Source organism: Macaca thibetana, chromosome 18 (assembly GCF_024542745.1).
Source record: "Macaca thibetana thibetana isolate TM-01 chromosome 18, ASM2454274v1, whole genome shotgun sequence".
NCBI lineage: Eukaryota > Metazoa > Chordata > Mammalia > Primates > Cercopithecidae > Macaca > Macaca thibetana.
Genome location: NC_065595.1, coordinates 60,760,014 through 60,904,192, shown reverse-complemented (window position 1 = coordinate 60,904,192; position 144,179 = coordinate 60,760,014). Strand labels below are relative to the sequence as shown.

Below are 144,179 nucleotides of genomic sequence, written 5' to 3'. Positions count from 1 at the left end.
TAGGACTGTGAGAAGTAAATGTCTGGGTTTTTCAATAAATTATCCAGTGCCAAGTATTCTATTACAGTAGCACAAACATACTAAGACTGGGGGGTTCCATAATGTTGAAAGTGAATGTTGGCTTGTGTGAATGCTATGTTCTCATCCTCCTATTACAAAAAGAATAAAAGGCCAGGCGCAGTGGCTCACGCCTGTAATCCCAGCACTTTGGGAAGCCGAGGTGGGCATATCACGAGGTCAGGAGATTGAGACCATCCTAGCTAACACAGTGAAACCCCATCTCTACTAAAAATACAAAAAATTAGCTGGGCATGGTAGCATGCACTCAGGGGACTGAGGCAGGAGAATCACTTGAACCCAGGATGCGGAGGTTGCAGTGATCTGAGATCGTGCCACTGCACTCCAGCCTGGGCAACAGAGCAAGACTCCATCTCAAAAAAAATAATAAATAAAAACCCTGCTAAAATGAGTATTTCCTACTTTGACCAAATCACCTTACCACTTAAAACAATTAAAAATATCATCAAACAACATTATTTTCACTTCTAAATTATGTATATTACAGAATTAAAAGAGCTTTCTTTTTTTAAAGATTTTAAACTGTGCCTTCCTTTCAATCCAGACACACACACAAACACACACAGAATGAACGATGGCTAACATTCCAAAAGGTTGAAATTTTTGCATCAAAGTAAATTCAATGGTCGACTTAGAAAGTCCATCATTCTAAATTAGACCACTTAATTATACTCATTTTCTATTTTGAAACAGGGCAGTTCAAAAGAGCAATGAAGGGAATGGTGTTGATGCTTTCCGAGTTTCATTCCCAACTCTGCATCAAATGCATGCAAATAAATGCATCTGTCTGAAACCGTCATACTACCCTGTTCTTTCTCAAGCACTCACCTTGTAGTGAATGAGGCTCTGCAGACAAGAATTATGTGACAGCATGACCTTTATGAAACAGCAGATGCACCGTTATGTTATCAATTGGCAAATCCTAAAACAGCAGCAAACATGTTGATTAGATGTCTGTCATTTCCAAATGCTCCATTTGACAGTCTCCTGGAGTTCAGAGACAAATAATAAGGCATACACCACAATTTTACATTAGAGATTTTACTGCAGCCACCTAGAGGAAGCAATTTACCTAAGGTAGCAAGTTTTGTCTCTTCTCTTGGACTGCCACACAGATGAAATTATTAATAAACAAACAGATTTTGAAGAGGACACATGGGAGTAGATAGACACTTCCCAGTAGGAAGTAGGTAGCAACCTCTACCTACTGCAACCCAGGATTACTTCTGATTGAGGAGACAATGCTTCAGATCCTCAATAGGGAGACACTCCTTTCTGTCTTTTGGGCATATGGCTGGGTTGGTCCCTGAATTGATCTCCTTGCCAAGATGAGGAACAACATCCTCAACTATCAAAACAACTATCTGTCATCTGAAAACCCTTCCAGGCAAATATATATATATATTTGAAGTGTAGTCTCACTCTGTCACCCAGGCTGGAGTGCAGTGGGAGATCTTGGCCCACTGCAGCCTCTGCCTCCCGGGTTCAAGTGATTCTCCTGTCTCAGCCTCCCAAGTAGCTCACCACTATGCCCGGATAATTTTTGTATTTTTAGTAGAGATGGGATTTCACCACATTTACCAGGCTGGTCTCAAAATCCTGACCTTAAGTGATCCACCTGCCTCGGCCTCCTGAAGTGCTGGGATTACAGGCATGAGCCATCGTGCCTGGCCAGCCAAACATATTGAGTGTAAGATAAGAATCTGTCCACAAAGGACCCTCTGCATTTGGCAGTCCTTGGAGCTAAGCACACTGATACGCAGGTTTTCACCTTACTTTAACTCTACTAGTCCACATAGAAGATTTTAAAACACTGATAGATGTTTTTAAGGCTTTTAAAGCACCTCCACTCAGAGACCACTGCAAAAGGCATGTGTGGTGGTGTTGGCAGTGGTCTTGAAGACCTCACAGAAAGGTGGGCCTTGGGATTGTGGGCAACTCAGGCTGACCGCAAACACAGACTTTCTCTTTTGCCACTTTTGCCCTGATGTCGAAATGTTTGAGAACTGCAGAGTTCTGTTAACAAGGGAGAAGCTGAGTTTCTATTCAAGTTTCCCTCTGTTTTAATAAGGTAACTCTAGAGTGACTCGTAACGGCAGAGACCACAGTGGCATCAGGATTTCAGAAGCATCACTATAAACACCAGTAGATGAGAAGAACAAGCTGGAATTAATATGGCAAAAATATTCCATTACCGTTGCACCTAGAGCCATAGAGCTGACACTACAATCTTTTTTAAAAAATTGCCATTCGCCAGGGAACCTTCAGACAAAGAATATATTACTGCTTCCCATGACTGCTCCAGATACTCATATCTATATAAAACAGGAGCATTTATTTCACACTAGTTGTTCACTCGATCATTATCATCAGTAACATACATTTGTAATCAGGTATAGATATAAGTGATAAGGAAAGGTAAGTGATGGACTGTGTTAATAAAAATACTTGACTACTACTCAACTAACAGCTGAATTCTAGCTATTTCTTGAAATTTCTTTGTTCCTATGAAATATGTAATTCCTCATTGTATTAGTCTGTTTTTCACACTGCTGATTAAAGACATACCTGAGAGTGGGCAATTTACAAAAGAAAGAGGTTTATTGGACTAAGAGTTCCACATTGCTGGGGAGGTCTCATGATCATGGTGGAAGGTGAAAGGCACGTCTCACATGGTGGCAGACGAGGAGAGAGCTTGTGTGGGGAAACTCCCATTTTTATATAACCATTGGATCTCCTGAGACTTATTCACTATCATGAGAACAGCATGGGAACGACCTGCTCCAATGATTAAGTCACCTCCCATCAGGTTCCTCCCACGACATGTGAGAATTGTGGGGATTAAAATTCAAGATGAGATTTGGGTGGGGATGCACCTAAACCATATCAGTCATATTTTTAAAATATCAGAAGAGTTTTCATTAAGCACAAGTAAACCTCTCTTGGCCCTCACATTCCACACCAGCTCCCTTCTCATTTCTCTGTTTACCTTTACAAAAAAAAAAAAAAAAAATGAAAGAATATTTTATACACTCTGCTTCCTCTCCATTTTGCATTCACATTTCTTGCATTCAATCCATGCTTACCTGGGTTGCATCTCCCCATCTCCACTGAAATGATTCTTGTCTAGATAATCAATAGCTCCAGGTTGCTAAATCAGGGACACATTTGTCAACATACTGTTCAGCTATTTAGCAGCATTTGAAACAAACGGTATTGGTTTCTTGAAACATTCTCTACCCTAAGATTCAGTGTCACTGCACTCCTTGGCTTTCCTCTACCCTCTGGCCTCTCCTTCTCAGTTTTCTTTGTTGTCTTCTCCTCCTTTACCAAAATTCCACAGAGAGTGATGTCTCAGGACTCATTCCTGAGACTGCTCACTTTTCCCTAATTCAGGTTGTTTCCAGCACCATCTGTACACTGCCTTTCAGACTTATACCTTCAATCTAGATTGTCTGAGTCCCAGACTTGTACATAAATAGGCAGGTAGATAGATAGAGAATTATAATAGATAGATAAATAGCCTCACACTTCCACTTAGTTGTCTAGTAGGCATCTCAAATATAATAAGTCCAAAGTAGAAGTTTAAAACGAAACTTGCCCATACCATCCAAACCTCCAGATCTGTTTCTCCCTCAGTAAAGAGCCCTGTCAATAAAATTCAACCCAGAAAAACCTTCATTTGTACTTCCTTCCTTCCCTTTACTCCCTATATTGCACAAACAATGAATCCTACCATGTCATCTCCAAAAATATTTCTCCATTTTATGTAGTTCTCTCTTTTCCCATTACTACCACCCTAACCAAGCCATCAGCATTTCTGATCTGAACTTTAAAAAAAAAAGAAAAAGAAAAGAAGATGAAAAAGCTAAAGACTTATCTCTGCTTCTACTTTTTACCTCCATGGATTCATTTTTTCTAACCCGAAATATGAAACCCTAAAATCACAAATCTAGTCAGGCCCTTCCTTTGTTTGAAAACTCTGTGTTGCTCTCCATTGCACCTAGAATAAAATCCCAACTCCTCACGATGGATCAAGATGCTGCCTGGTTGAACCTCTGACTCAGGTGTTGTCACTCTCTTACTTGCTACCTGCTAGCCATATTGGCCTCCTCCTGTGCTTTCTATAATATGGTCTCAAGACTTTTTCTAAATACTATGCACCCGATATAATCTGTGCCTGGAATGTTGTATCCACCACCATTTTATAAGAAGTATGACAGGGCATAGTAATTTTACCATGTATCTGCTTATGCATTGCAAATAGACAGTAAGTCCCATAAAGGAAGTAATAATGTCTATCTTGTTCTCACAGTATGGTCATCACCTATATAGTAGGTACTAGTGTCTGGCACAGCACAGTCATTCAATAAATATTCACTTAATTCTTTAAGAATTTAATTCAGATAGCATAATCATTAAAGTATTGAAATTCTATACTAAGCTGAATGCACTTCTCCCATTATTCTTTTTCCCTCTCATATTATAGAACTGAAGTTATTTAATGTATGTATTTAATGAAGTAGTGAATGAATAGACTACGAGGGGAAGTGTTCATTCTCCTCTAATTATGTTTTTAAGCAAGGTATAGAATTCCAGATGCTGGATAACTAATGACAGAGAAAAGTCGTACTGAAAAGAATAAAACATTGTGGGAATAAAATGCAATCATCCAGAAGGCTTGAGAAGAGGAATGAATAGATGCTGCAGTTAAATAACTACCGCAAGAAAAATAACAAGGAGGGAAATACTGAGGAGCAAATAATTCAGGGCGAACAAAGAAAGACATGGACTCAGAGGGTCAAAATTTTTCTCTGACCTATGTGGCACGATAATCTATTATACAGTTAATAGTTTGAAAGATGTTTCCATCAGCCTGGGGCTTTCTCTCTGGTATCAAGACACAGTGATATTTTCTATGTCAAGACCGTAGCTCCAGTCCACCAGATTAATGCCAGAAATATGTATACGCAGGGCCTACAAATCTAATGAGCATGTTGGCAGACCATAACTCTACCCAGCTTCAATATCACTGTCCTACCTTAATATCACTCTCCATAATTCTACAGAGCTTCAATATCACTGTCCTACCTTAATATCACTGTCCACAATTCTACCCAGCTTCAATATCACTAGCCTACTCAGAGCCCCTCTCCACGCTTGTTGTGATCTGATTTTATTCCCCCAAAGTTTAAACAAATAACAAAATAAGCAAAAGCCTTAAGGTATCAAAAGGAAAATAGAGAGAGAATTGGGATAATTAGTCATGTATTACTATCAACATTAAATTATTATTAACCCCAAATTACCACTACATTGACTGTTGTCACTTCATGTTCCTGTTTTGCCAGTCTATATACGCAATACTATGACATAATTCCATGGTTTTTCCAATAGTTTCAAAACCAAAAAAAATAAAAATAAAACAACAACTCTAAAAATGCTACCAAAAAAATGTTTGTTATTCCAGTGGAATATACCAGTGGTATACTTTCCTGTGGTATTTATAAATTATATATAATTTTCCAGTGGAAAATTTAAGTAAATTTATAACTTGCATTGAAAGTATCAGAAAAAAAAGATACGGGCTTAATTAATATTTTTTCCTATCTCTTAGAAAACAGTCATTTAAAAAAGAAAACGAAAAAACTTGTAAGTCCCTTATGGGATAGCTATAATAGCTACTCTACAGTTCTGCATTGTTTTTCTTTTTACTTAGAAAAATATAAATAGAATGTATTCATTCTCAATGAGACTCTGCTAGTGACTAAAGTTATTTCATGAAAGAAAATGCGAACCATTTAAGTAAAATACACTATTTTGCATGGACCAGAACAGATTTTAATTTTCTTTATAACATTTGAGTGAGCATTCTTGTGCACAGGGTAGTCTAAAATCCTCAGGTATCTTTTCCTTTACTGTTATTAACCCAACAAACATTGAGCTTTGACTCTGGCATTGAGCTGGGTGATAAGAACACAAAAATAAATATTCAGTTGCTACCTTAAGAATCCCACAGTTCAGTTTCTTTCGTTATTTTCAAAGGCAGCAATTACTTATTTAAGTAAATAATCTCGTAACATAAAAATATAATTTGTTTCACAAAAATCTGCATACTTTACGTTTTAGTAGTGATTTTTAGAAATAATTCTATATTATCTACTAGAAGAACATTTTAGCTCAGAAATTCCTAATAAATGTTTTATAAAGCACTAACTCTTTAGCATGTCAATCTTCATGGCAAATGGGGAAAATGATGTATTTAACAAAGTTAAACATGGTCAAAAGAGTTTCTTGATTTTATAAGATCCCAGAGGTTCTACCATGTAAACATGCATTATAAATTTCTTAGCCAGGCACGATGGCTCATGCCTGTTATCCCAGCACTTTGGGAGGCCGAGGCGGGTGGATCACCTGAGGTCGGGAGTTCAAGACCAGCCTGACCAACATGGAGAAATCCTGTCTCTACTAATAATACAAAATTAGCTGGGCATTGTGGCGCATGCCTGTAATCCCAGCTACTTGGGAAGCTGAGGCAGGAGAATTGCTTGAACCCGGGAGGCAGAGGTTGCCGTGAGCCGAGATCACGCCATTACACTCCACCTGGGCAACAAAAGCAAAACTCTGTATCAAAAAATAAAATAAAATACAATAAAAATAAAATAAAATAAATTTCTTAACAGGAAAATATATTATCTGGCATTCACTGAGCTTATTTTACAGGAAAACCTCATTTCATGGGGAAAACACAAAGAAATCAAGTCCCATAGAACATATTTATGAAACTCCAGATAAGGTACAATTTAATTGGGTCAGAGATGGGTCAACATGTAATCATATCTAATTTACCCTATTGACCAATCTACATTTATTAAAGTAACTTAGAATTTTCCCGAAAAACTCTTAACTTATGTAAAAAGTGACTCTTTACATATACTTTGAGTCTGCAAGAGAAGGAATATCAACTTAAATAGATGCCTTCCAGCTCTCTTTTTCCTTTCAGAATCCATGTGCCAGACTCCCACTACTGAAGATAAAAATGAGCTATGCAGAGAAAGATCAGTGAACAGGGAAAGAGGAATGTTTTGAAAACTGTAAGCTCTTATGCAGAGATAATTTCAATTTTTCAAGAGGATAATGCAAAACCCATTAAGAAAGAACCAGAATATTTTTCTCAATGGAATAACCATTTCATAATAATAAATATCATATAAATATCACATGTGAGAATAAAATTATGTGCAGAATTCATTGCTTGTTAGAATATCAGGAAAAGGTCCTGAGGCCCAGGTACCACAGTGTCAGGTTTTTTCCTTGTAATCTTAGGTAGGTCACTTCATTTCCCTGTGTCTAGACCTTTGCATTCACATAGAAGTCAGATGAATGAAAAAAAGGAAAAGCACTTGAATATCTAGGTTTTCTCTTATAATTTCTGAAGAAAAATTTACTTAAACCAATGGGAAAAATGAAAACTGCTCTTGATAAATGGAAAATGTCAATAGATATAAACCAAATGTATTTCTCTAAAACGTCAACTTTTATCACTAAACACTCATCACAATCAGTTTGGGATTTTAGCATGAACTTAGAAATAGTTCACCTACACATATTCTGGAAAGACAATCCAAATGCACTTTATTCATGACTAATATGATAAATGCTCAGCATGTCTCACTGGGGAAAGTATCACAGTGACATCATACAAGTACATTCTGTTTTTATTCAAACGATTGGCAATACCCCCATCACATCGAGTTTTAAAACTAAGTCAAGGAGGGAAAGATGGCTGCAGCACAAACATAACCAGACAGAAACCAGATGGAAAAGGGACGTAATGCAGAGCATGACAGCACGTTCTTTCTAGCAGCACAATTACAAAGGCATCTGTTCTGAAAGTACAGGTTTCCACTGCATTTTTGTTTTACCTGATGGATGAAAGAACAGAAGCATCTTAAATCATATGAATGACAAAGCTATATATAACACGTTACTTATATGCAGGAGCTGTTAGTTTCATGATGTCATGGACAGGGTTGATTAACAGCATTCTGTCCCAAAGGGTATAACTATAGCCATAAAAGTCATCTTGCAACTAGGTGACTAACTGCCCCAGCTACAAGGCAGAAGGGCAAATCTTCACAGCATCATGATATCCCAGGCTTTGCTGGGAGCTGGGGTTGCATAGAGCACAATTTTTCTTAGGTTCTGGCATATTTCTGCCAGTGGCAGAGCGATTTTACTGGCATGAATCAGAAAGCATGTGAGTCATCTGTATAATAAATGAGACAACTTTATTTCATTCAGCTTCTGCTCACTTCATTATAGCAACAAAAAGTAAGGAAAATTTCTGTTTTCTGTCAGGTTTTCCCAAAATGATCAGTCACTGATGGCTCACATGTCCCCACCAGAACTGTATGAGACTATGAAGCCACAGCTTGTATTGCCAGCAACCCAGGCAGGAATGTGGTTGCCAAGCACACTGGCTCCTGCAATGATTTACCACTTCCAAATGTTACATTTGACAACAGATCTAAGAAGTGCAGCTTTCTCAGCTAGGAGCTTCCTGAGTTAGATCTTCAGTCACTGCTGCTTGGCTTTGGTGTCTCCATGAAGGACCAGTTAGTTTTATGCATCTCTGCTTGCCAAAGCTCAGTCCCATGACTTAGACTCTGCACTTCAGGTTGCCTTCATCTTTCGTGTTCCACTAACAGACCCAGTCAAACCAAAGGTCTGATTGAATTAACTGGTTGAGTTAACTGGCAGCCCAGTTCAAGCAGGAGGGGAAGGGGAGAGCAAACTAAAAAAAAAAAAAAAAAAAGGCATTTTTTGAATACAAATGGGACTAAATGAAAACCACTTCTCTGAGTATATGGAACGCTACACAAACAGGATATCTGAAAATTAGTATCTGCTATATGCAAGGAGAATGACTATCACATATGCCCAGTTGAAACCAAATCATAACTTTTAAATTGAGAGGTAAGATAAAAATGTATATTTGTGAATTATAAAAGATATTAGAAATTTTCTACTCCCCTCATCTACATAATGCAGAAATGGCCTACAGGATAGCTTCAGAGCACTCATGCAGCCTTTGAATCGTTTAAATCGCTGGGAACTCACTTGCTCACAGGGCAGCCCATTTCTTTGCTGACCAATTCTGCTGACTAAAAGAGATTCTAACAGTGCCCAGAAATATGCCTCTCAGAAGTTCCCATACACTAATTCTCATTCTGGCCACTTCACAGAGCTGGGTGAGAGCTTATCTAAGAAATTTACTTCATACTTTATACTCCAATCCACTCCGATTCTTGCACTTTGAATCATTCAGATTTGTTAGTAATTCTGGTCAGTATCCATCTGGTCCTAATATTCCTGATCTTGACTATACTCTTAATTCCGCTTGGCTCAATTACATGTTTAGTTGACTGGATCATCGCCTTTGTTCAGAGAATAAGCAGAGAATCACCAGTTGGCTCTACTGCCCGTTTCTTTTTCCTAGGCAGTGTTCTGCCATGTCAGCCCTCCAGAGTATCCTTTGCTGGCACAGAGGGGCTCCCAGCCCTTAGTCTTCTCTCCAGAATATTCCAACCCACACTGTTGATTGCGTGTTCCAACTTGGTTTTTTCTACCTGCTCAGCCTTGAAAACTCTCTCCCACTTCCCTCTGATTCTCATTGCAGAAATAAGCTGAAGTAAGACTCTACTCAGATCTGGGAGAGTAATGAGTAAGCAAAGATTTAAAATGCAGGCAAAAAAAAACAAAACAAAACAAAACCTGGTAACAGCCTGAACTCAAGCAAGGAAGATAGATGATGGATACAAGCAATATTAAAAGCTAGCAATTGTAGAATGCAATAACTGAATTTATGATATGCATTGAGGAATGTGTATGTGAGAAGAAGATTACAAGGCCAAGAGTGGTACCATTCACCAAGATAGATGATACAGAATGAGTCTGATGAAATGTAATGATTAAGTTTTCAATGTGATTGATTTGAAGTGCCTTTGGGCCTTCCAAATTGAAACATTTATTAGGTCATAGGAAATATACGTCCAGAAATCAGAAGAGTTCTTGATTAGATTTGAGAATCATCAAAATGTAAAGGAACTGTTAGGCAAAGGTTTTCTTTAAGGTATTTTAGATATTATATTTAACACAAAAAGCTCAGAGAGATGAAAATGGATCACTTTGGAATTATGACTTTGACTCTTAAAAATTGAGCAGATAGATAAAGAACAGTTCTTGAAAGAAATCTAGAATGAATGTCTAATGATAGTAAAAGAGGAGAAAAATTAAAAATTAGATAATGAAAATCAAAGGAGGTAGTTTTAAGAAGAAAATTGTTAACACTAACAAATGCTCATCAGAGCGTTCAATGCTTCTGCCAAATCACTTTAAAATCTGCCCCACTCAAATTCAAGTAGCCCTTTAATTTTATTGACAAATGCACGAGACAAATAAAACAATACTTTCTTTTTGTTTGATTCAACTAACTGGCCTTCAAATTAGAGAGTCACAGTTTTACCCGAGAATACATGAAAAATAAAGCCGTCACTTCTGTGGATTCCATCTCAGTCCCTATAAATGTGTTGCTTGCTTGGTGAGCTGGGAAAGATTGTCTCCTTGGGCTGAGTGCTGAAAGGTTTCTTATTTTAAGGACTTATGCCTTTGTAATTCAGCACAAGAATGATTCTTGACATAAATCCATCTAGTTTCCTAGGAAAAAAATTTGAAACTTTCCCATTAAATTGTGAAATGAATTAATAAAAAATGCACTTTCTAGTATTGGGAATGGTGGCTTAATGTTGTCTAATGAGGTTGATTTTAAAATAATTCTACAGGCTGGGCGCAGTGGCTCACGCCTGTAATCCCAGCACTTTGGGAGGCCGAGACGGGAGGATCACGAGGTCAGGGGATCGAGACCATCCTGGCTAACACGGTGAAACCCCGTCTCTACTAAAAAATACAAAAAACTAGCCGGGCGAGGTGGCGGGCGCCTATAGTCCCAGCTACTCGGGAGGCTGAGGCAGGAGAATGGCGTGAACCCGGGAGGCGGAGCTTGCAGTGAGCCGAGATCCGGCCACTGCACTCCAGCCTGGGTGACAGAGCGAGACTCCGTCTCAAAAAAAAAAAAAAAAAAAAAAAAAAAAAAAAAAAAAATTCTACAAAGTGGTGATCTCAAATCCAGCAGAGATACAGTTTGGATGTTAAACTCAGATTAAAGATCAGACAAGTATATGGTATTATTGAATGACTGGTGAATGCAACAAAAGCTAAGATTAGCAGATAACATAAGGCATGCAATTATAAAATCAAATTTTATCAGTTATTAAAGCCATATCTGAGAAAGAAACTGTCAGATATATTTTAAAATTCTATAACCTATTGTAAAACAGCCTATGTATTATTATAATTTTTGGCTTCTATTTTCTGCTTTTTTCCCCAGAACTCTAGCACAGGTCAGTAAATAGACCATTATCCACACAGAAGGTCCTCTTAGGCCGCAGCCCTCCCAAAGATAACAACTTTCTACCTGTTAATATTCTAATTTAATTTTCCCTTTCATTAAACTGTAGTAAATGGAATCACAAAGTATGTACCTTTCTGCGCCTGGCATCTTTCACTCAGCATTGAGTTTGTGAGTTTTATTCATGATGTTGAATATAAGTTGTCCTTTCTTATATCTGCAAAGTACTTCATTATGTGAATATCCCAATTACTATATATCCATTTTGTTATTTTTGGACACATATTGTTGTCAATTTGGGATTGTTATGAATAAAGCTGTTATAAGCATTGCTATACCTGTGTTTTGGTGATTATATGTAGATATTTCTGCTAGGAGTGGAGTTTTTTAGTATGTGTCAACAAATGATTGATCGTATATATCAACAGTGACTGATTCTAAATGATTATACAATGTATGCTACCATTTAGTATTATAAAAGAGTTTTGGATGCTCCTTGTCTTCTTTAACACTTGTTACTCTCTTTCTCGTCTTAGTCATTCTGGTGTTTATATAACTTGTTGTGGTTTTAGTTTACATTTCCCTTTTATCTAATAATGTTTTGTGCACCGTTTATATGCATATCAATCATTTGGAAATCTACTTTCTGTAAAGTCCCTTTTCAAGTCTTTTGTATATTCTTCTTTGGTAGTTTGCTACTATTGAGTGGCAGCAGTTTTGTGTGTGTGTGTTTTGTGTCCTATTTCTGGCTTACATTTTCACATTCTTAATGGTGTCATTTGCTGAACAAAAATTTTTAATCTTAACCTAGTCAAAATTCTCATTTTTCAATTATGGTTAGCGCATTTAACGTCCTGTTAGATAATTGTCTACTCCTAAAACATTAAAGATGTTTTCCAGTGTATTCTCCAAAGGGCTGTATTGTCTGCTTTTTCCACCTAAATCTGAAGTCTCTTGTTTGGTTGTATGTGTGTGTGTGTCTCTGTGTGTGTGTGTGTCTCTGTGTGTGTGTATGGTGTAAGAAAATCTCAATGTTCATTTTTTTAACATCAATATTCAATTGACTCAATACAACGTATTGAAAAGACTATTGTTTCCATATTTCCTTGCACAAAATGACTTTGTAAGAAATAAGATAATGCGTATCTTTGTACCAATAACATACTACCTTAATAACCACAACTTTTGAATAGGTCTTTTTATTTGTTAGTGTAGGCCTTCAGTTTGACTCCTCTTCTGAAAATCACCTTGGCTATTTTTGGTCTTTTGTATTTCAAAACAAGTCTTAGAATTAGCTTGTCATGGTCAACACAGAAAAAAGTGGGGTATTTATTGGTACTCATTGAAATGATAAACAAAATTGGAGAGAACTAACATCTTTTATAGAAAAGAAAAAAGGTCCACAAATTCCGCCCTTTCTTGTAATCATGCCTTTGCAATGAAATTTTACAAGGTTAGGCTTCAAGGAACATTGTGTTTGCTTTCTCTGTTTTGGAACTCTGCCAAGACACCATATGAACAAGCTTGGGATAGCCTGTTGATTATGGGAAACAAATGCTCCTATATTACTATCATCTGTTGCCCAAATTAAAGCCAGACATCTGCCCAATATGTAAGTGAAGTAATTCTCCAATCAGATCAGTTGATCTACCAGATGACCATAGACGCATGTTAGTCAACACTTGTTACTCTCTTTTTCATCTTAGTCATTTTGGCAAGTAAAAATAAGCTGAGCATGACCTAGATCAGCAGAACTTCCCACATGACCAGACTCAGGATCAATGATAAATGGTTGTTATTTTGTCTCTAAATGTGGAGGCGGTTTGCCATACAGCAATTTCTAACTGACACAACGTATTCACAATATAGTGTCTTTCAATCCATGAACATGGTATGTCACTTAATTTATTTTGTCTTTTTAATTGTTGTCAATTTTGTATTATTCAGTGTAGAGATCATTTTCATTTCTATTGCTTGGTAATTTTTAATACAACTGAAAATTACATGATTTTTAAAATTTATTTTTCTAGTTATTTGCCTGGTTTAAATTATAAAATTGATTTTTACATATTGAATGTGTATCCTATTTCTGTGCTAAAACTATTTTATTAATTTTAATAATTTGCCTATAGAGTCTTTAAAATTTTTTATTTCACAATTCTATTTTCTGAGAATAATGACAGCTTAGATCCTTTATTTCTAATCCTTATTCCTTTGTCCTCTTTTATTTGCCATTTTGCACTGTGCTGAATACCCAGCACAACTCAGCACAAAATCTCAACGTTTTACTATAAAATATGATGCCTCTGATAATTCTTTGTTATATCAAGAAACTTTTCTTCCATATGTACTTTGCCAAGAGTTGTGGTTTTTACCATGAATGCTTTCTGAATTTATCAAGTGCTGTTACTAAATTTATCAATATAATCATTCAGTTTTTCTTCCTTTTTGTGTTAATGTGATGAATTAGATTTTCTGTTTTGCAAATCATAAACCACTCTGGCATGCTTGAAATGTATTCCACTTTTATGTGATGTATTTACCCTTTTAATATTGTTGAATTCTCTTTGCTAATATTGTATTTACAGTTTTTGTATCTTTGTTCAGGAAGGAGACTAATCTGCAAGTTAGTTCCTGTCCTTGTCAGGTCTTAATGTCAAAGTTACACTGGTCTCACCCTTTCCATTCTCTGCAAGAGTTTATATAATATTGGTGTGTTTTGGATTTTTTTTTAAACATTTAGCTAAATTTACTGTTGAAGTCAATGAGATTTATGTTTTCTTCAAAATATACATAAATAAAAGACAATTTTTAATAGCCACTGGACTATTTAAATGATCTATTCTTCTGTCAGTTTCTGTAAGTTGTATTTATTAATGTCTATTTCATTTAAATTTCTAACATTGGCTAATACTTGTTTAGAATATCTTCGTGTTTTGTAATTTCTGTAGAGCATTTAGTGATGTCCACTTTTTAACTCTTGATATTAACTTGTTAACTTGTATTTTTTCTTTTTTCTTAACAAAGTTATTCTGAGTTTATAAATTTTGTTACTCATTTTACAGTGCTGTTTTGATTGTAAATTTACTGTTAGAACTTTTTTCTATCTTATTAATTTCTACTTTTGTTTTTGTTATTTTTCTTTATATTGTTTTGCTTTCCTTTTTCTATATTCTTTAGGTTGAATATAAAACCATTGATTTTTCATCTTTTTTCTTTTCTAGTAGTACATGGAAGCATAACTACTTATAAATTTTTCACTTATCTTTTTTATTACTGATATCCAACTAAATTTCTCTGTGGTAGTATAATATACTATATCAAACTATTAAATATTTGTGAAGACTTTCTATCCCAGTACACAGTTGGTTTTGGTCACTGTTTCATGCACACTATACTTGTTAATTAGGTCAGTTTTGTTGACTTTGTTTTACAGATTTCTTCTGTCAAAGAATTTTTGTCTACATTTTCTATTGGCTATTAACAGAACAATGTTAAAGCTTTCTACTATGATTTTATAATTATTTATTTATTTTTTTAGTTTGGTCAGTGTATGCATTATATATTTTGAAGTTATAATACTGAATGCATAAAAACTTAGAATTCTAGTGTCTTCTTAGCAAATGTGCCCCTTTATAATTTTTAAATTCCTTCTTTATCTCTAGTTACCTGTCTTGATTTAAATTATACTTATTCTGGTATTAGTATGGGCTTAGCAGAGGTGCTTTTTTCTTTTTTACTAGTATTTGCGTGTCATTTTTTTTCTTTTTTTTCTTTTTTTTTACTCTCAGTCTTTCTGTTAAAGGCAGTTTTTTGTATGTAGTATGGCAAACATAACCTTTTGTTTAAAGTCCTTAGTAAATCGACTGTTATGTTTTGTTGCTTAATTTCCATTGCCTTCAAAGCCAATGTTTTTTATATTTTGTTCATCTATTGGTTGTTTCAGATAGAATAATAAATCTTGCTCCTCCATCTTGGTTAAAAGTGCACATATGTCAATTATCTCTTAGAGAGATTTGTAATAAAAACAAAAAGCATCTTTAAATGTACTCAGGTAACAACTTCTGTACTCTTCATTCCTTTGTATTGATCTACAGTTCCATCTGGTATCATCTTCCTTTTGTTGGAAGGATTGACTTTACCATTTCTTTTATTCAGGTCTACTGGCAATTAATACTTATAGCTTTTGTATATTTTAAATTGGCTTTATTTTGCCTTCTTTTTTTGAGAGACTTTCCCTGGATATATAATTCAAAGTTGATTTTTTTCTTTCAGTATCTTAAATATATTGTTTCACTGTGTTTTGACTTGTACTGCTTACATTTTTTTTCAACAGGAACTCTTCTTTCATACTTATCTTTTTCCTTTATATATACTATGTCTTTTTTTCCCCCTCTAACTGTGTTTAACATTTTTCCCTCATCTCTAGTTGTGTTTTTACATGCCTTGGAATAGTTTTATTTATGTTTTCTTGTGATGGGGTTTGATAAGCTTCTGGAATCTTTGTGTGTTTAAAATGTTTCTCAGATTTGAACAATTTCAGCTATTCTTTTTACAGATTTTTTTTGCCTCACCCCTCCATGTCCTCTGTGTCTTCATGTTCACCTGTCTTTTCTTCTTCATTATCTAATCTGCTGATAATCATATGCAGTGCATTTTCTCATCTTAGAAATTGTAACTTACATATGTAGATGTTCATTTTGGGTCTGCTTTTTATTTTATATGTCTCTACGTAACATATATTCTTTCCTCTAGCTTCTTGAGCATATGAAACAAAATTATAATAATTTTTGTAATTTGCTTGTCTACTAATTCTATCATCCATGTAATTGCTACATCAGTTTCAAGTGAATTATTTTTCTTCTAATCATGGATTATATTTTCTCACTTCTTTGCATGGCTAGTAACTTTTAAATGAATGCTAAACTTTATGAATGCTACCTTATTAGTCGCTATATATTCTTATATGCATATAAATATTATTGAACTTTGTTCTGGGATGCAAAAAAGTTATTTGAAAATGGATTGACGCCTTGGGGTCTTGCTTATAAGCCTTGTTAGGTGGAGCATAGCAGCATTTAGTCAAGAGTTAGTTTTTCCCACTATTAAAGCAAGACACTTTATACTCTACTTAGTGCTCAGTAAATTCTGAAGTTTTCTCCTCTAGCTATTTGAAACAAGTACTACTCCCGGCGTTATGTGAGCTTTGGACACTGTTTCCTTTATATTAAGTATCACCTAACTTTTTTGCTGGATGTTCAATGTCATGAGAGCCATTGTTCCATATTTTGGTTTCTTTTTCAGTTGATTCAAGTAAAGCTAGTCCCTGTTACTTCATCTTTGCTGTAAGCAGAACTATATAATCTGGTCTTTAGATTATAACATTTAGTCACAAGTAAGACTGTGACTAAAAAGGTGAGGACTTGACAAAAGTCACATAGTAACAAGGTGATGGGTGGACCTTTGTGGCCACCTCACTTTGTGGCCATTGTGACTGTTCTTTTTTATAAAAAGGATGGTGACAATGAACATACAAAGGTTAAGAACAACCGACATGCAAAGAAGAGCATGCACAGATGCTAAACATATACAACCAGGGGTGAATTTTGCCAGACATTGCCTGTTAGTACTTAGCACTACTCCCTCCCTTCTAAGCTTTTCCCCTTTTTCACATGCTAGAAGACTAAAGGCTCTCTTGTCAGCAAAGTCCCAATGTAAGTTCTGACAATTAGGTATTTGCATAAATTCAGAAGAGAAAAAGAAACTATAATTCAATATTTGTCTTCAAATTCCAGCAGTAACCTAGTGTGCACTCTTATTGAAAAAATGGCATTGAAGGAAAAGAGAATTATGATCTGAATATAGCCAGAAAACAACATGTGCTTCTTCACAGCTGAGTGGCAACAAGAGGCATATTAAAACAGGCTCCTGTGGACACAAAAGTAGCCTCATTTCAGTTCCTAATCTTTCAGTAATACCATCTTCCTCCCATTTGTTCCTCTAGTAATTACAAATGTCCACCCTCATAATTTATATTAAATATGTCTTGTATGAAAAGATCTACAATGCTATCTTTTACTGACTTGATTCTGTTATGGTATTCCACTAATGTATGAAGAATCACTAAATGAATAAGTTAATGATAAATAAAATAAGGAGAAAGAAGAGGTTGAAAGGAGAGAAAGCATTACAAAAAAAGTTGAAAAAAGAAGGAGATGAAGGAATTTGTCTTATACTGTTGATTTTCAGCATATTTTGCAAAAACCTTTTCTGATAATACCCATTTTCGTACTGGATAGCACACTAAGGTATTGACAATTCTATAAAGGTTTAAGTTTCTCTTTTTTACCTTAAGCATATTTGGTTTTTAAGAATATCTCTTTTATGATTTTGTCACTCTCTATTGCTCCACAATCGAATTAATCATGAAAAATTATAATTTTGCAACTGAAAACAATAATACTGTATTATCTTATTCATGTCATTCATACGGTTTAGAACCTGCATGATGACAGTATACATTCTGGTTTGCATCCCTCAATTATTCTACTGCTTTTAAAGTTATCTACAGTAACTAGCACACATGAGTATCCCATGTATCAAAAAACAACATCAGAAACATTTCTATTTACCATTTCAATGTGTGGTTTCTTCATGAAGAGGCAAAGTATCTTGTGACAATTATCAATATTAAATGTAACCAGTTCTAGTTCTACATTCTTTCCTGCTGGCTTACGTTTGATGTCCTATGTTCATTCCATTGGCTTTTACAAAACACAGGTTTTTATGTATTGTCAAAGGGTTTTGATTTTTGCAGTGTTTTCTTCATTAGGAAATGAGCTAAGAATAAAACATGCAGATATATAAATATAATTAAATGTAAGGCTTCAGCAGTACCTGCTGCCACTTCATTTAGCATGGTCAGGCCTCTTTGCCAAGGACACATTTAGTTTATACTTGAGATTATCATTTAAGATAAATTAAGACTATCTCCCTCTCCTCCTTCTTGACCTCTCCTCTTCTTCTCCTTGCTTGACCTCTCCTCATCCTTTCTTTCCTTCATTTTGCAAAATAATTTTCAAAATAAATGAAAATACGCACATTGCAAAAAATTTAAATCTTGTCTTTACCATCTAGATACATGACAGAGAGAAGAGAGAATTAAAACTCTACTCATCTTTGCTTCTCTACTTCTAGTGAAGACTGTGGTGTGTGTCAATCAAACCTTTTTTCAGGACTGAGGCGCTCATTCCCTATGTTGCTGATAGTGTTGAGTGCTGAGGACTCACAACCTAGGCCCTCCCCAAGAACTGCCCTTGGACAAAGAGAACTGCCAAATGTTAACCCCTTCCAAAGGGCAGTCCGCATGCAATGATTGCTCAGGGTGATGGGAGAGTATGAAGTCCCAGACTTTTTGCTTCATTTCAATATTTCTGAATGATCATCTCAATTACAGAGATTTCCAGAAGGTTGACTGAAGTCTCTTTTGTAGCTGCATCACAGCTCAACTCTGCCCTTTGCCTTTGCCTACTTCACTCACTCCTTTATCAGTGTTGATTCTGAGGGTACACCCCAACAAATCGCTGGCATGGAAATTTCCATTTTATAATCTGTTATCTAGGGAAACAAAGCTATGAAGGTTAATACCAGAAGTGGTACACAGAAACAGACTCTGAAATGGAATTTTGAAACTGGATCATGCATTGGCTGGTAATGAGGACACTGTCATTGGTGAACGGTGAAGTCCTGATAGCGCCTGGCTTCCTGTAGTAGATCACTAAACTGAGATGACTGCTATTAGGTCCTCTAAACCAATGGTAAACTGAGTGAGTTTCTGGTCAAAAAAAATATATCTCGGGAACATTCAAGGTACTGGACGGGGAAGGGAGTAGTAATTATAAGATCTATGAAATACTGCTGGCAGGTATTGACACATTGAATTAATCACAAATTTAGGCAAAATGTGGAAGCTAGAGGACCTCCTAGGCAGCATCTGAAGGCTCTCGTATCGTGTGGTCAAAGGGCAGAAAAAGGTGAAATGCTTAATTACGAGGGTGAAAGAGAAGATTGAATTCTCAACCCCTACAAGTCTGCTACTCCAAGGCAATAGGCCTGATGGGGACCTGAGTGGTCTGGACATTCTGCAGAACATCTCATTGATTCGCTCTATCAATGACATCATGTTAATGAGATGAGCTGAATAAAAGGAGGCAAGTAAGTTAAACAGTGATGTTCTTAGTCATCTAGTAGCCTCAAACATGCTGGGACTTCCCCTCTAACATAAGGACAAATTGTTGAGTCTCGCTTATCACTAAAATGGGAGCATATGACCAGTAGGGACACATTCTACACTTGGGAGTGCTCTTCTGACCCATTCAAGAGTGTCAAGGAAGCCTGCTAGGTCTGAGTGGAACTTAAAGGAGAAAAGGATCTCTACACAGGTCCCAGACGTGCTATAGGCCACTTGCTGCTTAGGCCATGTAATCCTACAGACCCAGTGGATCAGAGGTAAATGTGATAGGAAAGGATGACATGGGAAGATGATGGTAAGTCCCAGTAGGTACATCAAAACACATAATTTAAAATATATTATCAGAAGGTCTGCAGTAGAGATTCATATCAATGAAATTGTTAGAGCAGCTTATATGTGCTTTACCACTTTTATATCAACTATGAAATATTTATTAATATAAAAGGATACAAACTATAACAAAATGAAACCCTACACCTATTCCTACTTCAAAAGCTCCTTGAGTACCTCTTTCTGAATGTATCCCCTCTCTACCCGAGACAGAAAGTCAGTTTTTTAAATAACATTTGCCATTTCAATGGACTTCTTTATACTTTCACTAAATATCCCTAAAAATAAACAGTATTTTTAATATCTTTATATTTTATACAAATGGTATAATGGCATTTGTTCATCATCAACTTCTATTTTTGTAGAAAATTATGTTTGTGATATTCAATTATGTTAACCCTATAGCTCCAGTTTCTTTTTTAAAATTTTTTATTTTTAACACCTTGTAATATTCCATTGTGTTAAAATGCCACGATTGATTTAACTCTCCTACTGATGGAAATATCAGAGGTTTCATTTTTTTTCCCTGTAGCACTAAACCCTTTTATGAATACTCTTAATGTACATATATGTTAATCTTTTATAAGCAGTGTCACATTGTTCTCCAAAGTCAGACAAATTTGAAAAGCATAGCATCTTTTTGCTAATTTATTTTTAATTTTTAATGATATGTAATAGTTTTACATATTGACAGGGTAGATGTGATATTTTGATACAAGCATACAATGTGTCATGAATAAAGAGGTGATGGGTATCCCAATCACCCAGATTGATCATCACCTTTAAAATTTTAACATGCATAGTTTACTTTGCAAAGTATCTAACTTCTGTCTGAACTATAACTTAGTTGGGTATATAATTCTAAGTTAATGGTGATTTTCTCTCAAGACTTTGAAGAGATTCAGCGCTTCAGATTCTTCCATTTATTGTTTAGAAGTCTGTGTTCTTTCTAGTTGTCTCAGTTCTGTGGCACATTTTAAAAAGAGAATTCTTCTGCTTTGATGTTTCAGAGTTTTGCTAACAGTATATTTAAAGGCAAATTTGTTTTTGTTTTTCTGCTTGGGTTTTACTGAATTTACTGAACGTGAAGATTTGCATCTGTTGTTGGTACTAGAACATTCTCTGTTATTGCTTCTTCAAATATTCCTTCTCCCTTATTCTTTCAATTATCTTCCTCTGAAACACGAAAAGAATGTTACATCTTCTCATCCTAACCTCCACTTTGCCTAACCTCTTATCTTTTCTTTTGTCTCTGTTTCATATTTTGTGTAATTGTTCTTAAATCTGTGCTTCGGTTTACAAATCTATTTTTTTCAAACCTGCTGCTTAACATTCTTGAGCACTTTTGGCAGTGTTTATTTTTTTTACCTAGAAACTGTATTTAGTTCTTTATCAAGCATATCTATTAAATACAACAATATGTTTTGTGTTCATGTTTTTTAATTATTATTTTTTCCTCCTTTAAACTTACTAAACAAATTTATTTTGTCTTTATTTGTAATTTTTATATCCGGTGCCCTTCAGGGTCTAATTCTGCCCTTTTTTCTTTCTCCTTACCCTATGGTAGTTTGTATCTTGGTCATTTTAGATTATAAACCCAAGCTCAAGTGGGCTTTACATGTGGGAGGTTTTTTTGTGGCCCTATTTCAGAGAGATTTTTCTTTGCTAAAGTCATGCACCCAAAAGTATTACCAACTAAAGCTACTTTAAGGTCAGTTCTCAGGTTGGGATTTTCTAGATTACCCAAGTAGTACAAATTTGTATCCCAAACCTATGTGATGGCAGGCTTGTCAATACAAATTCTTAAAAGAAACTTTTTGTCAATGGTGTTATTGTTTTGTTGTTGTTGTTTTGTTTGCATTGAGAGCACAGGACAAGACTGTCAAGTTCCCTTGTCTTCTTCATTTTTCTTTTTTTGCTAATTTGTGGAAGTTTTCTAGTCCATCCTTTCCCCAACATTGAAGGGTCCCAGTTTATGCAGAAATCTTAAGCGCCGTTCCCCTCATATATTGACACAAAGCCCTAGCCACAGTCCCTCGCATAGCAATAGAACCTAAAACTCTAGGGTATTGAGATTTGCAGACTCCTTCAGGACAGCCTTCGGAACTCACCACATTAGCTTTCTGCTCTTTGTATCTGATTACTGAACATTTCCATCTCATTTTTCTTATTCCAACTGTTCATTTTAAAGGACTTTATAGTTCATTTGGCATTTATAGATGATTTGTGGTGGGACAACTTTCAGCATATCTAATACACCATATTGATAGATGTATCATGTGGATTTTAAATTTGAGGGGGTGATAATAATTTGTTTTCCAAGCGGTTGTACCTAATTAATGATCTTCCAGTAGAATATGTCCGCTTTAGTCAGCATCAAGCTTATAGTCTTAATCTGATAGGGAAAAATGTACCTGGAGTACATTTAGCATTTCTTTAATTATAAGAAAGTTGACCACCTTTTCATAGGTTTATGAGAAACTTTTCTTTTACTGTAAATTACCTATTCAAATCTTTGCCCACTTACTGGGGCGACTTTTTCTATGGTTTCATATAAGAAGAAATTAGGTTTTGACTGTTCTATGTTGTTTAACTTTTTATTGATTTAGAAATGGCATATGATCTATGTCCCATATTTATAGTATACAATTTAATACATTCTTACATATGTATATACCCCTGAAATCATTACCACGTTCAAGACAATGAGCATTCCATCGCCCCCATAAACTTGACTTATTGCAAATATTTTGTCTATTTTTATCATGTGGGTTTCTTTTTAAATTTAGATTTAAGGGTGTTTTACTAAATTTCTCTGCAGCAAATTTGTCAATCATTTACTCTAGGCCTTCTTTTTTTTGTTGTTGTTGTTATTTTTAATGCCCTGCTCAGAAATCCTATTCCAGGATTATTTATAAACTCACCCACATTTTCTTCCTCTATTTTCTTATGATTTCATTTTTATACTTTTAAATTTTTGAGACTGTTTCTTTCTTGGGTAGCAGCCAAAAATATTTTATATAATGGCAATTTAGATTTGTAAGTCAGTCAGATATCGGAATGAGCAGTTTCATTTGATTCAAATTACTGAATTTCAAATCAAATGAATTGCCTCTATTGTGGTATTGGCTCTCATACCATATAAGAAGTTACAGAGGGTCCTATTCCTCCTAGCAACTCTGTGAGGAACATATTATTTTAGGTCTAATTTGAGATCCATGTTGGAAAGCCTTCTTTTTTAACATGCCCATTCATAAAACTTGATGTAGTATCTTATTTTATTAATCATCTAATTAATTGCTATTTTGTTTCTTAAGTGACAGCTAAGTTCAATCAAGACCACAGAAAAATCCAGGCAAAAATACTAAAGGGGAACAAAATAATAAATTAAAAACTCATCACTTTTTAAAGTGCAGTAGGCCCTTCCTATCTGTGGGTTTCACATCAGTGAATTGAACCAACAGGAACAGAAAATATTTAGGGAAAAAACCACACCAAAATAATGCAATTTTTTAAAATACAGCATAAAAACTATTTGCACAGCCTTTACATTGTATTAGGTATTATAAGTTATTTAAAGGATATGAGAGGATTTGTATGAGTTGTATGCAAATATTACACAAATTATATCACAGACTTAAGCATCTTCAATTTTGGTATCCTTGAGAGACCCTAGAGTTGATCTCCCACAGATACCAAAGAACAGCTGTGTATCAACTAAGCAGTGATATATGAGAAAACGTGCCTCTTGGTTTCTAGCTTTCGATTAGAAGGTGGTATTTCCAAAATGATTTGTTTTAGCATTTCCTTTAAATTTCTTTTAAACCCTGAGTGTTACTTGCTCTGGCATGGGCAGCGACTTTGTCATGTCATGTTTCATTTTGACAGAAGTAGTGATTTTAAATAGGTAGTAGGTCTGACCAGTTAAATGTTCTCATCTTTAGTTTAATGAGTCTATGAGTACATTCAAACTGATTAATACACTCAGACATATTTGTGGGTTTTTGTTTCTCTTTTCTTTTGGCTGGGAGTTGGGGGACAGTCATCGGGTATCAGTCAACTTATGTGCAGCTAGTGAAAAGTTATTGTTTAGGAGAAAATATGTTGACAGTTGTAAAATTCAATTACACCCGAGCAGCAAAGGGTTCTAAACAATTAACGTGTGCAAGGAAAAGTGTTTCCTCCTTCTAGTGAGACCAGAGGTGAGAGAGAGAGGCAGCGGAGGAAATGGAAAGGGGAAAAAGTAAATTGAGGAAGAAATGATTAGACTAAACAGGTAATGAAATAAAATATAAAACACACATGAAAGGGCATCTTCTGAAACAAGAAAAAATAAAAACAGAAGATATGTGGGAAGTAAGAAAAGAGAAGTTAATGGGAGAGCTGAGAAGTATAAAGATCAAAGAGAAAAGATAGAAAACGACAAAAGGAATCAGAGAAAAAGAAAAAAGAATTGGAAGAGATATAAATATCAAAGACAAATTAAATGTGTGTAAGAGGAACAGAAAACTGAAAAAAGGAAAAGAGAGGATGTGTAGTAAATAGTGTTGCAAATATTGACACAGATTGATAACTCATCTGTATAATTCTCCCTAGCCCATGGATTTTACCTTCGCTCACAGATAAATGCAAACACAGAAGTGGTTAATAGAGCCCTCATAGGCAGTGTCTTTGAAGAAGAAATGTTACAAGACAGTACTCATAAAGTAATTTTTTTAATTACAGAAAATAATTACTAATTGCTGTTGTGTTTACTTGACCTTAAAATCTATTTTTTCATTTGGGAGACTTTAAATTTTCAATAGTACCTGAGTTTTGTTTAGCCTCACCACTGCACTCATGCAAACGAAATGGAAATTTTTTTTCCTGTGAATTGCCTATTCAAATCTTTTGCATGTTTTACCTAGTGATAGAAGAGAAGATTGTGTGTTTCTAACATAAGAGAGAAGATATTAAAGTAACTCATAAGAAAATGAACAATTTTGTTCTGTTAGATTTATGGTAAAAGACTATTTTTTGCCCCAGCAAATATATTTTATGGTGAACAGCTATGAAGAAAGGTACAGCCCTGTAGCCTCTGTATGATCTAGGTGTGCTTGCTTTACAAAAGAGGTATATGTGAGCAAAATAGGCTGTAAATAAAAATCATGAAAAATAAGCCCCATTTCTTCATAAATTTCATAACAAACATCAGAAATATGTTCTCTTCAGGGAGGGATAGGAATCTAACTTCTAATTTTGGATAGTACATAGATACAGGGATATTTTGCCTCATTGCCTGTGTTACTGAGTTTTAAGCCATATGTTCCTGGCTTTCATTCACAATATTTACACCACTGGTGAGATGATCAAATTTGAGCACAGTGAGTCCTATTCAGACTTCATTTAATATCTCATCTTTATCTTAGAATATACTCATCAAACTAAATCATATGATTCAAGGAAACTTTTCTTAAATCAGGCAGAAAGACCATTCTGAGCTAACGTTACAGAAACCAAGTTTCCTCTTCTATTTGTGTAAAGAGGAATCGAAATGATAGTATCAAGAATAGAAGTAACATTTATGTATTAATATATTTTTGTCTTTCCTAAAGTGTAGGATTTGAATCTATTTCCTATTCTAGGTGCTGGCATCTGAATTATTTCCTCTCTAACGCGTTTCCATATCCCACACACATCCTCTACCCCTCTAGTTCCACTTGATTGAAAGGGAGATCACATGAAAACCAAATGACGTCCTTACATCAGTATGCTCCTCTACTACCAGCTCCAGAAAGAGACGCAGATGCCCTGACAGCCGTCTGGCCCAGTCCTCTTCATTCATTCACTGCAATATGGTAGATGAGCAATTGCTCTGTTTCTGATCCCAGAAACTGAATTATCTTTGGAATTAACGATCAGCATTGCTTCCCCACTACTAATTTTTCCTCCATTACCTAACTTGAAAACTTCTAAACATGTAAGCCTCTAGATGACGTTAGTCAGTAACAACAAGAAATCTTACAATTTCAATCAATCCCCTGCAGTCTGCCTTTTAAAAACCTAAACAAACGCCGTACATGGTAACAAAGATTCTTTGCTTGTCCAAACTTTAGTCAGGCTCCTGAACCTTCTGCTAGTCCTATCCGTGCTCTTCTTGTAAAATCCAGTTTTATAAAGAATCTTGCTAAATCAATTTAGCAAGAACCCCTCCACCCTCAATATATGATCAACTTCCTCATCCTCCAACATCCCCCATGTGATGTCTGGTCATCCTGGCCTGTCTTCAGCAAGAATCTTGTTAGGTCAGTTTAGCCTGAATCCCTCCTATTCCTAATGTTATCTCTGAGTAACTTTCCATGCACTGACCCCCACCCTGCTTTTGGCTATAAATTCCCACTTGCCCATGCTGTATTCAGAGTTGAGCCCAATCTCTCTCCTTCATTTCAAAAATCCCATTGTGATGGTCCTGAATAATGTCTTCCTGACCGTGTTTTAACACGTATCATTGAAGAACATTTTTTCTAACAATAATTTAATCTGATTTTTTAATATTATCAGAGGCTGTATATGAAATCACACTGGCTTCTATGAGAAGCACTAACTAAACTAATAGTGTTCACAAGCCAGATAAGTTGGAGATGAAAATGACCTCACAAGTTTTGAAAATCGGGTTTCAAAAGAAAACTTACTTGTCAGGCTCTTTGGTAATTGAAATGGATTCAAATCCAAGACTTCGGATTCTTATTCCAGTATTCTTTCCACTGTGCCACATGGCCTTTTTAAGACCATATGGAAGACAAACCATTTAGAATATGAATCATTAATGACTGTTGATTTTATTTGACTCAGTGTTAGTAAGTTTTAACAAATTATTGTAATTCTTGTTAGCTAGTAGCTTAAAATAATCTTCTGGGTCATTTTTAGAGCTGACACTTAAATCAGGCCTCTGACCAAGCAGTTCTCATCTTAATTCAAGTATTTGCAAGTTAATGACCTCAATAAAGAAAACAGGGAGAATAAGGAGAGGTAAGAAGCTAAGAACGATTGGGAAGAACATATAATAGAGTTATTCTTCAAAGTCACAAAGTCTGTAGACTAATCAGATTTGTGTTCTAGTCCTGGTTCTTCTACTTACCAATTGCACCAGATTAGCCAAATTACTTAAGATCTCTGAACCTCAGCTCCCTCCTCTCTGACTGGGGGCAATAATGTATCCACCTCATAGAATTTTTGTAGATTCTAAATGTGAAAAAGTACCTATTCTGTAGCATATTTATACCATAGTACCTGACACTTAACGCCCAAGAAAAGCTGGCCAAATCCCAATACCTCTACGGATAATTTTTTAAATGGTGACATCTGGAAACTATTATGCAATCCTCTCATCCAGGTGTATTCCAAAATCAAGGCTTTTGTAGAATAGCCATAAGGAGCTTTATAGGGAGTGTGCATCATTTACCCATTCCAGAGGTCATCAGTTTCTAGTGAGTGAATCACTTATCTGCTAGGTTCAATGGAGAGAATGTCGGGAAAAGCATTTTCTTTGCCACTGCAAGGCTGAAAGCAGATTGTGATGTATCCCACTGCTCAAGAGAGAAGCCAAGATGGGAAAGTGCTCAATTTGGTTAAGCTTATTTACTGACTCATCCCAGAACAGTTGTGCTTATATTAAAATTTTATATATGAAATGTACATAAAAACGCACACAGATGGGATGAGCATATGCAGGCGTGCGTACACACACGTGCGCATACAGAGTCAACCTTTTTTAATGATAATGAAGAAAATCTAGATAAGCCTAGAAAAAAACAAAAGTGCCCTTTACTCTTTGGAATTCACTTTCAGATTTGGAAAGAAAGATTTACTTTCCAAATTATGTTTTGCTTTGGCAAATATTAGCTTTCCCCAGGCACACAATGATTAACAACACAGTAAATCATGCTGGATAGCAAGAAGAAGACAATTTGAATTAAATATTTAGGACTGGCTCTAAGCTCTCAATGGCAGGGACAACATACTGTCACGTTGCATCTATACCTAGCATAATGACAAGCACATAGTATGTCATGATTAAACACTTGTTTTGTAAGTGAATAAAAATTAGTTCTCATGTGAAACTCAATATATATTAATCTTGAGACAGGAAAGGCATTATCACCTCAATGCCCTAAGTCAATATTAAAAAATTCTTTTTTCTTAAAACTAATAATTATATTCATAACTGAAATAACTTTGATTTTTAGGTTTTTATGAGCTTTGAAAAAGTGGTACATTCCACATTTATTGAGTTCTTACTAAATGTCAGCACTGCTCTGGGCACTAGATATACAAAAATGAAGAAGACGTTATCTTTCCTTATCATCTTTTCTTTTTTCTCACAGCCTATTATGAGAGTAAAATCCCTAGAGATGTAAGTAAAACACAGTGTGAATGTAATGTTCTAAAAAAGTGGGCATGGGAGTCAGTCTGGCTCCAAGAAGCTGTCATGGAGAATCTTTGCTCCTCCAGAACCTTTCTCTTCACTTTTCCACCCTGTTCTGTGCTCCACCAGCTGGAGGGACTACATCACAGTCTTCCTTTATCCCTGATTTCAGTTTCATTTGGCCAATGGGAGGCCCTGGCAGGAGATCAAAGGGTAGGAGGACCGTCAGGCTGGGGTATTTTTAGCACAGCTCCTTCCCTTTGGAGGTTGTACAGGTTGGCTGCATGCCTCTACTGAAGGCTACTCTTCTTATCAAGTGCTGTCTTCTCCATGCTCCTGACTGACCCTTGCCCCTTCAGACCCATGGATGGTAATAACCTGCCTACACCTATGTAAGTATTATCATTGTAACTCAACTCAAATTATCCAATTTGAGTGCGCCATCTGTTTCTTCTCAGGAACCTGGGTAGTAGATTGTTTTTGGTGTTTTTACTGTAAAATTAAGGAGCATTAGATGATCTCTGAGGTCTGTTTCAACTTTAAAATTTCACACACCTAAAATTCTACTCAAATTTAAAATATTTTGAAACTACTGAAACATTTTTCAGTTATAATTTTGTTCAGGAAGACAGAAACCATTCTAGATATTTTGAACAGAAAAGGATTTAATATTGGAGATTAGAACATTAAAAAACATTGGAGGGGCTAAGGGAATGAAGGTAAGGAAAAGTTGCCTCTAGAATTCAGGAAATTAGGAAGTGCAGAAATTGCAGACAAGCACTATTGATGATCTCAACTGCCTGCAGCACAGAAATAAATGATTTGCAATGGCTGCCCTGAAGCTGCTGGCAAAACCTCATACTTGCTACATTCTCTCTCATTTTCAAATTCTTGCATGAATTCCTCTCTTGATCAAATCTAATATCCAACTCTGTGGCAATAATTCTTGGAAATATTACATCCCAGGCAGTTGTCTCTGCATGCATGCAAAAAAAAATAATGTTTAACAGAGAGAAAATAATGCTTAGCTCCTTCTAATCTGGCATAACACATTAAATTATATTTGTAATAAAGTTTGATTGCATTATTTTATTATAAAAGTAATACATGAGCATTATCTTTAAAATTAAACAATTAAAAGGGGTATGAGTTGATAAGCAAAAGTTGTTCATGTATCTATAGATGTGGTTGTGAGAAGTAATCCTCTTTATTGTTTCATTTTTTAGTGCTTCTGATAGTCTCTTTCATACCTCCGAATACTATGCTTACATCTCTATTTGTTCTTCTGTCAATCCCGAGAAGTATCTACTGCCTCCCTTAATAAAAGTTTAGGAAATTAGCTCCCTTATGTTATTGCTCTAACACTCCTCTCCCTAAATTTGTCATATATTTTTTGTTTATTGATTACAATTATTCATTTATATGGTAAAACTCAAGCTTTATTTCTTGGTCCTTTTACCTGGGCAATACCTCTTCATTTGACATTGTTTAAAATTGTCAGATAACTATAATAATGCTCTTCATGGATTCTCTCAGTATTTATGTGAAAAAAAATATATATAAAATACAATATTATGATTGTGTAATAACATTTATTGAGGAAAAAAGTAGCGTGAATGGATCCACAAAAAAGGAAACTAAATCCAAATTCAGCAAATTTGTTTTGTTACAGAGAGTATGTACAAAGAAAATTAGCAAATGGATTATTATTATTTTTACTTTTATTTATTTATTTATTTATTTATTTAGAGACGTCTCACTTTGATGCCCAGGCTGGAGTGCAGTGGCGCGATCTCGGCTTACTGTAAGCTCTGCCTCCAGGGTTCACGTCATTCTCCTGCTTCAGCCTCCCAAGTAGCTGGGACTACAGGCACCCACCACCATGCCCAGCTAATTTTTGTATTTTTAGTAGAGATGGGGTTTCACCGTGTTAGCCAGGATGTTCTCGATCTCCTGACCTTGTGATCCCCTGCCTCAGCCTCCCAAAGTGCTGGGATTACAGGCATGAGCCACCGCACCTGGCCAGAATTTTCTAAAAATCACATGAATAAGTAAGTTCATTTCAAATAGTGATAATACTATGAAGAAAATAAAACAATACAAAGAGAGAGAAACTGATTAGTGTGAAGAGATCAATGAAGACTTTGTCTCTGGGAACTGATATTTCACCAAAGGGCCAATTGCTGAGGTAAAGATATGGGAATGTAGTTATAAAAAAAAGGTAGATATGCCTAGAGCATTGTGAATAAGGGGAGAGTGATATCACAGTTATGGACCATGGTATGTAATTTGGGTTTTATTTTAGGTATGTGAATAAATCATTGAAGGATTTTGAAAGGAAGTTGAATGATCAGAATTATGCTTTAAAAATATCTCTCTTTGTACTCTTAAAACTCAACAGAGCTAGGGAAAAACACAAAGCCATACTAGAGTTTCCATTTTTTTTTTTTTTTTTTTTTTTTTTTTTTCTTTTTTTATGGCTAAGTGGGATTTATTCTCACTTAGTATATAAATACAAAGATGATTTAATTTAATACACAGAAATCCATAGATGTGATGCCCCACATTGACAGAATGAAGAACAAAAATTACATAATCATCTCAATTGATTCCGAAAGAGCATTTGACAAAATTCTTAAAGCCAGTGTCCACAAGGGTATTTTTGTCAGTTTTCTTCTGGGATTCTTATAGTTTGAAGTATTACATTTAAATATTTAATCCATCTTGATTTAATTTTTTTTAATTTAAAAATTCAATTTGACATGTTTATTCATTTGCATTTTTTTATTTTTATTTTTTATTATTATTATACTTTAAGTTCTAGGGTACATGTGCATAACGTGCAGGTTTGTTACATATGTATACTTGTGCCATGTTGCTGTGCTGCACCCATCAACTCGTCAGCACCCATCAACTCGTCATTTACATCAGGTATAACTCCCAATGCAATCCCTCCCCCCCTCCCCCCTCCCCCCTCCCCCCTCCCCATGATAGGCCCCAGTGTGTGATGTTCCCCTTCCCGAGTCCAAGTGATCTCATTGTTCAGTTCCCACCTATGAGTGAGAACATGCGGTGTTTGGTTTTCTCTTCTTGTGATAGTTTGCTAAGAATGATGGTTTCCAGCTGCATCCATGTCCCTACAAAGGACACAAACTCATCCTTTTTTATGGCTGCATAGTATTCCATGGTGTATATGTGCCACATTTTCTTAATCCAGTCTGTCACTGATGGACATTTGGGTTGATTCCAAGTCTTTGCTATTGTGAATAGTGCCGCAATAAACATGCGTGTGCATGTGTCTTTATAGCAGCATGATTTATAATCCTTTGGGTATATACCCAGTAATGGGATGGCTGGGTCATATGGTACATCTAGTTCTAGATCCTTGAGGAATCGCCATACTGTTTTCCATAATGGTTGAACTAGTTTACAATCCCACCAACAGTGTAAAAGTGTTCCTATTTCTCCACATCCTCTCCAGCACCTGTTGTGACCATAAGCCCCAAATTCAAGTGGGCCTCGTGCTGCTACCCAATTACGTATTTCCCTGATCCATTCTCTCTCTCTGTTTTTTACATAACTTTCTCCTCTGTTCTCAAATCTCCACTACTCTTGCCTCATTCCCACTCTGTTGATGACCTTTCTATTTTACCAAGGAAATTGAAGCCATCAGAAGAGAATTTCCACAGATTTTCCTTCAGTCTACCCATGTACTAGCATCTGTACTCTGTCCACTATTTTTTTTCCTGCTCATATACCTTCCTAAAACTAATTATTCATTTGGATGCAAGATTTCATTTCCTCTCATCTGTTCATGGACATCACTTAAGCAATTCTACTTCCCTTGTATCCTCATTTTTTACACTCTCTGCTAGAACATTTTCATCAGCATATACACATGCTGTTAACTCTCCCATCTTTGTTTGTATAAATTTAGGGGATACAAATGCAATTTTGTTACATGGCTACATGGTATAGAGGTGAAGTCTGGGGTTTAGTGTATCCATCACCCAAGTAATGTACATTTACCTATTAAGTAATTTCTCATCTCTCATCTCCTTCCCATTCTCTCCTATAAATACTAGAAGAAAACCTAGGGAAAACTCTTCTGGACATTGGCCTAGGCAGCACATTCATGACTAAGACCTGAAAAGCATAAGCAACAAAAACTAATATAGACAAATGAGATTTAATTAAATTTAAAAGCTTCTGCATTGCAAAAGAAATAACAGTGAACAAACAACCTGCAGAATGGGAGAAAACATTTTCTTTATTATTATTATTATTATTATTATTATTATTATTATACTTTATGTTCTAGGGTACATGTGCACAATGTGCCGGTTTGTTACATATGTATACATGTGCCAGGTTGGTGTGCTGCACCCATTAACTCGTCATTTACATTAGGTATATCTCCTAATGCTATCCCTCCCCCCTCCCCCATCCCCACAATAGGTTCCATATGAACTTTAAAGCAGTTTTTTTTCCAATTCTGTGAAAAAAGTCATTGGTAGCTTAATGGAGATGGCATTGAATCCATAAATTACCTTGGGCAGTATGGCCATTTTCACAATATTGATTCTTTCTATCCATGAGCATGGTATGTTCTTCCATTTGTTTGTGGCCTCTTTTATTTCACTGAGCAGTGGTTTATTGTTCTTGAAGAGGTCCTTTATAAACCTTGTAAGTTGGATTCCTAGGTATTTTATTCTCTTTGAAGCTATTGTGAATGGGAGTTCATTTATGATTTGGCTCTCTGTTTGTCTGTTACTGGTGTATAGGAATGCTTGTGATTTTTGCACATTGATTTTGTATCCGGAGACTTTGCTGAAGTTACTTATCAGCCTAAGGAGATTTGGGGCTGAGACGATGGTGTTTTGTAAATATACAATCATGTCATCTGCAAACAGGGACAATTTGACTTCTTCTTTTCCTAACTGAATACGCTGCATTTCTTTCTCTTGCCTGAGTGGCCTAGCCAGAACTTCCAACACTGTGTTGAATAGGAGTGGTGAGAAAGGGCATCCCTGCCTTGTGCCAGTTTTCAAAGGGAATGCTTCCAGTTTTTGCCCATTCAGTATGATATTGGCTGTGGGTTTGTCATAAATAGCTCTTATGATTTTGAGATACGTTCCATCAATACTGAATTTATTGAGAGTTTTTAGCATGAAGGGCTGTTGAATTTTGTCAAAGGCCTTTTCTGCTTCTATTAAGATAATCATGGGGTTTTTGTCTTTGGTTCTGTTTATATGCTGGATTACGTTTATTGATTTGCGTATGTTGAACCAGCCTTGCATCCCAGGGATGAAGCCCACTTGATCATGGTGGATAAGCTTTTTGATGTGCTGCTGGATTCGGTTTGCCAGTATTTTGTTGAGGATTTTTGCATCAATGTTCATCAGGGATATTGGTCTAAAATTATCTTCTTTTGTTGTGTCTCTGCCAGGCTTTGGTATCAGGATGATGTTAGCCTCATAAAATGAGTTAGGGAGGATTCCCTCTTTTTCTAATGATTGGAATCGTTTCAGAAGCAATGGTACCAGCTCCTGCTTGTACCTCTGGTAGAATTCGGCTGTAAATCCGTCTGGTCCTGGACATTTTTTGGTTAGTAGGCTATTAATTATTGCCTCAATTTCAGAGCCTGCTATTGGTCTATTCAGGGATTCAACTTCTTCCTGGTTTAGTCTTGGGAGAGTGTAGGTGTCCAGGAAATTATCCATTTCTTCTAGGTTTTCTAGTTTATTTGCATAGAGGTGTTTATAGTATTCTCTGATGGTAGTTTGTATTTCTGTGGTGTTGGTGGTGATATCTCCTTTATCCTTTTTTACTGCGTCTATTTGATTCTTCTCTCTTTTCTTCTTTATTAGTCTTGCTAACGGTCTATCATTTTGTTGATCTTTTCAAAAAACCAGCTCCTGGATTCATTGATTTATTTAATGGTTTTTATGTCTCTATCTCCTTCAGTTCTGCTCTGATCTTAGTTATTTCTTGCCTTCTGCTAGCTTTTGAATGTGTTTGCTCTTGCTTCTCTAGTTCTTTTAATTGTGATGTTTTTAGATCTTTCCTGCTTTCTCTTGTGGGCATTTAGTGCTATAAATTTCCCTCTACACACTGCTTTAAATGTGTCCCAGAGATTCTGGTATGTTGTATCTTTGTTCTCTTTGGTTTCAAAGAAAATCTTTATTTCTGCCTTCATTTTGTTATGTACCCAGTAGTCATTCAGGAGCAGGTTGTTCAGTTTCCATGTAGTTGAGCGGTTTTGATTGAGTTTCATAGTCCTGAGTTCTAGTTTGATGGCACTGTGGTCTGAGAGACAGTTTGTTATAATTTCTGTTCTTGTACATTTGCTGAAGAGTGCTTTACTTCCAACTATGTGATCAATTTTGGAATAAGTGCGATGTGGTGCTGAGAAGAATGTATATTCTGTTGATTTGGGGTGGAGAGTTCTGCAGATGTCTATTAGGTCCACTTGGTGCAGAGTTGAGTTCAATTCCTGGATATCCTTGTTAACTTTCTGTCTCGTTGATCTGTCTAATGTTGACAGTGGGATGTTAAAGTCTCCCATTATTATTGTATGGGAGTCTAAGTCTCTTTATAAGTCTCTAAGGACTTGCTTTATGAATCTAGGTGCTCCTGTATTGGGTGCATATATATTTAGGATAGTTAGCTTTCCCTGATAAATTGATCCCTTTACCATTATGGAATGGCCTTCTTTGTCTCTTTCGATCTTTGATGGTTTAAAGTCTGTTTTATCAGAGACTAGGATTGCAACCCCTGCTATTTTTTTTCCATTTGCTTGGCAGATCATCCTCCATCCCTTTATATTGAACCTATGTGTGTCTCTGCATGTTAGATGGGTCTTCTGAATACAGCAGACTGATGTATTTACCCAATTTCCAGTCTGTGTCTTCTAATTGGACCCTTTTGTCCATTTACATTGAAGGTTAATATTGTTATGTATGAACTTGTTGCTGTCATATGATATTAGCTGGTTATTTTGCTTGTTAGTTGATGCAGTTTCTTCCTAGCATCGATGATCTTTACATTTTGGCATGTTTTTGGAATGACTGGTACCGGTTGTTCCTTTCCATGTTTAGTGCTTCCTTCAGGATCTCTTGTAGGGTAGGCCTGGCGGTGACAAAATCTTTAAGCATTTGCTTGTCTGTAAAGGATTTTATTTCTCCTTCATTTATGAAACTTGTTTGGTCAGATATGAAATTCTGGGTTAAAATTCTTTTCTTTAAGAATGTTGAATATTGGCCCCCACTCTCTTCTGGCTTGGAGAGTTTCTGCCAAGAGATCTGCTATTAGTCTGATGGGCTTCCCTTTGTGGGTCACCCAACCTTTCTCTCTGGCTGCCCTTCACATTTTTTCCTTCATTTCAACTTTGGTGAATCTGACAATTAGGTGTCTTGGAGTTGCTCTTCTCGAGGAGTATCTTTGTGGCATTCTCTGTATTTCCTGAATTTGAATGTTGGCCTGCCTTACTAGGTTGGGGAAGTTCTCCTGGATGATATCCTGCAGAGTGTTTTACAACTTGGTTCCGTTTTCCCCCTCACTTTCAGGCACCCCAATCAGACGTAGATTTGGTCTTTTCACATAATCCCATATTTCTTGGAGGCTTTGTTCATTTCTTTTTTACTCTTTTTTCTCTACACTGCTCTTCTCCCTTCATGTCATTCATTTGATCTTCAATCACTGATACTCTTTCTTCTAGTTGATCAAGTCAGTTACTGAAGCTTGTGCATTTGTCACGTAGTTCTTGTGTCATGGTTTTCATCTCTATCAGTTCTTTTATGGTCTCTGCATTTATTATTCTAGTTATCCATTCATACATTCTTTTTTCAAGGTTTTTGCTTTCTTTGCACTGGGTACATAGTTCCTCCTTTAGCTCTGAGAAGTTTGATCGACTGAAGTCTTCTTCTCTCATCTCATCAAAGTCATTCTCCATCCAGCTTTGTTCCGTTGCTGGCGATGGGCTGTGTTCCTTTGGAGGGGGAGATGCACTCTGATTTTTTGAATTTCCAGCTTTTCTGCACTGCTTTTTCCCCATCTTTGTGGTTTTATCTGCCTTTGGTCTTTGATGATGGTGACGTACCGATGGGGTTTTGGTGTGTGTGTCCTTTCTGTTTGTTAGTTTTCCTTCTAACAGTCAGGACCCTCAGCTGCAGGTCTTTTGGAGTTTGCTTGAGGTCCACTCCAGACCCTGTTTGTCTGGGTATCAGCAGCGGAGGCTGCAGAAGATAGAATATTGCTGAAGAGCGAGTGTTGTCTGATTCTTGCTCTGGAAGCTTCATCTCAGAGGTGTACCCAGCCGTGTGTGAGGTGTCGGTCTGCACCTCAGTTGAAAATGCAGAAATCACCTGTCTCCTGTGTTGCTCACACTGGGAGCTGGAGGCTGGAGCTGTTCCTATTCGGCCATTTCGGGCGCCCCCTCACCGAGAAAACATTTTCAAACTATGCATCCAACAAGTGACTAATATCCAGAAACTACAAAGAGCTCCAACAACTTGACAACAACAACAACAAACCCTCATCCCTTCAAAGTTCTCTCTTGATTCTAATTCCTCCATCATCTACCATTCTGTTTCTCAACTTCCTTTTGTCTCAAAGTCTCCCAGAGGATTTCCTCTACTGGCTTCCTCTAAAACTTTTCATTTCTGTTTTTATCTTACTGGACCAATCAGCTGCATCTGACACAGTTGACATTTTCTCTCACTTGCTACTCTTTCTTTGGCCTCAAAGACACCACTCTTGGTTCGTTTGTTTGTTTTTTCTACCTCATTGGTTTGTCCTGAGGTTCATTTGTAGCTTCTCTTCTTCCTTCTGAACTCTTAATGCTGATATTCCAGAGCTCACTATTGCTCACTATTTGTCTATTATTTCTTCTCTTCATTAGTAATGTCACCCAGTCTCATAAGTTTAAACGCCATTGACCTATTCTAACATATCTTTGGCTAAGACCTCTTCCTAAACTCCAGACTCTTATATAACTCCCAACTTCTTATTTGATATTTCCACTCAGGTATCTAAGAGACATATTAAATTTAAATCTCCAAAATTGAATTTCTGATCATCTACAAAACTCTATATCTTTCTCAGTCTTTCCCAGCTCGGCTGACAACTTCATCCTCCCAGGTTGTTCAGGCCAAATCATTGAATTCATCTTTGACTTTTCTTCTCTCTCATCCAATATTCAATCTGTCATTAAAATATATACACACATCTATTCCTTCTCAAAATCTCCACCCTAGATTGACAACCACTATTTTGAGGAAATTTTACTGCAATACTTTACACAGTAGGTTTGGGGGTTGTTTGGAGGTTTTTTGTTTGTTTGTTTTCTTCTACATTTGTCTTTCTGTGGCACCACAGCTGCAAAATTTATTTTTAAATATTGAGTCAAATTACTCATTGTGCAACACCCTAGAGTGGCTCTCCATTGCCCTTCGAAAATAAAAGCCACAACCTTACAATTATCTATAAAATTTACATATCTGGCCCCATTACCTCTCTGACTTCATGTTCTACCATCCTTACCCTTCACTCATTTCTCTTTCATTACACTGGCCTCCTTGATGTTCCTCAAATACACCATTCTTGAGAGAACCTTGGGATTTTTGCATTAGCTCTTTCTTTCCCAAGTGTTCTCCCCCAAGTCACCACATGACTAAATCCTCCAACTTATTGATTCTTTGCTTACAAGGCTCTGTAATGGTTAATTTTCTGTGTCAATTTCGCTGGGCCATGATGCCCATATATATGATCAAATATTAGTCTGGATGTTTCTCAGAAGGTATTTTTGGATAAGACTTAAAAAAAATTTAAGTTGGTGGACTTTGAGTAAAGCAGATTGTATTCCTTAATCTGAGTGTGCCTCATTCAATCAGTTGAAGGCCTGAACAGAATAAAAGACTGACTTCTCCCTAGTAGTAAGAGGGAATTCTGAGGCATCAACTCTTCCTGGGTCTCCAGCCCATTGGCCTAGCCTGCAGATAAAAGACTTGCCAGCCTTTGTAATCTCAAGTCAATTCCTTAAAGTACATCCTTCTCTTTCATATATATATATATATATGTGTGTATATATATATACACACACACACGAGACATACACACACACGCATATACTCATACATATATATACACACACAGAAACATACATATGTACATATATACATCCCATTTTTTTCCGTTTCTATGAAGAACTCTGAGCATAAGCTCCTTCCCATAGTTTCCTACTCTGACAACTCTGTTTAAAATTACAGCACTCTCCTCTAATTTCATTGTCCCCTATCCTGCTATATATGTACCATTTCAACTCTTGTTTTGCTGAATTACCTATCTCTCTCTCTATCAATCATCTATCATATATTATGTTTATTTACTATATACCCCCTCCCACCAGAATATAAATTGGAGAGCAGGTATTTGTGTCTGTTTCATTCACTGTAGATCTGCACCATCTACAAATAGGCTTGGCATGTAAGAAACTTAATAAATATTTTTGACTGATTGAAAATAAAAATATACATGAATTTTGGAAATTTGATATTGCACTCAAAAAACAAGTCAAAAGAATATTTACAACATGATTTAATTTATATGAAGTGTAGAAACATTAAAATACAAAACATTTATAGAAACATTTGCAATAAAATGTTTTTAGAAGAAATGCTTTTCATCTTGAAGTGAACAAGGAGAACCCAATTGGAGACCTCAAGTTACTACTTCTTAAGCCTGGTTGTGAGGACATAGGTGGTAATTTTTTTATTATTCTTTAAACTGCACATAAACATAATATATAACTTTTGGCATATATAAGATCTATCCTAATAAAAATAAAGAACAAACAAAACAAATTATATTTCTTGTACACTTAAGTTTCTGAGGTGAATTTACACCCATGCAGTGCTTTTTGATATAAACAAGTGCTGCTTTTGTAATTTCATTTGCTCCTTAAAATCTCCTGTCTCCACTCTATAGATGTGGAAGCTGGACTCAGAAGTGAAATGACTTACTCAAGTCATAAGGCTAATCACTAAGAGAGCCAGGAAAGCTAAGAGGCTCTCCTGATTTCAGAGATTTGGACTACAAAATACAGTGATATTTTATACCCCTGTGTAAATACACTGGGTTCACAAAGGGTGTAAAAGGTATTTAGTAACTTTCAGAATGTTCAAAGCAACTTGACATTAATTTATGTCATTAATTAATCACGTTGATTCTTATTTTCCTGCATAAAATACTGGCCATCACATGATGTTGACCTGAAATTTAAATCCAAGCTTCTACCTAGGTATTTAAAACCCCATGATATGACTACAACCTTCATCATCTCATCTTCTACATTCTACTACAGTTATGCAGGAGTATTTTGAGAGCATAAGAAGTCCTTTTTTATTGTTTCCCTTGTCGTGATTATACTTTTATCCTACGACAACATCCTACTTTCTTCTTGCTTATTAGACAATTGACTCTCCCCCAAAGACAGCTTAAACATCTCCTACCTCCACATAAGCCATCTCCAAAATCCCAATTTGGAATTAATTGCTACCTTTTTGCTGCAACCATTATGGGGTGTTAAGATTTTTATTAGAACAGCATTTTTATTCTGTCTTGTACTATATTTTATGCTCTGTACTAAATTATAAGTTACTTAAGAAAATAGAGTCTGTCTGGCCAGGCACATTGGCTCATGCCTATAAACCCAGCACTTTGGAGGCCAAGGTGGGAAGACCACTTGATGTCAGGAGTTTGAGACCAGCCTGGCCAACATGGTGAAACCCCGTCTCTACTAAAAGTACAAAAATTAGCTAGTCATGGTGGCGGGTGCCTATAGTCCCAGCCACTCAGGAGGCTGAGGCAGCAGAATCTCTTGAACCCAGGAGGTGGAGGTGGCAGTGAGCCAAGATTCCGCCACTGCACTCCAGCCTGAGCGACAGACTGAGACTCTATCTCAGGAAAAAAAAGAGAGAGGGTTCTAAGTGCATTTTTATTATTCACCATCAAATAACACATAATGGTATAGTATGTTACTTCAATAACTCTTTAAACAAATTTAGTAATGTACGCATAAATAAAAAAATAAATCTTCAATGAGTTTCATCTACATGAAATCTTAATCAGTTTTTCTTAAGTTCTGCAAGCTAAATTTAAAAGATAATTTACTGATATGTTTTTCCTTATTTGAAAATACAATCGTGTAAATAACATGGCATTCAATCCTATCATGATCATTATTATTACTGTTATTGATCATAATAGTGGTTAAGGGTTTATTTTTGAGTCTACAAAATCCAAGCAAGAGTGTTTGCTCATGGAGGGAGAAATCAACATCTTATCTCACTGCTGCTATGGATTAGGCACAGACAAGAGTGTCAGGTGTGACCAGTCGTACTACTAATTTAGTTCTTCATTAGTTATACAGTATTCCAGGGGTACTGAGACAGCCAAGAGGTTGTGAATCAAATCTGGTAATCTCCTTCTTTGCATGTACAGGCACGTTTTCAGCAGCAGGGCAAGAGTCCACATAAATGAATCTATTGATCCTTTTCAAAATTCGACTACAAACCAATTTAGAATCAGATTTATTAGATGTCAAGTGCAGCAGTTGTAGCAAGATCAGTGACATAATTAAGGGCACTGTTGAGTATTAGGAAGAAAATGAGAGGGTATTTTTTTTCCTGTTAAAGAGTAAAAAATGCTAGTTGAATACCAATAAGTTGGTTGCTCATGAAAGTACAAGTCACATTAATATTTAAGTCTTTTAATGGTCTCTAAATTCTGCCCATTTGGCACTGAGACCATCTGACAGGTTATATAATAAACCACTCCCAAGGAAGCCTTCCTTAGAAACTTTTCATTTAGACATGGCACTCATACTATCTTCCATAATGTATCATACTGATTTTTCACTACTTGTCTAAATAAAATCTCAGGTTAAACATTTCCTCTGGGAGAATATTCAAGCAAGAAGAAAACAAAATCCAACTAAATTGATATTTATGAAACTGTGTCATTAGAAAAAATAAGTAGGTGTTTATATGGTCAAATTAAAGACAAATGCACATAGGCTAAATTTGCCTTCCATTTCTGCATACACCAACCCTGCAGTCAGCTTCTCGCACGGAAAGAAATGTGAGTCGTCAATCACTTTCATCTTAACCATTTTCAGAATGAGGACTTAGTGATTCGTTCACTTTTTTAACTTGTTCTAGTGCCCTACAAGTTACTATATATTTCAAAAGACCTCAATAAGAACCGCATTCAACAATTATTTCAATATTTCTGCTTTAATTTATTAGCCAGTCTCTATTTTTTCTAAATATTTTACCCTTTGTGGATATATTACATTAAAGATTGTGAATCTAATATCTACAATAAAAATCTTTTAATTCTATGTGACCTCTAATTTCCTACTTTTCCTCAGCAGCCAAGCCTCAGCAAAGAGCAGTTCATCCTTGCTACCTTGTCTATTTCCTCACTTCTCTTTTATTTCTTCTTTACTTCTCCCTTAAATTTGCTGTAACAGTAGTGACTCTTCATTTGAACTATCCCGAAGGACACTCGGCAGTTCTGATCTGCTGCTTCTCTTGGCCACATTATAATTTTGATCCCTCCCTCCTTTCCTAAAGCCTCCATTCCCTTGGCTTTCGCAGCGTGCTCTGGTGCACCCACTTATTCCAGACCAGTCCCTCTTGCTTTCTTTCACAAACTCTTCCTCAGATGTCTGCCAACGGGATATAAGGAAACTGGTTTATGATACTGCCAGGGATATCCTTGGAGGAAGGGGACATCATGTTTGTCCTCATCTCTTCCCACTAGATAGGATATAGATGTGATATCTGAAGGTTGAGGAGCCATCTTGGCTCCTGAGGTTGATCCATGTGTTGAGAATGGAGAATTAACAAGATGGAAAGCATCATTGATAATAAATGTAGCTGCTCTACCAGCCTTGAATTGATTATGTTTTTTGGTTATGTTTTGCCATCTTGGGGGCCTTGCTGGCCCGGGAAAGACTGCTTCTCTCAGGTCTAACAAATTCCTAGAAATACTAAACAATTCACCTGCTAGCACACCTTTCACATGCAAACCAACTAATCCTGAGTTTATATCTCCAACCACTTCCTTTATCTAATTCACACAGCAAGCCAATATTCCCCCTGTAGTAAATCAACCCAGGGTCAGGTTCCAGACACATAGGGACAGACCCGACGCCTGAAGACCCACTGGAATTATTCAAACTCACCAACCCTAAACTGTTTACCCTCAACTTCCCACAGAAACCCCTCTAAAGGCTGTGGACTATGCCTTCCCCTCAGTCCTGCTTTGGCCTCTCTCCTGACCAATTCTGGTGCTTCCTATGTAGTCTTGCATGGCTGCGTCTCTCATTTCTAGAGGAAATGTAGCACTTTCCTGTCAGGAAAGCACTTTCCTTTCAATGTTACTTTCACTGACATTGACTTCTCCATGTAGTCACCCAGTCACTTTTATGAACTAAGACCTGGGCACAAATCTTGTACCCTTTTCTCTGAACCTTATTGATATGAGAAAGACATAAATGTTCATCTTATTGAAATTACTGTTACTTTTGGCCAGGCATGAGGCCTTATGCCTGTAATCCCAGCAGTCTGGGAGCCAAGGTAGGAGGATCACGTCAGTCTAGGAGTTCGAGGCTACAGTGAGCCATGATCATGCCACTGCACTTCAGCCTGTGAGAACATGACTCAAAAAAAAAAGACTGTTATTTTCAGTTTTCTATCATATATAATCAAATGTTGTAATATAGACATACATCACTAGTATATTCCACAAACCCCTCAGATACTGTATATTCAAATAGTGCCCAATATTCCATCCCCTCAAATGCCCCCTTACTCTTATTCTTTCTTTTTCAAATAATGTTACCATGATCTACCCATAGGAAGCCAGATCACAAACTTGAGAATCATCCTAGAATCCTTCTCTACCTTCATGTTCCACATTCAACAAATACCTAGGGCTTTTTCATTTTACCCCATTCTCTAGATATTTCTTAAGTATATCCTCCTCTTCATATGTGAACTATCTTTGCATTGCACTTCTTTCCTGTACTAATAAATAACACTTACAATAATATGCAAATGTTCTATTATGGCCTAATATCCCCCTGCATGACCTTACTCTTCTACTTTAACAACCATACCTTTCTCTGCTATCTTCTACCCTCCTTACCCTCTAAGGAGGGTATCTTGGAGATATTGATCTTATTTCTGAGCCTTTACACCAGCTGTTCACTCTGCCTGGAGAACTAATCCTTTCCCCAGGTTTCTCACGTGGCTGGTTTCTCCCTCTTCAAATGTGAGTAAATGTCAGCTCCTCAAGAGGCCTTCCCCGAGCACCCTATATAAATCCCCCTCTAGCACACACAGATACACAGCTATTCTCTCTCACACTATTCTACTTATTTTCTTTATCACATTTGTCATATCTGGAATGATCTTGTTTGCATGTTGTTTGTTTGTTTGTTGTTTATCTCCCTCATGAGATAGCAAGCAGATTAAGATAGATTTCATCTGTTCCTTCATTCCTACATGCTTTTAGCAAGCATATAGGAAGTGTTTAAAGTATACGTTGAACAAATGAATGAAAGGTCTCTCTGTTTCTAATCTGGGTCTCCCTTTTTGGACCTGTCCTTCTCACTGATGCCAGAATGGTCTAGACAGAATCTAACTGTGCAACAGTACTAACAAAAACTTTTCAAGGCACTACCAGGTGTTCCCAAACATTAGTGTGCTAAGAAACATCTTGAGGTATTCAAAACATAGATTCCCAGGCCCTCTCTTAAGAGATTGTGATTTAGTACATCTGGCTTAGTGTCCGAGAAAGTGCATTAAATGTATTTTTAACAAGTATTCTAGGTGATTCTGAGGCAGGTGGTTCATGAAACATGCCGAATAAAATTCATATTCCTTACACTGGCCTTGTGGACTTCTATCACCAGGCATTTACCTGGCCCTGGGTTCATTTCCTGCCATGTCCCACCTGAACTTTTTGTTCAAGTTATGCTGAGATGTAGATGTTCTTCCAACACACTCAATTATTTCTTGTACCTGAGCTTTTACTTCTGTTGTTCCTAGTCCTATTTCACCGAGCTGCCTCTACCATTCCACAAGATTCATCCTTTCTGGAAATATTTCCTAAAATCCTAAAAAAGACTCAGTACAGCTAGAGAGACAAGAGGCTCTTGTTTGCTTGCTTTTATTTTTTCTTTTGAGATGGAGTCTTGCTGCATTGCCCCAGCTGGAGTGCAATGAGATCTCGGCTCAATGAAACCTCCCCCTCCCAGGTTCAAGCAATCCTCCTGCCTCAGCCTCCCAAGTATCTGGGATAGCTGGGATTACAGGCATCTGCCTCTACTCCCAGCTAATTTTTGTATTTTTAGTAGAGACAGGGTTTCGACATGTTGTCCAGGCTGGTCTTGAATTCCTGATCTCAGGTGATCCGCCCGCCTCAGCCTCCCAAAGTGCTGGCATTACAGGCGTGAGATACCAGGTCCGGCCTGCTTTTCTATAGCAATGGAGGAAAAGATTTGAACATCTAGTGCTTATAGTTCCATTTCTAACTATGATAATCTCCCTTTGGTTCAGAAATGGGATGGAAATAGTCTATTTGTAAAATGTTATGAAAACATATTGACTGTGGAGGGCTCGGGATTGTTTAATAAAGTCAAACCAACAAACAAACAGCATCAGAAGTTGGATCCTTTCTATCTTTTCTCTGGTCCCATTGAAAACAGAGCCTAAGAGGAAAGCTTCTGTGCTGATATTTTCTTGGGGGGTGTGCAGTCTCAGATAAGCAGAAGTGAGATAGGGCAGTGAGCTAGAGAAGAATGAGACAAGACTCAACATGGTGTTTTACAAAGCTGACCACAGCCTCATAATAAATGCAGTCAATTGCTCAGTCTCATGAGGCCTCTGCAATAGGCTGTTTGAATGACTCCATCTTGGAATAGACCACCATGAGGAAGAAAGAAGGAGTATTTTTCTGCCAGCACTCTCCTCATCCACTTCCCATGCCCCACAAGGAGTTAACTCCTCCAGACTTACAGGTTGTGTTTATTGGTGTCTCAAGACAGCTGTTGTCATAGGCAGACACAACTGGGCTTTCTCGTTAGGCAGTGTTTCAAGCATGGTGAATGGAGTGAGGCTTTGATGGGAACCACCAGTTCTGCATCCTGCAGGTCTTTCGTGTTAGTGCTGGTCTCTACAGCCCTTCCCAGTATTGCTTCCGGTTAACCATCTTGGCCAGGATGTGGGAGGACATTTTCAAGAACTTCAACTAATTCCTTCTATTGTAATAGCTGTTACTCCATAGACAGACATACACAAGTCAGAAATTCTGCCAGCTGCTAGTTTTATCTGTCCCAATTACACATGCAGAAACTCCAGAAATAACCACAAAATGGGCCTTGTGACTGAATGGGTATGGCATGAAATAAACTTGAGTCAAGGGCTCAGTCTTAGGGAGACCATGATAATGTTTTGGGTTCCCTAGTATTCATGTTAATTCAGACCTCACAACTAACAATTCTGATTCCTCTCTGCAAAGTTATCCTGGAAAATGGCATCAGGTCTGTTTAAGGAAGGATCAGTGGAGTAGTCATCTCCGATACTTCTAATGGCATCACAGGATCCTTCTTCAAAAAGAAGAATACCAGGCTCACCTCCAATCACAGGGCTCTGGATTTGTTAACTAATTTGGATTTGAAAACTGAATTAAAGACCATGATTTTTCACTGCAAGAACAGACACTAAACTTCTACTTGCCAACTGTGTTTTTTTTTAAATAATAAAATAGAGTGACCTCCTAGTTGAGCTTCTCATCTATCTCACTGGTCAGAGTCCCATGATCCATTAGCGATCATCATAGCTCTCTGTGATTCCAGGCACCGTTTTCATCATTCCAGTCTTGCTGCCTACTATGGTTGTTATGTTCACCTTCCCTCTGACAGTTCAGTGCCTCTGCCTGGCTTCTGCAAGTTTATAAGCTAGGGGATTGAATGATGAGTTATTGTTTAATGGGTACAGCGTTTCAGCTTGGGATGATGAAAAGACTTCTGGAGATGAGTACTGGTGGTGGTTGCACAACAGTGTGAATGCCACAGAACTTACACTTTAAAAAAGTGAAAATGATAAATTTTACATGTGTACTTACCGCAATAAAAAAGAAGCAATCCAGTCCAAATTATTATCCTTATAAGTATCATTAAAAGCACAACAGCTATAATACCAAGTGTGATTTCCTGTAGTTATAACAGCCGCTTTAAAATCATTATCTGATAGTTGACACATTGGGTCATTTCATGGTTGGAGTATGTGTGTATGTGTGTATGTGTGTGTGTTGTCTTGCTTTCCCTTGGGAATTGGTCACATTTTTCTGATTCTTTGAATTTTGAGTAATTTTGAGTTGTTTTTTAAAACAATGTGAGCATTATACTGCACAGACTGAGTCCTGTTGTAAACTTCTAGAGAATGCTGAAGTTTGTATTTTTTGTTTGTTTTTTTGGAAATGGAGTCTCATTCTGTCACCCAGGCTGGAGTACAGCGGTGCAATCTCAGTTCACTGCAACCTCCACCTCCCAGGTTCAAGCGATTCTCCTGTCTCAGCCTCCCAAGTAGCTGGGATTACAGGTGCCCACAACTACACTCGGCTAATTTTTGTATTTTTAGTAGAGCCGGGGTTTCACCATGTTGGCCAGGTTGGTCTCGAACTCCTGACCTCAGGTGATCCACTCCCCTCAGCCCCCCAAAGTGCTGGGATTACAGGCGTGAGCCACTGTTCCCAGCCTGTATTTTAGAAGGCATTCAACCTGTTTAGGTTTATACATTATAGTCTGTTTCCTTCTGTAAGGGTAGTTTTAATTTCCATTGACTTCCTTAAGTCTCTACAACATTGGTTGGGCTCTGTTCCATCCATATGCTATTCAGGAGACTTGTGCTGGTGGTTCAAATTTCATTTAAGTTCCCCAAGCCTTGGCTATACATCTTTGATTGTGCCTCATGCGTACATATCTCAGGGTTTAATCTAAAATTAGTTCAGGTTAATACACAGAATTAGGAGAACCCTTTCCTGTCTTTCTTCACTGTAGAATTTCTCCCCAAATTCTCTGACCCACTGAAGCTCCCTTCTCTGGTTTCTCTGGCCAAAAATTTTTAAAAAGTTAAATTTATATCAGTTTCAGCTGCATGTGCCGATGTGCAACTCCATGGCTGAGGCCTGCCCTCAGGGTAAGACTGTGAGAGGAAAAAAATAAATAGTAAACCCCACTTCCAAGCATTTGACTTCTCCAAGTTGTGATTCACCTCCAAAATCCTGTGCTTTCATTTAGTTCTTGGAGTCCTCATGTTGCTGTTTATTCTGTTTTGAGTTTCTAGTTGTCAATGGCAGGTGAGACAGCTGGAGTGGGCTTACACCACCATAACAGAATCAGGATGCTCCTCCCTCTTTTCTATTGGTTTGTTTGTTTGCTAAGATATCAGGAAGGCTCAGCTGGGAAATAAAAGAACCACTTCAGGTTTTTCAAACACAAGGATATAATTAAAAGCAAATTGGTTTTTCAGGTGATCAGAGGTCTAAGAGGTTAAAAAGAGACAGCAAATCAACACAGAGATCGACAACAGTTGGAAGCTACCACCAACCCTCATGTTAGAGGGACAATGGAAGATTTTGTTATTAGAGGTCAGATGTCAGGCTCTCTGGCAGGAGCCAGAACACTGGAATATGCACTGGTGGGACCAAGGTGGGATAGGAACTCAGTTAGGCTTGGAGCTACCGGGAAGACAATTCACAACCAGAGATGCTACAAGAGGCATCTGATTAGGGGTAGAATATCCTGGCTTCTCCCATCATTCTTGTCTTCCAGTCTACCACCGGTAACTCCCATTAAGCAAACCTGTCTGGAAGCTAGAGTGCAAGACAGCCAGAGAAATGAGGTTCCCTAATTTAGAGAGCAAAGCAGGAAAAGGTAGGTGCTATGGTTTCCATGTGTCCCATCTAAAATTCAGGTGTTGCCAATATGATAGTATTAAGAGGCGAGGCCTTTAAGAAGTGATTGGGCCATGAAGGTTCCTGCATTATAAATGGGATTAAGTCTCTTACAAAAGAGGCCTCAGACACTCTTCAGTCCGTTTGACTTTCTGCCCCACAGTTTACCATCAGAGGACACAGCAACAGGTGCCATCCTAGAAGCAGAGAGCAGACGCTTACCAGACAACCAACCAGTTGGTGCCGAAATCTTGGACTTCTCAGCCTCCAGAACTGTGAGAAATAAATTTCTGTATTCTCTAAATTACCCATTCTGTAGTATTTTGTAGTAGTAGCACAAATAGACTAAGACTGTAGGAAAATGGACTTGGGTCAAACAAGCATTTGACTGGCACAGTAGAGAATTCTCAAACCCCAGATATTTCTTGCCCATAAATAGTACTATTTTACCTTTTTAAGGTGCATTTAAAAAATCAAAATCTAGATAAAACAACAAATAGCATTAATTTTCTAGATGGTTAATATCTGGTAGAAATCTAGGAATGGCTAACACTTGAAGTGATTATTTCTCAAGATGCAATCTGTGTTCTCTAACTCCAATTCTTGGTATGAGAGAGAGAAGAGCCATTCATTGTTCTTTCCACATTTTGATTTCCAGTTGAGATCAAAACACATTGATCAGAGCCTGGAACCAAGAGCCAAAGGTGAAGGAATCCATAAACTCAGATACGTGAGGACATCCTGAGTAAGATGGAGAAAATGGGTTCCTCTTCCTAACTGAAAAGCCAGAAACCCCCTGACAGTCTAAGAGATGCAGTTTACAGGGAAATGAGCTCATACTTCAACATTATAACACCTGACAGAGTGTTGCTTTATTTTAACCCATAGAGATTTAATAGGAAAATAGTTTAGGACAGCTGTCAATACATACCCTCTAGCATGCCTCAGATCATTTTCTCTAAAGGAAAATACATCTTGGGTTCTTAGAAGAAAATATCTTGGGTTCTTAGGAGAAAATTCAAAATAAGTTTGTCAATAAAAAAAATTTTTTTTTTTTTTTTATTAAGTGTGAATTGTTCTATGATTCCAGTGCCTAGACTTGAACTTCTTAGAGATTAAACCATTCTTGGTACTGGTTGGCTAACTTATATGAGAAAATGTGACTTTTGATTATCTTAATTATTGCCTTTCAGTGTATGGTAAACTGTTTTTGTAACCAAGCTGATGAATTTTCTCTATTACTTATATAAATGTAAATACAGCCCCCAATAACAACCTTAAGAACTTTAGTGATTGAGTACTGATGGTGATAAATACTGTTTTTATGTCTTTGCCTTTTAAAAAAAAATCTTCTAAACACTTCCTTTAGTTATACTCAACCTAAAATATTTTGTAGTTCTATTTTCACAAGATAATTGAAATTCAAATTTTTCTTATTATTTATTATACAATCATTTGCATGTAAGCAACATCCAAAACAATTTTTTAAAATCAGGTTGTATACAGTTTATTTCAAAAAGAGCTCAATTTTTTCTTGATAAAAAAGTGAAAATTGAAAATGCCACAGAAGTTTCTGTGTTTTCATTATATCCTTTCCATATCCTCCAATGTAAATGTTATAAATCAGCCTATAAGTGGAGGACTATTCTGAAGCTAACATCTCATTTTTTTTAGCTAAAAGGCAAATACTTTAACTTGTTTACCCTTGAAAATTTTTGTTTTGCATATAAAGTGAAACAAACATGGGACAAACCTCTATAACATTTATTATAGAGGAGAAAGAGAGTAGGATAGTTAAGAATATATTTCTCTTGAGATAGATTTCATCTGTGTAATTTTTAGACCGGTTAATTGCTGCATAAAGTTTCCAAATACGCCAGTGGTTCTCAAAGCCCCCAATCTCAGTGAAGGCAACATAGGTTCACACATGGGGCAGTCCCATGGTCAGGCCGTGATTTGGCCAGGAAGTGGTATAATGGAAGCTAGTTCTCCATTTGCTAATTCTAACTTCACCTTTTATCACAACTGAGCCCTCATGACCTAAAGAATAGCCTGGATGAGAAGTATCTGATAGTTTCTTCTTAAAGAATATATTTCCCCTTAGCAAAAAAAAAAGTTATAATTTTCAAACCGAAAACAATGCATGTATCCCTTTTCAGCTGTGTGTAGTATACATACACCTGGGTAAGCATAAATAGTTTAGAAAGCACTCCTAGCTGACATTTTAACATTCCCAGGAAAGTACGTGAACTTGCTTCTGTGCCTTCTCGGAAATAGGATGGCCAATATAGTGCTTTGTACAGGGTCATTTTTCAGTTTTATCACACATAGGAAATGGCCTTACCACTGAAAAATACTCTTTGGATGTAGAACTATCAAAAAAATAATTCATGCTATTCACAAATGAGAAAAGTGAGGAGGTCAATAAGTAAACTGCAATTGCTCCATTAAAGTTTCCTCAACCACACACGGACAAGGGTGGAGGGAGAGAAGGAGGAAGAGGGATGGAGGGAAAGGGAAAAAAAGGAGAAAGAGCTACAGGAGAGATAGAGGAAGGGACAGGATTTGAACCATGTATTCCTTTGTCCTTGCAATCTTAGTTCTATTTTATGTTGATATTTCCTCCAGTTAATTATGTTGCTTCTGGTTCACATGATCTCATATAGAAAATGCACAAGAGTTTAAGAACAGAATATAATGATGAAGGAATATCAACAAGTATATTTTTTGCACTGGTCATATTAGTCAAACATAGCATTACAAAAGGAGCGTCTAATCTTCCCCAGATACCATTATAATGTAAAGTTCTTACATATTATTAGCGTCAGTAAAATTTGATAAATTTCTACTTGACTGACAGAAATACAGATTTATCTTGGTTCCATGCCACTCCTGATAGAAATTTACCTCCACCTTGGAAGAATACAAAGGACTCCACTTAAAAGGCAAATCAAGCCAAACCTTATAAAGACAAACCACAGACTCAGGGTTACATGGTTTGAGTTCTGCACAAAATATTTGAATGGCTGCTTCATAAAAGACGATATATGAGGACTTGGGGCAGAACAAGATGGCGGAATAGAAGGCTCCACCAATTGTCCCTGCTTCAAGGACACCAATTTAACAACTAACTATACAAAATAGCACCTTTATAAGAACCAAAAATCAGGTGAGTACCTGGTTTTAACTTCATATTACTAAAAGACGCATTGAAGAGGTAGGAAAAACCACCTTGAATTGCTGACATCACACCTCCTCCCTCCCCCAGCGGCAGTGGCATGGTGCAGAGAACATTTTTGTGTTCTGTGGAGAAGGAGATCACAGCATTTGTGAGGCACTGAACTCAGTGCTGCCTTATTATAACAGAAAACAAAATTGGACCAATCTATGTTCATGAATTGGAAAATCAAGATTACTAAAATGTCCATACTACTCAAAGCAATCTACAGATTTAATGCAATCCCTATCAAAATACCAATGACATTATTCACAGAAATAGAAAAACAATCTAAAATCAAAACACCCAGAATAGCCAAAGCTATACTAAGCCAAAAAACAAACAAAAAAAAAAACTGTAGGAATCACTTACTTACCTGACTTTAAATTACACTACACAGCTAAAGTAACCAAAAAGGCATGGTACTGGCATAAAACATACACATAGATCAATGAACCTGAAGAGAGAATCCAAAGATAAATCCATACATCTACAGTGAACTCATTTCTGACAAAGTAGCCATGAACATACATTGTAGAAAGGACAATCTCTCCAATAAATGATGCTGGGCAAACTGGACATCTATATGCAAAAGAACAAAACTAGACTCCTGTCTCCAAACAGATACAAAAATCAAATCAAAATGGATTAAAGACTGAAATCTAAGATCTCAAATGATGTAAATACTACATGAAAACATTAGGGAATCTCCCCAGAACATTGAACTGGGAAAGATTTCTTAATTAATAAACACTTCACAAGCACAGGCAACCCAAAACAAAAATTGACAAATGGGATCATACCAAGTTCCAAAGCTTCTGCACAGCAAAAAAAATAATTAACAAAGATAAAAGCCACAGAACAGGAAAAAATATTTGCAAACTATCCATCTGACAAGAGATTAATCACCAGAATATATGAGGAGCTCAAACAACTCTGTAGGAAAACAAAAACAAAAACTAATAATCCCTTTTTAAAAAAATAGGCAAAAAATCTGAATAGACATTTCTCAAAAGAAGACATATGAATGGCCAACAGGTATATGAAAAGGTGCTCGACGTCATTGCTCATCAGAGAAATGCAAATCAAAACTGCAATGAGATTTAATCTCACCTCAGGTAGAATGACTTATCTAATGTCTGGCAATAACAAATGCTGACAAGGATGGAGAGAAAAGGAAAGCTTCGTATATTGTTAGCGGGAATATAAATTAGTACAACTACTCTGGAGAACAGTGTGAAGGTTCCTCAAAAAACTAAAAGTAGAGCTACCGTACTATCCAGCAATCCCACTGCGGGGTATACACCCACAATAAAAGAAATCGACGTATCGAAGAATACCTGCACTCTCATGTTTGTTGTAGCACTGGTCACAATAGCCAAAATTTGGAAGCAGTGGAAGTGTTCATCAACAGATGAATGAATAAAGAAAACGTGGTTCATATACACAATGGAGTACTAATCAGCCATAAAGAAGAATGAGATTCTGTTTTTGCAACAAAATGGATGGAACTGGAGGTCATTATGTTAAGTGAACTAAGCTAGACAAAGGACAAACTTTACACATCCTCACTGACTTGTGGGAGGTAAAAATGAAAATAGTTGAACTCATGGAGATAAGAGTAAAAGGATGGTTAACAGAGACTGGGAAGGGTAGTAAGGGAATGTGGGGGAAATAACGATGGTTAATGGGCACAAAAACATTGTTAGAATGAATAGGATCTGGTATTTGCTAGCACAGCTGTGTGACTATAGTCAAAAATAATTTGATTGTACATTTTAAAATAACTAAAATAGTACAGCTGGATCATCTGTAACACAAAAGATCAATACCTGAGGTGATGGATATTTACCCCGATGTGATTATTATGCATTGCATGCCTGTTTTGAAACATCTCCTGTATTTATCTCCTGCACGAGGCCAACTGAGGGCACTTGCTCCTCTTGTTTCTGCTCCTGGGTTAACAATCAAGATGGTACATGCTGATGCCTTTTCTCGTCCTTTGAGTCGGAATGCAGTTGTTGGTTTAATTTTCTGTTTGACAATATTTGGTTCAGTAACATACTTTAGTATCAAATGGATGGTAGATGCAGTTGATCCAATCAGAAAGCAAAAACCAGAAGCTCAGAAACAGGCAGAAAAACTAATGAAGCTAATTGGTGTGAAAAATGTGAAGCTCTCAGAATATGAAATGAGTGTTGCTGCTTATCTAATAGACCTTTTTTTTTTTTTTTTTTTTTTTTGAGATGGAGTCTTACTCTGTCACCAGTGCAATGTCTGGAGTGCAATGGCACCATCTCGGCTCACTGCAACCTCCGCCTCCTGAGTTCAAGCAATTCTCCTGCCTCAGCCTCCTGAGTAGCTGGGATTACAGATGTGCGCCACCACACCCAGCTAATTTTTGTTAATTTTAGTAGAGATGGAGTTTCACCATGTTGGCCAGGATGGTCTTGATCTCTTTACCTCATGATCTGCCTGCCTCAGCCTCCCAAAGTGCTGGGATTACAGGCGTGAGCCACCGAGCCCAGCCTAGTAGACCCTCTTAATATGCATGTTACTTGGAAGTGATATAGCAGGTTTAGATGATGTCATTACGGATCTGAAAGACACAGTCATCTTACCTATCAAAAAGAAACATTTGTTTGATAATTCCAGGCTTCTGCAGCCTCCAGAAGGTGTTATTCTCTATGGGCCTCCCTAGGCTGTGGTAAAACGTTGATTGCCAAGGCCACAGCCAAGAAGCAGGCTGTCGATTTATTAACCTTGAGCCTTCGACACTGACCAGTAAGTGATATGGATAATCTCAAAAATTGACTGCTGCTGTTTTCTCTCCTGCCATAAAGCTACAACTGTCCATCATCACTATAGATGAAATAGACTCCTTTCTACGAAACTGTTCAAGTTCTGACCATGAAGCTACAGCTTTGATGAAAGTTCAGTTTATGAATCTCTGGGATGGATTGGATACTGATCACAGCTGCCAGGTCAAAGTAATGGGAGCTACCATTCATCCTCAGGACCTTGTCTCAGCTATAATAAGAAGAATCCCTACAAGATTTCATATCAACCAGCCTGCTTTAAAACAGAGAGAAGCAATCCTGAAACTCATCTTGAAAACTGAAAATGTGGGTAGGCATGTAGACCTGCTAGAAGTTTCCCCGGAAACTGATGGGTTTTCAGGAAGGGACCTAAACGTGATGCATTGAGATGCTGCCCTCCTCTGCGTCAGAGAATGTTAATCCTATATCAGAAGAAAGATGAAGATGAAACTCAGCCTGTTCAACAGAGAACCTGTATCGGGCAATTGAAAAGATAAAGAAATCAAAGCATGCAGGATTTCAGAATGTTTTAACACACATTTGTTTAGATTAAGAGCAAAGATCATTTGTACAGTTCAGTGATCTAGTGTTTTGTGTCCTCTTATCAGTTAGTGGAAGCAGAATGGAAAGAGTGCTCTCCAAACAATGAGGGAGCTCAGTGTTTATGGTTTTATACTCTGAATTCTAAGTTGTTGAGATGCAGTTGTTATATAAGTGGCATTACTGTTTGTCAGAAATCATGAGGAGGAACAATTAAATCCAGTCTGAACGTGGGTGCTTGTGTTTGAGCTCTTTAGCCGTATGTCATACAGCCTTATAGAATCTAAGCTGGTCTTAAAGTCATAAATGATTCATTGGGTCATTAGTGAGAAATGGGGATGTGGTTAGGCACTGTTTCCTAGACTTGTGAGTATGTGTTTGTGTGTGTGCACATATGTGTGTGTGTATTAGATGTATGTATCCACACATTTTATACTGACATTCTGTAGATATGTTTGAATATAAAAATTTTTTTTTACCCAACTACTAAATCCAGAAGTACCAAATAATACATAGTAAAACTAAGATTTAAGGTTGTGTCGAAAAGGTACAGTGATTCAGCCATTTCCATTTGTGATTTGTTTCAACCTTTTTTAAGTTGAGTGTTTTTCTTTCTGCAGTTGATTAATTGAATCCTCCACCTTGCATATATACATCTTGCATATATACATGGGCTCAATTATTAGGTTTGTCAGGATAATCAAATAAAAATACTAGGTCAGTGATCAGTATTGAATGGTTGTTAGACGGTCATGTGCTCAACACTGATTTCACCTCTTTCTGTAAGTATACTGAGTAAAAACTTTATTTTTTTTTTGTTTAAATTGATTTACATGAAAGTGGATTAAAAGGTCTTTCAAAAGAATGGATTTATGTTCTCAGTAATCCACAGCAAGGCAACAGGGCATAAAAATGTCATAGAGCAAACTACTTCCAGTTGTATTGTTTTAACAAAATTCTGGCTGATTATCAGTTGTGCAGGTTTGTCTATTTTAGCAAAGTTATGTTTATTGACTTTTCATCAAATATTTTAAAATGCTACATCATGTTCCTTTGCCCATATACCTTGGAGACCTCCTTTCTTAGCCTGCCTATTAATGACAATTTTCTTTTTAAAATCAGTTTTACTAAATGTAGTGACACTCAATAAATGCACCCATTTAAAGTATTCAGTTTGAACCACTTTGACAGACCCCCCCCCACACCAGTGCAACCACTACCAATTCAAGATTGGTTATCTATCTTCATGCTACTCCCATGTTTTCTTGATTATTACATAGGTGTTTTATTAAACTTTGAATTCTAATAAGATAAAAATGCAATTTTATTCTTACGTTTCAAAATTGTTTTGGCTATGCAGGGGCCTTCAAATTTATATATTAATTTTAGAATCATCTTGTCTGCCAAGTTTATCAATAAAGACTGCTGGCAATTTTATTGCATTAAATTTGTAGCTCCCTTGGGAGAATTGACATGAAAATATTGATTCTTCTAGTCTTTAAATTGTTATATCTTTCCATTTATTTACCTGTTCTTGAATTTTCTCAGCAATGTTATAAAACTTCAAGATACGAGTCTCATACATATGTTAAATTCATTCCTAGTTAGTTTATGTTTTGATGATATTGTAAATAAAATTTTTTTAAATTACCTTTTTCTATTATTTATTGCTACTAAACAAAAATACAATTGGTATTTAAATACTGATCCTGAATCTTGTGACTTTTATAATTTAATTTATCAGTTCTAATACAGTTTTGGTAGATTATTTAGGATTTTCTACATACACAATCATGTTTCCTGTGAATAATACAATTTTATTTCTTTTCTAATTTATATGTCTTTTGTTTTAAAATTTTTTATTCTCTTTTTTTTTCCTCCCTTATTGAACACACTAAAATCTCCCATACTGAAAGGAAATGGTGAGAGTGGACATCCTTGCTTTGTTTTGATCTTTGGAAGAAAGCATTCAGTCCTTCACCGTTAAGCATGACCTTACCTAAAACTTTTTGTAGTTGCCCTTTACGAGGCCAAGAAAGATTTACTGGGTTTCTAATTTGTTTAATTTTAAAAAATCTAATAAATGAGTGTTGGATTTAGTTAAATGCCTTTTATGCTATATTAAAAGAATTATGATTATTTTTATACTTTATAAATGTGATGTCACATTACTTGATTTTTCAAACATTAGATTAACCTTTTATTACTCACAGGATGTCAGAGGCTTTCAAGAGTATACTTACAATTCTTGCTTTCAATCTTTGTTATTGTCATTATATGTTTTACTTACACATATATCACAAACCTGTAAAACATTTTTATGTTTTTAAAGGAAATTTAAAGTCTTTTATATATACTCATTTATTATCTGTTATTTTTGGCATTCTTTTCTTTGTGTAGATCTGAGTTTTCATCTGGTATCATTTCCTTTCCATCTGAAGAACTTGCTTTCCTTGGTAATTAAAGTCTGCTAGTGATTAATTTTTTAAAATTTGTTCTATAAAAATGTGTTTATTTTACCTTCATTTTTTACAATTTTTCATTGTGGGGAAATACACATAACAGAATATTTACCACCTTAACTGTTTTTAAGTAAATCATTCAGTGGTACTAAGTACATTCATATTATTGTGCAACCATCACTACCCATCCATCTCCAGAACTCTTTTCATCTTGCAAACGTGAAACTTCATACCCATTAAACAAGTCCTTCTCATTCCCTTCTACCCCCAACCTTTGGCAATAACCGTCTACTTTCTGCCTCTGTCATTTTGACTACTCTGAGTAGCTTATATAAATGTAATCCTACAGTATTTGCCTTTTTGTGGCTGGCTTATTTCACTTAGCATAGTGTCTTCTAGGATCATGTATGTTTTAGCATATGTCAGAATTTCCTTTCTTTTTTAAGGCTGATGGGTAAGGAAGGACTTACTTCTGTCATTTTGCTATTTGTTTTCTATATGTCTTATAGCATTTTTGTCTAACATTACTTTCTTCTGTGGGGACCTGAAGGACTCCCTTTAGCACGTTTAGAAACTGATCCTTTTCATTGGGAGAATACTTTAGTGGGTATAGAATTCTCAGTTGATAAACCCACTCTCCACCCTAGTACTGTAAACATGTTTCCATCCTTTTATGATTTGCATTGTTTCTGATGAAAGTCAGTAATAATTCCTATATTTGTACTCTGGGTGTGTAGCATAAATATTTTTTTGGCTGGCTTTAAGATTATTCTTCTTTATTACTAGTTTTACACAATTTGCTTATGATGTGATTTGGGTGTTTTTCTTTGTGTTTATCTTGCTTGAGGTTCATTGAGGTTCCTGAATCTATACGTTAATATTTTCCATCCTGTCTGGAAAAATCTTATCAATTATTTATTCAAATTTTTTTCTGCCCAATTCCTCTCTTCCCGGGACTCTTTTCGTACTTATAAAAAATTTCTCATTTTCATCCAAGAGATTATTGTGACTGTTCTTTTTTTTTCCAGCCCTTTTCCTTCCTGTGCTTCAATTTGGAAACTTTCATTTGGCTTTTCTTCAAGGTTATTGATCTTTTACTCTGTAATCCTTTCATAATAATTTAATTATCTCAGTCATTTGGAGTCTGTTTCTGTTGAAAAAACTCTTTTTCCATTTGTTTATTTTGGGCTACAGTCTAGGTAGTGCCCCCAGACAGTAAACTGCAGTGATTGTGTTGCTTACCTGATTTTTCCCCTACTCTTATGAATTATAGTTCCTATTTCTCAATGCTGAAAAAAATGTTTCATTCATTTTGCCCACTTTTCTATTTATTCAAGATGGAGTGATTAGTCTAGTTTATCATAACTTATACTGAAATTCCTGACAGTTATCTTTTAATTTTGATGTCTTGGAATGTTTGTTTCTTTTTTATGTCATGTGGAAAAGTAATGGAAGTAAAGCCCAAAGTCTGGTTGAGCTGCAGTTAAGCACTGATTTATCATGGGTAGCCAGTTACATATGATGCTCTAAAGATAGCTCCCATCATTTGCTTCCTAGGTTTGAATTTTGCTAGAGTCTCCATCATTCCCCTTAACATTTCTTTTAGAGAATCAGATCATCATACCTATTTTCCATTTATCAAAAGCCTCACTTGTCCTTCTTTAGACTGCTTTTGTCTACTCATTTGAAGATTTCATTTTCACTGCCAAAATTATCTGGGGTTGTCTGTAATTATCTCATCTCTTGATGATCTCTTCTCCTCATCCCCATTGTTGCTTCAATAGATACCTAAGAATACTGGACTTTGATTCATAACATTGAAATGTGCATCACAGCGTAACCAAATCTCTACGACTGCTTGGGAAACTCATAACTTCTCTGAACGTATTGACATGTGGAATCAGCATGAGAATATAACCTCTTCTTGTCTCATAGATTTGACAAAGGCAAAGCACAAATGCAAAGTTCAGAGCATGTTATCTTTGTACTAACTCGTGTAATAGGCTCCCAAATAAATTTTTTTGCCATCTGCACTTTTTCATTAGAAAATTATTTTGCGATGTGTCATACATAACCTAAGCATTGTTTCTTACCCCGTAAAATTGATTTAAAAATTGGCTAGATGACACTGAGCAGAATGTCAACCCTCTGTGACTCATTTGGAACTCAATGCACATTTCACATTCTTTACAGAAGATTCTGCACATGGCCTAGGTTTGTTCAGTGGGTGGGCTTTCAGGAGCATGCAAGTTTTTAAATTCAGGACCTCTGAACTGTGGTGGGTCTTTATTCCAAAGGCTTTCTTTAAATTTAGTTTCAGGCTTTCTTTAAATTTAGTTTTTTAAGAACTGAGGGATTGAGAACCTGTTTTTCAAAGGATGTGTTCATTTAAATTGCAGGTAGATCAGCCCACAAGGCTCTTCTCATACATAATGTAGCTGTACTGTATGGATTAACTGATACAAATAAACTAGAATTTGTGTCAGAGTTATTTAAGCTGTGAAGGTGAATTATAGTTTTAGCTTAAATACATAAACCAGGGGTATCTCTGATAGAAGTAATTCTCTAGGTCTGATTCACAAGTAAGTACTTTATTTTCAGCAGCATGTATTCGTTGAAATTTTTCAGATTTTTAGTTCTTGAACTCAGAACAAGGAAATTGCTTGTTTCATTCTGTATATATGCTGAGATCTAAGGATATTTTATTGGATATTCAATGAGGCCAGAGGCTTTCTACTGATGGCATTTTATGTTTCATTCCTTAAATTTTCTAATCTGTACAATTATATATGTGTGTGTATTTCTTATATGTGCCCTATTGCTCATAACATGCAGTATAAATATGTCATATATTAAGTGTAAGTTGAATAATTAAGTGAACTTGTGTAAAATACCAGCTCATCTCTATCACACATATTATTTCTTTCTGTAGCTTCATTTGTTCCCTCCTCATTCACTTCTGTCAGCCTAAATCTTGAAAAGTGACGCAAGGCTTATTTTGCTCTGCCTGTTCTTTTTGGTCTGTTCTTTAGAACAGGACACTTGCTTTTGAAAACTGACACTTCAGACCATTGCAGTTTATTCTTCATAGCCATACTTTTGAATAGGAAAAAATATGCTTTCCTTGGCATGCTACGTATTTGTGAAGTGGAGAAGACTAGCATGGAGTGAGTCTGTTTTGGTGACTATGGGGAGTTGGTTGGAGAGAAAACTGAAACACTTACTAAACCTAAGGTGCCACTCCAAGGGGACGAATACTGATGTAGATTACTGCCAACCGTTTTAGTGTCATCAGATAGGATTTTCCTCGTGATTCTAGGAATTGCACTCTGATGAAGGAAATACAGAGAATAGTAAAAACAACTTAAAACCAGAGTTCGCTAACCCACATAAACCGTATATTTTTGTTTCTTCCATCAAACCCAAGAGTCCTAACCTATTTATGTTTTTGTTTTCTGACTGCAGTTTCAAGGTAATTGATGCCTACAAAAAAGTGGATCCACTAATTGTGTTTTTACTGATAAGAGTTTTCTTTTCTACTTCAGTCTTCCTTTGCACCTAACCAACTATTTAATTCCATGCCTCCCATCTTCTGTATCCTAGGTCAGTTGTGCTAACTTGATCTTTGAAAATAGGCTGTGGATGGTCCTTGCCCTTCTGGACTAGCTTGTGCTGGCATGTTGTTTATAGTCATTAGAAATAGTGTGAAAACATGCACTGGTATTCTAAATTCTATCTTCTAGCATTTGAGAACTTTTGTCCAAGAAAATATCCTGATAAAAACCTCAACAACAGACCAAGAGAAGGGGAATGGAATCCTGGAATCAGTAAGGGTTTCTCCTGGGTTACAGCATCTGTACATAGTTCAATATTAAAATGTGCAATACTGTGACTTACCAAGTTAATTAGATAAAAAGAGAAAATGCATATAATTATCTCTTTATAGCTAAAAGAAATTTGATGAAATTCATTCTCTATTCTTGTTAAGAATTCTTAACACACTGCAATGTATTTACATAAAATATCCTGAAAATAATAAAAATATTATTTCATATTTTAAAAAGAACAGCATCTAGAACATCTAAAACTATTCCTTTTCATTTTGGAGCAAGAGAAATATGTTCATTATGACATTGTTTTTTAATGAAGTCAAAGTAATAAATTAGAGAAGGAAATAAAGGGTATAAAGTTACGAAAGAGAAGGGAAAATAAATATTTGCAGTTTAATATAGTTATATGAATTACAAACTTAAGTGGATGATCTGAAACTCTCATAGAATAATAAGACAATTCCATGAGGCAGCAGAGTACATTAAGAAAAAAAGTAATGGCTTTCTCATATACAAAATAAAACAAGATAGAAAAATATAATTAAAGGGAAGCACTTACTGACCATAGCCATGAAAAGGTGAAATACACAGAAATAAACTTAATAAGAAATGTAAAACACATAAATAAATTAAAATTGAGAATACTACCAAGGTACTCAAGAAAGCTTAAATTGAAATGCATTCCCCCTTTTTGGACATGAAAACTTAATATCATTTTAATGTTTATTCTCTCCCAATAAATCTATGTTTAATCTGCTCCTCTATAATTATAGTAAGATGACTTTTAAATGAACTACACTGATGCTGATTTTCATATGTTAAGCATGTATTAACCATTACAAAAGTTCTGAAAAACAGTGAAAAGTTATTGCTTTCCGAATGTACCCTCCAAAGGGATGAGTATTTAGTCCTACAAGATATTGAACATATTGTTATAATACAGTAATTTCAAAGTTGATACCAGCACTTACATAAGTAACATATGATTTAATAAAACAGGGTAAAATATCCAGAAAATAGCTCAGTAAGTTTGTGAATTTAGTATGTGTTAAAGGTGACATTGAAAAATGAGTGAAAAAACATGAATTATTCAATAAATGATGCTAGAAAAACTGCATAGCCATCTGGAAAAAAAATAATATTGGTTCCTACCATAATTTCATATGAAGCAAAGAATTTAGTGTACAAATATTATCCATAAAAGTATGAAAATAAAACATAGCAAAAATTTAAACAATAATTTTGGAATAAAACATTTCTAAATGTCACACAAAGGCCAGAAGCCATGCAAAAAATGATTCATAAACTTGACTAAAAATAGAACATTTGCATGGCAGAAATAACCATAAATAAAATACAAGAAATTTAGAAAGTCATTTATAATACATATCATAGGCAAAAGGCTAATTTCTTTAATAAATAAAGACTTTCTATTCATCAATGAGAAAATAATAAATGATCCAATAGAAATAAGAGCAAAAGTCATAAATAGTTTAGAGAAAGAAATTACAAGTGACTTTCTTATAATTTCTACCTCTAATGACCCCAGGCATGATGGGAATGTGTTGTATCTGCAAATGGTGTTGAGGCAGATCCAGGGTGGACATCATTGAGCTGGATTTCTTTCTGCTCACAGAGACACTTTCCACATTCTTAGAAAGGATATTTAAGTGCTGATCAGGATTGCCTTCCCTCTTCTCATCTGTCTCCACTGCTCATGTGAACACCACAGCTTGAACCATCTATTAGTCTAAACTGTTATGCCTGGGTCTCCTGGACACACATTCTCCAAACACCATTCTTAGGCTCCATTCTGCACTTTGTCATTCGCTGGTGTTGTTTTAATAGCCCAGAATCTTTGTTATCTCTTTCCTCAAAACTATAGTCCCCAGGCATAGAACATCAGAATGTTTAGAGATTACCTAAATCAAACCATTTATTCTAAAGGGAAAGACATTAAGGCCCAGAGCTGGGAAGGGACTTACCTTCTCAAACCTTCTTTGTTGCCCAGTGCTTGTGGCGTCTTGTCTGTCTACCCAGCTACACTGCAGACACTTCTGTTCTAGCTCTTTTCTAGATGACTTTGCTCTGCTAGATGGAACATAGAGGAGCTCCCAATCATTCCATATGGAACTTTTAAAAGTATTTTATGACCTAGAGACGTGATGAACTGAATAAGAAATTAAAATATAGCCAATGATGCAAATAAAGTTTATTTGCTTATTCAGTCTAATTTCAGTTGTTAGGGATTTTTTGATTCATGTTCGTATCTGTTACCTTTGAGCAATAAAGAGCAGCAGAGGTGTTCTGGAGAAATAGTTTTCCTCTGTTTTCCATTGTAGTTCTTTTAGTATTTGTAATGAAGTGGAAGCTGTGTTTTTGAGAAAAAGATGACAAGATTTTGGCCTATACAAACATGAGATTTGACATTGGCACTGGTATATAATTTGTGCAGATATAACATGTTTTCACATAAACTAGGACACATTCCAAGTAGCATACTATGTTCCAAGTAGCATGTGTCTTAGTCCGTTTTCTGTTGCTAGAGTGGAATACTCAGAGACTGGCTTGTTTATTTTTAAAAAGAAGTTGATTTTGGCTCATGGTTCTGGAGACTGAGAAGTTCAAGATCGGTGGCTGCATCTTCATAATGTAATATGTATAATGTATAATGTTCATAATGATGGATGAACCATCATAACCTGGTGGAGAAGTGGACTGGGAAGTCTATATGTGCAAAAGGGGCAAAATGCAAGGGGTGGTCTTGCTTTCTAACAATTCCCTCTCCTGGTAACTAATCCAGTCTGGAGAGAACTAAAACTCACTGACTTCCACAAGAATTAAACAAGTTCTATGAGAGCAGCATTAATCCATTTGAATGACTTAATCACTTCTTATATGCCCCACCTCACAACATTACCCCATCAGGAACCAAATTTTCAACATGTAAATTCTAGGGGACACAGTAAAAACCACAGCAGCCTGCTTCTTCTCTGCAACAAATCCCACTCATTGCATTTAAAAATTCCCTGATGACTTATGGATCAATTAAAATTTTTAAATGCTCAACTCCTTTTTAGCTTAAGTTTAGCAGGTTGATCATGATTCACAGATAAGTAAATTTTTTTAAATTAATGAAAAAATGACTGCATCTTGTTATTGCCACACTGTGTTATGAATACACTAGTGTGATTAATGAAGCAAGCGATGCTTATAACATTGAGGTACATGGGCAAATGGTATTATCTTTGGTCCCGGCAATCACGTACTTATTCCACAAATCATCATTAAGGCCTCTTATGTGCAAGGTGCTGTAGAAGCTGCTAAATGCTTCTTTGCTACTCTACTATAATCATTTTATAGCATATGTTTTCTTTCATTGGCTAAAACTTACTTCGGATGAATTAAAGGGTAAAATTTTTTAAAGTTAATGAAGAAGAAAATATTGCTGGAAATACCTCCAAATAGGAAGCACATTCAGTCATGAAAATGAATACTCAGTAGTTAACCAAACTAAATTACTATACTTGAAAATAATTACCTTGAGCCAAACTAAAAGACAATGAATAAAAGAGGGGGAAAAGTAAAAACAAATGACTAGGAAAGACTTCATCAGAAGCTTATATTTAATAACAATTCTACTGCTATTATCCAGAATGCTATAATATATGTCATTTCTAAATCAAGAGTAGTAAAAATGACCATTCCTAATAGTGATTACACTTTTAGAATCTATGCAAGAAAAATAATCCGAGTAATTATTTGAAAATAAAACTATTTTTATGCAGTCCTCTGCATGAAACTCTTAAATGGATTCAGGATAAAGACTAAACTGCTTATTTTGGTTTATGAGGCCCTAAACATTACCTCTGTTAAAAAACAAAAAATCCTATTAAATCTAATTTGTAGTCACTGTTTCCTAGCACCTTTCCTCCTACAGCATGTAGAAAGCCAAGCGTCTGTGTTCTCTCTTGCCTCTGCCTTTGTTTCTGTGTCCAGAAAACCCCGATCCTTCTTGCCCTGTCCAGTCCAGGGCTAGGAAGAGCATCCTGTTGTTGCAAGTACCCCAATGCCTGAAAACACTGTTGGTTTTCTTAATTCTGTCCATACCTCTTCAATAGTTTCTTCACTAGTTTTTTCAAGTTCCAGGTGAGGTTTCCATACATTTCTTGCTAGGATTCTAAATGATACAACACTCAAAATTCAAAATTAAGAAGTGTTAATATTTTGTGTAATGTTCTTATTCAAAAATTTTTTTAATCAGCTTTATCAGATATGATTTATATACAATCAGATGCACCCATTTTGATCATATAATTTGATGAATTTTGGCAAATGTCTATGCCTGTCTAACCACCACTACAATTAAGAAAAAAACACATGTCCGTTAACCCCCAAAAAGTTTCCTGTGTCCTTTCTCTGTCAAGTTCCCATCCCTATCGCCAGGTAAAATCTAATCTGCTTTCTGTAACTGCAGGTTAGATTTGTGTTCTAGAGTTTTATCTCAATGGAATCATATAATAGGTACTCAAATTTGTGTTTACTTGTTTTGCTCAGCATAATATTTTAGAGTTTTATCCATATTGTAGCATTAATCAGTAAATCATTTTTATTGCCAAGTAGTGTTCAGTTGTATAGATAAATTACAATTTGTTTACTCATTTTCCTGCTGATGTGCATTTTGGTTGTTTTAAGGCTTGGACTATTATAAATAAGCTACCATAAACCTTCATTACAAGTCTTTGTGTGGATATATATTTTTTATTTTGTGGGACAAACACCTAGGAGAAAAATTAATGTGTTGTATGTCCTCTTTACAAGGGAATGTCATATTTCTCTTCAAAGGAAAGTACCGTTTTATATTCGCACCAGCAATATATCAGATTTCTAGCTCCTTCATGTTCTCACCTACATTTATTTTCATTTTTAAAAATTTAGCAATTTTAATCGGTTGGTGGTATTTCATTGTGGTTTAATATGCACTTCCCTGATTACTAATAATGTTGAGCATTTTATCATGTGTTTGGTTGCCCTTTTGCCCATTTTTTTAAATTGGCTTTTTTTATTATTCAAGGCATATATTCTGTATTCAGGTTCTCTGTCAGATGTAAGCATTGCAAATATTTTCTCTCTGTCCCTGCTTTTTTATTTTCTTAGTAATGTTTACAAAGAGTAGATACTTTAAATTTCAGTGACATCCAACTCAATAATATTTTTTTCTTATGGTTTGTGATTTTTGTGTCCTAAGAAATGTTTACTTTACCTATATTTTCTTCTGGAAAGTGATTTTACCTTTGAAGCAACAGAAATGTTTACTTCACCTATATTTTCTTCTGGAAAGTGATTTTACCTTTGAAGCAACAAACCCTGTGTTGAATGCTCCCAACACAAAGAGATGGTGAATGTTTGAAGTGATGGATATGCTAATACCCTGATTTAATCATTACAAATTGTATGTATATATCAAAATATCCTGCTGAATCACACTATGCCACATAAATATGTACAATTATTATGTGTCAATCAAGAATGACAGTAAAAGCAAAAAACTTACTCCATTTAATAGAAGAGGATGGCAGTAGAGTCCAGGAACAAAGATGATAAAGACACAGAAGTGCTCTAAAGAGGGAAAATAAGGAAGGAAGAAGGGCTGCCTGAGACCAGCTTTTCTACATAAGCTTTGTCTACATGGAGAAATAATATGAAATCAACTGACTATTGCCGGTATGGTTGATATTCAACTGTTTCTCATCCCTATGAAACTTGATCGTGATGAGATTTTTTGTATTACTTCCCAGTTGCAGCACATCAGAGACTCTAAAAATGACCAACTATAGATGGACTTGGAATTACGGATGATTTACTTTGAGTTAGAAATAAATGAGAAGTACAGTACCATGTGTCAAGAAAGGAGGGGGAAATCATAAATCAAAAGTTACACACCATTAAATTAACTTTTGGATTTGAACCATTTGTTAACCACGAGTTTCAGGAGAGAAGGAAGTGGAGAAGCACGGATGAAGCACAAGTGCACAGAAATTAATTTACTGGGGAATGTGAGACTAAAATCTGTCTTTGTATGTCAGTGTGACACCAACATGAGAAGTTGAGGAAACTTTTCGAGACTTTCTTTTGGAGCAGGAACATCTTGTTCTAAACAGGCTTTGCAGTTCTGACTCTGAAAGTTGATGTTAGATTTTAATAGCTTATGTCTCCTGATTTTATTTCCCGTTGTGTCCACTTCCTTCCGCAGGGCTCCCTGACAGGTGTCTAGCTTGTTCACTGAAGATTCCCACTGCCTTTTGACAACATTCTTAGAGTTGAATTATTTTGCCATTTCACTCTTTAAACATAGAATGGATAGTGTTCACATGCCAGTAATCCTCTAAAATCTTGCATTCCCCTAATATTCCCCCCAGTAAAACTTATTTTAGGTAAAGAAATATAGCTTTTCTGTTATTAAAAACTTAAGAATAATTCTATTTTCTGCATGATGCTCTTACGTTATGGGATATTTATTAGCCAGGCTCTCTGTACAGGATATTTTTATATTCCAAAGTAGAATAAATTATCTATTCAGTATTTTTAAAATTAAGAATTTGTGATTATTTGGAAGGGGCTAACATTTGTTTTGAAGGCAGGGATTTGTCTGTTTTATTCATTGCAAAATGAATATCTGAATATAAACATATGATTTTTTGGAGGCTTAGCATTCATTATATACAACAAAATTCTTCAATCTGCATGTCATTGAAAAGTCAAATATGAAGTATTTGTGTTGCTTTTCACCCCATGAATTAAGTAGGTAATATATCTTTCTGAAAATAATATATCCCCCAAAACCACAGTACAATTGAAAAGAAACCAAAAAAAAGATGTTTATATTAGTTTCGCTTTTCTTCTTTGTATTTTTTCATGTTCTAAATTTTCTGCAATGAAAATGTGTTATTTTATCTTTTTTTAATTATTCTTTAAGTTCTAGGGTACATGTGCACAACGTGCAGGTTTCTTACATATGTATACATGTGCCATGTTGGTGTGCTGCACCCATTAACTCGTCATTAACATGAGCTATTTCTCCTAGTGCTATCCTTCCCCATTTCCCCCCATCCTACACCAGGCCCTGGTATGTGATGTTCCCCACCCTGTGTCCAAATGTTCTCATTGTTCAATTCCCACCTATGAGTGAGAACATGTGGTGTTTGGTTTTCTGTCCTTGGAATGATGGTTTCCAGCTTCATCCATGTCCCTACAAAGGACACTAACTCCTCCTTTTTCATGGCTGCATAGTATTCCATGGTGTATATGTGCCACATTTTCTTAACCCAGTATATCATTGATGGATATTTGGGTTGCTTCCAAGTCTTTGCTATTGTGAATAGTGCTGCAATAAACATACGTGTGCATGTGTCTTTATAGCAGCATGATTTATAATCCTTTGGGTATATACCCAGTAATGAGATGGCTAGGTCAAATGGTATTTCTAGTTCTAGATCCTTGAAGAATTGCCACACTGTCTTCCGCAATGGTTGAACTAGTTTACAGTCCCACCAACAGTGTAAAAGTGTTTCTATTTCTCCACATCCTCTCCAGCACCTGTTGTTTCCTGACTTTTTAATGATTACCATTCTAACTGGTGTGAGATGGTATCTCATTGTGATTTTGATTTGCATTTCTCTGATGGCCAGTGATGATGAGCATTTTTTCATGTGTCTGTTGGCTGTGTAAATGTCTTCTTTTGAGAAGTGTCTGTTCATATGCTTCACCCACTTTTTGATGGGGTTGTTTTATTTCTTCTTGTAAATTTGTTTAAGTTTTTTGTATATTCTGGATATTAGCCCTTTTTTAGATGAGTAGATTGCAAAAATTTTCTCCCATTCTGTAGGTTGCCTATTCACTCTAATGGTAGTTTCTTTTGCTGTGCAGAAGCTCTTTAGTTTAATTAGATCTCATTTGTCTATTTTGGCCTTTGTTGCCATTGCTTTTGGTGTTTTTGTCAGGTTTGTCAAAGATCAGATGGTTGTAGATGTGTGATATTATTTCTGAGGACTCTGTTCTGTTCCATTGGTCTATATCTCTGTTTTGGTACCAGTACCATGCTGTTTTTTTTACTGTAGCCTTGTAGTATAGTTTGAAGTCAGGTAGTGTGATGCCTCCAGCTTTGTTCTTTTGACTTAGGATTGTCTTGGAGATGCGGGCTCTTTTTTGGTTCCATAGGAACTTTAAAGCAGTTTTTTCCAATTCAGTGAAGAAACTCATTGGTAGCTTGATGGGGATGGCATTGAATCTATAAATTACCTTGGGCAGTATGGCCATTTTCACGATATTGATTCTTCCTATCCATGAGCATGGAATGTACTTCCATTTGTTTGTGTCCTCTTTTATTTCATTGAGCAGTGGTTTGGAGTTCTCCTTGAAGAGGTCCTTCACATCCCTTGTAAGTTGGATTCCTAGGTATTCTATGCTCTTTGAAGCAATTATGAATGGGAGTTCACTCATGATTTGGCTCTCTGTTTGTCTACTATTGGTGTATAGGAATGCTTGTGATTTTTGCACATTGATTTTGTATCCTGAGACTTTGCTGAAGTTGCTTATCAGCTTAAGGAGATTTTGGGCTGAGACAATAGGGTTTTCTAAATATACAGTCACGTCATCTGCAAATGGGGACAATTTTATTTCCTCTTTTCCTAATTGAATATCCTTTTTTTCTTTCTCCTGCCTGATTGCCCTGGGCAGAACTTCCAACAGTGTGTTGATTAGGAGTGGTGAGAGAGGACATCCCTGTCTTGTGCCAGTTTTCAAAGGGAATGCTTCCAGTTTTTGCCCATTCAGTATGATATTGGCTGTGGGTTTGTCATAAACAGCTCTTATTATTTTGAGATACATCCCAACAATACCTAGTTTATTGAGAGTTTTTAGCATGAAGGGCTGTTGAATTTTGTCAAAGGCTTTTTCTACATCTATTGAGATAATCATGTCGTTTTTCTCTTTGGTTCTGTTTATATGATGGATTACGTTTATTGATTTGCATATGTTGAACCAGGCTTGCATCCCAGGGATGAAGCCCACTTGATCATGGTGGATAAGCTTTTTGATGTGCTGCTGGATTTGGTTTGCCAGTATTTTATTGAGGATTTTTGCATCGATGTTCATCAGGGATATCAGTCTAAAATTCTCTTTTTCTGTTGTGTCTCTGCCAGGCTTTGGTATCAGGATGATGTTGGCCTCATAAAAATGAGTTAGGGAGAATTTCCTCATTTTCTATTTATTGGAATAGTTTCAGAAGGAATGGTACCAGTTCCTCTTTGTACCTCTGGTAGAATTCGGCTGTGAATCCATCTGGTCCTGGACAATTTTGGTTAGTAGGCTATTAATTATTGCCTCAATTTCAGAGCCTGTTATTGGTCTATTCAGAGATTCAACTTCTTCCTGGTTTAGTCTTAGGAGGGTGTAGGTGTCCAGGAATTTATCCATTTCTTCTAGATTTTCTAGTTTATTTGCAGAGAGATGTTTATAGAATTCTCTGATGGTAGTTTGTATTTCTGTGGGATTGGTGATGATGTCCCCTTTATCCTTTTTTTCTTGCGTCTTTTTGATTCTTCTCTCTTTTCTTCTTTATTAGCCTTGCTAGCAGTCTATCAATTTTGATGATCTTTTCAAAAAACCAGCTCCTGGATTCATTGTTTTTTTGGAGGGTTTTTTGTGTCTCTATCTCCTTCAGTTCTGCTCTGATCTTAGTTATTTCTTGCCTTCTGCTAGCTTTTGAAAGTGTTTGCTCTTGCTTCTCTAGTTCTTTTAATTGTGATGTTAGGATGTCAATTTTAGATCTTTCCTGCTTTCTCTTGTGGGCATTTAGTGCTATAAATTTCCCTCTACACACTGCTCTAAATGTGTCCCAGAGATTCTGGTATGTTGTATCTTTGTTCTCATTGGTTTCAAAGAACATCTTTATTTCTGCCTTCATTTCGTTATTTACCCAATAGTCATTCAGGAGCGAGTTGCTCAGTTTTCATGTACTTGTGCGGTTTTGAGTGAGTTTCTTAATCCTGAGTTCTAATTAGATTGCGCTGTGGTTTGAGAGATAGTTTGTTATAATTTCCATTCTTTTACATTTGCTGAGAAGTGCTTTACTTCCAATTATGTGGTCATTTTTGGAGTAAGTGCAATGTGGTGCTGAGAAGAATGTATATTCTGTTGATTTGGGGTGGAGAGTTGTGTAGAAGTGTATTAGGTCCACTTGGTGCAGAGTTGAGTTCAATTCCTGGATATCCTTGTTAACTTTCTGTCTCGTTGATCTGTCTAATATTGACAGTGGGGTGTTAAAGTCTCCCATTATTATTGTATGGGAGTCTAAGTCTCTTTGTAAGTCTCTAAGGACTTGCTTTATGAATCTGGGTGCTCCTGTATTGGGTGCATGTATATTTAGGAGAGTTAGCTCTTCTTGTTGAATTGATCCCTTTACCATTATGTAATGGCCTTCTTTGTCTCTTTTGATCTTTGTTGGTTTAAAGTCTGTTTTATCAGAGACTAGGATTGCAACCCCTGCTTTTTTTTTTTTCTTTTTCATTTCGTTGGTAGATCTTCCTCCATCCCTTTATTTTTAACGTATGTGTGTCTCTGCATGTGAGATGGGTTTCCTGAATACAGCACATTGATGGCTCTCGACTCTTTATCCAATTTGCCAGTCTGTGTTTTTTAATTGGGTCATTTAGCTCATGTACATTTAAGGTTAATATTGTTATGTGTGAATTTGATCCTGTCATTATGATGTTAGCTGGTTATTTTGCTCGCTAGTTGATGCAGTTTCTTCCTAGCATCGATGGTCTTTACAATTTGGCATGTTTTTGCAGTGGCTGGTACTGGGTGTTCCTTTTCATGTTTAGTGCTTCCTTCAGGAGCTCTTGTAAGGCAGACCTGATGGTGACAAAATACCTCAGCATTTGCTTGTCTGTAAAGGATTTTATTTCTCCTTTACTTATGAAGCTTAGTTTGGCTGGATATGAAATTCTGGGTTGAAAATTATTTTCTTTAAGAATGTTGAATATTGGCCCCCACTCTCTTCTGGCTTTTAGAGTTTCTGCTAAGAGATCTGCTGTTAGTCTGATGGGCTTCCCTTTGTGGGTAATGCAACCTTTCTCTCTAGCTGCCCTTAACATTTTTTCTATCATTTCAACCTTGGTGAATCTGACAGTTATGTGTCTTGTTGTTGTTCTTCTCGAGGAGTGTCTTTGTGGTGTTCTCCTGAATTTGAATGTTGGCCTGCCTGCTAGGTTAGGGAAGTTCTCCTGGATAATATCCTGAGGAGTGTTTTCCAACTTGGTTCCATTCTCCCAGCCACTTTCAGGTACACCCATGAGATGTAGATTTGGTCTTTTCACATAGTCCCATATTTCTTGGAGGCTTTGTTCATTTCTTTTAATTCTTTTTTCCCTAAACTTCTCTTCTCACTTCATTTCATTCATTTGATCTTCAATCACTGATACCCTATCTTCCACTTGATCGAATTGGCTGCTGAAGTTTGTGCATGCCTCACGTAGTTCTCGTGCCATGGTTTTCAGTTCCATCAGGTCAATTAAGGTCTTCTCTATGCTGTTTATTCTAGTTAGCCATTCATCTAATCTTTTTTCAAGGTTTTTAGCTTCTTTGTGATGGGTTCGAACATCCTCTTTTAGCTCAGAGAAGTTTGTTATTACTGATCCTATGAAACCTATTTCTGTCAACTCGTCAAAGTCATTCTCCATCCAGCCTTGTTCTGTGCTGGTGCGGAGCTGTGTTCCTTTGGAGGAGAAGAGGTGCTCTGAGTTTTAGAATTTTCAGCTTTTCTGCTCTGGTTTCTCCCCATCTTTGTGGTTTTATCTACATTTTGCCTTTGATGGTGACCTACAGATGGGGTTTTGGTGTGGATGTTCTTTTTGTTGATGTTGATCCTATTCCTTTTGGTTTTTTAGTTTTCCTTCTAGCAGTCAGTCAGGACCCTCAGTTGCAGGTCTGTTGGAGTTTGCAGGAGGTCCACTCCAGACCCTGTTTGCCTGGGTATCACCAACGTAGGCTGCAGAACAGCAAATATTGCTGCCTGATCCTTCCCCTGGAAGCTACGTCTCAGACGGGCACCTGGCTGTATGAGGTGTCTGTCGGCTGGGAGGTGTCTCCCAGTTAGGCTACTCGGGGGTCAGGGACTCACTTGAGCAGGCAGTCTGTCCGTTCTCAGATCTCAAACTCCATGCTGTGAGAACAACTACTCTCTTCAAAGTTGTCAGATTGGGACGTTTAAGTCTGCAGAAGTTTTTGCTGCCTTTTGTTCAGCTATGCCCTGCCCCCAGAGGTGAAGTCTACAGAAGCAGGCAGGCCTCCTTGAGCTGTGGTGGACTCCACCCAGTTCCAGCTTCCCAGCTGCCTTGTTTACCTAGTCAAGCTTCAGCAATGGCAGACGCCTCTCCCCCAGCCTCACTGCCACCTTGCAGTTTGATCTCAGACTGCTGTGCTAGCAGTGAGCAAGGCTCTATGGGCATGGAACCCTCCAAGCCAGGCACAGGATATAATCTCCTGTTGTGCCATTTGCTAAGACTGTTGGAATAGCACAGTATTAGGGTGAGAGTGTCCCGATTTTCCCTGTATCATGTGTCACCGATTCCCTTGGCTAGGAAAGGGAATTCCCCAACCCCTTGCTTCCCCAGGTGAGGCGATGCCCCGCCCTGCTTCGGCTCACACTCCATGGGCTGCACCCACTGTCCAACAAGTCCCAGTGAGATGAACCCGGTACCTCAGTTGGGAATGCAGAAATCACCCATCTTCTGCATCGCTCATGCTGGGAGCTGTAGACTGGAGCTCTTCCTATTCAGCCATTTTCAAAAATGTATTAGTTTATAATCAGAAAAAATAATCAATACTATTTTTAAAGAATGTAGTGGATGAGATCATTTGCAAATATATACCTGAGGAAATTTTGAGGATATCAAGGTCAGTCAAGGTGATTGGGAATTAATACCAGAGAGAAAAATGCTGTCCTTGGAAATATGACACTTCTGTCAGTGACTGAATTATGTCCTTCCCCTCAAATTCCTATATTGAAGCCCTAACCTCCAATGTGATATATTTGGATATGGGGATTTGGCAAGGCAATTAGATTTGGATGAGGTCATGAGGGTAGGGCCCTCAGGATGTGATTAGAGTGCCCTTATGAGAAGAGCACCGGAGAGCTTGCTTGCTCTCTCTCAGTGTCATGTGATGACATAGTGAGAAGTTGACCATTGGCAAGCCAGGAAGAGAGACTTCAGCAGAGCCCAACAATGCTGGCATCCTGATCTTGAACTTCCAGCCTTTAATAGAAAAAAGTTGCTGTTGTGTAAGCCGCCCAGTGTATGGTATTTTGTTATAGCAGCCCAAGCTAACTGAGATGGACTAAGCGGACTGAGATCTGAACTACTGTGTGGCAAGTAGTTTTCTGAAAACCTTCATATTTTGAAAAAAAGAATATGGAATCAATATTGTTGAGATATGTTTAACCTTGATAAAGAAACTAAACTTTTCAGTCATATTCAAAGCGCTTAGTGGTGAAGAATAAATTAGTACTATCTATTAAGTGTGCCTAGTGGGAATTCAAGCATTTTTCCAATATAGTCAGCCCCAAGATAGTGTTGGTGCTTATTGCTGTTGTATCAGGGAGGAAGCTATTTTAGGGAACACTTTTTTTGAGAAGTCTGAGTTTTAAGTGCTTCTATATGTTGCAATAGGAATAAAAGGATAACTGGTGATGTTCATCTAGAATATCTCCCAAGCTTTATTGAAGCCATGTGTATGTCTAATGAACATAGTATACTAAAATACCTGAGGAAGACTGGTCATCTTTAGAAACAAGAGTAGGATGGCATGCTGAGATAACAAAGTAGTAGCTTGCTTTCTTAGGTACCATGGGAGAGTGTTAAGTCACTATCTCGTTGCCAAACTTATAAAGGACCAGTAATTTCCTTATCACTAGATGTTCAATGGGTGAGAAGTAGTTTTCCTTCAAGATGGATAATTTAATAAACCATAGTGAGTAAAATTATACCTGCCAATTGTCTGGCATTTATGTTTAGCTATTACTCTACATTTCCACAGGTAAATGTGGCATAAGACTCAAAATTAATATTTTGTGCTGCCTTGACCGCTGATGAAATTGGGAGAGCCCCAGATTGCCTAACCACAAGTTTCCCCCCACCACTGTGATCCTGTGCATAAGGTCTTCTAACCAAACAACTCACCATATCAAAAAGACCAAATGCAGTTCCTGCTTATGCTTGAGTAGTGGGCTTCGTTTGCCTGACAGCCCACAGTATTCAAACAAGCCAATCGCATTCTTCTTTGGGAACCAGGGTGCCCTCACCTTCTTGATGCTCCAAAACCTGCCTCCCACAGCCCCTGATTGTTCACTCTGTCCCTGAGTGCAACTGGAGATACAGAGATACAGATATAGATATAAATAGATATAGACTATTCATTCTTAGGAAAGTAATAAGCAGCATGTGTTTTAAAGGAACATTTTTGGTGAAACCAATTTCCTTAGATGTATAACTAGTAAATCCAAGGTATTTAAGGAGTAATTATGGATTTAGAGGTGGAAAATTTTTCAAAGTAATAAGAATCTGGCATCAGAAAGTTCTGCATCCACTTAGAATATGTTGATGGACATGCAGAAAAGGAATAGGACAAAGTAGACAGTGAACAAAAAGAAAAAATTCAGAGACCTAGTATGTTAGTCAGGGTTCTTTTAGAGGGACAGAACTAATAGGATAGATGATAGGTAGGTAGGTAGCTAGATAGACAGACAGGCAGACTGATTGATAGATACATACATACATACATACATACATACATACATACGTACATGGGAGTTTATTAAATATTAACTTACACGATCACAAGGCCCCACAACAGGCTGTCTGCAAGCTGAGGAGCAAGGAGAGCCAGTCCAAGTCCCAAAACTGAAGAATGTGGAGTCTGATGTTCAAAGGCAGGAAGCATCCAGCACAGAAGAAAGATGTAGGCAGGGAGGCTAGGCCCATCTCTCTTTTTCACATTTTTTTCTGCCTGCTTTATATTCGCTGGAAGTTGATTAGATTGTGCCCACCAGATTAAGGGTGGATCTGCCTTCTCCAGCCCACTGACTCAAATGTTAACCTCTTTTGGCAACACCCTCACAGACACACCCAGGATCAATGCTTTGCATCCTTTAATCCAGTCAAGTTGACCCTCAGTATTTACCATCACAAGTCCACCCCTTGTCAACTTGAACCCATACACGTCTCCTGAGATTATACATAATCTTCAAATAACGATAATAATGAGGTCATAATTAGGCCAGACGCAGTGGTTCATGCCTGTAATCCCAGCACTTTGGGGGGCTGAGGCGGGCGAATCATGAGGTCAAGAGTTCAAGACCATACTGACCAACATGGTGAAACCCCGTCTCTACTAAAAATACAAAAAAATTAGCCGGGCCTGGTGGTGCACACCTGTTGTCCCAGCTACTCGGGAGGCTGAGGTAGGAGAATTGTTTGAACTTGGGAGGCAGAGGTTGCAGTGAGTCAAGATCGCGCCACTGCACTCCAGCCTGGGTGACAGAGTGAGACTCTGTCTCAAGAAAAAAAAAAAGAGGTCATAATTATGTCTAACATAAAACAGCTATCCTTTGTAGAACCAGAAACGCACCAATCCCCAACCCAAATACTATTACATAAAGTTAACAATATTTAAATGCCAGTATGAAGTCAATAAATTTCATGTCACATGACAGAGGAAAAGGAAATAAAATGAAGGTATTTTCTTTTTTTTTTTTTTTTTGAGACAGAGTCTCGCTCTGTTGCCCAGGCTGGAGTGCAGTGGTGCAATCTCAGCTCACTGCAAGCTCTGCCTCCCGGGTTCACACCATTCTCCTGCCTCAGCCTCCTGAAGGTATTTTCTTAGTACAAGTGTGTACATGCATGAACATGTTTTTTAAAAAAGGAGGAGGAAATACTCATGGCAGTTATAGTCGTTGTTTCTGTAGCTGGTCACATGATCGTAGCTGGTATTGATGATTACCTTCTTCTACTACCCATTCTGTATTCCCTTTGCCTTCAGCAAGCACCTCATCAGGTCGTGGATTTTTCCTGGTGATGTGAAAATCCTCCATTCCTGAAGGGTCCCGGTCATTTGTAGTGCTGCTTGGACTGGGCTGTTGTAGTTTCCCATTGACCTTAATCACAGGGCATGGTAATACTAAGTGACACCCTAATGGATCTCGTATATTTCATGAGCATTCTTCCTTACCTCTGTTGTGGAGTAGTAGACAGATTTCATCTTGATAGTCCGGGTCAATCACCCCAGACAACACTGCAACTCCCTTCTTAGCCTGTTGACTTAAAAGTAGGAGGAGCCCAAAGTGTCCAGGTGGCAATCTTAACTTCCAGTTTAATGGAATCGTTGTGTCTCCTGGTGGCAACATTCCTTTCTCTGGAACTAAGACCTCTAGGCCAGCAGAACGTAAGGTTGCAAAAACAGGAAGCAAAAATTTTGCTAGTGGATCCCTAGGGGTGATGATGAGTGATGCCACTTCCTTGATTCCAGAACCCATGAATCCTTGCTGAAAAGTTGATAGAATAGATGTGAACATATTCTCTAACTGACAGAAGGGACATTTTAATTAGAGTCCAAATTTAATCTACTAACCTAAATTTACCAGAGACCAATTTCAACTATGTGTTTTGATTATTGTATTTAAGCATGTAGAGACATTGTGTTGGCATTGCAGTTACTATGGTGTGGTTACTAGGGTAGTGAGATTTGAGAAGTGCAGCCCTCTGAAGCTGAGTAATTGAAAAGGACTTCCATACAGATATGCCTGCCTGAAAGTATCTGGGACTTTATGCTCCTATATCTTACAATAGTTGGCGTTTTGTTCTAGGAAATTCTACTGTACATACAGGCTAAACTTCAGTTGCAATAAAGAATTATGTAGAAAAGTTTCTAAAACCCATTTTGCCAAATTAGAATATCTATTATTGGTGATAGAATCTGGTGTGATAGAGGATAGCTTATATTAGGAAGTCTGAGTTCAACTTTTGTCTCTGCCACTAATTAGCTTGGGCCCTTGGAGGCAATTTTAGTTCTTTTGACTCACAGTTTCCTTATTTTATAAAATGAGGGTGTTAAATGTGGTTAACTCTGATAGGATAGATAATATCCTATCATTCTGTACACGAGTTTGAAAAAAATCAAAAACAGTCATTTTCTCAAAAGTTGCCTCCAGTGCTTTCTCTTTGATTTAAAGAAGGGCAGTTCACAAGATCTAAGCAGGTTTTTGAAATGAGAAGATTAAATAGGTCGTGGTAATAACGATATATGCACATATTTATGCATGCATATATGTGTGTTACAAGGAAAGGAAAAAATCTGTTTGCAAGGATATTTATCAGATAGGACTCAGTCAGGTATTTACTACTCCATACTGAGCAGAGTTGCTATAGAAATGTATATATCTTGGGAATAACTATTAGTTGCAAGTCAGACAGTTACAAAAAACTTTATAAAAGAGTTCTACAGCATGGCTCTAATAACAGTCTTCCCCAGACTCTTTTAAGTAGTATTTCAGAAATATTCAATTCAGAATTAAGAAATATTAAGTATTTCTGTGGTTTTTCTTTTATGTCTACCTGTTAAAACTCACACCAGAATGGCATTTGACAATATAAAATTGTAATTAGAATGCCTCTTTGACAATGATGGGATAAAGTCAACATTTCCCTGTACCCTTGAGGAAAATATGTGAAAGTCACAAGGAGATAAGACAAGAAACAAACCTACCTCCCACAAAACTAGGAGTCAGCTAAAACTTTGAACTACAAAATAGGTGAAATTCCAAAATCAATGAAAAAAAAGCAGACTTGCAGTAGAAATTGGTAAAAGTACACACATGGCCCCAGATCTAAAAAAGGGCCTGCGAAGTATATTTCTCCAAGATGATGTGGTTACCCTAAGTTGCATAACAAAATCCTGTGTTCACAGCATCGGGTAGTGGGTTCACAAGTTAGAGGTGGTAGCTTCCTGTGACTTATGTCGGTTCTGGGGAGCAGCAAAGGAGGGGCTAATGAGGATTCACAGAGATAAGTCCTATGTATAGGAGATAAAGGCCAAAATAGCACCCATAGTCCTGGCCCTTTCCCCACTAAGAACCTCATTGCAGTAATAGGTTGGGTAAAAATACACCTCATTAAACAAATGGAAGATCAAAAAATAAACAAAGCAAGGATATAACCAAAAAAAGGAGAAAATTATCAGAAAAGTAGAGAACCCAACTGAAAAAATGCTGCTAAATGTTCTCAAATGAATTTTTGGGGTGGGGGGAGTATCAATCATCTCAGGCATTTCTCCTTTGTGTTACAAACAATCCAGTTATATTCTTTTAGTTATGTTTAAATGTACAATAAATTATTGTAGACTATAGTTACCCTGTGATACTATCAAATACTAGGTCTTATTTATTCTAACTAACTGTATTTCTGTACCCACTAACCATATCCACTCCTCCTTCCCCTCACTACGCTTTCCAGCCTCTGATAACCATCTTTATACTCTCCAGCTCCATGAGTTTAATTGTTTTAACTTTTACCTCCCACAAATCAGTGAGAAACTGTGATACTTGTCTTTCTGTGCCTGGCTTATTTCACTTAACATAACGTTCTCCAGTTCCATCCATGTTGTTGCAAATGACAGGATCTCATTCTTTCTTATGGCTGAATAGTGCTCCATTTGTGTGTATGTACCACATTTTCTTTATCCATTGGTCTGTTGATGGGCATTTAGGTTGCTTCCAAATCTTGGCTGTTGTGAATAGTGCTGCAAACATGGGAGTGCAGATGCCACTTCGATATACTGATTTCCTTTCTTTGGGTGTGTATTCAGCAGTGAGCTTGCTGGATCATATGGTAGCTCTATTTTCAGTTTTTTGAGGAACCTCCAAACCGTTCTCCAGAGCTCTTTAGCATGCATTAGAAGGGCTTGCTGGAAATCGGATTCTGACCACTGGGATAGATGATTTGCCTCTGTCTAGGACTGGTCTAAATACTCTCTTTATGGGTGCCTGCTGAATTCTGTCCTGTGTTGTTTTCCACTGTGGCAACATTGAATCAATCAGGCAGCATTGAATTCCAATGCTAAGTCCCATGATCACTTCACTCTTCCTTACCCTATCTCACAGATTTTCTCTCCACACCACACAGCTGCTGCTGGAGGATTGGGAAGGGTGGGATAGGCAGCTCAAGACTGCCTTTCCTACCCTCTTTAGTGCCTCTTTCCTTAACTTGTTGTTAAAAGGAGATACTGTGATCACTCGCTTGATTTTTGGTTCTTATGAAGGTGCTCTTTTGTGTGGATAGAGTTTGATTTGGTGTTCCTGTAGGGAGACGATCACTGGAGGCTTGTATTTGGACATCTTGCTCCACCTCTGAGACACACAAAAGAAATTTAATAAAATTTCTTAATAATAAACTAGAGCACAAAGTAGAGAGAACAAGAGGAAATGAAATGTGAGTGGACAGATCTTAGTAAAAAAGTAAAAAAAAAATAATCAAACCTCCATTAGACAAATAAATTAGAAAACTACAATAAGGAACATAGAAGATATTGATGCAAAAATAGGGTTGAATGTTAGTGTAGATATGGAACATACTCAAAGTAAATGAAATATAAGTGTAAATGGAGTTCCTAAAGAAGGAAGCTGAAGTGTTGGAACAGAACACACATTAAGAATTTCTGAAAACACTTTATAAACAAAAACATTCAATCTACAGACTAAAAGGGCACACCAAATTTCAAAGAAAGTTGATACAGAATGACCATGGCAGGGACTGCTGGCTGTATTCCAAAATCTATTCTACCTACTCCTGAGCATGGAACCAGGTGACATGCCCCTGCTTACTTAGAGAGTGGCTATGTGATGGTTCTCTCCAATGGAATTAAGCATACTTAATGATTTGCCATAGCATGATTTAAGTCTCCAGCTTCCTCCCTAGTAATGTCTATTTCCTTATCATCCAATATCAAATCATGAAAACAATGCTACATATTTTAAGTCAGAGTTATAGCATCATTCTGTTTTTGTTGCTTATTTCCATAATAATTAGTGAAGGCTAGATTAGTATAATAAATACACTCAAATAGTGCAAAACACAAAAGAGTTTATTTATGACTACATAATAATCAAGATTGAATGTTCCAGGTTGGTGAAGGAGTACCTCTCTTCCCCATAGCCATTCAGGAACCCAGGCTTGTTTTTCCTTCAAAGCCTACTGACCTAAATGCTCAATCAATGCTATCATTAACCCTTTCCTCTGGTCCTAGCTTGTGGAAAGGGGATGAGGAACATGGAGGAGTATATCAAGAAGGCATTATTGCCGGGCCTGGAAGTAACGCAAAGGTGTTCACCACTGTACAGCTTCCAAGGAGGTCATATTTCCCAATGCTCCCTTCAGATATGGCCATGGAAATTGGGCAAGCAAGAATTTTCCAAGGGTGAAATGTGAGTCTACTGAAAACAGTAAATTCCTCATAGAGAACACTTCTGAGGTATAACTGAGAAACTGTCACCTTTGTTCAGACTTCACACTGTTTGTCCCACTGGGTAAGCTGTGACTTCTGTGTATTTCTCATTCCTTTCCCTTTCTGAATGGGGATTTTCGCCGTGGCTAGCTTCTCTATACTCCACTGACATTATTGGATATTTGTGTATATGTGTGTTTGGGGAGGGCAGATGTTGGATTGTATTTTTAATCTATAGATTGTCAATCCTCCAGGAACCAGAACTGGGCCTGATAGCAAGGATAGAAATCACATGGAAATCCTGAACTTTGAGTTGGTTGTAATAACAGAATAATACTGGGTTTTCTCCCTTGGGGAGAGGTGACTGTTTTTCACATGTGGTCAGTGGAATCCGCATTGTTGCCAGAGGAGCAGGTTGTGGCTGAAATGTCTCATGTTCATCAAAAGATTTTCTTCTTCAACCCTTAAGCACATTTTCCAGCCTCCATTGTGTCATGTGACTGCATTCTAGTCAATATTATGTGAGCAGAAGTGATGTGTCCAGTTTTAGACATGGCCCATTAAAATATCCGTGGGAACTCCTCCATGCTCATTCCCTCTTATTCTGACCACAATGATCGAAGAAGGCAGAGCTAAATGACTATGTGGGTTAGAAGTCCCCCAGTGCCTAACCTGGAATATATATCCTATGAGAAATAAATCAATTTCTATTATTTTTGAGCCATTACATATTGAGTCTACCTTGTAGTAGTTTCGCCCATGCCAACTAATAACAGAGGCCATGCTGAGACATCTTACTAATGCTATAAGACATCAAACACAAAGAAAAAATTATTTGAAAAGTCAGACAATAAAATCAAGTAACTTAAAGACAGAAAAAATGAGGCTATCCTCAGATTGATGCATAGCAACATGTGACATAATGGAACAATTCTTACTAATCCTCAGGGAATGAACTGTGACCAAAGAATTTTAAATTTAGACAAACTATCGTTCAAGTATAAAGACAACAGATAAATATATTTTAGGGAATATATTATATATCTTAAAGTACGTTGTTTTTATGAATCTTTCTGGAAGACATGAGGAGATGAACTTTAGTTTTCCAAATAATGACTGGAAAATTACGGCAAAAGACTGACAATGGGAATTGGGTTTATTTAAATATAAATTATGGCAAAAGATAAACCCACCTAAAGAAAGGTACCAATAATACTAATATGTACAACTTCCAATAAATATACAATAGTTATAAATAATAGGTACTAAATGATATAGAATCAACATTTATACAGAAAATGCTAGAGATATATGATGCCAGAGAAATAGACATATTATGCTATATAATGCTAGAGAAATAGAAAAATGTTAGTTATAACAGATGAATACCTTTTTTGGTTTGTAACAAATCAAGGGGACAAAAAAAAAGAGCAGACAATAAGACAATAATAACTAAGCATTGAAAAATATAAGTACAAGTACAAGGTAGATTTATAAGGTAGATTTAATTGATACATACTGAACTTTGTATCTTAAGAATAAAGAATATGCCTACTTTTTAACTATCAGTAGGACAGTAAAAGGAATGACTATATCATATGCCACAAAGAAAACACAAATAACTATCATAAAATAATAAAGACAAAATTGTGTGATATAAATGCAATAAACTCAAATTTAATAAAAATCGGATAGTCAAAAAGCCCCACTACTAGATATTTAGAAACTTTTTCTTAAACAACTTATAAACATGAAATAACAGAACATATACATAAGGAAAATACTACATAGCAGCACATAAGATTTACAGTCAGAGGATAAATCATAGCCTATAAACTTATATTAATGAATAAGAAAGCATGACTGTAAATGAATTGAACATATAACTAAAGGAGATAGAAAAAGACCAAAAGGAAAACAGAAATAAGGAATTAGTAAAGGTAAAACTAGAAGTTAATGAATTAGAAAACTGAAAAATGGTAACACTATATGTGTATCCAAGAGACAAAATAAATATTACAGAAGATAATTGCCAGCTAACTATGCAAGAAAAGGGGAGAAGACACAAATATATAAATTAAAAACAAGAAAGAAAACAACCACAGTGGCAGATGAAATTAAATGAATCATAGGAGCCTGGTTTCCAAAACCCTATGCAAATATATCAGAAATATTTAAAAGCAGATTGTTTTCTAGGAGAATAAAATGTATTAAAACAGATTCCAGAAAGGGGAGAAAAATATGAAAGGCTAATTAACATAGAAGAAATAAAGTTGTCAAAGATCTAGTTTTCTAAAAACGACTCTGTCCAGGCAATTTCATATGGGATAAATTCAATGCCATTTAAATTGCTCCAGAGGCTAAGTGAAGAAAGACAGCTTGTAAATTTATTCTATGAAGTAGTACACAAAAAGCACAGAAGAAAATCTGCAGCATAATATTGGTGTAAAAATCTGAAATAAATTATTAGCAAAGACAACTTAGTAGTCAATTAAAAGAAGTCATTTCAAGAACGTGAGGGTGGTTCTATATTAGAAAATATATTGACATACTTCATCTTTGTTATAGATCTAAGGTGAATCGCATAAGCATCTCCAAAAGTTCCAGAAAAGCATGAAAAAGTTAAAGGTAAGCCAGTTGCCATAGACCACATATTGTCTGATTCTATCCATATGAAATATCCAGAACAGGTAGCTCTAGTGAAACAAAAGCAGATTAATGGTTGCCTAGGGTAGGAGGGTAGGATGAGGAGTGAGGAAAGTAATGGGTATAGAGTTTCTTTTTGGGGTGATAAAAACATTCTGAATTTAGATTGTGGTGATGGTTGCATGACTCTGGATATTCTAAAATTGTATACTTTAAATGGGTTGATTGCATGGTACATGAATTATAATCTCAATAAAGCTGTTAAAAAAAAGTCAGTGTACACTCTGGATTAAAATATTATTTACGCCGGGCGCGGTGGCTCACGCCTGTAATCCCAGCACTTTGGGAGGCCGAGGCGAGCAGATCACGAGGTCAGGAGACAGAGACCATCCTGGCTAACATGGTGAAACCCCATCTCTATTAAAAATACAAAAAATCAGCCGGGCGAGGTGGCGGCGCCTGTAGTCCCAGCTACTCGGGAGGCTGAGGCAGGAGAATGGCGTGAACCCGGGAGGCGGAGCTTGCAGTGAGCTGAGATCGCGCCACTGCACTCCAGCCTGGGCGACAGAGCGAGACTCCGTCTCAAAAAAAAAAAAAGAAAAAGAAAAAAAATATATATATATATTATTTACTTTAAATTAAATATTCTTAAATTGATTTTTAAAATCTCTCTCAACCTCCAAGCCAACATCAACTTTGATGAGGGAAGCAACAATGTTTCTTCATAACCACTTGGGACAAAGCAGGGATATGTACTCTCAGTGCTGTTACTTAAGGCTGTTCAGAGAAACAAGCCAATGCAATTAGACAAAAGACAGAAATTAGAGACATCAAATTTGGAAAGAGCAAGACAAAATTATCATTATGTGAACTGCTATTATTGTAGACATAGAAAACATAAAAGTAATCAAGAAAAAATATAAAATTGTAATAAAATCCAGTAAGATGGATGAGTATAAAATTAATATACATACATCAATAGCTTTTATATTTGCAGATTACAATGACATACCATTTAGTTGAGGAAAAATCACTGTATATATTCATACTAGTCACCAGCTCTGTGACCTAAGAGAAGCTACTTAAAATTTTGGCACCTCATTTTCCTCACATCTGAAATACGGAAAAGAAATCTCTGGCTCCAAGAGTTTCTCTAATGACTAAAGGTAATAATTATTCAATAAATGCTGGTGCTCTTCTCTAGCCCTTCCTCTAAGAATAGGATACAATGTCTCTCTGAATTGGTTCCCATTACTGTTGGTGGAGGCAGTGCAGACTGATAACCTGAATTACGTCCGGATGTCCATTTCTTCCCTATGGCAAATGACAACCTTGTGCCATGTCTTGGGATAGAAAGTGAGCTTCTTCTTTAGCACCAACTTTAATCTATTAACAGTGCAAGCTAGGGGTGCCATGTTGAGAATAATTGTGAGGTTACCTGTGGACTAGGTGAGAAAAAAAATCTATAATTCATTATGACTGACTTTCTTAGGGAATCAGAAGAGGGTGTGTATTTATGGGAGCAAATTCTGCACCAGAATATGCATCTCAGTTTTCTCCTTTTCTCCATTTTCCTTACAACAATTTTAGCTAAAATTCTTTTATGATTAGGATCAAAAATTACAAATATGGCATAAATGCATACTTAGTTATTATTTATGGTCTCCTGGTAGCAGATACTTGCTTTTCATTAAATGATAGACAAGATTTATTAGTCATAGAAGCAAATATTTCAAAGGCAAAACACAGAATAATGCTCGTTATAGTAAAAAACCTCTCTCGTCACCTTTACAATTATACTATTATTTTATCAGACTTTAGAGATAGTATTCTTTGCATTTGAATTTAAATTTTATTAAAGTCATGAAATCAATAGAACAGTATTATTAAACATAATATATTTTCAAAAACCTCCAATACACTAGAACTTCTGTTTTTTAAAAAGTATCATTCTTCAAATTAGTCATACTAGAATGCTAATTACTTATTCAACTGATATTGTTATTGTTTGAATTATTTTCTGAGTTTCTTCTTGCAATTATCATCATAGCCTGTGGTACTTTCTTTTGAATATGTGGAAATAGTTAGAAATAATTTACAGACAACTTCTAGGGAAGAAAATATATGTTCCAGTTGAATTGTCTTGTTTGGCACTAAAACAAGGAAAAAGTTTAAGTTTTGACTGTAAAGTAGTAAGATTGGCTTTTCAGTTTGTGGCTTATTCATTGCCTCTAAAAGCACTTGTATACACACATACATACACACACACACACACACACACCACACACACATCCAAAATGTTTTGAGTGATTGCATCATTGTTACAGTAGATTCCCCTTGCATCATTGCCAGAGTAGATTCATAACAAGTCATTTTGGTCCCTTATCTTGTGTTTCTACTACCTAAATCAGCTTCAGACCAGCAGAAATAGACGTACCCAAGTTTCTCATGCAATGAGTTTCCCAATAAACTGAATGCATGGTGGGATAATGGATTGCATTCCGATAGCTGTGAGGTTCAATACTGGCATTGCTGCTGTGTAATTTTCAAGGTAATCTCAGGCAGCCTTGATGTTATTGTTATTACATGACATAACAGGTTGTTAGGATAAGTGAGATAAGATGCAAGGTACCAAGACCCAGTGCAAGCACTCACCGTCTGTGCCTGGTTATTTTCAATCAGGTTTGGAATAAACTGGGGATATAATGAAATACTAAGAATAATGATATCTTCTCGTTATTTTTATTCTACCACAGAATTGTGCAATTTCTCCATACACTAATCTTTTATAAATAGACCACCACTGGTTTCTGAATATTTTCTATGCCATAGGCAATTTTCTTTCTGGACATCTTTGTTATATTCAGCCTAAGACATGATTTAATCTGTGATCCTGGAACAGTATGCCTGAAAGGGGAATCATTGAGGGTTACTCACACCTAAAGTTAAACTCAGGGAAGAAGTCATCTTCTGAGATTCCAGGGACAGAGAGCTCCAGGGGTCTGAATTAGAACTTGTACTCTCTGTCTTATAATTAAATTTGTAACAATTACTGCTGACCAGAGACTTCAACATTGAGTACTAGTGATCTAATTAAGGCCAATTATTCTCAGAACAATTCCTACAGTGCTTTAAGACAAGTAGTAGAGGCAGAATTATAGAAGTGGTAATGTGACACGGCTCTCACAGGGATAGCAGGGACTTCATTTTTGATTTGGGTTTTGATCTGTTCTAGATGTGATATTGTGACTAGGAAGGAATTGATGCCTTTCTTGGGGGCTTTATTTTTCTAATTTTCCTCTGAACCAGTAAATATATTAAGTTTGATAATTGTGAAGCATCAATGTCATCTACTAGGTATATGTTTCAGAAACGATAGTTTAAAATCTTGATTTTTCCCCTTAAAATGAAAGGTATATTATTTTTACAAATTTCATAATGATTATTTGTTGATAAACCCATTGCAATGTACTTTTGTTTTTGTTTTTGTTTTTGTTTTTGTTTTTTTGAGACAGAGTCTCGCCCTGTCACCCAGGCTGGAGTGCAGTGTCGCGATCTCGGCTCACTGCAAGCTCCTCCTCCCAGATTCACACCATTCTCCTTCCTCTGCCTCCCAAGTAGCTGGGACTACAGGTGCCAGCCACATGCTCAACTAATTTTCTTTTGTATTTTTAGTAAAGACAGGGTTTCACCGTGTTAGCCAGATGGTCTCCATCTCCTGACCTCATGATCTGCCCGCCTCAGCCTCCCAAAGTACCTTTTTTGCTTTATTCAGTACAATTTACAAATGAAAATAGTACATATTTATGGACTATAAAGTGATGTTTTGATACGTATACATTGTGAAATGGTTAAGTCAAGCTAATTAACATATTTATCATCTCACATACCTATCATTTTTTTGTAGTGAAAACCTGTAAGGTTCAGCAAGTTTCAAGTATACAATGTATTGTTATTAACTATAGTTACCATGTGTAAAATAGATTATTATTCTTTCACTGAATTGGTCCTTTAGTTAGATCTAGATAGAAAGACACGAACTCCCTTTGGAAGGTCCTGGTTTCTGTTGGTGAATCTGTTAGCAGTTCAAAGAAGTTGAGCTGTTCACCGGGCATGAAGGTTTAAGACCACGGTTCCCACTGATGGAATCAAGTTTCTTTCTAGAAGTTGCTGTATTGAGTTGGCTGTAATGCATATCAGCAAACTATGGTAGGAAGAAATAATGTTGCATTATCATGAGGAGCAAATAGCTGGATGAAAACTCCTTTGTAGGGACTCTAACTAAAAACTACATAAAACCTTGGGCCCATTTGGAGCACACATAGCTTACGAGGTCTTTGAATCAAACATAATATATAATTGGGGGGTGCCCAAGATGGCCAAATAGGAACAGCTCCGGCCTCCAGCTCCCAGCGTGAGTGACACAGAAGATGAGTGATTTCTGCATTTTCAACTGAGGTACCGGGTTCATCTCACTGGCACATGTTGGACTGTTGGTGCTCGTCAGCAGGTGCAGCCCGACCAGCAAGAGCTGAAGCAGGGCGAGGCATCACCTCACCTGGGAAGCGCAAAGGGAAAGGGAATTCCTTTTCCTAGCCAAGGGAAACTGAGACACACAACACCTGGAAAATTGGGTAACTCCCACCCTAGTACTGTGCTTTACCAAGGGTCTTAGCAAACAGCACACCAGGAGATTATATCCCACACCTGACCTGGAGGGTCCCACCACGTGGAGCCTCCCTCATTGCTAGCACAGCAGTCTGAGATCTAACTGCAAGGCGGCAGCGAGGCTGGGGGAGGGGTGCCCGCCATTGCTGAGGCTTAAGTAGGTAAACAAAGCCACCAGAAAGCTCGAATTCGATGGAGCCCACCACAGCTCAAGGAGACCTCCCTGCCTCTGTAGATTCCACCTCTGGGGACAGAGCATAGCTAAACAAAAAGCAGCAGAAACCTCTACACATGTAAATGTCCCTGTCTGACAGCTTTGAAGAGAGCAGCGGTTCTCCCAGCACGGAGGTTGAGATCTGAGAACGGACAGACTGCCTGCTTAAGTGGGTTCCTGACCCCTGAGTAGCCTAACTGGGAGACATCCCCCACTAGGTACAGACCAACACCTCACATCTCACACGGCTGGGTACACCTCTGAGATGAAGCTTCCAGAGCAAGAATCAGACAGCAACACTTGCTGTTCAGCAATATTCTATCTTGTGCAGCCTCCGCTGCTGATACCCAGGCAAAAAGGGTCTGGAGTGGACCTCAAGCAAACTCCAACAGACCTACAGCTGAGGGTCCTGACTGTTAGAAGGAAAACTAACAAACAGAAAGGACACCCACACCAAGACCCTATCAGTACATCACCATCATCAAAGACCCAAGGCAGATAAACCACAAAGATGCGGAAAAAGCAGTGCAGAAAAGCTGGAAATTCAAAAAATCAGAGCACATCTCCCCCTCCAAAGGAAGGTAGCTCATCACCAGCATTGAAACAAAGCTTGATGGAGAATGACTTTGACGAGTTGAGAGAAGAAGGCTTCAGTCGATCAAATTTCTCAGAGCTAAAGGAGGAACTACGTACCCAGCGCAGTGAAATGAAAAACCTTGAAAAAAGAATGGATGAATGGATAACTAGAATAATCAATGCAGAGAAAACCATAAAAGAACTGATAGAGATGAAAACCATAACACGAGAACTATGTGACAAATGCACAAGCTTCAGTAACCGACTCGATCAACTGAAAGAGAGTATCAGTGATTGAAAATCAAATGAATGAGGTGAAGCAAGAAGAGAAGTATAGAGAAAAAAGAGTAAAAAGAAATAAACAAAGCCTCCAAGAAATATGGGATTATGTGAAAAGACCAAATCTACGTCTGATTGGTGTGCCTGAAAGTGACGGGGAAAACGGAACCAAGTTGGAAAACACCCTGCAGGATTTCATCCAGGAGAACTTCCCCAACCTAGTAAGGCAGGCCCACATTCAAATTCAGGAAATACAGAGAACGCCACAAAGATACTCCTCGAGAAGAACAACTCCAAGACACCTAATTGTCAGATTCACCAAAGTTGAAATGAAGGAAAAAATGTGAAGAGCAGCCAGAGAGAAAGGTCGGGTTACACACAAAGGGAAGCCCATCAGACTAACAGCAGATTTATCAGCAGAGACTACAAGCCAGAAGAGAGTGGGAGCCAGTATTCAACATTCTTAAAGAAAAGAATTTTCAACCCAGAATTTTATATTCAGCCAAATTAAGTTTCATAAGTGAAGGAGAAATAAAATCCTTTACAGACAAGCAAATGCTTAGAGATTTTGACACCAACAGGCCTGCCCTACAAGAGCTCCTGATGGAAGCACTAAACATGGAAAGGAACAACCGGTACCAGCCATCGCAAAAACATGCCAAAATGTTAAGTCCATCGATGCTAGGAAGAAACTACACCAACTAATGAGCAAAATAACCAGCTAATATCATAATGACAGGATCAAGTTCACCCATAACAATATTAATTTTAAAGGTAAATGGACTAAAGGGTCCAATTAAAAGGCACAGACTGGCAAATTGGATAAAGAGTCAAGACCCATCAGTTTGCTGTATTCAGGAGACCCATCTCACATGCAGAGACACACATAGGTTCAAAATAAAGGGATGGAGGAAGATCTACCAAGCAAATGGGAAAAAAAACAAAAAACAGGAGTTGCAATCCTAGGCTCTGATAAAACAGACTTTAAACCATCAAAGATCAAAAGACAAAAAGAAGGCCATTACATAATGGTAAAGGGATCAATTCATCAGGAAGAGCTAACTATCCTAAATATATATGCACCCAATACAGGAGCACCTAGATTCATAAAGCAAGTCCTTAGAGACTCACAAAGAGACTTAGACTCCCATACAATAATAATGGGAGACTTTAACACCCCACTGTCAACATTAGACAGATCAACAAGACAGAAAATTAACAAGGATATCCAGGAATTGAACTCAACTCTGCACCAAGTGGACCTAATAGACATCTATGGAACTCTCCACCCCAAATCAACAGAATATACTTTCTTCTCAGCACCACATCGCACTTATTCAAAAATTGACCACATAGTTGGAAGTAAAGCACTCCTCAGCAAATGTACAAGTACAGAAATTATAACAAACTGTCTCTCAGACCACAGTGCCATCAAACTAGAACTCAGGACTAAGAAACTCAATCAAAACCACTCAACTACATGGAAACTGAACAACCTGCTCCTGAATGACTACTGGGTACATAACGAAATGAAGGCAGAAATAAAGATGTTCTTTGAAACCAATGAGAACAAAGATACAACAACCAGAATCTCTGGGACACATTTAAAGCAGTGTGTAGAGGGAAATTTATAGCACTAAATGCTCACAAGAGAAAGCAGGAAAGATCTAAAATCGACACCTTAACATCACAATTTAAATAACTAGAAAAGCAAGAGCAAATACATTCAAAAGCTAGCAGAAGGCAAGAAATAACTAAGATCAGAGCAGAACTGAAGGAGATAGAGACACAAAAAGCCTTCCAAAAAATCAATGATTCGAGGAGCTGGTTTTTTGAAAAGATCAACAAAATTGATAGACCACTAGCAAGGCTAATAAAGAAGAAAAGAGAGAAGAATCAAATAGACGCAATAAAAGATGATAAAGGGGATATCACCACCAACACCACAGAAATACAAACTACCATCAGAGAATACTATAAACACCTCTATGCAAATAAATTAGAAAACCTAGAAGAAATGGATAACTCTCCCAAGACTAAACCAGGAAGAAGTTGAATCCCTGAGTAGATCAATAGCAGACTCTGAAATTGAGGCAATAGTTAATAGCCTACCATCCAAAAAAGGCCAGGACCAGACAGATTCACAGCCGAATTCTACCAGAGGTACAAGGAGGAGCTGGTACCATTCCTTCTGAAACTATTCCAATCATTAGAAAAAGAGGGAATCCTCCCTAACTCCTTTTATGAGGCCAACATCATCCTGATACCAAAGCCTGGCACAGACACAACTAAAAAAGAGAATTTTAGACCAATATCCCTGATGAACATCAATAAAAAAATCCTCAATAAAATACTGGCAAACCAAATCCAGCAGCACATCAAAAAGCTTATCCACCATGATCAAGTGGGCTTCATCCTTGGGATGTAAGACTGGTTCAACATACACAAATCAATAAATGTAATTCATCATATAAACAAAACCAAAGACAAAAACCACATAATTATCTCAATAGATGCAGAAAAGGCCTTTGACAAAACTCAACAGCCCTTCATGCTAAACACTCTCAATAAATTCGGTATTGATGGAACGTATCTCAAAACAATAAGAGCTATTTATGACAAACCCACAGCCAATATCATACTGAATGGGCAAAAACTGGAAGCATTCCCTTTGAAAACTGGCACAAGACAGGGATGCCCTCTCTCACCACCCCTATTCAACATAGTGTTGGAAGTTCTGGCTAGGGCAATCAGGCAAGAGAAAGAAATCAAGGGTATTCAGTTAGGAAAAGAAGACGTCAAATTGTCCCTGTTTGCAGATGACATGATTGTATATTTAGAAAACTCCATTGTCTCAGCCCAAAATCTCCTTAAGCTGATAAGCAACTTCAGCAAAGTCTCTGGATACAAAATCAATGTGCAAAAATCACAAGCATTCTCATACACCAGTAACAGACAAACAGAGAGCCAAATCATTAATGAACTCCCATTCACAATAGCTTCAAAGAGAACAAAATAGCTAGGAATCCAACTTACAAGGGATGTAAAGGACATCTTCAAGGAGAACTACAAACCACTGCTCGGTGAAATAAAAGAGGACACAAACAAATGGAAGAACATACCATGCTCATGAATAGAAAGAATCAATATTGTGAAAATGGCCATACTGCCCAAGGTAATTTATGGATTCGATGCCATCCCCATTAAGCTACCAATGACTTTCTTCACAGAATTGGCAAAAACTGCTTTAAAGTTCATATGGAACCAAAAAAGAGCCCACATTGCCAAGACAATCCTAAGTCAAAAGAACAAAGCTGGAGGCATCACGCTACCTGACTTCAAACTATACTACAAGGCTACAGTAACCAAAACAGCATGGTACTGGTACCAAAACAGAGATATAGACCAATGGAACAGAACAGAGTCCTCAGAAATAATACCACACATCTACAGCTATCTGATCTTTGACAAACCTGACAAAAACAAGAAATGGGAAAAGGATACCTTATTTAATAAATGGTGCTGGGAAAATTGGCTAGCCATAAGTAGAAAGCTGAAACTGGATCTCTTCCTTACTCCTTATACGAAAATTAATTCAAGATGGATTAGAGACTTAAATGTTAGACCTAATACCATAAAAACCCTAGAAGAAAACCTAGGGAATACCATTCAGGACATAGGCATGGGCAAGGACTTCATGTCTAAAACACCAAAAGCAACGGCAACAAAAGCCAAAATTGACAAATGGGATCTAATTAAACTAAAGAGCTTCTGCACAGCAAAAGAAACTACCATCAGAGTGAACAGGCAACCTACAGAATGGGAGAAAATTTTTGCAATCTACTCATCTGACAAAAGGTTAATATCCAGGACCTACAAAGAACTCAAACAAATTTACAAGAGAAAAACAAACAACACTATCAAAAAGTAGGCAAAGGATATGAACAGACACTTCTCAAAAGAAGACATTCATACAGCCAACAGACACATGAAAAAATGCTCATCATCACTGGCCATCAGAGAAATGCAAATCAAAACCACAATGAGATACCATCTCACACCAGTTAGAATGCCAATCATTAAAAAATCAGGAAACAACAAGTGCTGGAGAGGATGCGGAGAAATGGGAACAGTTTTACGCTGTTGGTGGGAGTGTAAACTATTTCAACCATTGTGGAAAACGGTGTGGCGATTCCTCAAGGATCTAGAACTAGAAATACCATTTGACCCAGCCATCCCAATACTGGGTATATACACAAAGGATTATAAATCATGCTGCTATAAAGACACATGCACATGTATGTTTATTGCAGCACTACTCACAATAGCAAAGACTTGGAATCAACCCAAATGTCCATCAGTGACAGACTGGATTAAGAAAATGTGGCACATATATACACCATGAAATACTATGCAGCCATAAAAAAGGATGAGTTAATGTCCTTTGTAGGGACATGGATGCAGCTGGAAACCATCATTCTCAGCAAACTATCACAAGAACAGAAAACCAAACATCGCATGTTCTCACTTATAGATGGGAATTGAACAATGAGATCACTTGGACACAGGAAGGGGAACATCACACACCGGGGCCTATTGTGGTGAGGGGAGAGAGGGGAGGGATAGCATTAGGAGATATACCTGATATAAATGATGAGTTAATGGGTGCAGCACACCAATATGGCACATGTATACATATGCAACAAACCTACACATTGTGTGCATGTACCCTAGAACTTAAAGTATAATAATAATAATTATTATAATAATAAAAGAAAATGTAATCAAAAGTGTTTCCTAAAAAATCAGAGTCAACCCATTAGAATTAGTCAAATATCATCCATTGAGATACTGCATTTCTTCAAATATTGCCCTCTTCTATTTCTCATTTGCTATGTATTATTTTACAGAATGTACCTCAACCAATATGATTTCAGTAATAATAAAAGACAGCTCAGTAGTAAAATCAAAGTCAAAATTTTTGTCATTTCATATACTCATGCCTGAAGTTAACATATTTAAGGGTCCACATGCTTCCAACTCTGTAACGATGTACTCAAGTTCTAGGCTTATTGTGTGGCAATACCAAGTGCTTTAGTAAAGGGTTTCTCAGACAGTTGTCTGTGGACCACCAGCCACAAAATCTCAAGGATGCTAATGAAAAGGATGGATTCTTGGCCCTGTCTTCAGAACTATTGAGTTAGAATATCTAGAGGGTATGTCTAATGAAGTTTAATTCTGGAAATAGCACTCATTGGATTAGAAGAAGCAGTTCGTATCTTCAAGGTAGTGAAATTAAACACAAATAACTTGGCACAACTGAAGTTTTATTTGTAATCACACCACTCAAGAACTAACAGTTGATTTGGGGACAGACAGATGAATAAGCATGTAATTATAATACAGTGTGATAATTCTGAACCAGGAAGTATTACTTACATTATGCAGGATAAAAGAGGAAGTGACTTATTGCTTGCAGGGAGGGTTGGAAATGCTTCACTACTGGAAGATCAAGGAAGGAGTTGCTCATTAGAGACAGTGGAAGTCTCACGGAGCAGAGTAGCATAGCAATTTAGCTGTGCTGGGTGAATTTTGCTTCATTGAGATAGTACAAAGCCAGATCCAGCGTAAAGGGTAAAGAATCAATAAGAAATGGTTACCTTCTTGGGACGATTTCCAAGCTACCCTTAAATTTTTAAGCAAAGTTGTATTATGATGAAAATATTAGTCAAAGATTGTTCTAGGGATGTTATAGTTTAGATATCTATCATCTCTAAATCTCATATTGAAATGTAATCCCTAATTGTATTAGTCTGTTTTCATGCTGCTAAAAGGACATACCTGAGAGCTGGTAATTTATTTAAAAAAAAAAAAAAAAAGGTTTAATGGACTCACATTTCCATATGGCTAGGGAAGACTCATAATCATGGTAGAAGGTGAAGGAGAAGCAAAGGCATGTCTTACATGGCGGCAGGCAAGGAGAAGTGCTGAGCAAAAGGAGAAAAGCCCCTTATAAAACCATCAGATGTCATGAAAACTCACTCACTTTCCCAAGATCAGCGCAGGGAAGAAATCTGACCCATGATTCAATTACCCTCCACTGGGTCCCTCTTATGAACGTGGGGATTGTGGGAACTACAATTCAAGATGAGATTTGGTTGGCGACACAGCCAAATCATATCATCAATGTTGGAGGTAGGGCCTAGTGGGAGGTGACTGGATCATGGGAGTGAGCAGATTTCTCATGAATGGTTTAGCACCATCCTTTGGTGCTGTCCTCATGACAGAGAGTGAGTTCTCATGAGAGAGATCTGGTTGTTTAAAGTGAGTGGCACTTCCACTCACTCTCTATCTTGCTCCTGCTCTTGCCATGTACTGCCTGCTCCTTCTTCACCTTCTGCCATGACTAAATGCTACTGGAGGCCTCTCTAGAAGCTGAGCCGATGCCAGCCCCAAGCTTGTACAGCCTGCAGAACCATATGCCAATTAAACCTCTTTTTAAATCATTTACCCAGTCTTGGGTATTCCTTTATAGCAATGCAAGAACAGTTTAACACAGGGGATTATGGGTTACATGGGCTAAATTAAAAATAAGAGACCCAGAGATAAACCAAGAGGCATTTGTAGACCAGGCATACAGAGATGAGGACCTGATCTAAGTTAGGGGCTGTGTAAATTAGAACAAGAGGGTAAATAGAAATGGCATTTTGGAGCCAGAAACATCAGCACTTGGTAAATGTATTCTGACCTAACACTTGTACATGGAGTGATTCACTTTTCTATATTCATAGCTTAAGACTCAATCATTATTTTCTAAAATGAGATTTCATCCCTTTTTGTGTATTTTGACTGTGGCAAATATAAAATCCTTCCCTGATGTGATGAATTATTTTAACATTATAACTTTATTAATACCTCCCCAACATGTAGCTCATATGGAAATATCCTTCCATTAAATTTTTGATAATGCCATAATAGACTAAGGAAAAATATATTCTACTGGTAATTATTTTGTGTCCTGAAGCTTCATTAAGCTCCTTCTCTAGGCTTCAGGAAGATGTATGTGCTGTATTAATGGTCTATCGCCTAGTAACATGATTTTTAAAATGAAGGGTAAAATTACCAAGGCGCAATCAGTATGAATGATGGAGAAAGTGAGATAATGAAAACATAGTGTGGGACCCTCCTTGACACAATGTATCAGCTGAGAATGTACAAATTAATTTAGGCATTAAATGCTTGGAACTCAAATCTTTCAAAGAGATTTTTTTTTCTTTTGCAGTTAGCATAGCACTTAGGTAGGACAAGGATAACCTAGTCAAGTATTCTTAAAGAGACACTACGTTAGAATTATACTATTTTTGATATAGAGGAAAACTACACAGATACATAATTCTTTAGAGACTCAAGAGTAGGAAGTCAGCAAACTGTGGCCAGGAGGGAAAATCCAGCCTGCTGCCTGTTTTTCCTAAGTAAAGTTTTATTGGAACACAATCACCCTCATTCATTCATGTATCATCACTGGCTGCCTTTGTGTTAAAACAGCAGGGTTAAATAGTTGCAACAGAGACTTTATGGTCTGCAAAGCCTGAAATATTTTTTGCTTGGGCTTTTATTGCCACCTGCTTTAAAAATAAAAGTTTGTTGACCCTGCTCTAGAAAGAAAAATAATATTAGAGCAGCACAAGAAGGTGGTCTATTCTAGTGCCTTTGAAGCTCCATTTTTGCTCTTTCCTATTTCTAGATAGGGAGTCAGAAATTACATCATTCACTAGTGTCCTTCTTTCTTGTAAACATTAGGACTCGGTCATTCAAAGTCATTGAAATTGCTCCCTAACCTCAACCTTTCCCTACCCTTCTTACCTGGTACTCTGAGCTCCAGCCACACTAGCCTTCTCGCTGTTTCTGAAAAACGCCATGTCGTCTTCATTTCAGGACTTTTCAGCAATCTGGAGTTCTCTTGCCCCGTATTTTCTCATGGATGGTTCCTTCAGTTCTCAGCTTCAATGCCCTATGCTCAGGGAGGGCTTTCCTGCTCACCAGATTCATAGCATTGTCCTCCTACTCCATCACTTGTTAACTCACTTCTCTCTTATATTGTTCCACTGCATGAATCACTCTCTGAAATGGTTTAGTCTACTTTTTATTTAGTTACTGTCTGTTTTCTTCATTAGACTGTCAACTCCAACACCTCGAGCACTGTCTGGCACATAAGAGGTCTCCATATTTGTGATGGTGGCTGTTGAAATGCTCTGCTGTAAGGCAAAGAAGGCAATATAATCCAGAGGGCAACAGAGCCTGATTTAGATTCGGAAATATATTTATCCTCATGTAAATTAATGTGTGGAAAAGTTCATAATTTCACAGACACTTAAGGTCTAATTTTACTTTCACAATATTCCAGGGAACCTCAACAAACTCCTGATTGAAAAATGTCTGTCTTTGTATGATTTTTAGAACATCTCAATATTCTGTTTTAAAAGTAAATATACCCTCTTCAGCTCCAAATTCTTGCCTAATGCTTGGGTTATTTTAGTAGCCATTTTTAGTCATTCCAGTTTTCAGCTATAACATTAACTTGAGAATGAAAGCAGAGTTACATAACAAGTGAACAGCCTCCTCAGTTATGACTAACTTTATGTATTGGTCTCACTATTTGTATATGCAAGAATATATATGCTGAAAATCCTACTGAAACCTAAATGACCTCATTTTTAATCACTGAACTTCAATCCTTCTGGGCTTTCAAAGTAACCCTTTCTAGGAAAGAAGGCTCAGTTATATTTGCTGCTTTAATTTTCAGATAAAGTCCATCTACTGTGACATACTGTTCTCATTAGCTAAGCAAATGAGGTGACAGAATCTAGGTGGGCAATTCTTAGTGTGAAAGAAACAGCCATTTGACTCCAATTAAAGAGATATGGCTTGGTAAATCTCTAGCGCTTTCACGAATTCAGTGACACTGTTTCAGATATTGTCAAGTAAACTTGATAGTAGAGAATTAAAGAAAAAATGTTACTCCAGCTAGCTTCCCTCGCTCAAGATACTTGGAATGGAGTGCGGGTTACACAGCTTGTATTCTAGAGGGTTTGAACTTTTTCAATGTTAAACATTCCCAATTCAGCACAAAGAAGTGTTGTTTATGTAGTATTGTTGACTTATGAGACATTTTGGGCTCTGTGCACTTAAATACATCACCAGAGTTACTCTTTAATTAGTAAGATGCTGGAGTACTATTTAGTAAATTACTCCTGCAGTGAATTAAATGACCTCCTTTTCTTTGGGAAAATAAAACCAAAACTTTGTCTTCTTGTGAACTTAATTTATACCTAATTTATGATCAGAGTTGATTTTGGTTTTAAAAACATATACTTTTATTTAAAGCTCACTTGTGACTTTTGTTCTGACTGGCATTAACTAGATTTACAAAACTGCTCGGTTTTCATACCCACTAGTATCAATTGGTAACACCATTGTTAGTCCTAGCTCAACTGTATTGGATTATTTGGTGTTAACTGGACATTTCTGTCAGGACACTTTTCTTGATATTGCAAAATCTCTGAGTTATGGACAAAATTGTGTCTGCCAAAATCATATGTTGGAACTCTAACCCCCTATGGGGTGACTATATTTGGAGACAGGGCCTCTGAGGAGGTCACTAATGTTAAGTGAAGTCGTTAGTGTCCTTATAAGAGGAAGAAATGCCAGGGAGCTCTCTCTCTCTCTCTCTCTCTCTCTCTCTCTGTGTGTGTGTGTGTGTGTGTGTGTGTGTGTGTGTGTACATAGAGAAGAGGCCATGTAATAACACAGTGATAAGGCAGTCGTCTGCACATCAGGAAGCGAGACCTCACTGGAAATCAACCCTACTGGCGTGATCTTGGACTTCTAGTCTCCATGACTGTGACGGGTAAATTTCTGCTATTTAAGTCCCCCGTCTGTGGTATTTTTGTTACGGCAGTCTTCAAGACAAATACATTCTTTATTTTAAGAAAGATGTTTGATATTTTTTATGCTTTTGAGAATGACGATCAGTGATGCTGCAGAGGACTATATAGGAAAAATCATAGAGGAGTCCCTGAGAAGTTAAAACTATCATTGGAACATCTGAGAAGCCACACACCAACAACTAGGAATAAATGCACACTGAAGGCACATCAAAAAGCTTTCCACAAGCGGTCTGGGTTTGATAGAAATGTATTTGTTTTAAATCATATTCAGAATGGTTCAGGTAATCAATTATCTGAAGAATTTTATTAAGAGCTATAGGATTTACAGCTAATATTAGCAAGAGCTCCCAAGGTACTGCTATAGTGAACTTTCAGTGTAATACACATTGATTCATAAAGGTAAGGGTGACCCTGCCGAGAAATGAAATACTGAGTCAGGTTATTTTCACACGGTCCCTGCCTGAGGTGAGTTTTAGTGTGGAATGGTCACCGGTTGGGTATAACAATCTGGGATGAAGGAGTGATGGGTGCATCCCACAGTGTCCCAAGATGGTTGCTTAGTTCCAGGATAGTTTCTCTCCTGGTCCTAAGCTCTCTGCTAGAGAAGAATTGTAATTTGGGCTGCTTGGCTTTTTTCATTCATACCCTCTTAGAATTATTTTTCTTTCAAAGTTGTGTTGTAGGTGAAAATGGCTGAGTCCTAGAAATATAGCTGAGAATGAGTAAGGAGAGAGAGTTGCTCCCCCTAAGCACATTCTCCCCCACTGAAGGCCTTTTGAAGTGACCTCAGGAAGATCACAGAATAGAAGTTCCCCCCAGCTTCACCCCCACTACAGAAATACAACCAGAAACTATTCAAAGACAAAAATACCATCCTGAATCCACCAGAACCTGGAGAAGAAGTGGAGACACCCACTGGGCACACAATTGAGAGGAGTTGCCAGCAGTAAGAGAAGCCGCCATTTTAGACTGCACCGCACCTCCCTCAAGCCATCAGAACTTCACTCCCAGAGAATCTCCACACGCAGGATTTCTGAGGTGGAAGGAGGGAATATGGAGGTAGACATTTGATCTCTCCACTAGTCAGGGAATCTTCCTGGGAAGCCCACTCTGGTCATATCCCATGGGAATCACCGGAAGTGCCAGTAGTGCTGAAGCACCTGAGGTAAACTGGGGGATGAAAAGCAGGGGTGCTGATTGCAGTAACTGGCATGGATACCTTGGCAGCTGCTATGCAGTCTGATCAGCAGAGATACCATGCTGAGGAGATTGGCTGGTGCCACAGGGCTGCAGAGGGTACAATAAATCCCTGGCTGGATATCCCACAAAACCCAGCTGCTTGAGTGCAGCCTTCCCCTGACTGGGAAACAATTGAAAGGTCAGTAATTAAGCTCCAGGTTTGTTTAAATCTTCCCCAGACAGGGCAATTAGTTCCTGTGCAGTGTTTTAGTTCTGGTGCTCACTAGAAGTCCTCCCCAGAATAGGAAGCCACAGCAGACCAATAATTAAGTTCTGATTTTAAGTAGTAAATGTCTAAAACCACCAAAGAACACCTGCAAAAGCTGGAAGGCGTGGCTGTCTCCTCCAATGCACAGGTATCAATGTAAAGACACAAGAATTATGAAAACTCAGGGAAATATGACACTCCCTAAAGAAACCAACAAAGCTCCAGTAATGGACCCAGAATTAAAGATCTGTGATATGTCCAACAAAGAATTCAGAATAATCCTTTTAAATGACTTTCAACTATTTTTAAAAACTGTTTTTAAAAACCAGCCTGTCTTGCAAGCCTGCCTCTGTGGTCTGACTTGCTGATGTTAGGCCCTGCAGAGTTGGTCAAGGTTAGATTATGTGGGGGTTTGTAGATGACAGCAATGAGTTTGGATTTTCTTTCCTCTGTGCCATCAAAAAGAAGCACAATGACATTGTTTGGTTTACATTTTAAGTAAATGTTTAGAATAGATCGTAGCAGGTTAAGAATGAAATTAGGGAGACCAGTTATGCTGCTTCAGTAGAAGAGGCAAAAAACCATGGTATCTGGATAAAGGTGGCAGTGGTGAACACGGAAAACAGTGGATGGATGCGGGTAATAATTTGGAGACAGAGCCAACAGAAGTTGCTGCTGAACTGAATGAGAGGGTGGTGATACAAGAGAAAAGGCAGAATTGAGGATGACATCTGCATCCGGGGCTTCAGTAATTGGATAGTGGTTCCATGCACAGAAATGAAAAGTGTTGTGTGAAGCAGGTTTTCAGAGGAAAATTAAGAATTCCCTTTTGGACTTGTTAGTTTTCAGATTCCTGTTAAATATCCAAATGTCAGACAGTTAGATTCACTAGCATGGAGTTCAATGAAGTGAGTTCCTTGAGATATAAATTTGGAAGTTACACTTTTAAATGCTCAACTGGCATTTAAAGTCATGGGTATGGATGAAATCACCTGGGGGTGAGGAATTAGGTAAGGTGAAAAATAAACAGATTAATCCACCATCCTTGTTCTCAAATAATGTAGGTGAGAAAATATACATCTATATATCTATATGTATACCTATATATGATTATATAAGTAGTAGAACTCCAAAATCACTCACTGCCTCCAAGCTCCATTTTTGTTCTTCCAACTGCAGATAATTTACTCCCTGATAAGGTAGTTGAATCTACAGCCAAACTTTGGCCTCTTTCCTGCTTTCCTTGTTTGAATCAGCTTGACCTTGAATTGGCAGGAATGATTGAATCTTCCATTATTTTAGTAAAAACAAAAACAAAAACAAAACAAAACAATCACCATTACCCCACAAAGCTTTTCTTTTCTGCACAGCTGAAACATCTGAATATGGTGCTCCAGAATCCTCTTGTAATTCAGCAGATTTGGTGACATCAAAAATATTTTATACTTGAGAATACTGGTTTCTCTAGAACAAATAAAGAATTCTTGATTCAGTGTGATACACTGGTACTCTCCTCCCACCCCGCATGGACGTTTGCAGGCATCTGCCCAAATAATGGGCATCCTCATCCTGCCTGATTCATTAAGGAAAAACAAGTTCACCTGACAATGTAAATAAAGATGGGAGAAGGAGAAATGGCAAGGCCAAAGGAGCATTTTATAATTCTCAAGAAGTGAGAAATAGCATTTCATTTTAAAAAAGAAAAGTGTGCTCTTCAAAAAATAATTTTCAATTTCACCTTTAAGATCTGCTATAAAAGAATCTTCCCTCACCTTTGCTTTTGTTAAGTTCCATAATCTCACTATTTAATGTTTTAGAATCTGGGCTACATAAAAGTTGCATTTTTGAGAAACTTGAACAAGGGCAAGGATTTTTCTTTTCTTTTTTTTTTTTTAAACAGTGATAACAGTAGCAAATATAACTGCAGAGATTGCTTTTACTTTTAAAAAATTTTTAATTTTAAGTTATGGGATACATGTGCAGGACATGCAGGTTTGTTACATAGGTAAACGTGTGCCACGGTGGTTTGCCATACCTATCAACCCGTCACCTAGGTATTAAGCCCCGCATGCTTTAGCTATTTATCCTGATGCTCTCCCTCTCCTCCGTGCTCCCTCAGCAGGCCCCAGTGTGTGTTGTTCTCCTTCCTGTGTCCATGTGTTCTCATTGGTCAGCTCCCACTTATAAGTGAGAACATGTAGTATTTCGTTCTCTGTTCCTGTGTTAGTTTGCTGAGAATAATGGTTTTCAGCTACATCCATGTCCCTGCAAAGGACATTATCTCATTCCTTTTTATGGCTGCATAGTATTCTATGGTGTATATGTACCACATTTTCTTTATCTAGTCTATCATTGATGGGCATTTGTGTTGATTCCATGTCTTTGCTATTGTGAATAGTGCTGCAAATGAACATATGTGAACATGTATCTATATAATAGGATGATTTATATTATTTTGGGTATGCACTCAGTAATGAGATTGCTGGGTCAAATGATATTTCTGGTTCTAGGTCTTTGAGGAATCACCACACTGTCTTCCACAATGGTTGAACTAATTTACATTTCCACCAACAATGTAAAAACATTCCTATTTCTCCATAGCTTTGCCAGCATCTGTTCTTTCTTGACTTTTTAATAATCGCCATTCTGACTGGCATGAGACGATATATCTCATTGTGGTTTTGATTTTCGTTTCTCTAATGAACAATGATGTTGAGCTTTTTTTCATATATTTGTTGGCCACATAAATGTCTTCTTTTGAGAAGTGCCTGTTCATGTCCTTTGCCCACTTTTTAATGGGATTGTTTGGTTTTTTTCTTGTAAATTTGTTTAAGTTCTTTGTAGATTCTGGATATTAGACCTTTGTCAGCTGGAGAAACTGCAAAAATTTTCTCCCATTCTGAAGGTTGTCTGTTCACTCTGGTGATAGTTTCTTTTGCTGTGAAGAAGTTCTTTAGCTTCATTAAATCCCATGTGTCAATTTTTGCTTTTCTTGAAATTGCTTTTGATGATTTCATCATTAAATCTTTGCCTGTGCCTATGTCTTGAATGGTATTGCCTAAATTTTCTTCTAGGGCTCTTACAGTTTTGGGTTTTACATTTAAGTCTTCAATTCATCTTGAGTTAATTTATATATAAGGTGTAAGGAAGGGGTCCAGTTTTAATTTTCTGCATATGGCTAGCCAGTTCCTCCAGCATTATTTATTAAATATGAAATCCTTTCCCCATTGTTTGTTTTTGTCAGGTTTGTTGAAGATCAAATGGTTATAGATGTGTGGTCTTATTTCTGAGATCTCTACTCTGTTCCATTGGTCTATGTGACTATTTTTATATCAGTACCATGATGTTTTGGTTACTGTAGCCTTGTAGTATAGTTTGAAGTTGGGTAATGTGATGCCTTCACTTTGTTCTTTTTGCTTAGGATTGTCTTGGCTATGTGGGCTCTTATTTTGTTTCATATGAACTTTAAAGTAGTTTTTTCTAATTCTGTGAAGAATGTCAATGGTAGTTTAATGGGAATAGCCTTGGTTCTATAAATTACTTTGAGCAAAAGCTGGAAGCATTCCCCTTGGAAACAGGCACAAGGCAAGGATGCCCTCTCTCACCACTCCTATTCAACATAATATTGGAAGTTCTGGCCAGGACAATCAGGCAAGAGAAAGAAATAAAGCGTGTATTCAAATAGGAAGAGAGGAAGTCAAACCATCTCTGTTTGCAGATGACATGATCCTATATCTAGAGATAGTTTCTTAAGATGATAAGCAACTTCAGCAAAGTGTCAGGATACAAAAGCCATGTGCAAAAATCACAAGCATTCCATACAGCTACAACAGACAAGCAGAGAGCCAAATCACAAATGAACTCCCATTCACAATTGCCACAAAGAGAGTAAAATACCTAAGGATACAGCAAACAAGGGAAGTGAAGAAACTCTTTTAGGAGAACTACAAAACACTGCTCAAGGAAATCAGAGAGGACACAAACAAATGGAAAAGCATTCCATGATCATGGATAGGAAGAATCAATATCGCGAAAATGACCATACTTTTGCTTTTATTCCTCCTCACCACACTCTCCACACACCAAAGCATGAAGGAGGGAAATGTTGTATCCAAGTGAAGCCGAAAGGGATATGTCAGGCTACAATCCATCCATAGGAGGTAGATCCATGGGAGGTAGACAAGAAGCTTAGGATCAGCAGTGCCAAAGGGAGCTATCTTTATTTCCAACCACCCTCTCTCTTATTCCATGAGAATAACTGGTGGATAAGAGAGAAAAATACATAATTTGAGTAATGGAAAAAAAGCTTTATATTTGATATTGCTTTTTTGTCACAGAAAAGCAAGCTGGTTCTAGTTAACATCTTCCTCCTAACAACTCACCTCTAACATCTGAAAAACGGTACAAATATCATTGGTAAAATATGCTTTCCTAATAGGAAAACATCCTGTTCCTGAAATTAAGGATGGCCATAGAACTACATTCATTCATCTATTCTCTTCTCATTTTGTTTATCTTCTCATTAAATTTACCTAGCACTTTCCTGACAAAAATGCACTTAACTTCTTCTCTAGGCCTTCAGCTCTGCTACTGGGGCCTCTTTGAGAAGTGTCAAAGTGGTTTCCAGGTCACCAGAGCACTGGATCCCCATGCTGATTCCATTCCAATAGGCTATGATAGCAGTCCCATAATCGTAATTTATGAACACTAATGTCCTTGTCTAGACAGGAATAATTGACCTATCATTCCTAACCCCATTATTCACTTTCCAGGTCTATAAACTGTCTAAAAGTGAGTGAGTTTAAAAACATCACTGAATGTTCCTGATAATTAGTTAGAAAGGAGTCTATAATGCAAATGTGTGCACATTCAAAAAAATTGCCCCTCCTTCATTATATAGATTATGTGAGACCGTAGCCATTGGCATTTATTGAAGTCTATTCATTAGAGAAAAGCTAATTAGTCTTTCATTATGCAAGAAATGTTTGGTTTCCCACTTGCACATAGAAAAATACAGAATCACTAGCAAAGAGACAAAATATCCCTTTACTGTATTTGGTTCCCACCCTTAACATGGTTCATGAGCTGATAGAGTAGAATATTGAGAAGAAACACCAGGGGTTCTTTCCCCTACTCTCATGACATCCAATTATATTTCACAGTAACCCTGCAGGGTCTGCTTGAAATCCTCGTGTCTTAATGCCATGCTCATTAACACAGAAAAGACAATGAAAACAATGACCTTTAAAATGTATATCTTTCTAATTGTCTGCTGACAGTCTCTCTTTGCAGCTACACTGTTTGTTTGAGTAAAACCCATGATTGAAAAGTATCTCAAAGTTCAATTCCCCTGGGACTCTACCAAATGACTAGCAAAATGTGCTTTGACATTCTTAAGTCTTAGAGGTTTATCTCTTGTACCAAAATATTGTGTGAGATTTATTGAAATCAAATAGGACTTTGTTGGAAGAGATAGAGGTACAATTACATATCTATTGATATGGGACGGGGCAGGGAAGTGCTGGGTAGAGACGGGCAGGGTCCTGGGCAAGGGCTCCATCCTCTGGTCTGTGCCAAAGACATAAGTGAGAACAGGTACTTCTATTTTCCACCCAAATGTTACATTTTCCAAGACCATTCTGGCCCACTACACGCCCCCATCCTATGCCCATATAAACCCAAGACCTTTATAGTGAACACATACACAAGCAGCTAAAAGTCGAGACCAGCAGACCAGCAATGGCAGAACAATGCAGCAGAGCAAGAGAGAAGAAGAGGGATGTCTGTATGTCCAGAAGAGTTCAGCTGGGGGCTTGTTGGAGAAGAGTCCAGCCACTGGGTGGCCCAACACCAGGGGAAGACCACCTTCCCACTTCATCCCTGTCTTCTGGCTCCCCATCTGTCTCACTGAGGCCACCCCCACCACTCAGTAAAACCTTTCATTCATCCTTTGAGCCCACATGTGATTCATTCTTTAAGGACACTGGACAAGAGCTCAGGATACAGAAGGCTGTCACACTGGCCCTCTGCCCTTGCGAAAAGGCAAGGGTTTATTGAACTGATTAGCATACAAGCCACCTGCAGATGGCAAATCTGAAAGAGCTTTGTAACCCCCGCCCACTTGGGCTTCAGGAGTTAGACACCCGCCCCTAAATGCTACTTTGAGGCCAAAGCCCAGAAGCGCTGGCTCCAGCCTCTGCACCGCCCATCTGTATGCTCCCCTTTGAGGTTTGAGCTGCTGGGCGACTAAGCATGCCAGCCACACCCCTGTCGCATATCGTGCCAAGAGAATCAGAGAACTCTCCCGTTTCACTCTGGTATGTCCTGAGAGCAGTAATCATTCTAGTTCAATCAATATAGACATAATAAAGTCTTCTGGCAACTCATAGACGTTTTTGACTGTTATTATGCAAAGGTTTTAAGGCAGCCTCTTTGGCTAATAAGATTAATGCTCTCAGTCAGACAAACTGTAATATCCAGAATGAATTCTCTTCAGGACACTTTTAATTGGTACTTTTATGCCAAGTGTTATCATATATTTTATCTTGTTTCCATGGCTAATGCAATAACTGTCTGTAGCACTCATAGTTTAAACGTTGCTTCAAATAGGTTATTTTATTTTGGAAATACGCATGTATTATATTTGAAAAATCTATATCAAATTGATTTTCGAAACATCCTTCTATCATAAATTTTTCTTTCAGTAGACAAAACTTCAGTAAGTTTTAGAATAATTTATCCATATAGCTAACAAGCTCCTGTGCTCAATAACAAGGTAATATATACTCTTTTCAGAATATGTAAAAAATTTACCAAATTTTACTATAGAATAGGGAAAAATATTTCAAGAATTTTCTAAGGACAGTTAACATTCAGAACAACATGTCTGAGACTATTACAATAAAATTAGAAGCCAGTTAGAATAATCTAAATCTCTCTACCTTTCTCAAACTAATAAAAACAAGGAGGACAAACAAAATCACATATAACCTGCAGAGTAAAAGATAGCAAATTCTATAAACATCCATTTTCATGTAAATTTGAAAACGAATGAATACCAGAAGATCACTCGAACCTCCCAGAGTGGAGTTAGGTGGAGATTGCACAGAAGAATGAAAAGAGCAGTGGGTCCCAGCAGTGGCAGAACACCCTACCTGAAGGAGAGAATCCCTCTCAGAAAGAGGAAATATTTAGCACGAGTCAAATAGAGCAGGGCTACCTGAAAATCAAAATGAAGGGAGTTGGTAGGCATGTGGAACAGAGATGAAGTATTGGCAACTCATCACTTCTGGGGAGAGAATGCAGCTTAGAAGGGGGAGTGTCCTGTGGAGGCTTAGTCCAAAGGTAAAGACGCCATCAAATGGTGGACGATTCCTAAGAAAGCAGATGACGTCACCGAATTGGACCTGTCTCCTTCAAAACTTGTGCCGTCTATTTAAGCCAGGTTTTATTGAGGTGCAATTTACATCAAGAAAAATTCATTCTGATTACATGTTAACATTTGATGAAATTTGACAAGCCTACAATAACCCTTTGGTAGGGTAAATATGATTAACTTCCAAGGAAATGAAAAATTTACAACCTTAAAATATCCAAGACCCAGGGAGAGACCTCTACTCTCAACAGATCCAGAGGAATCCTCCCTAATGATGATGGCCACACCCCAGTTTTGAAACACCAAGCCATGAAAATAGAGGAGCACCTACAGTTCTATTTATTGAGTGCATTTTTGAGACTTTCAAAGCTCATCGAGCATGCTCAGATTTAAGTATAACAGATTCAAAATGTATCACTTGTGCATTACCTTCCCCACATTCCAGTTCCTTTTCCTGCAGCCTTTCTGGCCTTCTAGCTCTAACTGAAGACCACCTAAAGAAAGAGAAGGATGTGACTTAGGGGTAGTTTCTTCTAGAAAGATAAAGGAGGAGAAGAAAGTCTGGGGTTGACTTGGAAGTGGGAATATTCAAGGAGAGACAGAGAGAGAAAGAGAGAATTTGAACTTCTAAACTCCTTCTTTTGAAACTCATAGGAGGTGAGTGGGGAGAGTTAAAATATCCTCATAAGTCTGAGGACTATTCCTAGGGAGTCAGTGACACCATTTCCCATTCCAAGTAGCTTGGTGTTTGGTTTGAGATTCTTCAGAGAGATTTTACTCTCACTTGTCACCACTCGGAGCAGCTTATAGGATATCCTAAGCGCCCCCTTTGTCCTTGTGGGAGAATGAGGATGTGGTGAGAAATTGGGAAACCTGGGCTCTGGTGGGAAAATGGTGGAGTGAATGCACCTTGCTGTGGGAGGCGATGGTACAAAGGCCAGAGAGTTCAGTGCGACATCTTTCTGGATGCAGTAATGTCCTAAAGGGCAGAATAAGGACCCCAAGTCTTTCTTGGCTGCCATAACTTCCCTTGCACCCAGATCCCAACATACAGAGAGCGACAGGGAAGATGGGAGGAAGTAAAAAGAGGATTTAAACTTTTCTCTTAGAGGATTTGAACTGGGATTTGAATGGATATTTACCTGAAAGGACCCTTTTAACTTGGATGACACTGGATTACTTTTAATTGGCAATTTTTAGAAATCCCCCTCCCCATCCTGTCCTCCTCTGATGTTGTCATGGGTATGGAAACGCCAGAGCAAGGTGAGATACAGAAAAGAAAGATACAGTTTTACACATGGATTTATGATCATTAGGATTTTATTCCAGTTAGATGATAATTCATTCCTACAAAGAAACTATCTTCTATATTTCTGAGGGGAAAAATCATAAAGACTCATTATTCTCATATTGTTAACTCTGTTCTGGGCACCAAGTTGAGGCTGCTTCACACTGGCATTGTTCTTAGTATTTTCTTTAAAAACCATGCCATGGGCACTGTACATGTAATCTGGTACATTTCTTCCCTTATATGATATTTGGTCTTTAATTTGGTGGACAACGTTTCACATATTCTTAAAGACTATTTTGTCTGTGATGTTCAAATACATAAATATCAGATAACCTGACTGAATTTTAATTTTTAGTTTTCTTTACTACTAAACCAACTCCTAAATCTAATATTACAGATGATTATGTTATCTATATATTATCTGTAATATTCTTATGACTAGTAAGAAGACTTATTTTTTAAAATTATTGTCAGAAGTTCAATTCAAATCATTTGTTTTGTGAATGATGCATTCAAAACACGCTTCAAAGCTTTATGGAGTTACACAAGGGAATGCAGTGTTCCAGTTCTGAGGTTTTATAATTACTGAGGAGAAAGGTGGACACATGTCCCTACCCTCGCCCCATGTCTCCTTCTTTTTTTTTTTGAGACAGAGTCTCGCTCTGTCGCCCAGGCTGGAGTGCAGTGGCGTGATCTCGGCTCACTGCAAGCTCCGCCTCCCGGGTTCCTGCCATTCTCCTGCCTCAGCCTCCCGAGTAGCTGGGATTACAGGCGCCGCCACCACACCTGGCTAATTTTTTGTATTTTTAGTAGAGATGGGATTTCACCATGTTAGCCAGGATGGTCTCGATCCCCTGACCTCATGATCCATCTGCCTTGGCCTACCAAAGTCCTGGGATTGCAGGCATAAGCCACCGTGCCTAGCCCCGTGTCTCCTTCTTAATGTCCATACAGATGCTTTGTGACAACGGTGGTTGTGCTAGAGTCACCTTTATTCACACAAATATTGACATGCAATATTGACACTTGACTATATTAACATTTCCATTCCCAGATGACTCATTTACTGGGAACAAGTTCACGTGCCAATCTATAGTAGACATTTAATAAGTATTTGTTGCTGAATAAATGAGCATATGGGCCGATTTGCATGAGACCTTAAAAAAATGAAGTGTGGAATATCCTTGTGGTAAAATAAATAATTATGTGATAAGTTCCTTTTTTTTTCTTCTTGATATTCCTGGCATCAACTGTTTACTTGTATCTGGTATTTGATATAACATATGTATTAATGGAAGTTGCAGTAGAGAAGGAAAATGAGGAGATATTTATTTTTATTTTTAGAAAATGGGGATAAATCATGGAAAAGTTTATGATTTATTAAGAGTTGTTTTATGATGTTCTGATCTGAGCTATCACATTTCTGCAGTTCAGAATAACTCATTGAAATTGACATTGGCCAGTCTGAATTTCAGGGAATTACCTGCTGGAGACAAGAGGGATCTCTTCTTCAGATTTGCAGTCTGGGGAAGACAGCCTCTATTGTACTTTGGAACCTGAGATATGGTGATGGCGGGAGGCCTGCATCAGTAGGAGTGGGGTCGAGTAGTGAGATTCACCCTTAGGTTAGTATTGACATAAGGTGATGTGGAGCTATAGACAAAAGATTGTAACCATAAGAACTTAATAGTCTTTGTATTTTCACCAAGTTTATATTTGGTGTGTGTGTGTTTTGTCTTTTCTTTTTTTTTTTTTTTTTTTTTTTTTTTTTTTGAGACGGAGTCTCGCTCTGTCGCCCAGGCTGGAGTGCAGTGGCGCGATCTCGGCTCACTGCAAGCTCCACCTCCCGGGTTCACGCCATTCTCCTGCCTCAGCCTCCCGAGTAGCTGGGACTACAGGCGCCCACAACCGCGCCCGGCTAATTTTTTTGTATTTTTAGTAGAGACGGGGTTTCACCGTGGTCTCGATCTCCTGACCTTGTGATCCGCCCGCCTCGGCCTCCCAAAGTGCTGGGATTACAGGCGTGAGCCACCGATTATCCATAAAACACTTGAAAGGAAATGAGTTTGGGGAATAATTTTTGGGAATACCACAAAAGACACTTTTGTGATGGAAATCCTTAAAAACACACAATCCATTACCCCATGGGGTTCAAAAGGCAAAACTACTATGGAGTTTGGAAAGAAGCAATGAGGTAATCAAGGATACTGTTGAAAATCTAGTTTATCCTATGGATGAAAGGAAATTGAAACTAATGGAGGGGAGGCTGGTAAAACAATAGGGTTTGAGACGATTCTGTGTCATTGGAAATGAAAGAGGAAGGTGAACCCAGGAGGCGGAGCTTGCAGTGAGCCAAGATTGCGCCATTGCACTCCAGCCTGGGCAACAGAGCGAGACTCCATCTCAAAAAAAAAAAAAAGAAAAGAAAAGAAATGAAAGAGGAAGTAATAATCTGTGAAATTTTTCCTTAGGAACTTATTGGCAATTTAAAAAATGAATTTGTTAAGCCATGCTGGTTCTGACCCAAAAGCCATTCACCAGCTTTCCTCACCCCCCTCTTTCACTACTGGCAGAGATTATCTCTCATTTTACAAGCTGAAAATGCCAGATGCTTGCTTTTACAGTCTTCCTTACACCCAGAGCATGTGCATATGTTTAAACGGTCAAGAAGGAGTCATAACATGGGTGTCTGGGAAAGCTTTTATCTCACAAAAACACTTCACTCAAAAAACAAACAAAGAAAAATTCTCCTTCCTGCCATTGGATGTGATGCCCAGACCTCTAGCAACCATCTTGTGATCACAAAGCAACAAGCCTGAGGAAAAGTCCTACACGCTGAGCATAGTCAGGCAGAAATACTGCTATCGTTGAGTTGCAGAAACAAATCTAGAAATGTTTTGCTTCTGTAATTATTTTTACGGGAGATTACAAGTGGGTTTACTGTTCACTTTTTAAATCTTATTTCTCTGTGGTGTTTAGCTTGGGTAAATTTCACCTTAAATCCACTTTTTTATGTAAGGTAACATCTTTGTGGGTTTCAAGGATTAATATGTGGGCATACTTGGAGGCCGTTATTTTGCCCACCACAGGTGAAAAAGGGAATGTTATTCTGAAATCATTTGGAAGGACCTCTGTGTAAATGCAAAAGCCAGACAAGAAAATGCTGTCATTCTTTTGATATGGACTCGAATTTCCACTTCATGGTTGTCTGCTCCCTTTTTAGAGTATTGTTTATCCTCCTAATAAAAAGAAAGTGAAATTTCCCATTTCTTTACATTTGTTGGCTTTTGGTTAGTCGTTTTGTAGAAGACCTTTGGAGAGGACCTAATATTGTAAAAGTGATAGATTTAGATTGCTCTAATTACAGAGTTAGTAGGCTTGAATACAATCCTTTTTGTATTTAGAAGACACAGAACTCTGTTGCATGAGGTTTATATCCTTTTTGAAGCAGGAGAATTTGGTTACGCAGCAATAGAAAAATGTAGTAGGACAGTTTATTTTCAAATTAGTGTAAGATAAATGCTTTTTTCTCTGTTCACTAGAGACTAAGAAAAATTTTGAGAAAGTCTCCAGATTTTGTGTAGCTATTGCCTAAAACACTTTACGTGGCTTCAGAACCTTGTGCTATATGGATTACTTAGCTATGGCTTTGGTAGCTTTATGGCTAGGAGAGACTTCAATAGTTAAACTGATAATTGCTTTAATCTGGGCTTTGTTTTTATATCTGGGCTTCTGACTTGCGCTTAATGGAGGTAGAGATATTAGCTAGCAGTCAAACTACTTATGCTATAGATATTGTGTTGGGAAAAATAATTTTTTATTTCTGTTTAACAAACGTTTTAAAAATCAATGTTTCTCTGGAAATTTACAGTCTCCTTGGAGTTGAATGTCTATCACATTAAATTCACTGTTGGTTTTAACCTCATGCGATCCATGTACATGACTCTTGCTCATCCTCCATTACTTTATTTTGTTATTATTATTGTTTTTACACAGAGCTCACTTCTGTGTGCATGAAGAACAAGACTATTTTAAGCAACTGAACAAGATATCACTGCAACCTGGGAAACAAGTCTGATCCTTTCAATTTCTACACAATTAATTCTGTGGCAGGTAGCTTAGGAACCCCAAGCAGGCAGAGAAACCATGATGAGGTCTCCTGTGCAACCTCTCCAGATCTGAAACAGCCCCTGCAAATGCTGATTGCTTGCAAATGCAACTGTCGAGGTTACATACAAAATGAACATAATAAGTTTTTATTTCCCATGGTGATACACCAACAGCTACATTCGGCTTCTAATAGTCTGCAATTCAGTAATAATAGCTTGGTTCAGTTTAGTTTATTGAAGACATAAAAATACTTGGCAGCCAGAAGCTGGAATGCGTGGTTCAAGGGAACGAGATTCCAGCAGGGACCACAGGACCTGTCCATGGAACATGGGGATACTCAGCACTTAGCAGCTATGATTTATTCATTTGGTGAAAAGCAGTGTTCCATAAATGTGATTTATGTAATTACTGAGGAGGGAATTCAATCTCTAATTTTATAGAAGGGTACCTCAGAATTTTGTTGCACACACCTCACCTTTTTAATAACATTTCTTGTGGCAGAAAATATTTCAGTGTCTCACTTTTCTCAGGAGAAAACTCTTCATTTTCATCCTTTAGAGAGGAAAGAAAGAAAAAATATCAAGTTGCTTTTCTCAGTAACTGGCTTGAGAGCTTAGGCATTATAGATGTCTGCTGTGAAACTGAAGGATTTCTTGAATTCAGCTCAAGTATCTTAAGCAGAGCTATCTGAGCATAACTTTTTAATCACAAATGTATCTTCTAGAGGTGAAAATTTAAAACTTCAGACTGGAAAATATTCATTTAACATAAGATCCCGTTATTAGGCGCTAGAAAGTTTAGATAATGTTGGTAATGAAATCCACCATATTTTTATTTATCTTCCACATTAATGGAACTCACTCAGTATTTGGACTGAGAAGACCTGGGCACAATTAGCACTGTATCCCAACTCAACTATGCAACACACTTGACTGTATGAGCTTCAGAAATCTGTTGGCTTCCCTAAGCTTTGGTTTATCTATTTTCCAAATAAATGAGTTTGTCAGCCATCTGCCTTATCTGCTACCTCACAGATGTGTTGCAACTGTACCTGAATATCAAATAGAATAATAAATGTAGAAATGGCAAGTCAACTTTACAGAATTTTGTGAGCTTTTATTATTTTATAAAAAGTATTCCAGTGACACCATGAAGATATGTTCTTTGAGGTGTTCCTACGTTGGTAACAGTGGCATTACACAATTCCACATACTCTACCAGCCTCCTTATTGCTTGTGATACGGTTGTAACTAGTGATGAACCAAGGATTAAGGTAGTCTGTTACCATTAGTCATGGGAGACAGTCTGGGAATGACACATAGAATGCTGGTTCAAGATGGATGTCTTTCAGTGTGAGATTTTGGGTAACTCATTGAATTTTTTTAAACCTCAGTTATCTCATCTGTAAAATATGTGAATAAAACCCCTTGACACTGTGCCACCAGACTGCCCCATCAAAAGAAGCAATGGAAACTCTTTGGAGACCTAAAACCCACAAATGGAAATTGTTATCATTTATCTTACATTTGGACATGGTAACCTTTAGCATCATTGATAAATGCCCTTATGTAAAATACAATTATTTCCTCATAAAAGCTAATGCTATACTTGAAGGAGATAATCCTTTCTGTTTGTTTTCTGTGAGAAAGAGCTTTCAATATAATTGCAGTAAATAAAATCTGTAATGTCTTTATAAATCTTTATTTAGTCAGAACCATGACTATTTCATATAGTGACCTTTTCTTTTGAAAATGATGAGTCTTCTTTGTCAATAAAGACTTCAGGAGTTTACAAATAGACAATGGAATCATCACTTTTAAGAAAGCTCAAACAAACTGTTTTAACAATAACATAGGTGTTTAAGAAACTACACATGAAAACCCATATTTGCAAAATAGATTAGTTGGGGAAAGAGGTGATGGGATAACAACTTTATATAATTATTCATTGCCTCTTAATAGTTTTCAAATATTTTTAGCAACAGCTATATTATCTGATGAAATGTGATGAAATGTGAAGTAAGTGCATTGATATAATGTAGAATTAAAACAAAGGGTTACAGAAAAACTTAGGGACAGGAAGTGGCTTTTTATTGGTTTTTTCTTTAGTAAGATGAAAAACTTTTACATGGTGTGAAATCATTTAAATATACATAGATATATAGAAAAATATTGAACTAATACAATAGTTAGATTTTTTCTGTATTTTTTATGGTAGTAAAATATATTTAACATAAAGTTTACAATTTTAACCATTTTAAGTGTATAGTTCAGTGGCATTAAGTACATTTACACTGTTGTGTAACCATCACTATTCTCCATCTCTAGCACATTTTCATCATCCCCAACTAAAACTCTGCACTCATTAAAGAGTTGTATTTTGAATAATTTTGTCACCTTTATCTATTTACACTACCACAAAATTTATCTTTGGTATTCAAATATATTTACAGCAGTGTCTTATATTTTAGCAATATTTTAAATAAAGAGGCTTTTTCCAAATATATTTAATTAAGTTGAATTTATATACTCATATATTAGGACCTGTTGTAACAAATTTTTGTTATAAGCTAATTTGTAATTTTATTTTTGACCGTTTATTTGATGCCAGAATCTTGCCATAACAATAATACCTTATGGCTCTGCATTAAGAAATTTTCTCCTAAAAACTTAACAATGCTTTGCTACATCCCATTATTTCAATGATTTTATCTATATTATATGAAGTAATGTGGAAGAAATTCTACCCCAGGTGCATTGTGTCCACATTTTTTAAAACACATCTAATAAATAGAGATGATATCTATAAAATTTGAAAATTAATTTGAACTTTATAATATTGATATTTTTGTTCTGTCTCCTACATTGGTAAGGGGATTATACACTGGTATAGTTTCTACAGAGGGTAATTAATCAGATCTCTCAAAAGTTTAAAAAGTGCATTCTTTTTTTTTTTTTTTTTTTTTTTTTTTGAGACAGAGTCTCGCTCTGTCGCCCAGGCTGGAGTGCAGTGGCCGGATCTCAGCTCACTGCAAGCTCCGCCTCCCGGGTTCGGGCCATTCTCCTGTCTCAGCCTCCTGAGTAGCTGGGACTACAGGCGCCCGCCACCTCGCCCGGCTAGTTTTTTGTAATTTTTAGTAGAGACAGGGTTTCACCGTGTTAGCCAGGATGGTCTCGATCTCCTGACCTAGTGATCCACCCGTCTCGGCCTCCCAAAGTGCTGGGATTACAGGCTTGAGCCACCGCGCCCGGCCAAAAAATGCATTCTTGACAACTACATCTGTAAGAATTTATCCTATGTTTATACCCAGATGAATTCACCAAGGGATAGATAGCTATGAAAACTCTTGAAACACATTATTCAGAAGGCATACAACCCAATAAATATGGGGAAAATGCATAAAAAGACTCTTCCAAAAGTGTACAAATGGCCAAAAACCCACAAAAAGATGTTATCAGTGAAATGCAAATTAAAGCCACAATGAGATACACACTCACCAAGAATGGCTAATTATAAAAAGGACAATTCTAAATGTTTATGAGGATGCAGAGCAACTGGAACTCATATATTGCTGGTGGGATTAAGAAATGTTATAGTGACTTTGGAAAACAGTTTGGCAATGAAGTTCAATAAATACATATCAAATAAAACATATGTTCATGCAAAGACTTGTTTACAAATGTTCACAGCAATTTTGTTCAAAATTGCTTCTAAATAAGAAAACCTAAAATGTCCATCAACTGGAGAATATATAAATTGTAGTATATCCACATATTGAAATTCTACTCAGCAATAAAAAAGAGTGAGCAATGGATACATGCAACAACAAGGGTGAATCTCAAACACATTATGTTTTAAGAGTACATACTGTATGATTCCTTTTATATAAAATTCTAGAAGAGGAAAAATCCAGGTATTTTGACAGAAAACAATTAAGTGGTTAAGTAGGTTAACCACAAATAGTTACCAGGAAACTTTTTAAGATGATGAAAATTTTTGAACCAGGCACAGTGGCTGACACCTGTAATCCAAGCACTTTGGGAGGCCGAGGTGAAAGGATTGTTTGAGCCCAGGAGTTCAAGTCCAGGCTAGACAACATAGAAAGTCCCTGTCTCTACAAAAAATAAAAAATTTAGCCAGGCATGGTGGTGCACAGCTGTAGTCTCAGCTACTTGGGAGGCTGAGGTGGGAGGATCACTTGGGCCCAGGAGGTCAAGGATGCAGTCAGCTGTGATTGTGCCACTGCACTCCAGCCTAGGCAACAGGGTGAGACCCTGACTCAAAAATAAATAAAAAGGGGAGGGCGTGGTGGCTCACGCCTATAATCACAGCACTTTGGGAGGCTGAGGCGGATGGATCATGAGATCAGAAAATCGAGAACATCCTGGCTAACACTGTGAAACCCCATCTCTACTAAAAGTACAAAGAATTAGTCGGGTGTGGTGGTGGGTGCCTGTAGTCCCAGGTACTCGGGAGGCTGAGGCAGGAGAATGGCGTGAACCCCGGAGGTGGAGCTTGCAGTGAGTTGAGATAGCGCCTCTGCACTCCAGCCTGGGCGACAGAGCCAAACTCCACTCAAAAATAAATAAATAAATAAATAAAGGAAAAAGAAAGAAAGAAAAATTTCTATATGTTGATTGGTGTGGTGTTTACATAGGTGCACTTATTCTTAAAAACTCATCAACCCATATATCTAAAACAGCTATATTTCATAATATGTAATTATGTCTTAGTTGACAAAGTTGATTTAAAATAATGACAGCAATGGATCATAACCCATTAAATTAAATAGAAAACGATGAACCCCTTACTGACACAAGTGAATTCATTAACAGTTTGATGAAGAAGAGGAATCTTATAGTTTCAAAGCACTTCTACCCACAATGCCTATTCAGTGTAAAGTGGAAATGGCTTACTTTTACAATGGAAAAGCTGGAGAGACACCACTTTAATCAAATAATCAAAATGAACATAATAAGTAATAGGATATGTCAAAATCAAGTGCCACCCAATAGGATGCAATGAGAGGAAAACATCACTTCTGTAATATTCCTGCCATAGATGTACAGTCACACACTGTATAATGATGCTTCAGTCAGTGACCACATACACAATGGTGGTTCCATAAGATTATAATGGAGCCAAAAAATTCCTATAGTCTGATGACATCTCAGCCATCATAACTTTGTAGTGCAACACATTAATGACATGTTTGCGGTGATGTTCGTGTAAACAAACCTACTGTACTGCCGATTGTATAAAAGGCCAACACATACAATTATATACAGTATATGATACTTGATAATAAACTACTATGTTTCTGGTTTATGTATATGCACCATACTTTGTATTGTTATTTTTTAGTGTACTCATTAAAAATATCTTAAATGTAAAACAACCTCAGGTCCTTTGGGAGGGATTCCAGAAGAAGGCATTGTTATCGTAGGAGATGACAGCTCCATGCATCTTATTGCCCCTGAACACCTTCCAGTGGGACAAGGTGTGGAGGTGGCAGACAGTAATATTGATGATCTTGACCCATGCAAGCCTATGCTAACAGGCTAATGTGTATGTTTGGTCTTAGTTTCGACAACAACAACAAAAAATTAAGTAAAAAATAACATTGTTTTAATAATTTCAATTTTTATTATAAATTATAGGGTACACATGCAGGTTTATTACATAGGCAAATTGCATGATGCTGAAGCTTGGAGTCCCAGTGATTTCATCTCCCAGAAAGTAAGCATAGTACCCAACAGATAGTTCTTCAGCCTACACTCCTGTCCCACCCTCCACTGTCTAGTGGTCCCCAGTGTCTATTGTTGCTATCTTTACATTCATGTGTATTCAATGTTTAGCTCCTACTTATAAGTGAGAACATGCAGTATTTGGTTTGCTGTTCTTATGTTAATTCACTTAGGATAATGGTCTCCAACTCCATCCATGTTACTGCAAAGGACATGATTTCATTCTTTTTAAAGGACATGATTTCATTCTTTTTATGGCTGTGTAATATTCCATGGTGTATATGTACCACATTTTCTTTATCCAATCTACCTTTGATGGGTACCTGAGTTGATTCCATTTCTTTGTTATAATGAATAGTAGTGCAATGAACATATAGGTGCTTGTGTCTTTTTGATAGAATGAATTATTTTTCTTTAGGTATATACCCAAGAAGTGAGATTGCTGGGTCAAATGGCAATCCCATTTCAAGTTATCTGAGAAATCAAACGGCTTTCCACAGTGGCTGAAATAGTTTGCATTTCCACCAACAGTGTATATGCATTTCCTTTTCTCCTCAGCCTCACCAGCATCTGTTTTGTTTTGTTTTGTTTTTGACTTTTAAATTCTTGCCATTCTTACTGGTATGAGATGATATCTTGTTGTGGTTTTGATATGTATTTCTCTAATGATTAGTGATGTTGAGAATTTTTTAATGTTTGTTGGACAGTTGTATGTCTCATTTTGTGAAGTGTCTGTTTATGTCCTTTGCCCATTTTTTAATAGGATTTTTTGGTTTTTGCTTGTTGGTTTGCTTCAGTTCCTTGTCTATTCTGGATATTGGAGATCTGTCAGATGTATAGTTCGCAAATATTTTCTCCCATTCTATAGGCTGTCTGTTTACTCCATTGGTAATTCCTTTTGCTGTGCAGAAGATATTTAGTTTACTTAAGTCCTACTTATCAATTTTTATTTTGTTGAAATTGCCTTTTGGACTTAGCAATAAATTATTTTCCAAAGCCTGTGTTGAGAATGGTATTTCCTAGATTTTTTCTAGGATTTTAATAATTTGAGGTATCCCACTTAAACCTTTCATCCATCTTGAGTTAATTTTTGCATGTAGTGAGATGTAAGGGTCCAGTTTTATGCTTCTGCATATGGCTAGTCAGTTATGCTAACATCATTTGTTGACTAGGGAGTCCTTTTCCTATAGCTTATGTTTGTTAATTTTGTTGAAGATGGTTGTAGATGTGCCAGTTTATTCCTAGGTTCTCTATTCTGTTCCACTGCTCTACATGTCTGTTTTTGTACTGGTATCATGTTGTATTGATTCCTATAGCTTTAAAGTATAGTTTGAAGTCAAGTGATATGATGCCTCTGACTTTGTTCTTTTCACTTAGGATTGCTTTGGCCATTCAGGCTCTTTCTTGGTTCCAAATGAATTTTAGAATAGAGTTTTCTAATTCTGTGAAAAATGACATTGGTATTTTGATAAGGATCGCATTGAATCTGTAAATTGCTTTGGGTAGTATGGCCATTTTAACTATATTGATTCCTCCAATCCATGAGCATGCAATCTTTTCAAATTATTTGTGTCATCTCTGATTTCTTTCTTTCAGCAGTGTTTTAGGTTTTGTTGTTGTTGTTGAGATCTTTCACCTCCTTGGTTAAATGAATTCCTACACTCTTCATTTTCATTGTGGCTAGTATAAATGGGATTGTGTTCTTGATTTGGTTCTCAGCTAGAATGTCATTGGTACATAAAAATGCTGCTGATTTTTGTACATTGATTTTGTATCCTGAAACTTTACTTAATTCATTTATCAGTTCCAGGAGCCTTTTGGCAGAGTCTTTAGGGCTATCCTAAGTATGGGATAATATCATCGGTGAAGAGTCATAATTTGACTTCTTCTTTTTCTATTCGGATGCCTTTTTTTCTTTCTCTTGCCTTATTGCTCTAGCTAGGGCTTTTGGTACTATGCTAAATAGGAATGGTGAGAGTGGGCACACTTGTCTTGTTCCAGTTCTCAAGGGGAATGTTTCAGCTTTTGCCATTCAGTATGATGTTGGCTGTGGGTCTGTCATAGATGGCTCTTATTATTTTAAGGTCTGCTCCTTCTATGCCTAGTCTGCTGAGAGTCATCATAAAGAGATGTTGGATTTTATAGAAGGCTTTGTCTGTGTCTGTTGAAATGATTTTTGTTTTTGATTCTGTTTATGTGGTGAAACACATTTATTGATTTGCATTGTTAAATCAACCTTGCATTTTAGAAGTAAACCCTACTTGATCTTGATGAATTAACTTTTGAGTGTACTGCTGGATTCAGCTTGCTAGTATTTTGTTGAGGATTTTTGCATCTACATTCATCAGAGATAATTAGCTTGAAGTTTTCTTTCTTTATCATGTCTCTGCCAAATTTTGGTATTAAACTGATGTTGGCTTCACAGAATGAGGTAGGGAGGAGTACATCCTCCTCGATTTTTGTAATAGTTTCAGTAGGATTTGTATCAGTTCTTTGTAAATCTAGTAGAATTCAGCTGTGAATTTATCTAATCCAAGGCTCTGTTTGGTTGGTAGGTTTTTTATTACTGATTCAATTTCCAAATTTGTTTTTGGTCTGTTCAAGGTACGAATTTCTTCCTGGTTCAAACTTGGGAGGTTGTGTATGCATCCAATAATTTATCCTTTCCTCTAGATTTTCTAAATTCTGTTCATAGTGGTGTTCATAACAGTCTCTGAGGATCTTTTGTATTTCCGTGGGATTGGTTGTAATGTCATCTTTACCATTTCCAATTGTGCTTGTTTGGATCTTCTTTTTTTTTTTTTTTTTTTTTTTTTTTTTTTTTTTTTTTTTTTTTTTTTTTTTTTTTTTATCTAGCAGTCTATCAACATTGTTTATTCTTCTGAAGAAACAACTCTCGGTTTTATTGATCTTTTGTATAGATTTGGGGGCCTCAATTTCATTCAGTTCTTCTCTAATTTTTGTTATTTCTTTTCTTCTACTACCTTTGCAGTTGCATTGTTCTTTTTTTCTGGTTCCTCTAGTTGCATTGTTAGGTCATTAATTTAAGAGCTTTCTAACTTTTCAATGTGGGCATCTGTGAACATAGACTCAATATCCTCCTTCTATCTATTTGAAATTACATATTATATATGTGATTGTTAACTATAGTCGTCCTACAGTGGTATAAAACACTAGAACTGGCTGTGCATAGTGGTTCGTGCCTGTAGCCCCAGCACTTTGGGAGGCCAAGGTGGGCGGATCACTTGAGGTCAGGAATTCGAGACTAGACTCGCCAACATGGTGAAACCCCATCTCTAATAAAATTACAAAAATTAGCTGAGCTGGTGGTGTATGCCTGTATTCCCAGCTACTCAGGAGGCAGAGGCAGGAGAATTGCCTGAACCTTGGAGGCAGACATTGCAGTGAGCCGAGATAGCACCACTGCACTCCAGCCTGAGCAACAGAGAAAGACTCTGTCTCAGAAACAAACAAAAAAACCGCTAGAACTTATTCCTATCTAGCTATAATTTTGTGTCCCTCAACAAATCTCTCTGTGTCCCCCCTTCTCTATACCTTTTCCAGCATCAAGTATCCTCTGTTCTACTTTTTATTTCTATAATATTTACTTTTTTTTTTTTTTTAGCTTCCACTTATGAGTGAGAAGATGCAGTGTGTAAGTTTCTACTCCTGGCTTATTTCACTTAATATAATCCCTCCAGTTCCATCCACGTTACAGCAAATGATAGGATCTCATTTTTTTAAATGTCTAAACAGTATTCCACTGTGTGCATGTATGTATGTATGTATGTGTGTGTGTGTGTGTGTGTGTGTGTATCACCTTTTTAATCCATTCATCTACTGTTGGACACCTAAGTTGATTCCATATCTTGGCTATTATGAATAGTGCTGCAATAAACATGGGGGTGCAGATATCTCTATGATATACAGATGTCCTTTCCTTTGGATAATTCCCAGGAGTGGGATTTTTGGGCCATCAAAACTATCTGTAGTTTTTTGAGAATCCTTCATACTCTTCTCCACAGCGGTTGTACTAGTTTACATTCCCACCAACAGTGTATGAGTTTGAAGGATATGTTTTAATATTATTTACAAGGCACGTCTACTGATGACATTTAACTTTTGAAAGATAATTTCACTAAATACAGAATTCTGACTTAGTAGTTTTTTCTTTTAACATTTGCAATATTTTACTCTAATTGCTTCTTGTCTGTATAGTAACTGAAGAGAAATCTGATCTAACTTTTACCCTTGCTTTCCTATAGGTAAGGTTTCCCCCCAACCTCCTGGCTTCTTTCAATATATTTCCTTTGTCTGCTAGGTATTTTTTTAATTTTTTTCTGTTGAATATGACATGCCTAGATGTAGATGTTTTTGGCATTTATTTTTCTTAGTGTTCACTGAGCTTCCTGGATCTGTGATTTGGTTTCTATCATTTGTTTTGTGAAATTCTCATTCATTATTGCTTCAAATATTTGTTTCATTTCTTCTTCTCTCTCTTTTCTCTCTGGTATTCCTAGTGTGTATATTTTGCAGCTTCTGCAATGGTCCCATAGTTGTTGGATATTCTGTTCTATCTTTTCCATTCTTTTTTCTCTTCACATTTCCATTTTAGAAGTTTTTATTGACATAAATTTAAGCTAATTCTTTTTCTCTTTGGCGATGTTTAGTCTATTGAGGAAGCCATCACAGGCAATCTTTAATTCTGTTAGAGTAGTTTTTATTTTATTTATTTATTTATTTTGAGATGAAATCTCACTCTGTTGCCAGGCTGGAGTGCAGTGGCGCCATCTCGGCTAACTGTAACCTCCTCCTCCCAGGTTCAAGCAATTCTCCTGCCTCAGCTTCCCGAGTGGCTGGGACTACAGGTGTGTGCCACCATGCCCAGCTAATTTTTGTGTTTTTAGTAGAGACAGGGTTTCACCATGTTGGCCAGGATAGTCTCAATCTCTTGACCTCGTGATCCACCTGCCTCAGCCTCCCAAAGTGCTGGGATTACAGGTATGAGCCACCACGCCCAGTCGAGTGTTTTTGATTTCTTGCATGTGATTTTGATTTTTTCTTACCCACATGTTCTTGAATGTCTCCCACTTTGTCCATAAGAACCCTTAGCATATTAATTATATTTGTTTTAAGTTCCCCTTCTGATAATTGCAATATATCTTCCATTTATGTGTCTGGTTCTGGTACTTCTTCTATCTCTGAAAACTGTGGTCTTTGTCTTTTATTGTGCCTTGTAATATTTTGTTGAAAGCTGGGCATAATATACTGGGCAAAAGTAACTAGAAATAGGTTTCCTAATGTAAAGTTTTATTTTTATCTGGCTTTTAGGGGTTAGGTTGTGTTTACTGTTAGCTGCAGCTTTAGGTGTCAGAAGCTAAAGTTTCCTCTGGTGTTTATGATATTGTCTCCCTTGATGTCTTTGGGGTTCCCTACTGACTTCTTAAATCAGGTCTAATATGCAGTTCTTTAGTTATATTATCCTGTTATTACACAGGAGCTCTACTGACGTGGTAGTAAGATATGGGGAGATGGAAAGTATTCTGTGTTTCTATACTTAGGTCTCTTGCCTTTAGGGAATCTCTACCCTTGGGTTATAACCTTCATAAGTGCTTCTCAGTTCCTATCCCTTCTTCAGTGGGATGGGAAGTGGAGAGAGGCTAGAGCTGGGCAAACTGCTTCCCCCAAGTGAAAGGCTAGAGCAGGCTACAGCTGGTTATTTTCCTTCTCCCAGGTTGGACAGCCTCTGGTAAAATTAAAGTCAATTAGGCTCTAGTGAAATTGTTTCCTTTGAGAACAGGTCTTATTAAGAAGAATAGAATTATCTGGTCGTATTTCAAGATGGCTGCTTTCCCCTTTCCTCTTCCAAAATCAAGTAGAGGTTTTTCCCCATTTTGACTTTGAGATCCTGAGAGAATTCCTGGAGGTAAAACTCGTAAAAGGATAGGGCCTCCCCGTACTGAGTCCACGGGATTTTTTAACCCTCAGAATTGTACACACGTACCCTCTAGCAGTTTCCCAACTGTCATTGAGATTTTCTGACTCCAGTACCGGTTCCAGCGGTGGTTTCTGCCCTTGGGTTTCTGTTCAAGCTGTGATTTTGTGTCTGCCTGTCTCTCTAATTACTGAGGCAGTGATTTGCCCTATGATGTCAATTCTCTAATGGATGTAAAAAGAAATGGTTGACTTTCAGTTTGTTATGTTTTTTTATTGTTGTGTGAACAGGAGTGATGCCTTCCAAGCTTCTTACATGCCAGACCAGAAACTGGAAATGGAGTTCCTCTATTTAAAAAAATACATAATTATTAGTTATTTTAAAGTTCTTGTTTTACTTATCAATGAGTCAACTTCTATTACCTATTTTTATTTTCATGGTTGGATATATATACACACATGGATATTGTTGAATATATATATATATGGATATTGTTGGATATATATACACATATATCTGGATATTGTTGGATATATACATATCTGGATATTTTTGTGTGTGTATATATATACACACACATATATATATAGCTTATTCGCGTATCAGTATTTTTTATTATAAACCAGACATTGTGAGTTACAAAGATTTCAGATGACCTCGCTATTCATCAGAGAGTTATCTCACTTTCCTTCGCTAGGCATTTAGGATTAGGGATTGATCACTTCAAGCCCATCAGGGACTGAATTGTACTGAAGAGGGGTTATAGTTTTAGTAAGGTTCAGTTTACATCTATTTCTTCATGGGACCTTCCAGGCTCTTGATTAACTGCTATTAAAGTGTCTATGTCTACATTCTGGAATATCTGGAGATGACTAAGCTCTGCCCTGATTTTCCTAGGACAGAGCTCCAGACTCCATCCGCATGCAACTTCAAAATAAGACAGATGTCTTGAAGGGGAGACTGGCATGTAGATGAGACAGGCCCTCTTGCCAACACATTTGTATTTTCTCTCTACTGTGGGAGATTTACTGCAACCTTTAGAAGCTTTCTTCCAAACTCCTCGGCCTCTGACACAGCTTCTAAACTCAGCAAATGTTCTTTGGGAAAAACAGACAGTGCATGTGAGGTCCCTCAAGTTTGGAATTTATGTTTCCAGCTTCACATGGTCTCCAAAGTGCTTATGCTTTTCTTCCCTCTCCCACCCACATCACCACATCCCAACCCCCAACCCCGCAACTTTCCTCCCTTCACCTTCCCACGGAGACGTTTTGCCTGGGCTAAATCTGATCCTCAGCCCACTCTCAGAATCGATAAATGCCCCTAAGGTGATTGTAAGCTCACCTCAGATATACTTTTTCTCCTCTAGAATTTTGGTTTATTAGATTTTTCTAGTTATCTTTGCAAAAGCATTAACAGGCTCTGACTTCTGACATTCAACTAGATGTAGAAGTATCCAACCCCCAGCATTTCGTGGGATGTATTGACCAAGATAAAATGTGTTCTTATTCAACAATGCCACTTCTTGACCACTTCCATTTTTAGGAATTGTAGTCTCTGAGTCATGGTGATTAGAAGTACTAATGAGGTAAATGGGAAAATGAAACTTCTACTAACATTTCATATAGTAGGGAGATGTCTGTGAAGAGTTATAACTGGTACAGATTTTGTGTTTATAAACAAGGAGACAGAAAATGCAGACAATAAAAAATGTTTTATTTAGTTTTAAAGTGGTCAGAGTACTTTATTTCTAATCTCATAACATTAACTAGCAACTGATTGAATTTTTAAGCAAATTCCACTGACCTGGTAGCTACTAGGAATACCTACTGCATTGGCAAAAACCTTTTTTAAAATCCTTTAAAATGTAAAAAACATTCTTAACTTGAGGGCCATATAAAAAGAGGCCAGTGTCAGTAATTTGCCAATCTTGATCCAGACCATGTATTGCTCTACCTCTAAACCGTAGTTGCTCCATTGGCTTAAGTCTTTTCACATAATAAAACCCTTATTATAAGGAAGTGGTGCTGTTACCAGGACAACCAGGAACTGGGCCTCTGCAATTTATTGTCAGCTGAATTCTCTGCTCTCTTGTCAATTCTCAACTCCATTTCTGGCTCACCTCAAACGGAGTCCCAAGAAAGTAAATGTTTTGCAATCTTCTTGTCCTTAGCTCTTCATTCCTCCAGAATGACATAGAGATTTGTAAATATTCACTGAAATTCAGCGGCTTCATGCCTTCTATTTCCACAAACAAATCCTGATACATTTCTCTCCTTCGATATAAAATATTTCTTTTCTGATCCATATTAGCCAACATCTTACGCTCCAAATAACCGGTAACAAAAAGTTCCATGGGTTGAGGTGAGATTATTGCTTTAGATAGAGAAGTATCTGAACATTGTTATTTACTTTGAAAACAGATACGTCAAGAAAGATAAAACATACATTTATTGTCCCTGACAATTTACAAACCAAAATATACCATAATGCAACAAACTATCTGGGTTGTGGCTTATCTCCTCAGTTGAAACACTACTGCCAATGCTAAACAATGGAACACAGTATTTGACTATTGGCTAAAGAAAATGATGTTCATACAGCTTAGATATAAATTAGTCATTGAAGCAATAGAGACTATAAGCAGTGTATGAATGCCTGAAACTTACAGAAGAATCAATACAGGCTATAAAACTCTCATTTCTTAGAATACCGTACACTTGCGTGTTTAAACTGACATCTCGAAAAGTTTTGTAAAGAGCAATTCAAACTCACAGCATGATGAATAATCTTTAGGTTTAATGAGACCTCAAGAACTAGACCAGCTTGAAGCATGTCATCTTACCTAGTTATTTAAGAAGCTAGTTTTTCCTTTTCTAACATGATTGCAGAAAAAATAAAATACAATCATTGTTCTAAGGCAATCCGCAAACTCTGTTCTTGCATTACATTTGCAAAACTGCAGACACTCAGGGGGTGTCCGATTCATGCCTGGGGCCGTGTGAAGCACCCACCTATGTGAGGAGTTTTCTTGACTCTATAAACACTTCAAGACATTCCTAGCAGTGTAGGATAGCACACATCTATCGTCTATCTTAGGTTTGGAATCATTTTTCCTCTTAAAAATAACACACTGAACCAATTAGCTTTTCTAAATCAAATTAACCTAATAGCATTCAAAAACTGACAAACATAATCTGCTTGTTCTAAGACAAAAGTGGATTAGTGAACAGAATCATATCTCTAGTCAGGTCCAAATCAAGTTATAAATTCTAACCAAACAGTGATTGCTGGAATAAGTCATATTATTAGTATGCATAGTCATACTGATCTCAAATGTAAGCAACATAGGCCTTTTCAGCAGGGAGACATAAAAGTTTAGAGTTGAAGAATGCCTTTTCGTGTTGTGGTAGAGAGCTTGTTTCCTTTGACGTACATGGCTCCCTCAAGCCTTAGGCTATTTAGTTACATCCCTTGTAGTCACAGGAAGGAATAGCACTCCTCATTTTTCTATACCATCTTTTAGACATGTTATTGTTTAATACTTTTTTTAATTGCCCACCTGCTGCTTGTTAGAATATGCACCAAAGCAAATGAGGTATGACTTAAATGCATCAAATGCTTTTCCTTAAAACAACGTTTTTATTGAAATATGAAACAAATATTTTTATTACCTTCTTTATAGAAGTATTTTTTAAAGAATAGTGATTGATAATAGTGACAGAAAGGAGGACCTATGAATTATCTATAAATTTTCTTTGTATTTGAACTATTCACAAATGCAGAAAACTTAAAAATCAAATACATTTTTCACTTGCTAATATATCTTTTTGTGAGACACTATCCTATAAAATCCACTGAGGGATGTGTCCATTTCTATTCTCTGTCAACCATTTTGGTACCACCTTTTGGACATAAAATTTAGGATTAAATTAAGGTTATCACTATTATTAAGTAAATACTAGTAGAGGCTAGACTGGCTGGTCTTCAGAAATAGCTCACACTTGAGCCGTGCCTCTCAGTACACACACTTCTGTATAGTCTCCTTTCCTTGAATCTGAGATGGCCCTGTACCTTGTTTTTAACCAGAAGAACATGGTAGAAGTGATACTGCCTGACTTCTGAGATAAAATGATAAAATTCCTTGCAGATTTTTACCTGGGTCTCTTGGAATGAGTACTCTGGAAGAAGCCAGCAGACACCATGCTGTGAGCAAATGCCCAACCTAGCCAAGCAGTGGAGCCACATGGGGAAAATGGAGATACATGGACATTCTCCAGCTATTTCAATCAACCCAGCCAAGGAGAAGACACGTGAGTGTAGATGCTATTGTAGATGTCTAAGCCAATAAAGCCTTTAGCAAGCTCCAGCCCCAGCAGCTATTTGACTTCAGTGAGAGACCCCAAGTGAGAGCCACCATATTGACCAATCAACACACGGAAGTGTGAGAGAGAATAATTACGTGCTAGCCTAAGCCACTGAATTTTGAGGGTGATCTATTACACAGCAATCAACCAAAGCAAAGATATTGGTTACTTGTTTTGGGGTTTCATTTTTAATTATAATACTCCATGGCTTCTAAACAAATTTTGCACTTATAATTTTATCCATTTATTGATAATCCTGCTGTCCTTGTTTTGTATCTACAATACTTAGATTAGATAATCTAAATGGAGAAGTGTGTGTGTGTGTGTGTGTGTGTGTGTGTGTGTGTGTATTTCACTCTATCATATATGGGTTTTGAGGAACAACTAGATTGGCTAAGAGAGGGGGAAATGCTTCTGAATATTTTAAGTAAAATTTTGATCTACAACAACTCTGCTGTAAATTTTTAATATTATTTTGAGACTTTGCATGAGCTAAAAACATCTAAAGCTAATAAAGCCAGGCATTTAAAGAAAAAAAGAGTAATTATAGGTTGCCTGTAAGAACCTCACTTACTTTATTTATTTATTTTTTAACTTATCATTTTAGATACCCTCTGACTTTTAATTGTAGTGTTTAGATGTTGATCTGTATTTACATGTCAAACATTTAAAGTAACTCTTTTGCCTGAAACAAGGAATACCAAGATAGATAAATTGAATAAGAGGAGTGGTCTTGAGCACCATAAAAAATACTACGTTTCAGCTGGCCATGGTGGCTCACCCCTGTAATCCCAGCACTTTGGGAGGCCACAGCAAATGGATCACGAGGTCAGGAGATCGAGACCATCCTGACTAACACAATGAAACCCGTCTCTACTAAAAATACAAAAAAAAAAAAAAATAGCCAAAAAATATGGGTGCGTGGTGGCATGCACCCATAGTCTCAGCTACTCGGAAGGCTGAGGTAGGAGAATTGCTTGAATCTGGCAGGTGAGGGTTGCAGTGAGCCGAGATTGCACCACTGCTCTCCAGCCTGGGCGACAGAGCGAGACTCCATTTCAAAGAAAAAACAAAAAGATGTTTCAAAATCTACACAGAAAAGAAAAAGAGGGGAGAAGAAAACTAAAAAGATAAGAAAAATACTGAACAAGACGATGGTTGGTGAAGGGGATATTGCTCTAGTACTAGTATTTCTTTAGGTAGCTGTTTAATGTTGTCTCTGAATAAGGAGATCTTTTATGGCAGTTAACAATCTAGTTTATGAAAAAAATGGGAAATTACTGTATGTTAGTGAGCCAGGCAGATGTATATAGTATGGATAGGGTTCTCTCTTTAAAATCACAGAACTGGAAAGAGCCAAACATTTAGCATTAACCTCATAAGCACTTGATGGTCACGTGGGTGCTCACCAGGCAATACGCCCCAGCTATCAAACAGAATGCATTAACTTGCTGTATACTAAGAGTGCTCCCCTAGTAAGCTGGAAAAAGTTGTATTTATGTCATGTTTAATTTATATAGTGTAGACATCGTGAATAATTAAAGTTAATAACTACTCAATGTCAGTGTTTATATATGACTAGCAGCCACTATTTTTTGGTTCTTCAAGAAGAAAGGTACATGTCTTAGAAAAACTTGATACAGGAAAATATCAGTGTTCTCACTTCAGAGTCATTCCTTTGGGAAAAAAATAAAGGCTACAAATTTCGTAACTACATGTTAAGCCTTGGTGTAGGCATTGATAAAATTTGGATGTTTGTCCCCTCCAAATCTCATATTGAAATGTAATCCCCAGTGGAGACAGGTCCTGGTAGGAGGTGTTTGCGTCCTGGGGTCAGATCTCTCATGAATGGCTTGGCGTTTTCCTTGGGACAATGAGTGAGTTCTTGCAAGATCTGGTTGTTTAAGAGTCTGGCACCTCCTCCCTCTCTCTCTTGCTTCGCTCTCACCATGTGACATGCTTGCTCTCCCTTCACCTTCTGCTGTGATTGGAAGCTTACTGAGGCCCTCACCACGCGCAGATGCTGGAACTATGCTTATACAGCCTGCAGAACTGTGAGCCAGTTAAACCTATTTTCAAATTACCCAGCCTCAGGTATTTCATTATAGCAATGCAAGCATGGGCTAACATGGGCATAGAGGACATATAGCAGCTACATTTGACTGAGATGTAGAGCAAAGGTGGTATCAGAGAAGGTTAGCATTGAGCTTAGTTCTTTAGAGTGAGTAAGTTACCATGATGGTAAAGGAGTATGGGTGCAAAGTAAGGAGTGGAGAAGTACGTTTTAAGTAGAGGAAATTATTTAGAACAGGGCCCGAATGTCTCCCCTAGGTGTTGCCATGTATTGTATCTGAACATCTTATATAGTATTTGTCATTTGATGATGTAAAATCAGTTTCTTATTGTTTGCTTCTTTCTCTAGATTGCAAGCTTAGGGGACAGAAATAATACATCACTCATGTTTGAGTCCTAATTCCTCATACAGTCTTTGGCATAAATAATAGGTACTCAGTAATTACTATAAATAAAGAAAGAAAATAATTATGTAAAAATGGATAACATTTGTTATAACAGTTTGATTTAGATATTTATGAGAGTGTTAGAGCTCCCTGTTAGATTGTAAGACTTTTTAGGGAAGGGGTCTTGCATTAGTTTTATCCTTTATATGGTGCCTGACTCATAGTTAGAACCCTGTGGAAAGCAAATTATAGTCCTTTACATTTCTTTAATCAGCCAGGGCCTAATTTAAGCCTATAAGTTTATATAAAGTGCAGAAATTATTACAATAAATAATCTTGAAGACAGCAGAATTCTGCATTACAAATACGAGGCTGCCATATTTCTGTGTTTCTGGTTGCCTAGAAACAAAAATGTGAAGTTGTATGCAGCTATAAGAGTTTGTACTCATAAGATATTTTATGCAAAGTTCAGCCTGCCTCTCTGGGTTTGGAAAGCATCGATTCTGAAGAGCTTCAGACAATAATGTGGTCTTCATAGTTGCAAGTTTGGAAAGTTCAGCTTGTTTTTTACGGTACTACCGGCATATCCAATGAGCTAAAGAAAATAATTCTTCATTTAAAGTATCCACAGCAGACCAATAACAATATTGGACAGTAACAGCTGCTCTAAATTTACTGATTTTTAACAAACATTTCAGGCTTTACATAATGACTGCTATGGACTGGATATTCGTTCCCTGCAAACCTCATGTTGAAATTTGGTCCTCAGTGTTGGAGGTGGGCCCAATGGGAGGTATTTGGGTCATGGAGATGGATCTCTCAAGAATAAATAAATGTGGTCCCTCAGGCGTGAATGAGTTCTCACTCTATTAGTTCCCACCAGAGCTAGTTGTTAAAAAGAGCCTGGCACCTCACACTCACACTCTCTCTCTCTCTCTCTCTCTGTCTGTCTGTCTCTCTCTCTCTCTCGCTCGCTTCCTCTCACAACATGTGATATCTGCACACACTGGCTTTTACCTTCTGCCATGAGTAGAAGCAGCCTGAGGCCCTCAGCAGAAGGACATGCTGGTGCCATGCTTCTCATATGGCCTGTGGAACCAGGAGCTAAATAAACTATTTGTATTTAGAAATTACCCAGCCTCAGGTATTCCTTTATAACAACACAAAATAGACTAAGACAATAACGTTAAACATTGGAGAGTAGGGGAAAGGGAAAAATAGGGGAAATTTGATATTTGGCATCTGAGAAACCAGTGTTGTCAAGTTAACAGAATTATAATTTGGACCTCTTGACAAGTAACTAGTGGGTAAGGAGAGGCAGTGGCAATGCTGGGTAGCGGACTGTTTAATTTCCAGTTTTAAGTGCCCATGTTTTCCCTGCTATAATTTTCACTGGATAGACAGGTATGCAATATGACATTGCAAAAGTAATGGGCTAGGAGTCAGCAGTCTTAAGCTATATCTGCCCTTTTCCTGACCTCAGGAATTTATACACATAAGTAAAGATAATTTTGTCCCCATGGAAAGAAAGCCAGTCTGCTGATTTGATCTGCTTTTCTGTAACTGCTGCAGCAGGAGAGGGGGTATCAGGAAGAGCAAAGAAGATTGAAATTAGCTTTTGAAATGAAAGCAGGAAAACTGGAGGATCTGTTCTGGGGAAATCAATGAACGTTTAGCTATTCTTTTGGACACAGCTGGGAGCAGCTTCCCAGCAAGAGTTTATATGTCCTCCAAGAGCAATTTCTCACGTGTCAACTCATTTTAACATTCACAACAGTGCTTGAGGTAGTCAGGCTAGGTGGTATATCAAGTGAACAACTTGAGGCTCAGAGAGATTAAGTGACAATGTAACACAGTGACCCAAAAGAGCTGACTTAGAAACCAGGTCTCTTGACATCAATGCTACTGCTATTTCTGTTGCAACATCCTCCTTTATTTGTAGTGGTGGAGATCTTAATTATAATTCCCATGGACAAGTCTAGAGCTTATCAAATACTGCCTGCTGTGCCTTTTTGTGTATATTCCTACCATATCATAAGAACCTGGAGAATATTTGTTAGGGTCACCCCAACCAGACCATTCCCTTCCCCTCCCACAGGCCTTTCAATACAGTCTCTTACACTCTCCACACAGCTACCCCAGGGCAAAAGACAAATCCCCTCTTCACTGACGCCCTCCAGTAACTGTTTGTCCAGACAGTTACAGGGCAGTTAACATGTCTGTTCACCACGCATAACAAAGCTGACAAAGAACATCTCCAGGATGCAGTCAAGACACCTGTACCCCCGACTCAGCTCCCCAACCCCAACTCAGCCCTCCTTCACACCCAACTCAGCTCCCCCACCCTGACTCAGCCCTCCTTCACACCCAACTCAGCTCCCCCACCCTGACCCAGTTTGTCGCCCTATAAAGCCCTGCTGTAGTCTGTAAGTGGGGCTGCCTCCTCTGCTTTTGTCAGGAGGTAGCCTAGCAGGACTGACAATAAATCAGCCTCCCTGAAACTTGAGTCTATTGGCCTCATTCCTTTCTCAGCTGTCCTTCCAATTATCCCTTCCAATACTATTTTTGTAGTACCCAGAATTTAATAAGTGTTCAACAGAGATGTATTAATTGCTTGATTAGATGCTAACAGTATTCAGTCATGGAGTTTATAAAATAGTAAACAGGATTGTTACAGAAACATACATTATGACATTATTGGTGAGCAAGGCGTGGTTGTTAATACTTTTTTGATTAAAGGTTCCTTGAATGATTGTTTTAATTATTTCACAAATCTATGTTAAGATGATCTACCCTTAGCTTCTCTGGACTGTGTTTTATAAAGTTTAGATAATAAAGCTTGGTACTTTTCTATTGTCTTCAGAAATTCTGTTTTTGAGCTAATATAGATAAATGGACCTCAGGTTCCAGCTCTGTATTATCAACTGCACACCAGGGCAATAAATGATAGCTTTCCTGTAAGAAAGATTTTTTTTTGTAAGAAAGCTATCATTTATTTAGATTTATGGTGCCGGAAACTACACTGAGTCCTTTGAAAATTTAAACTAATTTAATTCTTACAACAGCACTGTATTATAGATACTACTCTCTACCTCTCAGATCAGGATGCTAATGTTCAGAGAACTGAAGATGCCCTAAGTCACATAGCTAATTCTGGTATTTGTGTTTGACTGAGTCTTTTTTATTCCATAATTTTGTGTGTGTGTGTGTGTGCGTGTGTGTGTGTAAGTGCAGAGAAATCCAAACGATTGTGTATTGACCATCTAGATTCAGTAAGTGTTAATATCTGGTCTCTTTCTTCTTCAGAGCTTTTATTTAACTTTTCACATTAAAAAAATAAAAAAATGCTTAATATTATTAAGCATTAATACATTGCTAAGTAATATATTATAGTTTTTTATTTATACACTTAAGACAACATATATTGACTTTTTACTGTGATAGACTAGAATTTAATTCAGTTATATCAATCCTTTCTCTACCAATATCATTGTATCATCTTTTGTTTTCATAAATATTATTCTAACTCACTTTAAATTTTATATCAAGCCCTATTAAATAATGGATTTAAACCTCTATCTGTTCCTTCAATTAGAGCCATAATTCTTTAAGATAATGGTATTAGTATCTTTACCCTTCCTTCCATTTAATGTCTCCCTATACCAACAACCTCCTTACTTCTGTCATTTTTACTTTTACCTTATAAAAATTTATAATATTTTCAATTATTGTGATCATAATTAAGCCTTTCACGCTCTGTACATAGGTAGATTTTAAAAGTTGAAATGGCAAACTGTGTTTAAGTTATCATGATGATCTAACTACCACAGGGCTATTTAGTGAGATATTATCATTTCCATCTACATTTCTATTACAGATACCACTCACTATTTTGGAGATATCCAAAGGAAAGTACTCTTAGCATCATGTTCAAATGATGAGTCTCTTCATACCCAACCCTATGCTTAAAACCATGATATAATTTTTATTTACTTCATATTTTGACAGTGTATTTCTTGAGTTTTATTTGGCTTTCTATAATTTCTGCTTCTGTTTTTCACTATTACTGGTAATAGAAAATCACAGTATTTTTCCAATTCATATTTATTCTCTCAATTGGCTGTCGCCCATGCCGTTCTACTTGACTCTCGTTGACTTTTGTTTCCTGAAATTTGAGTAGTGTTTTTTTTCTTGCATTTTTAAAAATTTTTATCCAGTTCTTGATATTTCTAGTCTCTCTCACACAGTTACTATTATTGTATGGTGTTCTCTTTATTTCCCAGAGGTTTATTCTTGCAGAGTTTTGCATCTTCCTGCTCCAATATTAACTGGTTGCTTCCTAGATCTGCTATGCAGTTGCAGTCCTGGCACTTCCATTCACTCTTCTCCTGGGCGTTCAGCCACTGTTTCCTGAATCTCATGACTTCCTCTTTCTTATATTTTGTCTTATTTTTTAGAATACACCCTCAAGAAGCTTCCTAGGAAAGTGAGTGTGGGAGGTAAATTTTCTAAATCCTTGTATGCTGAAAATGTAGGCAAGTCGTCTCTCTCCCAGTAGATTGGTTGTTTTACTAAGTATATTTTTCTAGGTTAAAAATCATTTCCCTCAGAGCATTGTTGTTTTCAAGCATTGCATGCTGCTTATGGGAAATCTGACACCAATTTGATTCTGCATCTTTTTAAAAACATTTTATAAAGTATGTTTCTCTGGAAATTTTAAGAATACTTAATGTGAGAAAATTTCACAATGATATGTCTAAGTACATTTAATTTGTCAGTATTTGGTCAGCCTCTAAATTGCAAGACTCATTGCTTTGTTTAATTCTGGAAGGTTTTCTTTGCTTTCCTAATTTCCTTCCTACCATTTCTTTAAAAAACATCTATTAATTTGATGTTAGAACTCCTGTTTTATACATCTTATTTTCTTCCTTCTCATATTTCTGTCTTTGTCCTTATAATAGTGCAGGGGCCTTTGAAAAGAGTATGCTGAGAATAGATAGGGCTCAAGGACAGTATCTCCAATTGAACTTTTAATGAACTCCCGTAGGCGCCAAGAAGGCGGGCAGATAAAGAAGAGCATAGAAACAAGGAACTGAGTAGAAGGTTACATGTGGGAAAAGAAAGTTTGTTTTGCATTGCATTCTTTCTGCTGACCTGGGGTTTATGGAGTATAAATAAAGTGAAGCGGAGGCTCTGAGTGTGGCCGCCATGTTCTCTGTGTGTCTTTGTCTTTTGTGTGTTCTCTCATTCTCCACCATCCCCGGCACGGACCCCAACATAATAGGTTATGGAACCTTTTATCAATTTTTATATTTCAATTCTGGATTTCTTTTTTGTAATCGTAAATTCTGTCTTCTGTTCCTTATTCGTGACATCCTTTTCTTACTTGATGTATAAAACATCTTCAAAATCAAAGTGGATCTAGTTAGAATTATAATGTAACTTTTTTTTTTAACCTTTCCTGATAAAGGTTTTTTTCTTGGATCGGTTTCTCTATCTTACATTTTCTCATGCAGGCTTTCCTCAAAAGGCGGTAATGTGTTGTTGCCTGTTCAAACTTAAATGTGAAGAAATAAGATAGATGGCTAACTCTGTCCTCTGGGCCAACTCTGTCCTCTGGGCCAACAGCAGGATTTGTTTCAGCTTGAAAGGTCAGGAAGTTGTTTTGCTAGACTTGCTCAACATGCCAGAATGCAAGACTTTCTTCTGGATACCAGTATCCAAATAAATTTGCCTGGTTCTCGCTAGACAGCATATTCAATTTCAGTTTTAAAAAGAACTGTGCTTTTTTGGAAACTGGATGTGAATGTCTGGCTGGAGATCATCCTGAATGTAGATGCAAGAGGGGCTTGAGGACCCTAAGTGAACAATGTAGAAATCTTTGGTAAATATTCATCTTGTTAGTCCTGTGTATCACTCCTTTCCATCCATCACCACCGCTTCCCTCTCAGATTCTCGAGTTTCTCTTATATTCTTCTTGGCACCCATGCCCTTTCACAATTCAGCCTCCTCTGCATATATTTATGTCCCTTTATCATCTACCAGAAATCTATTGACATTTTTTGTCCATGCTATCCCTCCTATTTTAGTTGTTATAGTTGAAAAACTAAAATTTCTTATGTTTAGTGGAGATTTAGGAGAAAAAGATATAGACACATATGTTTTATCTACTGTGTTAATTTCCTATGCCTGGAAAATATTTGTAGTTTAGAACAACAAATAAATTATCCTTTCACAGATCTAGAGGACAGAAATTTAAAATAAGGATCACTGAGCTGAAATGAAAGTGACAACAGGTTCATGCTCCCTCAAGAGGACTGAGGTGAGAATTTACATCCTGACCTTTTCCAGTGTTTAGAACTTCATTTCTTGTATTGTTTAGCCCATGGCCCCTTCCTCCGCCTTCAAAGACAGTTACAAAACATATTCTCTTTTGACTCTACTTCCCTCTGCTTCTTTCACTCGTTTCTTTCTATTCTGTGTCAAGTCTCTCTCTCTGCTTCTCCTTATAAGGATTCCTGTGATTGCATTAGGGCCCACCTGGATAATCCAGGATAATCTTCTCATCTTAAGATTCTGAATTTAATTATACCTGCTTAGCTTTTTTATTTGCCATGTAATATGCCATTTACAAATCCTGGTGATCAAAAGATATCTTTTGTAGGGCCATTATGCAGCCTACCATATTGACCATTTTGAATGCCATGTATATTGGCTTTTTAAAGCTCTTAAGAGAGAAAATAAATGTAGTAAGGGATTTCTCCAGTATACATTTACTGAGGAATGTTTAGACTTTTAAAGCTGGGCTTGTCTTTTTAATGTCAAAAATGATTTGATTTCCCACTGACCTTTGGCAAAAGAATCCCTTCTGTTACCATTTGCCTCCATGAAATTTTCCTGGAGAAAATGAGGTAATAACTGATTTTCACTAAATAAAACACTGATGATTTTATATTATGAACAATTATATAAATAAAACACTGATGATTTTATATTATGAACAATTATTCCTATACACCTGTTCCTTTCCTATTCATTTTTTTCTCTATTATATATTAATTTGCGATACCACCTACATAATTCAGGGTCTATAAGCTAAAACTGACCACATTTTCTCAATACCCCCTGCCACAATTTTTGCATATGCTTTGAATGATGATCAGATTTTTCTCTAATAAAATAATAATAGCTATAATTAAAGAGCTCCTTTTAATTTCCACTTGACATTTACTGTTTGATATTTTAAATTATTTTAATATCTTTATTAAATTCCTCATTCTGGTTACATTGTTTTTTTCATTTCATTAAATTGTTTCTCTGTTTTATTGAAGTTTGCTGAACTTCATTAAAATAGTTATTTTGAATCATTTGTCAGTCATTTTATACATTTCCATTTCTTTAGGGTCAGTCACTAGCACCTTACTTTGTCCATTTGGTGATGTCTTATTTCCCTGATTGTTCTTGATTCTTGTTATTGTACACTAATGTCTGGACATCTGAAGAAGTGGGTACAGAACTGGGTTATTCCAGTTTTCACAGGCTGGCTTTTTCTTGGAAAACCCTGTAGCAGGTATAGTACTGGTATAGGTGGTAGCCTGGGGCAGATATTGCTGTCATAGTATTGCCAGAAGCCTGTGGCCTGCTATGACAAATGTGTGCTAAAGCAGATGATAAGCCTGAGGCAGCTGTGACTAATATAATACTGAAGTGCCTATAGTCAGGGGCCACTTAGAGCTGTCCAGAGCCCAAAGCTGCTGACATTGGTCTGGTGTTCGTGCAGGCCATAGGTCAAGTTCACCATACAAGCTTGAAGCCTGGAGCTGTGTGATTCCACCTCATGCCAGGGTGGGTCTAGGGGCTCAGTCTGTGATACTGGCCAGTATATGGGTCCTTGGGGAGTCTGCCCAGTGCTGGGTTTTACTCCAGTGGGCCCAATGTGGGTCCAAGACAAAGTCCTGTGCTCACTTCCCTTTCTTTCCCCCAAGCAGATGCTATCTCTCTCCATACTGTGCTGCCTGCGACTGCGGAAAGGGGGATGTGAGTAATGTAAAATTGTCCTTTCTACCCTATTCAATGCATCTTTTTACATCATTGTGCCACAACCAGAAACTGTGATTTCTCACCTGGTTTTCTTAGCTCTTGTGAAGGTATTTTCATCTGTGGACAATTGTTTAAATTGGTTTTTCTGTGTGTGTGGAGATAATGCTTCAAAGTCCTACTCCACTATCTTGTTCCATTTACCTTTACATTTACTATCAAATATGACCCTTATAGACTCTGTGTGATCATTATTTATTATTATCCCCAATTCACAGATTGGGAAACAGACTCTGGGATGAGAAGTGACTTCTTCAAAACCATGAAGTTAATGAATGGAAGACCCATATTTTAAACTAAGTCTAAATAGTACCAGAATTCAGTCTTTCAATTACACACCACTATTGGAACTGTTTTTGAGCTAAAAATGCTACAGATTTGAATCTTTTGCAAAACCTGCTTATTTGTGGCTGCATTTAAATAATGTGACTCTAAACACAGATGACAGCAGCAAAATTTAAAATGTGAAATATAAAAAAAGCCAAAGAGATTGTGTAAGCTCTTGAAAAGACAGCTTCAACAACCCCTTCCACGTATTAGGTAATTTATAAAATGCCTGTGTTTGGAAAAATTCATTCTTCCTTCTTTGTTTGTTGCAAGCAATTCTCTTTTGTCATAAAGACTCCTTTGCTTTGGCAAAATAACTCAGAGCAAAAATTTAAAAGTGTATTTAAGAACATGTTCATTCTGCTGTAGGAAGTAAAATTTTAGAAGTTCGACAGTTGGGCATCCAGATTTGAAGAAGAAAAAAATAGTAGGCATGCCAACATTTCATTTAGAAATAGAAAACACATTCCAAAATTAGGAAAAGGTGACAATCAATTCAGAAAATTACTTATGAGCTGATACGTAATTACATGCTTTGAATTCCATTTTGAGTATGCAATATTTTACAGGGTTCTAAGTAGAGATCTGAAAAGATACAATGGTCCAAATAGTCCCCACCCTTCCTGCCAAAAAATATTCAGAATTGGCACAGATTTAGCAAATATTTCCAGAGAAAATACTTCTGATACAACTGAGAAATTAATGTGTTGGTGATTCGAATTAACAAGACTACCAAAATTTTCAATATACCTTAGTCTAAAACAAAAGAGAAAACAAGTTATTTATTTATATCCTAAAGTTTGACATTTTACATTTATGTTTTGCTTCTCCTAGAAATATCTGCGTGCTTTATTTTAGTCTGTCCAGATCCTTCTCATCTTCTAATTCAACTAACGCTGATCACATGGCTTATTTATGTCACGCATTACATTTCTAGTGCCTCCTCTTTTATCTTCCAAAGAAACCTCTGACATAAGTACTATCACTGATTTTTTCAGATGAGGAGACCAAAAGTCAGAGAAATGAGGTGATTTCCCTAAAATCATACCACTGGGAAATAGTGGAAGCCAGATTTAAAACAACATCTTCTGATTTACAGGGTAATTTAAGATTTGATTTCTTAGCTACCTCAGCATACAATGATCTACATTACTATGTGTAATAGATTTGTGTTACATTCTATATGATTTTTTTTGTATCTTTACTTTTTTTCATTTTTTTTATTATTATTATACTTTAAGTTCTAGGGTACATGTGCATAACGTGCAGGTTTGTTACATATATATACTTGTGCCATGTTGGTGTGCTGCACCCATCAACTCATCAGCACCCATCAACTTGTCATTTACATCAGGTATAACTCCCAATGCAATCCCTCCTCCTCCCCCTGCCCCATAATAGGCCCTGGTGTGTGACGTTCCCCTTCCCAAGTCCAAGTGATCTCATTGTTCAGTTCCCACCTATGAGTGAGAACATGCGGTGTCTGGTTTTCTGTTCTTGTGATAGTTTGCTGAGAATGATGGTTTCCAGCTGCATCCATGTCCCTACAAAGGACACAAACTCATCCTTTTTAATGGCTGCATAGTATTCCATGGTGTATATGTGCCGCATTGTCTTAATCCAGTCTGTCACTGATGGACATTTGGGTTGATTCCAAGTCTTTGCTATTGTGAATAGTACCGCAATGAACATACGTGTGCATGTGCCTTTATAGCAGCATGATTTACAATCCTTTGGGTATATACCCAGTAATGGGATGGTTGGGTCATATGGTACTTCTAGTTCTAGATCCTTGAGGAATCGCCATACTGTTTTCCATAATGGTTGAACTAGTTTACAATCCCACCAACAGTGTAAAAGTGTTCCTATTTCTCCACATCCTCTCCAGCACCTGTTGTTTCCTGACTTTTTAATGATCGCCATTCTAACTGGTGTGAGATGGTATCTCATTGTGGTTTTGATTTGCATTTCTCTGATGGCCAGTGATGTCGAGCATTTTTTCATGTGTCTGTTGGCTGTATGAATGTCTTCTTTTGAGAAATGTCTGTTCATATCCTTTGCTCACTTTTTGATGGGGTTGTTTTTTTCTTGTAAATTTGAGTTCTTCGTAGGTTCTAGATATTAGCCCTTTGTCAGATGAGTAGATTGCAAAAATTTTCTCCCATTCTGTAGGTTGCCTGTTCACTCTGATGGTAGTTTCTTTTGCTGTGCAGAAGCTCTTTAGTTTAATTAGATCCCATTTGTCAATTTTGGCTTTTGTTGCCGTTGCTTTTTGTGTTTTAGACATGAAGTCCTTGCCCATGCCTATGTCCTGAATGGTATTACCTAGGTTTTCTTCTAGGGTTTTTATGGCATTAGGTCTAACATTTAAGTCTCTAATCCATCTTGAGTTAATTTTCATATAAGGAGTAAGGAAAGGATCCAGTGATTAAATCCTTTTTTAAATTAAAGTTCTCTTCTCAAATAGAACACAAAATGTTTAAGACAAGAGGCCTTGTATCATGCTTTTACCGTATCTTCCACACTGCCCTGTACAATGATAGACATATAGTTGGAGCTCAGCAAATCAATAATCAGTCCTAGATACATTCAAATAGATCCTTAAGCAATGAGAAGACATTAATTTATTGGTGAGTGTGAAGTTGGTTCTTGGAATCTGCATTGACTTTTTCAGGCCAGTAGGAACAGCACCTGCTCACTGGTTATATTTAGAAA

At 37.1% G+C, this 144,179-nt stretch overlaps 1 long non-coding RNA gene and 1 pseudogene across 1 annotated transcript; both read left to right on the top strand.

Moving 5' to 3' along the window:
• The first annotated feature begins 53,384 nt into the window (after nucleotides 1-53,384).
• LOC126941072 (outer mitochondrial transmembrane helix translocase-like) lies at nucleotides 53,385-55,257 on the top strand (annotated as a pseudogene).
• A 4,462-nt stretch (nucleotides 55,258-59,719) lies between these two features.
• LOC126941019 (uncharacterized) lies at nucleotides 59,720-130,527 on the top strand. The gene is made up of 3 exons (XR_007721050.1): nucleotides 59,720-59,877; nucleotides 84,551-84,610; nucleotides 130,365-130,527. It is a non-coding gene; the product is annotated as an uncharacterized LOC126941019 (long non-coding RNA).
• The last annotated feature ends 13,652 nt before the right edge of the window (nucleotides 130,528-144,179 follow it).